General features: G+C 43.7%; 1 protein-coding gene and 1 long non-coding RNA gene across 3 annotated transcripts; one reads left to right on the forward strand and one right to left on the reverse strand.

The window, feature by feature from the left end:
* Positions 1-13,930: 13,930 nt before the first annotated feature.
* Positions 13,931-22,424, reverse strand: LOC137383676 (uncharacterized). Its single transcript, XR_010977433.1, has 4 exons — positions 21,969-22,424; positions 21,146-21,277; positions 16,935-17,030; positions 13,931-16,149 (listed from the first exon to the last, which is right to left on the reverse strand). It is a non-coding gene; the product is annotated as an uncharacterized lncRNA (long non-coding RNA).
* A 206-nt stretch (positions 22,425-22,630) lies between these two features.
* LOC137383352 (3-phosphoinositide-dependent protein kinase 1-like) lies at positions 22,631-121,304 on the forward strand. 2 transcript variants are annotated; one of them, XM_068056076.1, is made up of 15 exons: positions 22,631-22,776; positions 80,857-81,031; positions 91,388-91,684; positions 98,711-98,753; positions 99,799-99,936; positions 100,151-100,295; positions 103,245-103,342; positions 103,771-103,846; positions 104,878-104,946; positions 107,394-107,490; positions 110,401-110,574; positions 111,263-111,480; positions 112,064-112,121; positions 114,174-114,326; positions 116,502-121,304. In XM_068056076.1, exons 2-15 carry the CDS (start codon positions 80,993-80,995, stop codon positions 116,613-116,615), a joined length of 1,719 nt encoding a protein of 572 aa, XP_067912177.1. In that variant the 5' UTR covers positions 22,631-22,776; positions 80,857-80,992; the 3' UTR covers positions 116,616-121,304. The 2 variants fall into 2 exon arrangements, with proteins under 2 accessions (XP_067912177.1, XP_067912178.1); XM_068056077.1 differs by lacking the exon at positions 80,857-81,031.
* Positions 121,305-121,896: the final 592 nt, after the last annotated feature.

The following is a 121,896-nucleotide window of genomic DNA, read 5'->3' on the forward strand; positions in this document are numbered from 1 at the left end:
TAATAATAGTATGGGATTTCAACTTCCCCAATATCAACTGGGATAGTCTTAGTGCAAAAGGCTTAAAGGCGGCAGAATTCTTAAAATGCATACAGGAGAGCTTTTTGAGCCAGTACGTAGATAGTCCTACAAGAGAAGGGGCAGTACTGGACCTAATCCTAGGGAATGAAGCAGGACAAGTGGTAGAAGTGTCAGTGGGGGCGCATTTCGGGGATAGTGACCATAACTCTAAGATTTAAGGTAGTTATGGAAAAGGACAAAGGTGGACCTAAAATAAAGTTACTGAATTGGGGGAAGGCCGATTTTAAGATGATAAAACAGGATCTGGCCAAAGTGGAGCAACTACTTGTAGGAAAATCGACATCAGATCAGTGGGAGCCGTTCAAAGAGGAAATAGTGAGAGTTCAGAGCCAACATGTACCCATTAAGGTGAAGGGTAGGACCAACAAGTCCAGGGAACCCCAGATGTCAAGGGATATAGAGGACTGGATCAGGAAAAAAAAAAGGCTTATGGCAGATTCAGAGTGCTGAAAACAGTGGAGGCAGTAGAGGAGTATAGAAAGTGTAGGTGGTGGGGGGGGGGGCACTTAAAAAAGTAATTAGGAGAGCGAACAGGGTACATGAAAAACAGGCAAGATAAAGGAAAATCCTAAGGCGTTTTATAAGTATATTAAGGGCAGGAGGATAACCAGGGAAAGAGTAGGGCCCATTAGGGATTAAAGTGGCAACCTGTGTGTGGAGCCGGAGGACATAGGTGAGGTTTTAAATGATTATTTTTCATCTGTGTTCACTATGGAGAAGGACGATGTAGGTGGAGAGATCAGGGAGGGGGATTGTGATGTACTTGAACATATTAGCATTAAAAGGGAGGCACAGTGGCACAGTGGTTAGCACCGCAGCTCACAGCTCCAGCGACCTGGGTTCGATTCTGGGTACTGCCTGTGCGGAGTTTGCAAGTTCTCCCTGTGTCTGCATGGGTTTCCGCCGGGTGCTCCGATTTCCTCCAAAAGACTTGCAGGTTGATAGGTAAGTTGGCCATTGTAAATTGCCCCTAGTGTAGGTAGGTGGTAGGAGAATGGTGGGGATGTGGTAGAGAATATGGGGTTAGTGTAGGGTTAGTATAAATGGGTGGTTGTTGGTCGGCATAGGCTCGGTGGGCCGAAGGGCCTGTTTCAGTGCTGTATCTCTAAATAAAAGAAAATAAAAAAATAAGTAAGTATTAGCTGTTTTAGCAGGCTTAAAAGTAGATAAATCCCCAGGCCCAGATGAGATGTATCCCAGGCTGTTATGTGAGTCAAGGGAGGAGATTGCAGGGGCTTTGACACAAATTTTCAAATCCTCTCTGGCCACAGGAGAGATGCCAGAGGATTGGAGGACAGCGAATGTGGTACCATTATTTAAGAAGGGTAGCAGGGATAAACCAGGTAATTACAGGCCGGTGAGTCTAACATCAGTGGTTGGGAAACTATTGGAAAAAATTCTGAGGGACAGGATTAATCTCCACTTGGAGAGACAGGGATTAATCAGGGATAGTCAGCATGGCTTTGTCAGGGGGAGATTGTGTCTGACTAACTTGATTTTTTTGAGGCGGTGATGAAATGTGTAGATGAGGGTAAAGCAGTTGATGTAGTCTGTATGAACTTCAGTAAGGCTTTTGATAAGATCCCGCATGGGAGATTGGTTAAGAAGGTAAGAGCCCATGTGATCCAAGCCAATTTGGCAAATTGGATCCAAAATTGGCTTAGTGGCAGGAGGCAGAGGGTAATAGTCGAGGGTTGTTTTTGCGAGTGGAAGCCTGTGACCAGTGGTGTACCACAGGGATCGGTGCTGGGACTCTTGCTGTTTGTAGTGTACATTAATGATTTAGACGTGAATATAGGAGGTATGATCACTATGTTCGCAAATGACACGAAAATTGGTGGTGTCGTAAATAGTGAGGAGGAAAGCCTTAGATTGCAGGACGATATAGATGGGCTGGTGAGATGGGCAGAGCTGTGGCAAATGGAATTTAATACTGAGAAGTGTGAGTTGATGCCTTTTGGAAGGACCAACAAGGCAAGGGAATATACAATGGATGGTAGGACCCTAGGAAATAGAGGGACCTTGGTGTCTTGTCCATAGATCACTGAAGGCAGCAGCACAGGTAGATAAGGTGGTTAGGAAAGCATATGGGATACTTGCCTTTGTTAGCCGAGGCATAGAACATAAGAGCAGGGAGGTTATGATGGAGCTGTATAAAACGCTAGTTAGGCCACAGCTGGAGTACTGTGTACAGTTCTGGGCACCACACTATAGGAAGGATGTGATTGCACTGGAGAGGGTGCAGAGGAGATTCACCAGGATGTTGCCTGGGCTGGAGCATTTTAGCTATGAAGAGAGACTGAAAAGGCAAGGGTTGTTTTCCTTAGAGCAGAGAAGGCTGATGGGAGATATAATTGAGGCATACAAAATTATGAGGGGCATTGATAGGTTAGATTTTTTTAGATTTTTTAGATTTAGAGATTCAGCACTGAAACAGGCCCTTCGGCCCACCGAGTCTGTGCCGACCATCTACCACCCATTTATACTAATCCTACACTAATTCTATATTCCCTATATGTCCCTATATTTCCCTACCACCTACCTATACTAGGGGCACTTTATAATGGCCTATTTACCTATCAACCTTAGGAAGAAACTTTTTCCCTTAGCAGAGGGGTCAATAACCAGATAATAGATTTAAGGTAAGGTACAGGAGGTTTAGAGTGGATTTGAGGAAAAATCTTTTCACCCAGAGTGTGGTTGAAATCTGGATCACACTGCCTGAAGAGGTGGTAGAGGCAGGAACCCTCACAACATTTAAGAAGTATTTAGATGAGCACTTGAAATGCCCTAGCATACAAGGCTACGGGCCAAGTGCTGGAAAATGGGATTAGAATAGTTAGGTGCTTGATGGCCGGCACAGCCACGATGGGCCGAAGGGCCTGTTTCTGTGCTGTATAACTCAATGACTCTATGAAAGGGTAGCAGGTCTGAACCAAGCCGAGGCATGGCTGAATTGGTTCCGGGGGCTCGAGAGGTACCATTCTGCATCAGGTTTAGCACACAGACCAGACAAAAAGCAGGTCAGTACTTTATTATACGCCATGCGGGAATGTGTAGATGCCATTCCCATAACCCAAGGAGTCGATGAGAAGCAAACTACTTATGCTGGAGTCATGAAAGCTAGAGAAGGATATTTCAAGATCAGGAAAAACATAATTGTTGAAAGGGCAAAATTTAATAAGCACACCCAGAGAAAAGAGGAAAACGTTGAATCATTTATTAATGACCTATAGAAGATTTCTGAAGATTCCAAGTATGGAAGCTTGCGTGAGGAATTGAATCGGGATAGAATCGTAGGTGGAGTTATGGACAATGCACTGTCAGATCAACTACAGTCGAGGAAAGACTTGAGTTTACACAAAGCCATTCAGCTAATCAGCTAGTGGAAGGTTAAAAAATATAACTGACCTGTAGTTTGAAGGGACAGGGAGTTTGTGAAAAAAGCAGAACGGAATGACACCAAAAAGCCCAAAAGGCGGGAAAGGTATCCAGAGGCGGCAGCATTGAATTGTAGTAGGTGTAGTAGGCCGAGAGAGACATTGGCAGGAAAATTGCCCAACCAGGGAGGCAGGATGTTTCCTATGTTGAAAAAAGGGACATTTCCAGTTGATGTGTCACAGCAAGAAGCAAATGCTGCAGACTGGCAAAGGGACAAATCGGTTGAAGAAGAGAATAAACAAGGTACAAGATGAACAAATGATTGAAACTCCTTTCTGAGGAGAAATACAAGGAGCAAATGAAAATTACTGTACAGCAGAAATCATGGGAGCAGAAAATAAAACTAGCTTTAAGTTAGACACAGGAGCAGCCGTTCTACCGGATAAGGAAACATGGCTAAAAACAGGAAGTTTTAGAAAAACAAACAAGAAGCTATATGGGCCTGGAGGCTAGAACTGAAAGTTATAGGGGAACTGAGAACAACTTTAAGAAAGAATAAAAAGATTTCTGAAACGTTGTATATTATTAAGAATCAGAGTTGTTCATTACTCAGCAGGAAGGCATGTGTCGACATACAACTGATATGTAGGCTAGAAGAAGTTAAGGGACAAGAGAGCCAACCAAGAGATTTTAGGGCTGAATTCCTGAAGCTATTTAGAGGATTGGGAAAATTGAAGACAGAATATCACGTAAGTCTGAGAAAAGAGGCAGAGCCTGTGTGTTTATTCACACCGAGAAAGGACCCACACCCATTCCTGGAAAAGGTTAAAAAAGAAATAGAAGCAATGGAAAACCAAGAAGTGATATCAGTAACTAAACCAACTAGATGGTGTTCTGGTATGGTTCCAGTATAGGAACCAAATGGATCCATAAGAATCTGTGTGGACATCACTCAACAAAGCAGTAGAGAAAGAGATCCGTCCTATGGTATCAGTGGATGAAAGTTTAGCAAAACTGGAAGAAAGCTCGATGGCTGGAATTTTATGTTGGGCAGGCCTGGCGAGTCACGCCAGGATTTTTTGCATCTCTGAGGCAGGAAGTCCCGCCTCCAAGAGCTGTCGTGCAAGCAGCGGGCCGGCAGCTCTCAGTCCCAGCAGCGCCACCGGGAGTGGTGGGGTGCAGTGATGTGTAGTGGGGATGGTTGGGCCATGGGGGGGGCCTCCGTAGGGCACAGGGTACCCGATCAGGAGGGTTCCCCCCCCCACCAGCCCGCAAGGAGGCCACCAGATTTTACTTGGCGGCCTCCTGTGGGACCTCAGATGCCCGCCCGCTGCTGGTAAAATAACAGCGGCAGCAAGAGGAGGCCCTTAAGGGGCAGTTAATTGGCCACTTCAGGGACTTGATTGGCCTGGGGCGGACGAGCCGTTTCTCATCGTTGCCGCCCCTCGTAAAATTGCAATGGGGGTGGGAAGGTGTCAGGAAATAAAAGCCCATTAAAGATAGGAGGTAACATACTGGCATGGATTAAGGATTGGTTAACAGGCAGAAATCAGAGAGGAGGAATAAACGGGTCATTCTCGCATTGGCAGGCTGTGACTTGTGGGTACCACAGGGATCAGTGCTTGGGCCCCAGCTGTTGATAATATATATCAATGATTTGGATGTGGGAACCAAACATAGTATTTCCAAGTTCGCGGATGACACAAAACTAGGTGGGAATGTGTGTTGTGAGGAAGATGCAAAGCGGCTTCAAGGGGATTTGAACAGACTTGGTGAGTGGGCAAGAACGTGGCAGATGGAATATAATGTGGAAAAATGTGAGGTTATCCACTTTGGTAGGAGGAACAAATGTGCAGAGTATTTCTTAAATGGTAAGAGATTAGAAAGTATAGATGTACAAAGGGACCTGGGTATCCTCGTCAATAAGTCACTGAAAGCTAACATGAAGGTGCAGCAAGCAATTAGAAAGGCTAACGGCATGTTAGTCTTTATCTCAAGAGGATTTGAGTACAGGAGTTGTGAAGTCTTGCTTCAATTGTATAGGACCATTGACAGACCACACTTGGAGTACTGTGTGCAGTTTTGGTCCCCTTACCTTAGGGCGGATATTATTGCCATAGAGAGAGTGCAACGAAGTGTCACTAGACTTGTTCCTGGTATGGCTGGACTGTCCTGTGACGAGCTGGAGGAAACTGGGCCTGAAGAGTTTTGAAGAATGAGAGGTGATCTCATTGAAACCTACAAAATACTTCAAGGGATAGACAGGGTAGATGCAGCTAAGGTGTTTCCCCTGGTTGGGGAGTCTCGAACCAGGGGACACAATTTCAAAATAAGGGGGAAGCCACTTAGGACAGAGTTGAGGAGAAATTTCTTTACTGAGAGAGTGGTGAAGCTTTGGAATACCCCAGAGGGCTGTGGAAGCTCAGTCATTGAGTATGTTTAAAGCAAAGATTGACAGATTTCTAAATACAAATGACATAAGGGGATATGAGGATAGTGTGTGAAAAAGGCATTGAAGTGGATGATCAGCCACGATCATATTGAATGGCGGGGCAGGCTCGATGGGCTGAATGGCCTACTCCTGCTCCTATGTTCCTAGGAACGTCATCCCCCGTCTCCCACTCAATTTTACAGCCCATGTCCCGGCACCAGTCCGCTCCTGCGGGGGGTGGGGGAGGATGTTCAATTCAGACCCATATATACGAAATCAGTTTGAAGCAGTGGATTCTGACAGTTACTGTTGGACGAAGAGTCTACATTGTTGACAACATTTATAACACCATTTAGGAGATTCTGTTTCAACAGGTTACCTTTTGGTATAACATTGGCACCAGAGATCTTTCAGAGAACGATGTCAAGAATGCTGGAATGCTTCGAGGGAATAATCTGTCACATGGATGACATCCTAATTCACAGAGCAAACTGGAAAGAACATGACACAAAGGTAAGAGCTGTATTACAAAGACTAGAAGAAGCAGGTCTCAAGTGGTTGTTGGTCGGCACAGACTCGGTGGGCCGAAGGGCCTGTTTCATTGCTGTCTCTCTAAATAAAAAAATAATAAAAAAGTGTGTATTTTTGCAGACAACAGTGAAATTCCTTTGTCACATAATTAATGGGTCAGACATCAAGGCAGAGGAGAAGGCAATAAAAGATTTCCCAGAACCAAAGAACATAACAGAAGTACAATGATTCATAGGAATGGTGAATCAGTTGGGACATTCTTACCAAATTTAGCTATGATAAACGAAACCATAAAGTTTCTAAGATAAGAACGGCAGCAGTGATATTTGACTATTACGAATTGTCTCATAAGCATAACAGCAAGCCTTTGTTTGAAAACCCACAGAAACACTGGAAAGACAGGTGGTTTATAAGGCAAAACCCTCTGGTTTTAGCAACAGAAAGGGTAAAGGAGAGAATACAGGCAATCCTCAGAGTAGTAAGAAAGATAATCAGGAGACTAGGGTTGAGTCAAAAGGACCAACGTGTTATTTTTATCATAAAAGTGGGCATATAAAATCAGAATGCTTGAAGTTAAAAGGCAAATCGGTAGCTGTTGTGGGTTTACTGAAAGCCTGTCCTTCAAAAGGATGCCCAATAGGAGGCGCTGCTGAAAAGCCAATGGCCTTGGTGATTTTGAATACTGAGCAGAGGGATTTTCCCCTGTGTGCTAATGAATTAAATCAGGTCCCTGAGGGTTAGAGAAGTTCTGTGTTCAACACTAAGGTCTCCCCATATCTGTCTGGTGAGGCACGCAAATCGATTGTTCTGCTTAGAGATACAGGGGCAACCCAGTCATTAATGGTAGCAAAGGCTGTGAATTTTCCTCCAAGTAGTTAAATGAATACAAAAGTCCTGGGGCTGAATTTTACCGACCCCTCGACGTCACAGACCACAGCGTGGGGTCTGGTAAAATGCTGCGGAGAGAGACCCACCTCGATCCGTGACGTCGAGACAGGCCCGCCGCATTTTAACGGCGGCGGCAGCACGATCAACATATGGTAATGATTATAAAAACAAGAAATGCTGGAACCACTCAGCAGGTCTGGCAGCATCTGTGGAAAGAGAAGCAGAGTTAACGTTTCGGGTCAGTGACCCTTCTTCGGAACTAGCAAATATTAGAAATGTCAAAGGTTATAAGCAAGTGAGCTGGGGGTGGGGCAAGAGATAACAAAGGAGAAGGTGTAGATTGGACAAGGCCACATAGCTGACCAAGAGGTCATGGAGCAAAGGCAAACAATATGTTAATGGTGTGTTGAAAGACAAAGCTTTGGTACAGATATGGTAATGATTACTTACCTATGCTGATTATGCAGCCTGCTGCCTCTCCACCGACACTGCCGGATTTTCTGTTGAACGGGCGGCCGTCACGTGCCGTCCCATTCACGATCTGAATAGCCGGCAGGTCCTCTGCATTACAGAAGGGAGGAGACGGGGGGTGAGGGGGGGGGGGGGGGGGGGGGGGGAATACACAGGGGTCTAACTCTGCATTATGCAAGGGAGGAGGGAGGGAGGGAATTTCACAGGGGTCTAACTCTGCATTATGCAAGGGAGGAGGGAGGAGGGAGGGAGGGAGGATACACAGGGGTCTAACTCTGCATTATGCAAGGGAGGAGGGAGGGAGGATACACAGGGGTCTAACTCTGCATTCTTAAAGGGAGGAAGGGGATACACAGGGGTCGCACTCTGCATTCTGAAAGGGAGGGGGTCTGGGATTACCGGAGGGAAAGCTGTGCTGGCATGAAGGGAGGTGCCGTGTACCATCCCTCCGTTAACAGTGTACACTCTGTGTTTGTGAGGGGGCAATGGCACACTAGGCACCCTGTGTTTGGGGAGGGTGCCAGAAAGGGCAGGACCATTAAGGTTTTACGGATGGTGGGGCAATTGATTCAGCTGGTAGGATCTTGATGTGGTCATGCTGTGCCACTCTGAGTGTTGGCCAAGATGGGCAATGCCATGGAACGCCACATAGTTGATCCAGGAAAGCAGCTGATGTAACCAACAACACCAATCCCTGCCCTGTTAGGAATCTTCGAATACATGCAGGGTTCTACTTTATTTATCATATGGAAATAGGTATGGCTCATCCTACATTGTGTGATCCTCTGCATGTGAGGATGTGTGTGTGCCAGAGGCAATACCAACAGGCAGGTGCGATCCACGTAGAGGCCCCCAGTCGTGAGCAGCAGCCCCCAAGGGGAGCCCGCCATTACGGTTGCCGCGCATCTACAGGTCCCACATGACATGCCATTGGATGTCAGAACACCAGTGTCAGAGGAGATTGAGTATATAGAGAGGGTGGTGAGACGTCTCTGTGTCCTGCTCAAAGATGACCTGCAGCCCACAGGCTCCGGTGGACATCCCATGCCTTTGTTCCTCATAGTGGCAGCGGTTCTCCAGCCTGACACCTCTACAGCTTTTTAGGGGCCCACCAGAGACCTTTGTGGGGTCACACAGTCAGCAACGCACCTCTGCATCAGGGAAGTCACCAATGCCCTGCACCGGAGGGCCAGTGAGGGTGTCCGCTTCAGTACGGACTCTCACAGCCAGGCCCAGAGGGCCATTGGTTCTGGCACCATTGATGGAGAACCATAGGTTGTAAAGTTCATAGACTGCACTCATGCAGCCATCAGGCCTACTGCCAGGCTACCACCATTAAAGGAGCCCTCTCAATCTAGGTGAAGCTGGTATGTGAACACTGCAGATGCTTGCAGCGCATGTGTGACCGTTTCTCAGGCAGCTGCCATGACACCTGGGTCTTGCGTCAGTCCCGGCTGCCACCGCTGTTCACTGAACTGGCTCAGATGGAGGGGTGACTTCTTGGAGATAAGGGCTATCCTTTGCAGACATGGCTCCCGACATTGGTGAGAGACTCCACCACTGCTGCAGAGGAGATACAACGTCAGCCACTGAGCCACATGAGCCACCATTGAGCAGGAGATCGGCATGCTGAAAGAGCGCCTCCAATGTCTGTATGGATAGGGTGATGCCCTGTCCTAGGGGCCAAAAAGGCCAGCTCCTTTTTTTGCTGCTCTGCACAACTACACACCCAATAGGCCTGGTATGATGAGGAGAGACGTCAACAGGATTCCTCCTCGGACTATGAGGATGCTGAGGACCTACAACATGAAAGATGCACGGGAGGGTAGATGGTACCCAGGCTCTGCATGCAGGGCTAGCAGTGAGGTAGGGATGCACGGAAGTGGCTTATCGGACAAAGGCTGTCTGCACCATAGGAACCGACATGAGCTCTGGAAGCCACACATTACCCTCACTCACCTGCTGTGCACCAGTCCACATCTGCAGCATCCCTGTGTAAACCATTAGAGGTAGCAGCTGAGACGCTCATATGTAATGGTGGTTTGGCAATGATGTTATTACATATGTTGGCTCTTCTGAAGGGCCAACAGTGCAAAGGGATGTGACATTGGCACTACATGCTGGCACACATCATTTGCACAGAGAAAAGGACACACATGTTGGCGAGGAACATTTAGTGAAAGACTTATTTACATTACTGTGACACCCGTGCATTCCCATTTGTGTCAGTGTGTTCTCTGTAAACCTCTAATACCCATTATGGTGTATTTAAGTCTCACGTCCTGGAATGTGCAAATTTAAGATTATTCACCCACGTGCAGTACGCCTACAAGAAGGAATGTTACACTTGAGTGAAAGAAGAGGATCGCAACTTCATAGGACACTGGGACACAGCAGGGTAAGTATGTATGTGGCAGCAAAGCGGAAAGTGCTGGAGGCACCCAGCAGGTCAGGCAGCATCTGTGCAGAGAGAAGCAGAGTTAACTTTCAGGTCTGTGAACTTGGACAAGTTAACTCTGCTTCTTTCTCCACAGATGCTGCCTGACCTGCTGGATTTTTGCAGCACTTTCTGCTTTGCTACCAGATTGACAGCAGCCCCACTCTTCAGCAGTCAGGTAAGTATTTCTTTGACAGCTGTCAGGAAGCAGGTGCTGGGGCGCTTAATATAGGACCCCAGCACCTGCTGCACAGCTGTCAAAGAGTTCTTCACTGCGCCGAATGTCCCGCCTCTCCCCACGTAATATTGGGGGGGGAGGGGGGTTGGGGGGCTCGGCGCAGTGACGCTAATGAGCCCCCGCGGGTAATATCGCAGGGGCTCTGCGGTGGCCGCTAAATGCGGGCGCCTCACTGAGTTCAAAGGGCGCTGCCGTGATAAAATTCAGCCCCTAGTGTGGGGCATCAAAGGAGGTTATTTACTCATTCCATTGTGTAAGGTTAATTTACAATGTGATTTAGTCACTGGTCCTGTAACACTGGGAGTCATCCTTATTTGCATATTAAAGGAGTGGATTTGTTGCTAGGGAATGACTTGGCTGGGGATAAGGTGTTTTTGGAAAGGTCTACTGAGGTTACCGAAACAGAGGATTTACAGGAAGAGGTTCCTAGACTATTTTCGGATTGTGTAGCGACTAGGTCGCAGGCTCATCAAGATAAGGCAGAATCAGTGGTTATAAAGGACAAACTGGATGTCTGGCTGGCTGAAACCTTTTTTTTTAGGAATTTGAGTAGTGAGGCTGAATTATTTAGCAGATCCTCTTTGATTGAGGCACAAGAAGCAGATCCCGATTTAAAGAAAACATCTCAGACAGCGTATTCTGAGACGGAGGCTGAGAAAATCCATGAGTGCTATTATGTTAAAAATGACACATTGATGAGGAGGTGGAGACCTCTTCAGAGACCAACGGATGAGGATTGGACAATAGTTCATCAGATTGTTGTTCCTCGGGGTACCACCAAGAAATTTTAAGGATTGCCCATGAGATTCCAATGGCAGAACATCTGGGCATTTGAAAAACTCAGGCCACGATAAGATAGCATTATTATTGGCCAGGCTTGTGTAAAGATGTGGTTGAATTTTGCAGAACATACCATACGTCTCAGGTGGTTGAGAAACCACAGCCGTCAATAAAGCCGGTCCCATTAATACCAATACCAAGGGCGGTAGAGTGGCGCAGCGGTTAGCACTGCAGCCTCACAGCTCCAGGGACCTGGGTTCGATTCTGGGTACTGCCTGTGTGGAGTTTGCAAGTTCTCCCTGTGACTGCGTGGGTTTTCGCCGGGTGCTCCGGTTTCCTTCCACAGCCAAAGACTTGCAGGTGATAGGTAAATTGGCCATTGTAAATTGCCCCTAGTGTAGGTAGGTGGTAGGGAATATGGGATTACTGTAGGGTTAGTATAAATGGGTGGTTGTTGGTCGGCACAGACTCGGTGGGCCGAAGGGCCTGTTTCAGTGCTGTATCTTTAAATAAATCAGCCTTTGATGATCCATTTAGTAGAGTTCTGGTAGATTGTGTAGGGCATCTGCCCAAAACTAAAGCAGGGTATCAATATCTCTTGACCATTATGGATTTGTCTACTCGGTTTCCAGAAGCAATGCCATTAAGGAAAATCACAGCTATTGTTGTGATTCAGGGGTTAACCCAATTCTTTTTACTAGGTATGAGTTACCTAGGGAATCCAGTCTGGGGAGGTGGAGGTAGAGGAGAAGTTAGAGTTCAGAACTGGGTCAGAGGGTGAGCAGAAGTGGACAGGGAGGGTAGAGCAGCTGTGGGGGTCTGAGGCAACTGATAAGGCATTGATATTGGGATCAAGACCCCAGCAGAGGCATGAAGGTAACCCACTGTACACTGCCAGATGCTGGTGGTGACAGGACTGCTGCATGATTGTTACCAACATCAAACAAGTGAAGGAGAACTGGTACAATACCTGGTCTATATCACAGGGCTGTTTCCTCAGGTGCTTTCAGATCCTGCCTCTGCTAACAAACAGAAATGGCCGACACATTTTATCAGCCTGTTTGTGCAGACCATCAATCGGCTTTCTCACCACGGCTGGTGCAGATCATTCCTCTCCTGACATCAGGGAAGGTCTGGGGGCCAGAAGTGTGAAGACATGAATGCAAGTGTTTGAACATCTGAAGATATGCAAATCCAATCCTCAGGGAGTCATGGACCAGTAATGGTGATGCATCCCTAATGTTTTCAGCAGACTATATACTTACCATGTAATAGCAGAGCAGTTGTTTACTCAGTGCATCAGTGACACCTCATGGTTGAAGGCCAACATTGCAGAAGTCTTTCATTCTGCTCTGCCAAAGGAATGACTCTTGCTAGGGTACAAATCCACAGATGCAGGCTGCCAACTAGCCAGTCGTCATCATAATAAAAGCAAAATACTGTGGATGCTGGAAATCTGAAATAAAAACAGAAAGTGCTGGAAATGCTCAGCAGGTCTGGCAGCATCTGTGGAGAGAGAAACAGAGTTAATGTATCAGGTTGATGACCTTTCGTCACAACTGATGAAAAGAACTGTTCTGATGAAAGGTCATCGACCTGAAATGTTAACTCGGTTTCTCTCCACACAGATGCTGCCTGACCTTCTGAGTATTTCTAGCACTTTCTGTTTTTAAGCCAATCTCCATTGGTCAGTTTGGATGGTAGATGCCAGGGGCTATTTGATTACAAAGAGCACCACAGTCAACCCTGGCTGTCTCTTCCCCCAATCTACAGACACTTACTTTCCAGAAAGGGGGGGTCACTGAATAGCAGTCAGGAGCAGGAATGCCAGCAGATTTTTCCTGAGGCTCCTTATAGCTAGTGCCCTGATGCTGCTTTAACTGAGATTGGCTGACTCAAAACAGAGCACTGATCAAACGTGTGACTTTCCTGGTGTGTGAGACTCAGTACCACACTGAAGCATATTTACTATCTTACTGTTATAGTAGCAGGCTATTGAGGTTTGATATCTGGGTCCATTGTATAATGGGATTTGGAATGTGAGCTTAAGCACTTGTAAAGATGAATTTATCTGACACAGGCTACGAGCAGCACTGTGCAGAAACAGGGTCCTGGCAATCTCAGAAATAACAGCCCAGCACAGTAGCACTCCTGAATTAGACCTTTTTAAATATCTGTCTTCTTGTAGAGAATCTTGTCATTTGTTTTCCTGTCTGTTCTTACTTTCATGATGGTTTTTGAAGCCCCTGTAGGATCTGTGTATCACTGCAAACCATTATGGAGCAATGGGAAAGAGCATCAACCTCAATAACATCAGGATTACTTTAAATAAAATTAGGAAAATAGGGAAATGGGACACAAGTTCAAACTACTGAAATCAGGAGGTTCCTCCAAACACAGAGGGCTGGATATTCATTCTGGAGTTGGGACCCTGATACCCAGATAATTTCTGGGTCCCGACCCCACGCCGCTTCAGCGTGGCTCACTCGACACTATCTTCAAACTGTTACAACCAAGGCGGCAGGAGTGCACTGTTAATTCAGTCCCACTTCTCCACAGGTCACAACATATTCTTTAAAATTTTCCCACTTATCGATACTATTAATCATATACTCTATTATTTCCAGAATAGAACACACTAACCAGGTTTCTTTACCGAACAACAAAATTATCAGTTTATTAAAAAAACAAGTCTTAACTAGTAATGAAGTAAAAACATAAATACACAGATTAAATTTTTAGAGTCCCAACATTAAATTTTAAAAAGTCTCCTTTTTACCTTAGCATCTCACGCTCACACACACACATATATGTATACCGGTTAACCAAAAAAAGATAAAAGGGTTTTTTTGGATCAGAGCTCTGGTACAGACAAAAAACATTTGGGTTAAACTACTTGCTCGTTTTTGAAGGAAACAGCAGATAAGATACGTTGTTCCAAACTGGCATACTAACTTCCGAGTACATGTAGATAGGTCACTAGAATCTTCAGAACAGTTCTTTCAGGCGGCGTTGAGAATTATCTTTAGCAGGCTTTCTTCAAATACAGGAAACAAGATGAATTGACCTAGTGGACTTCACAGAGTCTTTAGGGAATTGCTGGAAAGCGAGCTGAGTTGTAGTCTTCTGTTCTTCCTTGGAATTCTCTTCTTCTTCTGCAGCAGACTTGGCTTTTTAAACATTCAGCAAGAATCTGGTCTCTTCCTCCAGAAGGCAAAACACACACTCACCCTGACTGACGACCAGAAAACTTGTCAGTTTTCTGCCCATCCCAGGTGCTTTGCTACTACTGGGCTTGTCCAATCAAAGGAATGCTTGTGACTTCTCTGCCCCGTTACCAGGGTTTCTGCTCCAAGCCTAACCCGAGCCATCTGACAACCAGCAACACTGTTGCCAAATTAGTTCTTTCAGTGCCCGCTTGATTAAAAAAATTTATCCAGCTTAACTATAAATTCCTTTAAAAAAAATATTTTTAACAAAACAGAATCACTTTCATAACAAAACATAGATGATTTAATTGGGCTGGGGGAGAGTGAGTGTGGCGCCCAATCAGTGGCGCCAGGACCGGCATGGAGGCGGCAAGCAGCTCCAGATTGCAATGTTGAAAGGCAGACAACAGCCATGACAAGGCTCACCATTGCACTGTAATGCTGCTGGCCCTCTGCAGGGCAAACAAGTGGCCAAACGGTGAACAGGAAAGCATGTGAAGCGCTCTGCTTCAATCACATCTTGAATAATTATCGAAATCAAACAATGTCCCACCGCAATGCTCCTGACAGCTAATCACTTACATGCACCTGACCGTTCGCTTCTTCTGCTCTCCGCTTTGAAAATTTGCTTCTGGCCCTCCCCAGCCTGGTAACAAGCTCCTCAAGAAGGCGAGCAAGTTCCCAGCTCCCCACCCCCTGCCCTCTCTTTGAAAATTATAGCACGTTCCTGTGGTGTCAGAATCCAGAAAGCCTTCCAGGAATGCAATCTGCAATTCACACTCACCCCCAAAGTGCTTTGAAAATCTAGCCCAGAGAGTGGAACGGACTCCTGTGTAGCGTATTTTATTTTTTATTTTCATTTAGAGATACAGCACTGAAACAGGCCCTTCGGCCCACCGAGTATGTGCCGACCAACAACCACCCATTTATACTAACCCTACAGTAATCCCATATTCCTTATCACCTCCCTACACTAGGGGCAATTTACAATGGCCAATTTACCTATCACCTGCAAGTCTTTGGATGTGGGAGGAAACCGGAGCACCCGGTGAAAACCCACACAGACACAGGGAGAACTTGCAAACTCCACACAGGCAGTACCCAGAATCGAACCCGGGTCCCTGGAGCTGTGAGGCTGCGGTGCTAACCACTGCGCCACTGTGCCGTAGTAGAGATTAAAACCCTGGATTCATTTAAATAATCAAGTGCATGCTGTAGGGTCATTCTGGGTGGATGAACTAAGATTGGACAGATATTTGTAACACTTAGTCATTTTTGATCTTAGTTTTACACCCCATCCAGTTTTTCCTCTTGTTCCCTGTAGTTGCTAATAATGGGTATAGAACCATTCTATGGGGATTAGCTGTTTTTCAGTACCTCACCCATGGACAATCTTTATGTGTGAAGCTCGATAGTGCCAGGATGCTATTCAACCTTGGTGGACATCATAGCCAAGGCCAATCCTGTCCCCATCTAAGTCCACACATATATGATCCTTCCAGGAGGCAGCCCTGTACAGTCATCAGCAGCAGAAAACTGTCTGTTTCCTAGCCCTCACCGCACCCACCCCACCAGCTGAGGAAAGAGAACTGTGGACTTCTTACTGCCAACCAGCTCAGTACGGACTGGGAATGGAAACTGGGAACTGTCTGGTCTGTAGAGGTCAGCATGTAGTCTGGGCAAAGAGCAGCCACAAAGTTTCCTGAAGAGAAACGGAATTGCTTGTTAGTTCAGTGTGAAGAATGCAACATGAACCTGAAATATAATGCCCCAAAAGAAATTTAACCACCTCTAAAACCCTAACACAATCCACCAATTCAGAGTTGTTCACTAATGCCTGTGATAACCATGCTCAGGGTTGTTAATGTATGCATGCCAAAAATCTTGCTCCTCACCGCCCCCACCATTAACAATTGTTATACCTTTCCAAACCTCTTCCACCCTAAAAAAAAACTACCAACGTGAATACAACCTTAAATTGAACTGAGGTTTGTAAAATAAACAATTACCAGCTCTCCTGAACCAATTCTGAAAAGGTGGCTCAAAAGGTATGAGGTGGAGTGGAGTTGAAAGAAGATTGTGAGAGATATGCTCAGAGACAATGAGAAACAACAGGGTAAATGCTTAAACCAGTTAGAATTCTTGGATTTACACTAGATAAATTAATTATCATAAATAGAAACATAAATAGTTTAAATATAGAATGCATTTCAACCCTGCCCTTTACCACCATGCATAACTTATAGCTGGCCAGCTGATAGGACGACACAATGATTTCTGTCTCTGTGCAAGAGCATGCTTAAAACAATATGGCTATTTGGAAATCAGCAATGTCAATGAGTGTTGCACCTTGGCCATAATATTGAAGCTAAACTAACGTTAAGGGGCTATTGCTTTTGATTTTTAAAAAAATATATACTTTATTCATAAAATCTGTAAAATACATAACACGAATGTCCTTTAGGGAAGGAAATCTGTTATCCTTACCTGGTCTGGCCTACATGTGACTCCAGATCCACAGTAATGTGGTTGATTCTTAAATGCCCTCTGAAATGGTTTCGCAAGCAATTCTGTTGTATCTAACTGCAACAAAGTCAGTAAAACAGAATGAAACTGGACAGACCACCCAGCATCGATCTAGGCACCGGAAACGACAATGGCAAACCCAGCCTTGTTGTCCCTGCAAAATCCTCTTTACTAACATCTGGGGCTTGTGCCAAAGTTGGGAGAGCTGTCCACAGTCTAGTCAAGCAACAGCCTGACATAGTCACACTCACGGAATCATACCTGACAGATAATGTCCCAGACACTGCCATCACCATCCCCGGGTATGTCCTGTCCCACCGGCAGGGCAGACCCAGCAGAGGTGGCAGCACAGTGGTACACAGTCAGGAGGGGGTTGCCCTGGGAGTCCTCAACATCGATTTGGACCCCATGAAGTCTCATGGCATCAGGTCAAACATGGGCGAGGAAACCTCCTGCTGATTACCACGTACCGCCCTCCCTCAGCTGATGAATCAGTACTTCTCCATGTTGATCACCATTTGGAGGAAGCACTGAGGGTGGCAAGGGCACAGAATGTACTCTGGGTGGGGGACTTCAATGTCCATTATCAAGAGTGGCTCGGTAGCACCACTACTGACCGAACTGGCCGAGTCTTAAAAGACATAGCTGCTAGACTGGGTATGCAGCAGGCGGTGAGAGAACCAACAAGAGGGAAAAACATACTTGACCTCGTCCTCACCAATCTGCTTGCCGCAGATGCATCTGTCCATGACAATATTGGTAGGAGTGACCACCGCATAGTCCTTACAGACGAAGTCTTGCCTTCACATTGAAGATACCCTCCATCGTGTTGTGTGGCACTACCACAGTGCTAAATGGGATAGATTTTGAACAGATCTAGCAATGCAAAACTGGGCACCCATGAGGCGCTGTGGGCCATCAGCAGCAGCAGAATTGTACTCAACCACAATCTGTAACCTCATGGCCCGGCATATTCCCCACTCTACCGTTACCATCAAGCCAGGGGACCAATCCTGGTTCAATGAAAAGTGCAAGAGGGCATGCCAGGAGCAACACCAGGCATACCTCAAAATGAGGTGTCAACCTGGTGAAGCTACAACACAGGACTACTTGTGTGCCAAACTGCGTAAGCAGCATGTGATAGACAGAGCTAAGCGATCCCATAACCAACGGATCAGATCTAAGCTCTGCAGCCCTGCCACATCCAGCTGGGAATGGTGATGGACAATTAAACAACTAACTGGAGGAGATGGCTCCACAAATATCCCCATCCTCAATGATGGGGGAGCCCAGCACATCAGTGCGAAAGATAAGGCTGAAGCATTTGCAACAATCTTCAGCCAGAAGTGCCGAATTGATGATCCATCTCGGCCTCCTCCTGACTTCGGCCAATTCGATTCACTCCACGTGATATCAAGAAAGGACCGAATGCACTGGATACTGCGAAGGTCATGGACCCTGACAATATTCCAGCAATAGTACTGAAGACCTGTGCTCCAGAACTTGCCGCGCCCCTAGCCAAGCTGTTCCACTACAGCTACAGCACTGGCATCTACCCTGCAATGTGGAAAATTGCCCAGGTATGCCCTGTACACAAAAAGCAGGACAAGTCCAACCCAGCCAATTACCGCCCCATCAGTCTACTCTCAATCATCAATAAAGTGATGGAAGGTGTTATCGACAGTGCTATCAAGCTGCACTTGCTTAACAATAACCTGCTCAGTGACGCTCAGTTTGAGCTCTGCCAGGGCCACTCAGTTCCTGACCTCATTAGAGCCTTGGTTCAAACATATACAAAAGAGCTGAATTCCAGAGGTGAGGTGAGAGTGACTGCCTTTGACATCAAGGCAGCATTTGACCAAGTATGGCCTCAAGGAGACCTAGCAAAACTGGAGTCAATGGGAATCAGGGGGAAAACTCTCCACTGGTTGGAGTCATACCTAGCGCAAAGGAAAATGGTTGTGGTTGGTGGAGGTCACTCATCTCAGCTCCAGGACATCACTGCAGGAGTTCCTCAGGGTAGTTTCCTAGGCCCAACCTTCTTCAGCTGCTTCATCAATAACCTTCCTTCAATCATAAGGTCAGAAGTGCGGATGTTCGCTGATGATTGCACAATGTTCAGCATCATTCACGACTCTACAGATACTGAAGCAGTCCGTGTAAAAATGCAGCAAGACATAGACAATATCCAGGCTTGGACTGATAAGTGGCAAGTAACATTTGTGCCACACAAATGCCAGGCAATGACCATCTCCAACAAGAGAGAGTCTAACCATCTCCCCTTGACATCCAATGGCATTATGATCGTGGAATCCTCCACTATCAACATCCTGGGGGTTACCATTGACCAGAAACTGAACTGCAGTAGCCATATAAATACCATGGCTACAAGAGCAGGTCAGAGGCTAGGCATCCTCCTGACTCCCCAAAGCCTGTCCACCATCTACAAGGCACAAATTAGGAGTGTGATGGAATACTCTCCACTTGCCTGGATGGGTGCAGCTCCAACAACACACAAGAAGCATGACACCATCCAGGACAAAGCAGCCTGCTTGATTGGTACCCCATTCACAACATTCAGTCCTTTCTCCACCACCGACGCACAGTGGCAGCAGTGTGTACCATCTACAAGATGCACTGCAGCAATGCACCAAGGCTCCATAGACAGCACCTTCCAAACCCGAGACCTCTACCAACTAGAAGGACAAGGGCAGCAAATGCATGGGAACACCACCACCTGCAAGTTCCCCTCCAAGTCACACACCATTCTGACTTGGAACTATTTCTCCGTTCTTTCACTGTCGCTGGGTCAAAATCCTGGAACTCCCTTCCTAACAGCACTGTGGGTGTATCTACCCCATATGGACTGCAGTGGTTCAAGAAGACAGCTCACCACCACCTTCTCAAGGGCAATTAGGGATGGGCAAAAATGCTGGCCTAGCCAGCAATGCCCACATCCCATGAAATAATAAAAAAACTCAAATATAACAATACATAAAGTGCAATACAGATCAGTTTCTTTCAACACATTACACGAGGTGCTTCACTACACTTAACATTACGGATTATATATATAACATGCATTTACATTACATGTCGAACATTCTCTGGTGCATACAGCCGGAGGGGTTTTACAAGGGTTCCAGCCCCTCAGTACACTCTGGCACGAGGACCTTACACAGTGCCTTTCCCCATTGAGCCTTTGTGGCTGCTGTCCCAAGCATTCGTGCATCCCTCAGAATGTAGTTCCGGACTTTGGAATGTGCCTGGCTGCAACAGTCAATAACAGCTCTTTGCACTGGAAGATCAGCCAGTTTTGGGCAGACCAAAGTGCATCTTTCACCAAGTTGATGGCCCTCCAGCAGCAGTAGATATTTATCTTGGTGTGCATCCCTGGGAACAGCACTGAGCCCTGTGTTACGGAGATGCTCATGATAAACCTCAACAAAAACCATTGTATCTCTTTCCAGACCTGCTCTGCAAAAGGCACAATCCAGAAGGAGGTGGGCAACAGTCTCTTCCCCACAGTTGCTGCCTCGAGGACAGCATGTGGAGGTGTTGAGACTCTGGGTGTACAGGAAGGATCTGACATGAAGGGCCCTTCTCCCCACTAGCCAAGCTATGTCTTGGTCCTCGTTTGAAAGTTCCGGTGTTGAGACATTCTGCCCAATGAGTTTTATGTCTGCTCGAGGAAACATCCAACAGGATCCACCATCTCCTTTGCCTGCAGGGCCTCAAGGACCACTGCCTGATGGACTTGTGACTTCAAAGTTGTTTTCTGTACAATACTTTCCAGGAGGGACAGGTGGTACGGCCCAACTGAATGGAGCGTTCTGCGGCAACGTGGCCAGATCCATCCTTCGCAACACTGGGGACAGATAGAACCTCAGCACATACTGACACCTGGTGTTGCATACCAAGGGTCTACGCACAGCTTGATGCAGCCACACACAAAGGTGGCCATCAGGATGAGGGCGATGTTGGTTATGTTTCTTCCGCCTTTATCTAGGAGGTTCGAACATCGTGGCCCGACAGACACGGTCCATTTTGGATCTCCAGATAAAGTGGAGATGGCTCAGGAAATCGTCATGGCGCAGGAGTGGGGTATGGCCAGACCTGCACCATGTAGAGCAACACCAAGAGCGTCTCGCACCTGATGACCTGGTTCTTACCTGCAATGGAGAGGGAGCATCGCTCCCAAATACCCAAGTTTCTGTTTCACCATGGCTATACATTCCTTCCAGTTTTTGGCTCACGCCTCAGCCCCTCTGTACCATATCCTCAGCACCTTCAGGTAGTCTGACCTGATGATGAAAGGAACAAAAAGCAACAGTCGGCTCAGTTCCCAAACAACATGACCTCGCTCTTGTCGTGATTTACTTTGGCTCCCAAGCGAACTAACAGCAGATCTAAGTTTTTGGTGCAGAAAGGAAAAGGCTATTGGCTGGGAGATCGTGCTTCGGCACCCACCCGTCCAGGATCTCCACCCGTTAAAATGAATGAGCTGAAAGTCAATCGGATGCAAAAATGTAAATGCAAGAATTTTTCCTTTCATAACTAACATATTCATATCATAGTACACAGACATTTTGTTTACATTTTAAAAATTTCCAAGGAAGCCTGCTCCACAATGAAACTGGCAGCAATGCCAACAATATAAAAGCAAAATACTGCAATGCTGGAAACCTGAAATAAAAACAAGAAAGTGCTGGAAATACTCAGCAGGTCTGGCAGCATCTGTGCAGAGAGAAGCAGAGTTAACGTTTCAGGTTAGTGACCCTTCTTCAGAACTGGAGCTTTCAACTCAACTGTGTTCCATTCACATGTTACTCCCCAAAAAGAAACCACATTTTTTGATTAAGCAATGTTTAGGCGTTATATAGATGATAAACATTTTAGATGGTGCAAATTCCTATCATAAAAATGAACTGGATGCAATGTTAATGTCCTATTAAAGCAACAGTAAAAGTCTTGTGGCTCAGTTAGTACTCTTACCTTTGAGTCACAAGGTTGTGGGTTCAAGTCCACTTGAGCACAAAAATTGAGGTTGAGGCTCCAGTGCAGTATTGAAGGAGTACTGCATTCACTATTGGAGGTGCCGTCTTTCCGATGAGCTGTTAAACAGTGGCCCTGGGCCCTCTCTTGGATATAAAGGAAACCATGGCACTGTCTAGAAGAATAGCAAGGGAGCTACCTCTAGTATTCCAGCCAATATTTATCTCTCAATGACAAAAACAGATTATCTGGTCATTATCACATTGGTGTTTGTGAGAGCTTGCTATCCACAATTTGGCGGCCACGTTTCCTACAATACGTCAAAAATATTTCAATGGCTGCAAAGCGCTTTGAGACATCCGGTAGTCGTGAAAGGCGCTATATAAATACAAGTCTGCCTTTTCTTTAGCTCAATAGAGGCAAAGTTCGCAAATTGAATCAACACACTTAGCCAGTTGTCCTAACATGCGCATGCGCAGCTCTCATTCCCGGCGAGACGAGAGGCAGATCGCTGAGATATGGCGATAGGCCGGGTAGCGATTTGATTGTCACTGGAGTAACCAATGGAGAAGCAGTATAAGGGGGCGGGACGCTGGGTGCCGGTGCAGTGTCCAATGAAAGAACGAAAGGGAGGCGGGACTTCCTGTGGGGCTGAGCGCATTGTTGTGCTATGACGTAAGGAGTCGGGAGAGCAAAAATGGCGGAGGGAACAACCGCCAAGTGGGGACAGTGACCGGTACCGGAGTTCGGGACTAGGACCAGGCGGTGGGCCGGGGACCATTCCATGGCGAGAACCACCAGCCAGATGGTAGGTAACGGCGTGTTGAATCACACCGGTTGGTGTGTGTAAATCGGGGGCCTCACTCACTCCCTCTGTTTCTCTTAGGGAAAATCTGTGTGAGGCGGCAGGCCCGTCTTCAGGGACCAAACTGTGTTGCCAAGTGCGGCTCCACCTCACCAGCACTCTGGGGCTCGATTGTAATATGGGGCGGAGCAGCACCAGTGCGTGTTTGAGCCCCGGACTGGGAGGGGCAAGGAGGACATCGGACTGATCCTGTTCGGTTGGTTCTCAATCAGATTCTTCCTCCGTTTTCTACTCTGTATCTGGCGTGTTGGGGGGAAGAGCCTGTACGTGGGGACAGGTTGTGGGGGTGGGGAGGGTGAAGAGACTGTACGTGGGGGCAGGTTGTGGGGGTGGGGAGGGTGAAGAGACTGTACGTGGGGGCAGGTTGTGGGGGTGGGGAGGGTGAAGAGACTGTACGTGGGGGCAGGTTGTGGGGGTGGGGAGGGTGAAGAGACTGTACGTGGGGGCAGGTTGTGGGGGTGGGAAGGTGAAGAGACTGTACGTGGGGGCAGGTTGTGGGGGTGGGAAGGAGAAGAGCCTGTACGTGGGGGCAGGTTTTGGGGGGAGGAGAAGAGCCTGTATGTGGGGGTAGGTTGTGGGGGTGGGGAGGGTGAAGAGACTGTATGTGGGGGCAGGTTGTGGGGGTGGGGAGGGTGAAGAGACTGTATGTGGGGGCAGGTTGTGGGGGTGGGGAGGGTGAAGAGACTGTATGTGGGGGCAGGTTGTGGGGGTGGGAAGGAGAAGAGCCTGTACGTGGGGGCAGGTTTTGGGGGGAGGAGAAGAGCCTGTATGTGGGGGCAGGTTTGGGTGGGGAGGAGAAGAACCTGTATGTGGGGGTAGGTTTTGGGGGGGGGGAGAAGAGCCTGTACGTGGGGGCAGGTTGGGGGTGGGGGGGGAGAAGAGCCTGTCCGTGGGGGCTGGGGTGGGTGGAGAGGAGCCTCTGCGTGGGGGCAGGTGGGGGGGGGGGTGGGTGGGGAGTGAAGAAGCCTGTACATTGGGCCAGTTTTGGGGGTGGGGGGGTGGGGGAGAGAAGAGCCTGTACGTGGAGGCAGGTTGGGGGGGGGGGGAAGAGCCTGTTTGGGGGGGGGTGGTGTGGGGGACAGGAGCCTGTACGTGGGGGCAGGTTGTGGGGGTGAGAAGAGCCTGTATGTGGGGGCAGGTTTGAGGGGGGTGGGGAGAGGAGCCTGTATGTGGGGGCAGGTTGGGGGGGTGAAGAACCTGTATGGGGGCAGGTTTGGGGGGGGGGGTGGGGTGGGGAGAGGAGCCTGTATGTTGGGGGGGGGGGAAATTAGAGCCTGTATGTGGGGGCGGGTGGGGGGGGGGAGGAGGGTGGAGAAGAGCCTGTACGTGGGGGCGGGTGGGGGGGAGGAGGGTGGAGAAGAGCCTGTTCGTGGGGGTGGGTTGTGGGGGGGGAATTAGAGCCTGTACGTGGGGGCAGGTTGGGGTGGGGGGGGGGGGTGAGAAGAGCCTGTACGTGGGGGCAGGTTGTGGGGGGGGGAATTAGAGCCTGTACGTGGGGGCAGGTTGGGGTGGGGGGTTGGTGGTGGTGAGAAGAGCCTGTACGTGGGGGGAATTAGAGCCTGTACATGGGGGCAGGTTGGGGTGGGGGGGGGGGAAGAACCTGTACGAGTGGGAGTGGGGGGGGGGTGGAAAGAGCGTGTTTGTGGGGGTGGTGGCTTGCGCACAAGTGCGTGTGGGGTGAGCCTGGCTGCGGGAGGGTGTGTTGTGGCAGAGTGTATAGGTGGGGAGCGCGAGCGAGTACAGTCGGCCCTCTTATGGAGGGGCAGCATGCACGCACTCTCATCAGGAGTCCAGGGCAGTTCGGCGTGGAGGGGTGTGTTTGTGGGGAGGGCTTCTGTCTCTCTGTATTGTGGTGTGTCTAGTGCAGCTCTTAGTCAGCAGCATCTATGCATCTTGTGAAATTAAAGATTTCTTTGCAAAATATCCCACTGCAACTTGGGAGGCAGGGTCAGTGTGACCTCTATGTATAAATTACTTAATGAACGTTACTGGTTGGTACGGGCATGCATTCTTACGGAAAAACTTGTGTGGAGTGAAATGTTGTTTTTGAATGTATTTTAATTAAATTTGTTCTTCAATATAAAAAGTACTGTTTACTGGATTCCGCTAAACTGCTGAGGTTGGCTTGATGGGGCTGATTGTTTGTTTGCCGTGATCTGTTTGAGCCGGCAATGTACTAGTGATATTTAGTAATTTTGCTGAGGTTTGTTGGGTAAGAGTGTGCTACAGGGTGCTTCAAGATTTTGTTTTTGTGTCCTTTACCAAATTTAAATGTACTGTTCAGAATGTATTACAAGGTCTTCATTTTTTTCAGTGTTCAGGATATGGATTAAAAGTTATGGTTTTAAAGTAAGGGGATGAATGATGGAGATGGTCATTTTGCACAGATAACCGCTGTGGAGATGCATCACAGGCTTGTTGCTATCTCTCTCGACCTTCAGTGGTTTTCTTGCTTTGAACTAAAACTGGAATCTTGCATTTAATAATCTCGTGTCCTACAATTTGTTTTCGTTATCCAAGAATATTGATGGCCAAGAATGGTATATTGGTGAATCACAAACTGCCTTGGATCTTCAGCAGTGACTTCATTTTCAACTTGTCCAGTAATGAAGCTGAAATGTTTTTTCCAAGTTGGTAAAGCACATCCCTTTTTTCTATCAGTCATGTTTGGTTCCTAATGAAAATAAAAATATGGCAATCAATTGAGTTATCAGCTTCTCTTTAAACTTGAATTTGATTTCCAGATTTGTTATAGTGAGTAGCCAGCAGCAATTCAAAAGGTGTATTTTGTATTGTAGGATGTAAAACTGATTTGTTTGTACACTTGCAGAAATGATTGTAGTTTTGAAACTGTTTCCTTTAGATAAACTGGTGATTTTTTTTTTTAAACAAATGATAACAGTAGTCATAAGCTCATAAGGTAATCCACTGCATGATGTGGCACAGAGTCAGTCATACAGACCTGCAAAGGTCCACAATTCAATCTCTGGCCTGTACTAAATTAACTGGAGTCCTGGTTGGTGTCCTGCAATTGTTCTGAAAGCTTCTGGGCTAATGGGTTCCTAAACCAGATTGCTAATCAGTGATTTCTGTGGGAAAGTATGTGTGTGATATCAAGTGAGGACTGAATTTGTTTGGCTTTGCTACCCCCTACTCAAATAACCTGTCAACAATCATAGTCTAGCTCGAGTATAAAGAATGGCCATTTGGTGAAGTACAGGAGGAAGCCAATGATGTCTCACCACAAGTGAGCAAAGTGAAAATTTCAGATGGGGGAAAAAAAAGTGTCTGGAGAGGAATCTGTCAGGGGCTAGAGATCCAGCATCTTTTAGTTTTTGGCCAACAAGACTCCTTGCAATCTCCTGATGAACTCAATAATGGCACGTTAGTGCTTGCAGTTTAATTTTAAATAAGCAATGACTTCAGTAGCAGAAATACTGTTCCATTCGGTTACAGGGGATGAATTAGCACATTGGAGGCTTTTGATAGGTGCCACTCTAAATTTGATCCATGACCTGGTTATTGGTACAACTGGGACTACATTCAGATCATTGATCAAAACCAGTCCTTTTGTTGGGTGAGAGTCCAACAGTTAATTGCACAAATTTTGCTGGAAAACCCATTCATAGGATTTTATTTTTGCAAATTCCAGTGGAGGTTGGAGTTAAGTAATTGACGTACAAACAGTAGACAAACCTGAATGTTATAGCTTGTTGCAATTTCTCCTTTCCCAGCAAATGCCCTTTTTTCACAAAGCTCCTAAAGTTTCCTAAATAGTGTGATTGGATTTTTTGAGTGTAGAGGAGAGAAGAAAATGGACTGGAGCTGATCAAATGCTTGCTTTTTTTTCCCTCCCAGGTGTTAAGTGGCTGTGTTGTGGTAGTGTCATAATTATCCCTTAGTGCTGACAGGAAAGAGAACTACCCAAAACAGTAGTGAAAAGGCTGTTTTTAAAATTGTCAAAACAACCCAGGTTTCACAGCATAGAAGTGGCAGGGAATTGTCACTAGTATACTTGTTTGAATATGGGCCTGAGCACACTGACACGGTTGAACACCAGAAACCAATTGGGGAAAGAGCAAGACAAAATTCCCCTTGGGGCAAAAAAACATGCAAATTTTTTTTTTTAAAGCTCTAGTTTCTAAACTTTGCTCAAGAATATCGCAGTCTTACTTTTGTTTGTCCTCTGCTAGTGTGTGTACCAGCAAGATTAGAGTTCACAAGAAGAACTGAAATGTTTGTGGCTCAGATTTAGTATTGACTGAACTGTATTAAAATGTCAGTTCATAATTTCATGAGCTTTGAAACCTAATCACTTGCTTACTGCTACCTAGAACAAGCTGAGAAATGTGCTTCATGATCTCTTTTATGTTGGGGGAGGGGAGAGGAATGTTGGTGGTGGGGCCATATGAAATGCCCCTCCCTAGTTGCTCTGAACAACTGGCATTCAATCAATCATATATTTTGGATGCCAGATCAGGTATAGATGGCAGGTTCCTTTTTGAAGGACATTGGTGAACTAATTGGATTTCTATAGGGAAGTGAGAATAATTGGTAGCTCTTTCGGAGAGCTGGCACAAGTGTGATGGACTGAATGGCCTCCTCCTATGCTGTATTAATCTGATTCCATAGTTTACCACAGTTTGGCAACATTCAAGGTTATTTTTCTGTTCCCAGCCCACAAATTGCAGATTTATTGAATTCAGTTTCACAGCTTGCTAGGGTAGGATTTGAACTCGCGACCTCTAGATTGCTGTTCAATATCATAGCCACTACGCTACTGTACCTTTTGCTTTAAGTCAAGGAATACTTGATTGAATATAAGTCATGGGCATTGGATGATAGTATTAAGGTGTCTGGCAAGGTGTCACAGCTCTCAGTGATAGCCCTGCAAGATTTGCTAGGGGTAACAGATTTTTGACTGTCAGAATGTAATTTTAGCAAAGTACACTAGTTACCATTGACCTGAACAACCATGGAACTGTTTGCCATTTGAATGAAATATTGCCAGTCTAGCTCCAGTGATCTAGTTTAGGATCCTTTTTTAAAAGATTCTTATTCCAGTTGCCAGTTTTCTCTCCTCTGCTGAAGGCACTCACTGGTGTAAGTACTCGACACAGACACCCACCCACAGAACTTTTCTCAGAGCAGATGCCATTACTCGTGAGTAAACTTTGGTGATGGGAAACTAGTTATCCACAGTGCTGGGTATCTGAGTTGTCATCACTGCACTCTTGATACAAATGTGAATTTCCAGGGTAGTCACTGACTGGTGAGTGGTCAGGTGCAGGAATCTCAGTAGATTTTTTTCCCCTCCCCTTCCTTGTTGTGCTACAGCTGCTGCCTAATGGCAGAGTGAGAAAAACAAGCCTGGGATTTTCCCAAGCCTTATTGCTCAAGCACTAACTGGGTAAGATCATCCTACCATTCAAGAGGGGAATGTTGTGGGGGGCGGGGAGGGGGGTCGATAATTTCTTAACATTACAAAATGCTTGTACCTAGGCAGTAAAAGTTAGGCTGGTCAACCATATCGGCTATCACAGCCAACCGTGATCTTAGTCTCTCACCATGTACTTCCCAGCAGAGGTGACTCAATACTGATCAGAAGTGGGCACTCTTGGTTGTTTACTCATTTAGCTTACTGGGACTGAGACTGTAGTGCTACAGGTGCACATGAGCCTTATAGTGTTTCATGTCTATATGCGTATTTATGCTATTTTAATGGTATAGACTATAATGGTATCAAGTTCTCCATTTGGTTTTTAGTTGGTTGCAGTAATAATGTTTTGTATTGCAGTGGTGTTGGAAAAGCTTGTGCTAATTTGCTTACTTGTAAACTAATACTAGCAAATGCAGCAGCTTGTAATCTCCAACTTGCAACAAAGCATGCCCTATTGGGAGGAAAGTTCCTGCTTGGTAACACAGCCTGCTATACTTCCTGTTTACCTTTTTCTTTCAGCTGGTAACTACTTGTAACGTTATTGAGCTTGGCTTAATTCAAGGATAAAAGCCTAGGGTCCTGCTGTTTATTTATCAGTGTCCCTCAAGTAGCATGTCAGTAACTTGTTGAAATGTTCTAACCATTCATTTGTCGATCTCTGATCACTGGAGTATGATGTATGCAGCTTTTTATAGATTAGAGATACAGCACTGAAACAGGCCCTTCGGCCCACCGAGTCTGTGCCGACCATCAACCCCCCATTTATACTAATCCTACACTAATCCCATATTCCTACCAAACATCCCCACCTATCCCTATACTTCCCTACCACCTACCTATACTAGTGATAATTTATAATGGTCAATTTACCTACCAACCTGCAAGTCTTTTGGCTTGTGGGAGGAAACCGGAGCACCCGGAGAAAACCCACGCAGACACAGGGAGAACTTGCAAACTCCACACAGGCAGTACCCAGAATCGAACCTGGGTCCCTGGAGCTGTGAGGCTGCAGTGCGAACTACTGCGCCATGTAACTTTTTTTTTCTGAAATTTTTTTTATCCGTGCTTTGACAGCTATGTTGCTATGGTCTGTGTTCCTGCAGCTGTCACCATTAGTGGCACTGAATAATTTTCATATTTATTGAAAAACAAATTTTAAACCTGACAAACATAGTGAGTATGATCAGTGTTTGGCTGATATGGATAAACCTTTATTTACGTAAGTAGAACTAAACATAATTCATTTGGAAGTCTGAAATGAAAACAGAAGCTGGGCAACATCAGGTCATTCAGCTCCAAGAAAGATATGGGTCAATGCTTTAGGTTGGTACTGTTGATCAGAATTTTAGTCCATCCTTTCGGATATTGACAACTGTACTTCGATTTTGTTTTTATTTTAGGTTTCCAACATTTGGCTTTTTATCTCTATGGGGAACCATCCATTCAGCCTGAATGGGAGTGAAACTGATTTCACAAAGATAAATGATCTGTTAACACTGCTTATTGTTTACTGGGTATAGAATTTCTTGGTAACTTTCTTGATACATCTCCAGTAATGCGATCATCCTTTATTGCTCATGTTTTGCATCATTGGGAGTCATGGATGTGAAAATCATGCTACTGGAACCAAAGTACCAAGTCCAACATTTGTTCAGCTTCAAGCAGTTGTCTACACAAAAAGATCAATACCGTGGCTCCTGGAATATGAAATAAAACTGCATCTGATTAAAGGTCATCAGCCTGAAACATTAATCTTCCCTTCCTCTCTGAGGCTGCCTGGCCTGCTGAGTGTTTCCAGCATTTTCTATTTTAACCTCCAATTTGTGTTTCTGTGATGTACTGAAAATCAACAGGATTATCCCCACTGTGGTTACGTGGAACAAAAGCAAAATACTGTGATGCTGGAAATCTGAATTAAAAACAGAAAATACTCTCTTCAGGCAGCATCTGTGGAGAGAGAAACTGTTAGCATTTCAGGTCGATGACCTTTTGTCAGAACTGGAAAAAGTGAGATGTCACCAGTTTTAAGCAAGTACAGAAGAAGAGAAAGTGGGGAGAGGAAAGAACAAAGGGGAAGCTCTGTGATAGGCTGGTAGGTAGGAGAGATTAAATGACAAAAGGGATGATGGTGCAAGGCCAAAGGGGGTGATCATGGAACAAGTAAAGAAACAGGATGGATCTAGAGGAGCTGTAAATGGTAACAGCAGAACCACAACCAACAGCTGCTGCCTGAAAAAAAAATGGAAGTTATGTAGCGATTTAAGTGGAAGTTGTTTGCTGCTTCTAATAAAGATGTCAAGTGTGCAATAATTCTGTTTGTAGTTTTCAAGACATCAGACAGGAAATCCATGATTGGTTTATTTATACATTTCATTAACCAACTGAGTGTTTTTTTTGCTGGGGGTGGTGAGGACAGATGATTGAGAGAGGATGGTGTTGTTACTGGGGACTTCTGTCCCATGACCAAGGGCCATTCCCCACCCTTGGGGTTAGGTATGCATAGAAAGGACTAATTTGACTGAATTAGTTGTCAACTTCATTATATATCTTTCCTAGACCTTCAGACCCCTTTTCCGCCTTGATATGGTCTTGGGTGGTATTTGAAGAGAGGTTCACATGATTCCTCATTGCTGCCTCATTCTGCTGTCACTCATCAATACTCCCATGAACTTCTAATAGTTACAATCTAGGAAACCCTCACGGAACTCCAAAGGCCCATGGTTCCCAGTTTGAAAGCACTGGAATAGATCATTAAGTTCATTTATATTTTGTGGTCAAGAAAAAATTATGGTCATCCAAGTGTTTCAACAAGTTTAATCTTACAGGCATGGAGGTTCCATGTTCAATTCAGCCTCTGGTCTGTGCTGAGTTAGCTGATCTCAGTAAGGGGGTTGTTGATTTGAATGCTGTCGCATGTTTCCTCAGTACCCCAGTGTTGTTTGGAGGGTGGAAACAAAATCGATTTAAACTTCCAACTCCTGACTGTTAAACAACTCTTGCTGGGAACGCATGTATGTGGACGCGTGGTGAGAACCATACTGGGCTGAGTGGGATTGTCCCTTCCTGAGACCCTCCCAATTGAATAGCCAATTTACACTGTTAAGGCTGCTAATTAATGACATTTGGGTGAGCTATCAGAGTAAATGTACCAAAGAATGGTATGCCTCAAAGAGGATATGAATGTTTGATTTACAGTTTTTTCTGCAAATTTGACTTGAGTGGCATGAGCAGTGCTAGAATGTGGACAGGCCTAGCCTACAACTAAACTTTTCAAAAGGCAACCGAAACTTCAAAAACAAACAAGTCTCCATTGATTTAAAGAGGAATAAACTTAATAGCGCTCTACTCTTTATTGCTGTACTATGATCCCTTTATAAGGGTATCCCCTCGTCTTTCATCGGCCTTTGCATTTGGGAAGGAATCTGTAGTGGAGCTAATGAGGATAGAGGAAGGACGAGGAAGCTGCGGAGAATGGCAGCATTGTTGGATGAAATTGTGGTGGAGGTGTGGATGGGGGGATTTTAAGGAAGGTCAGCACAAGAGCAACAAAGACTGACAGTGGGGTGGGTTGTTAAGGGGCAAGTGAGAGGATTCAGCACAAGAGCAGCTATGCCGGGATTGGTGGCCGCTCGTCCAGTCTCTGCTGCCCATATCCTAATTTGCACCAAGTCCCATTCATCCATCGCTCTGCTCCCTTTGCTTGCTACATTGACTCTCAGTCTGGCAGTGCTGTGTTTTTTTTTAAATCATTTTCAAATCCTTCCATGGCCTTGCCCTTCCTTCTCTCTGTTATCTCTGTAACCTCCTACAATCCTCCCAGGTGTCTCTGCTCCTCCTATACTGGCCTATTGCATATCCTCTATTTTAATTGCATCATAATTGGTAGTTGTGCCTTCAGCTGTCTGGGCCAGAAGCTCTAGGATTCCTGTCCTAAACCCCTTTCTCCTTTTAAGATAGTCCTTAAAACCTATCTCTTTGACCGAGCATTTCGACCCTTGTCCTGATCCTTGTCATCTTATGTGACTCATTGCCAAATCTTTGTTTGCTAATGCTCCCGTATAGCACCTTGGGACACTTCAGTACATTACAGGTGCTTTTTAAATACAAGTGGTTAGTTGAAACTTGATGGATGCCCTACAACACCCACGAGTCTGCTTGATTGGGGAAGCAGCAGAGTTTGCTATAGTATGATGCAAGCTTATCATGGTGGCATTGGGCAAGTTCTTTTCTTGGTGTGATTCAAGATCCCAATCACATTGTGTCTGAATATGGCTAGACAGAAACTGTGTAGATAGGGAGGCTGCCAAGTAGTGAAAAGATGCTGTGTTGAGGGTGTTTTTTAATATAATTTTCTTCCTGCTCTTCCTATCAGCTGTGCCATTGAATCGAATGGTTTGCTTTCAGGTTGCAGCCAGCTGTGGGAATGCTGTGCCTTTTGAACCAACTGGCACCGATCTCTCAGCCGTAAGGAATGCAGGTTAGAGTTTACTGCAAAACAGTGATCACTATCCAGAGACTATTATTACCCTGAGACTATTATAAAAGGAGAACACAGATCTTCACATAAGGAGCTATAAAATCAACAGTGCTTAAGCACAATTCTAGTAATTCCTAGACCGCAATGAGCTCCAGTGGAAACAAACTATTTAAATACAAGGCAATTGGAAAAGGCAAGCTCTGCGTTTCCATGTTCCTAAGTGTACATCGTCACAGCTCTCCACGCTCTTGACTGCCGAACATAGTGTTCGGTATCAGACATTTATAACCACCATTCCCAGTTTACAGCGGCACTTGTAACTTTGGTGTAGTTCAGGACCCTGGTCAGTTGAAGGGATTAAGTACTTGGACAGCAGTCAGAGCAGAACACTGACAGCATGTATACCTGTTAATTGACACCATGTATCACATTTAGTCTCCTAAGCCAACATTCGGTTTCTTTTTTTCTTTAGCTAGCTGCAATCTGCTAGTTCAACTATTGGCCATAGTTCCAGTTTCTCTGACTCTGGAATCAAATAATTCAGTGCGCAGTTTCTAGTTAGACTAAGTACAGTGGGGAATGTGCTCCAAACTAATGCCCATATCATCTTATGTGACTCTTGTGGTTGAGTTGTATATGCTTTTTGTTTTCAATCTATATTTGGTCAGTAACGCTCCCTAAGCAGCTGCCAAGATGCATGCAACAAATCTCTGATTCTTGGGTAGTCTTCCTCCTGCACCCCACCCAAATCAACAATGTCTAATGACCATTAGCTTTCTCCCCAGACAACTGATTTAAGATTTATAGAATCGCTTCGTTCCACCATGCTCCCAAATAAAATTGTCTAAACAGCTAGTTTTTCAACACAGCTGTTTATCGTTATGAATGCATTTGTAGTAGCCGTTATATTTGAGTCCTGGTGGTGTTGGTAGGTAATTCAGTCACAAAGGAGTTGGATCAGGCACATAAAAATGAAGCCCCTTTCTCCCAGCCGCACCCCGTGTATGGAGCTACCTCCATACTATCTCTCCCTCTTGTGTGTTTTGGTGTCACCCCTTTTCCCCGTCCCCCTCTCCCTTTCCTCTGGAAGGATTTGCACGGACCATGGCTGATTGACTACAATTCTGCTGAGTCCACACGGGTGAAAATATCAAACTTTTAGTGTATTGGTTGGTTGAGCAATTTGAGATGAATTATGATTTACTAGTGTACTAGCACTAATGCAGGCAGGGAGAGCCTGCACTCTTGTCACAGTTCCAAGAGTCATCTACTTGGTATGTTACCGAATTCTCCAATGCTTTTATGAATGCATAGGTCATGCAAATATTTAAGTCTGAAATAAAACCCAATAACCTGAATTTGAATCGTGTGATAGTTATAGGAGCTTTCCTGACTCTTACCCCTCTAGGCTTTTGAATCTTGAGCTCATGATTTTTAGAGATACAGCACTGAAACAGGCCCTTCGGCCCACCGAGTCTGTGCCGACCATCAACCACCCATTTATACTAATCCTACACTAATTCCATATTCCTACCACATCCCCACCTACCTATACTAATGGCAATTTATAATGGTCAATTAACCTATCAACCTGCAAGTCTTTGGCATGTGGGAAGAAACCGGAGCACCCGGAGGAAACCCACGCAGACACAGGGAGAACTTGCAAACTCCACACGGGCAGTACCCAGAATTGAACCCGGGTCGCTGGAGCTGTGAGGCTGCGGTGCTAACCACTGTGCCGCCCCTGCTGGAGCTTTGATCCGGTGATTTGCAGTCATCTGATCCCATAAAAGACATATGGTAAGCTAGGATTAAGAATACTAAAGAATATGGAATTGAGGAACAAATGAAATAGTAAAGGCTTTTATAAGCACGTTTTAAAAATTGAAGTAAGCGTAGAATACTCTGATGAAGGGAGATTCTGATTATAGAGGATCAAGATAAGGGTGATATGTTAAACATTAGCTGAGGACCTGTTTCCTATCCAAGTGGTGCAAAAGATGTCATGGAACCGTTCAAAGAGCAGGTAGTTTTCCTAGTTTCCTAATTAGGTGTTCAACATCACCAAAACAGATTAACTGGTCATTAATCTTACCCGTGAGATCTTGGTGTGCACAAATTGGTTGCCATATATGCCTACATGACTGCACTTCAAAAATAATTCCCTGGCTATGAAGGGCTTTTGAAAGATTGTTCGTGACAACTAAAGGAAGATTTTGTACTGGGGGAAATGAGAACTGCAGAAAACTTCAGGAAGATGGATCGGTTAGCGGAATGAGCAGATAAGTGGTTGCAATTTAACACGAGCAAGTGTGAGGTTAGGAGATCCTCCTGTTTGATTCCCAGTCTGTACAAAGTTCAGCATAGCTGAGGCAGTAATGAGGGAAGCTCCTTGAGGCTGGGTGAGAAAAATCAGCCAGCGTACCCAGTCTTGTTTGCTTCTGACTCTGGTAGGAGGTGCATGTATCTGGAATAATTGGTCAGCCTTTTGAGTGTGTTCCTATTTTTCTTTTTAAAACAGTGACTCCATAGATAAGCACTTCCAAAGAGAGGGTACTGGATAGCCAGCAGGAGAGAAGAACTGGATTTATATGGTTTGTTCACATCAGGACATTCCAGAAAACGCCATAGCCAATCAATTATTGTGCTCTAGCTAAACTAGCAGCTAGTTTGCAAACAGTAAGGTCCCACAAACATGGATGCATGATTTGGCACAAATGACTAGCTAATCCATTTTGGAGATGGTTGAGCGTTGGCAGGACACTGGGAAAACTACCTGATCCTTGTCCAGTAGTGCCTTAGATCTCTTGCATACATCTGAACAGACAGACGGGGCCTCTTGTGAAAGATGGCATTCCCCACCCCCCACCCCCGACAGCACAACACTCCTCAATACTAGACTGGCGTGTCAACCTAGATTTTACACTCCAGTTCTGGTGTGGGGCTTGAACCCACAACCTCTGACTCCTGTCACAGACTTGTATCTTTTTTTCTCCTCAGATTAAAACAGTATGTGCCTTTAGGACTGTTAAAAACAGTGCACCTTTAAGGGAGAGAAAGTTCAGGAATTTCTAAAGCACAGTGTGCTAGCAGCTGCACTTGTTACCCTAGGTGACAGCAGGGGAGAGAGGGGTCACATACTTCGGTGTTACAATTTGACTATATGTGAAACTGGCAGAAACTGGTCAGAACCTGTTAGTTTTGAGGGACTCTCCGAGGCGTGCAACTGAAGAGAAGAGAGTGTTGTCTATTTCCTCTTGGCGAAAATTCTACAGGGAGCTATGAGCCAAGTTAATAGCCTAAAGAAAAAAAGACACCTTTTTTCAAGAAACCGTTTGCATTGCTGAAGGAACTGTTGATGCTTCCTACAGCCAAAGAATTGAATGCATATTAAGTATAGACTACTGCATCAAATCCATGTGAAGACTTCAAGTGACCTTTTGACTATTTCCACATTGGATTACCTTACCATCAGGAACTTAGCCCACAAAGACTTCCATATTTATTTATTTTTAAGAAACAGCTAATTCTTTTAAAAACACTACTTTTGAAAACCGGTTAACTACTGTTTATTTTTGAGTATATGTCTGTGAATGGGGAGTTAGATTAAAAGTTATAAGGTCTTTAGACATAGGTTTATCTTAATAGTGTTTAAAATTTAGTTTTAATTAACTTATTGTCTAAAGATACCTTTGGTATGTTTTATTCCAGGGGTTACTGGAGTGTTTAATTTGGCTGTTTTCTGGTTGGGTGAAAACTTTAATATGCCACGACATGTGGAGTGACGTGACTGAATTGACAGTACATTGCTTCCGCTGTAGTCGTAGCACTCCAATATGAGCCGCTGACCCAAGCTGGTACTAAATGAGAGCTTGGTTTACTTCTCTTCTGCAATTTGATATGTCCTTCTGCTGCCAGCCCAACTCGGTAGAGGCAAGATTGAGCCAAGTCAGCATCTTGGATGTAAAACCATTAGGAAGACTGATTTGTTTTGTATAACTGACAAAGATGGGTAAGGAGAACAAAGGAAATTTGCTTGGTCAGTCACTTCTCATCACTAAAGTGCAGTGTTTGTGAGTCTCGGTAGAAAGCTAGAGTATGATGGTGACTCTGGGTATGATGTATGATGGGTGTAATTAGGAGCAATCTATCTTCTCAACATGACTGCTGCACCTTGTTCTGAGCAAGGGTTTTGACTGTAATCTGTCAATTAGTTGCTTGGAAATTTGAACCACTGGCTCCAATTGTACAAATTGGTATATTTACAGAGCCCTTTTTGAGTTGAATTGAAGAATGAATAGTTCATTAGTTTAAGCAACATCTTAATATTTGCTCGCAGCGAAGGAGTTTATTGCTAGGAAATGGAATACTTCATTTCAAGCAATATAGGTCAAATACAACATGCTTAAATGCAGATTAAAGTTGCTCCTTAGTGCCAATAACGTGCCTCAGCTCAAAGCTCCAGCACCCTCTTCTGCACTAATGTAACACTTCTATATCCCTAACCAGTCATCCTGTGACCTCTTAAATGTGATTGACACTGACAACTTGAGGCAAGCACATGCCTACTAGGAACTGTATTGATTCCATTCCAACTCATTTCAAGTAAGGTCCTTTACAGCCAGCAGACACTATCTGTTGGATAAGACACTCCATGTGTAATGTTTAGTAGTCTCCTTGACATTCCCAGTGTGTGTGTGCAGACAGACCATAAAATTGACCCTAATTTGCTACTAATTGATAGTTGAGCTGCTTTAAATGGCGGTTTAATGCAGTGCGCCATCCTGATTTTAAATTTTAATCAAAGCATAACTAAGTGATGAATGATCAAGTTATAGACTTGCAAAACTAATTATTTAATTGCCATTTTTTGTGAATTGATTACAGATTTACTGCAGACAACTTCCTGTTTACAAACTTTTTTTTTCTAAGGGGAAAGCTGCATGTAAACATCTGTAATGTAAATGCTGCAGTTTGAACCAAATGATCCAATTTTAGAAAAAAGATTGATCTAAATTATCTTAACTGAAATTTCTGGAGTTAAAAACAAGTTTCACGGTAATCTGATTACGTTTACTAGTTGAACTGTCTCTTGTGTCTATTAATACCTTCACTAAAGATTTTACTTGAAGGCCTCAGTCTCTCTAGAAAGCCTGGGCGTTTAGATATTTTTACTTCAGTATTGGATAAAACTTCTGAAATGATCTCCCGAGTCCTACTTCATCCCAAGCACTGTTTCAAAGAGCCGTGGAGTTGTCCTTGGTGTCCTAGAAATATTTATCGCTCAACCAACTAAAACAGGTTATCTGGTCATATTTCTTCCCCACCGCCCCCCTTCCAGTTTCTGCTTCATTCCTAAGACTTCCCTCCCCATTACTCCCAAACCCAGGTCTCACTAGTAGTTTCCATGCCACAGCTGCTCCCAAGACAATTACAACTTGTATTTATATGGGGTCTTTAACATAGTGAAATGATCCAAGATGCATTACGAGCAAGTCAGTATTGCAGTAATACTACTTGGACATAACACCCCAGTTCTTATAAAACTTCCAACTCACCATGTGTATTGTCCTGGAAGATCTGTCACTGTGATATAGATACACAAGTTTAAAATAGATATCTATATTAACATTGAGGAGATTTATTTTAATGTGAATAGGGAAAAACTGTATCCTCTTATTGGATGTTGCTGATGAGGGGTCAACTTAAAATTTAATGAGAGTAGTTGGAAGAAACTTCTTTGCTCAAAAAGTTGTTGCAGCATAGAATACTTTTCCATGGGGAGTAGGTGCACAGACAATTGTATGTTTCAAGGGAAAATTGGATAAACATTTGAATCTGAGTAAAATCCATGCCAATGGGGAAAACTTTAGCAAAGAGGCAGGCTGACTGGGTGCCCTGCAAGCTGTAAACTTACTTGGCTCTGAAGCTTCGCTATCTTAATGTCCTTGTCCTTTCAGAGGTGCTTGTTGACTGTTACCTTAGGGCTGTTGGTGTTGGGATGCATGCAATGCCTGCTATATTTAAACTTCTGCTTCCAGAAAAGCTGCAGAAAAAGTCTTCCAGCCCTCATCAGTTGGAACTTTTTGCCATTTTGAAATTAGATGGTTTGGCCTGTGGTGTAACACAGCATATGTTACGCAACACTTTGGTCACCGATCTCAATCTGCAAATCCTGTACCTCCCAAGAAGAATAAAACTTGTCTAAGGTTAGCTGAGTATCTGTAGGTGGTAAGCAAAAGTCGTGCATTTTCCGTCTCGTGCTTCATCGCGCCAGAGCATGGTATTTGAGCAGAGACCTGTTAGATGCACACCACAAGAAATTGCACTAGGTTATAAACCTGCAGATTCCACTGCCTTCCGATCCAGAGAATTTCATTGTATGGATTTTGGAGGGCCGCGTGCCTTTTTTTTTATTTGTTCATGGGATGTGGGCATTGCTGGATAGGCCAGCATTTATTGCCCACCCCTAATTGTCCTCGAAGGTGGTGGAGAGCTGCCTTCTTGAACTGCTGCAGCCTTTGGAGTGTAGATACACCCACAGTGCTGTTAGGAAGGGAGTTCCAGAATTTTGACCCAGCGACAGTGAGGGAACAGTGATATAGTTTCAAGTCAGCATGGTGTGTAGCTTGGAGGGGAACTTGCAGGTGGTGGTGTTCCCATGCATCTGCTTCCTTTGTTCTTCTAGGTGGTAGAAGTTGTGGGTTTGGAAGGTGCTGTCGAAGGAGCCTTAGTGAGTTGCTGTAGTGCATCTTGTATATGGTACACACTGCTGCCACTGTGCGTTGGTGGCGAAAGGAGTGAATGTTGAAGGTGGTGGGTGGGGTGCCAATCAAGAAGGTTGCCTTGTCCTCTGGCATTATGCTTCTTGAGTATTGGAGCTGCACCCATCCAGGCAAGTGGAGAGTATTCCATCGCACTCCTGACTTGTGCCTTGTAGATGATGGACAGACATTGGGGAGTCAGGAGAGGAGTTACTCGTCGCAGAATTCCCAGCCTCTGACCTGTTGTGTAGCCGCAGTATTTATATGGCTACTGCAGTTCAGTTTCTGGTCAATGATAATCCCCCACCATCGACATCCTGAGGGTTCAGTGATGGTAATGCCATTGAATATCAAGGGGAGATGGTTAGATTCTCTCTTGTTGGAGATGGTCATAGCCTGGCACTTGTGTGGTGTGATGTTACTTGATACTTCTCAGCCCAAGCCTGGGTGTTGTCCAGGTCTATCTGCATCTGGACACTGGTTGCTTCAGTATTTGAGGAGTCGCGAATGGTGAACATTGTGCAGTCATCAGCGAACATCCTCACCTGACCTTATGGTGGCGGGAGGTCATTGAAGTAGCTGAAGATGGTTGGGCCGCTGGCACTACCCTAACGAACTTCAGCAGTGATGTCCTGGGACTGAGATGATTGACCTCCAACAACCACAGCCATCTTCCTTTGCACTAGATGTGACTAGCAGAGAGTTTTCCCCCGATTCCGATTGACTCCAGTTTTGCTTGATGCCATGCTCTCAAATGCTGCCGATGTCAAGGGCAGTCACTCTCCCCCTCACATCTGGAGTTCGCTCCTTTTTTCCATGTTTGGTGGTCAAGAGCTAAGTGGCCCTCGAAACCCAAACTGAGTGTCAGTGAGCAGGTTGTTGCTGAGCTTGATAGCACTATCGATGACCCCTTCCATCACTTTGATCGCGAGTAGACTGGACGGTAACTGGCCGGGTTGGATTTGTCGTGCTTTTTGTGTATCGGACGTACTTGGGCAATTTTCCACGTTGCCGGGTAGATGCCAGTGTTGTAGCTGTACTAGAGCAGCTTGTCTAGGGGCACGGCTAGTTCTGGAGCACGTCTTCAGTACTATTGCCAGAATTTTGTCAGGGCCCATAGCCTTTGCAGTATCCAGTGCTTTCAGCCATTTCTTGATATCACGTGGAGTGAATTGGATTGGCTGAAGACTGGTTTCTGTGATGCTGGGGACCTCTGGAGGAGGCCAAGATGGATCATTCTCTCGGCACTTCAGGCTGAAGATGGATGCAAATGCTTCAGCTTTGTCTTTGTGTTGAAGGCAGTTATAACAGTGACAAATTGCTGTGGAGCATCTGCATGATAGAGCAGGGGACATTGCTGAGTGGGGCATCTAAAGCTGTAGGTATTTACCTTCTAATGACTAGTGTCTTTAGCAGAGATCGCAACTGCTTGAGGTGTTGGCGTTCAGCATGCTGACATTGCCAACCACGTGAGTGGGATCATAAGCCAGTCGTGCAAATGCCTTTTGATGTGTGTATCCAGTGCTTTTAAATGTTGTAAACTACATGGCCTGTAGCTGGGGTTTCTTTAATTGCTGAGACTCCATTGCAGAAGACTCACTTAAAAGAAACAGGTTTTAATGATAAAATGACTACCTTTGCTACTTGCCCATGGCATGAATATGTTGGGACAAGTCGGAAATTACAGTTATTTACGTCTGGTCACATTTAAAGGAGCAGTAAAGTTTGCTACAGATGATATCATGCCATGTAATATTAATTAGTGAGTTGGGAAAGTAGGTTGTCCTGTTATGGAATTGTTGTAAAGAGTAGTGAGGCTTTATAAAATGCTGCAGTGTTTGTTTTTCTTAAGCTATTTTTACTTTCTCTTTTTGTTTTGCTACTTCTGACACTGGCTACAAAATTCCCCTTTCCTAACTTTCCTTTCCTTGAAGACAGTGGTTTGGGGAATGGATGCATGGCCACATTAGGATCAAAAGCCTGATCCTTTCCTATGCATGTGGCCATCCATAAGTCTTGACTTATGCCCCTGCCCAACCTTGTTGGCTCCTGTAGAGCTGCCTTGGCACAGATGAGGTGTTCCTGTCTGAGGATTTTTCATTCAAATTTAATGAAGGCATTGGAATTTGTCCAGAGTGCAGAGAATTGAGTTGGGATAAATGTTCAATTTCTTTAAAAACTTCCCAAAGTCCAGCTATTCTAAATTCCTTCTGTATCTAACCATTCTGTGCAGGTAGGTTTGTGACTTTGTCTTAACATGCACCTTTTTTTATTCCGGAACAATTGTTTTTTTCTTTCCTGCCACTTTCCCACTTCCTCTGCTGAAAGTGATTGTCTTTGGGGTGTGGTTTCATGAGTTGCAGCAACCTCTTGATACCCAAATAACTAGTCTTCAGGTGTGGTTCACCTGAACCATGAACAGTTTACAGGCTGGGATGACGGGCCACGAGAGATTGACTAATCACAGCTTAGTGTTCATTTGACATCCAAACATGTACACTTTTCAGCAAAGCAAGTCATCGTGGAAATACACTCTGACCTCTCCCTTCCTGCAACCCGCCAGTCGTGTATACATGGTGCTCAAAGTGCAGAAATTGCACTGGTCAAAGACATTAACGTTCTATGTGACTGTGATCACAGTTTGCTTTCCCTCTCTATCCTCTGCCTCCAACATCAACTATTCTGTTCTTCACAGTCCCCTCTGGCATTTTTCTCCCATGTTTCCACCACTAAAAAGAAAAAAACTTTCATTTTATATAGTGCCTTTCAAGGATTTAGGATGTCTGTTTTACAGCCAATTAAGTATTTTGAAGTGTAGTCACTGTTGTAATGTAGGAAATGCTGCAGCTAATTTGTGCACAGTAAGCTCCCACAAACAGCAATGTGCTAACTGCCAAATAATTTTTTTGTGTTGATTGAAGGATAAATATTGGCCAGTACACTGGGGATGACTCCCCTGCTGTTCGTCGAAATAGTTCCATGGGATCTTTTGTGTCCACCTGAGAGGTTAAATGGGGCTTCGGTTAAATGTCTCATTTGAAAGATGGCACCTCTGACAGTGCAGTGCTGCATTGAAGTGTCAGCCTAGGTTTATTTGCTCAACTCCTGGAGGAGTATGAACAGCCTTCTGACTGACACCAATATCAATCGCAAGTTACTGTATTCTCTCCAATGGCTTCTCCTGAGTTCACATGGTCACCTCTGTGGTACCCAAGGGTTTCATTCTGACTGTTACATGTTCCCCCTCAGTGACATCATCTACAAATATTGGTAAGCTTTCCTATGTATACAGATGATACTCTGCTCTATCTCTTCATCTCTTCCATCAACCCCTAGGTTGCTGTCACTTTCTCCCAGTACGTGTCTGACAGAACTACTATGAGCTAATGGTTGACAAAGCCAAAGTCGGTCTGGCATGCTGACAAACACCAAAACGTCCCTGATCCCCATTCCAACTTCTTTGCCACCTCCAACTAAGCCCAGATGTGTGGTATCTTTACTGTTCTGCATCACCCCAAACTTGATACATCTGGTCCATGAGCAAGATCGCATCTTTTACCTTCTAAGGCTTTGTCTGTCTGATACTGGGCAGGCAGTGGCGTAGTGGTAATATCACTGGACTAGTAACCAGAGCCCAGGCTAATGCTCCAGGGACATGGATTCGAATCCCACCACGGCAGATGGTGAAATTTGAATTCAATTAATAAATCTGGAATTAAAAGCTAGTCTAATGGTGACCATGAAACCATTGTCGATTTGGTGTGGAAACTCATCTGGTTCACTCATGTCCTTTTTAAGGAAGGAAATCTGCTGTCTTTAACTGGTCTGGCCTACATGTGACTCCAGACCCACAGCAATATTGTTGACTCTTAAATGCCTTCTGAAATAGCCTATCAAGCCACTTAGTTCAAGGCAATTGGGGATGGGCAATAAATGCTGGCCTAATCAGCGATGCCCACATCTCTCAAACAAATAAAAAAACTATTGCTCCTGCTGCCGCTGTTCCTGATTCTAATATTAAATTTTACATATGATGGAATTTTACATTCAGTTTGAGGGAGTAATGAGTGGGTCCAAGACTAGTATTTTAAACTTAAATAAGGGTAATTATGAGGGCATGAAAGCAGAGCTAACTAAGGTGAACTGGCAAATCGGGTTAAGGGATAGGTCAATAGAGATGCAGTGGCAGACATTTAAGGGGATATTTCGGAATACACAGAATAGATACAATCCAATGAGAGAGAAAAATTCCAAGGGTGGGACCCGCCATCCATGGTTAACTAAAACAGTTAAAGATGTATCAAACTTACAGAAAAAGCCTATAATTGCGCAAAGTTGGGAGGCAGGTCAGAAGATTGGACAGAATATAAAAAACAGCAAATAATGACTAAAAGATTGATAAGGAAGGTAAAATTAGAGTATGAGAGAAAGCTAGCTAGAAATATAAAGACAGATAGAAAGAGTTTCTATATATATAAAAAAGAAAAGAATTAAGAAAGTGAGCGTTGGTCCTATAAAAAGTGAGTCTGGGGAATTAATATTGGATAATAAGGAGATGGCAGATGAATTGAACAGATATTTTGCATCGGTCTTTACTATTAAGGATACAAGTAATATCCCAGTGTTAGCTGTAAGTCAGGAAATGGGAGGGAGGCAAGAAAATTACTATCACCGGGGAAGTGGTACTGAACAAATTGTTGGAGCTGCTGGCTGACAAGTCCCTGGGTCCTGATGGACTTCATCCTAGGATGTTAAAAGAAGTGGCTAGTGAGATAGTTGATGCATTAGTTTTAATTTTCCAAAATTCCCTAGGTGCGGGGAAGATTCCGTTAGTTTGGAAAATAGCAAATGTAACTCCTTTTATTCAAAAAGGGGGAACCTACAGGCCAATTAGCTTAACATTTGTCTTGGGGAAGATGTTAGAAGCTATTATTAAGGATGTTGCAGCAGGGCATTTAGAAAAGTTCAAGGTAATCAGGCAGAGTCAACATGGTTTTGTGAAAGGGAAATTATGTTTAACCAATTTATTGAAGTTCTTTGAGGGAGTTGGTGGATGATGAGCCTAGGGAAGGGAGTGTAGATAGTCTCCGTCATCTCATTATTAAAAAGGAGGAGGTGTTGGGTGTCTTGCAAAGCATTAAAGTAGATAAGTCCCCAGAGTGCTGAGGGCGCCAAGGGAAGAAATTGCTGGGACCTTGACAGAAATCTTTGCATCCTCATTGGCTACAGGTGAGGTCCCAGAGAAGTGGAGAATAGCCAATGTTGTTCCTTTGTTTAAGAAGGGTAGCAAGGATAATCCAGGAAATTATAGGCCGGTGAGCCTTACGTCAGTGGTCGGGAAATTATTAGAGAGGATTCTTCAGGACAGTATTTACTCCCATTTGGAAACAAACAAATTTATTAGTGAGAGGCAGCATGGTTTTGTGAAGGAGAGGTCGTGTCTCACTAATTTGATTGAGTTTTTTGAGGAAGTACAGGGCTAAATTGTGGCGAGTCGAAGAGACTTAGTAGTTGGCAGGAAAAAAGACAGAGGCGCAAGGGGAGAGCCAACTGTGCAACAGCCCCAACAAACAAATTTCTCTGCAGCACCTGTGGAAGAGCCTGTCACTCCAGAATTGGCCTTTATAGCCACTCCAGGCGCTGCTTCACAAACCACTGACCACCTCCAGGCGCGTATCCATTGTCTCTCGAGATAAGGAGGCCCAAAAGAAAGAAAGAAAAGGTCGTGTCTCACTAATTTGATTGAGTTTTTTGAGGAAGTGACGAGGATGATTAATGAAGGAAGGGCAGTGGATGTTATCTATATGGACTTCAGTAAAGCCTTTGACAAGGTCCCTCATGGCAGACTGGTACAAAAGGTGAAGTCACACGGGATCAGAGGTGAGCTGGCAAGATGGATACAGAACTGGCTCTATCACAGAAGACAGAGGGTAGCAGTGGAAGGGTGCTTTTCTGAATGGAGGGATGTGACTAGTGGTGTTCCGCAGGGATTAGTGCTGGGACCTTTTGCTCTTTGTAGTGTATATATAAATGATTTGGAGGAAAATGTAGCTGGTCTGATTAGTAAGTTTGCGGACGACACAAAGGTTGGTGGAGTTGCGGATAGTGATGAGGATTGTCAGAGGATACAGCAGGATATAGATCGGTTGGAGACTTGGGCGGAGAAATGGCAGATGGAGTTTAATCCGGACAAATGTGAGGTAATGCATTTTGGAAGGTCTAATGCAGGTGGGAAGTATACAGTAAATGGCCGAACCCTTAGGAGTATTGACAGGCAGAGAGATCTGGGCGTACAGGTCCACAGGTCACTGAAAGTGGCAACGCAGGTGGATAAGGTAGTCAAGAAGGCATACGGCATGCTTGCCTTCATCGGTCGGGGCATAGAGTATAAAAATTGGCAAGTCATGCTGCAGCTGTACAGAACTTTAGTTAGGCCACGCTTGGAATATTGCGTGCAATTCTGGTCGCCACACTACCAGAAGGACGTGGAGGCTTTGGAGAGGGTACTGAAGAGGTTTGCCAGGATGTTGCCTGGTCTGGAGGGCATTAGCTATGAAGAGAGGTTGGATAAACTTGGATTGTTTTCACTGGAACGATGGAGGTGGTGGTGCGACATGATTGAGGTTTACAAAGTTATGAGTGGCATGGACAGAGTGGATAGTCAGAAGCTTTTTCCCAGGGTGGAAGAGTCAGTTACTAGGGGACATAGGTTTAAGGTGCGAGGGGCAAAGTTTAGAGGGGATGTGCGAGGCAAGTTCTTTACACAGAGGGTGGTGAGTGCCTGGAACTTGCTGCCGGGGGAGGTGGTGGAAGCAGGTATGATAGCGACATTTAAGAGGCATCTTGACAAATACATGAATAGGATGGGAATAGAGGGATACGGTCCCCGGAAGTGCAGAAGGTTTTAGTTTAGGCAGGCATCAAGATCGGTGCAGGCTTGGCGGGCCGAATGGCCCGTTCCTGTGCTGTACTGTTCTTTGTTCTTTGCGTTGCATGTGTTGTGGATAAAGGGGAACTGGTGGATGTATTGTATGTAGATTTCCAGAAGGCATTTGATAAGGTGCCACATCAAAGGTTATTGCACAAAATAAAAGCTCATGGTGTAGGGGGTAACGTATTGGCATGGATAGAAGACTGGTTAGCTAACAGGAAACAGTAGGCATAAATAGGTCATTTTCTGGTTGGCGACATGTAATGAGTGATGTGCCATAGGGATCTGTGCTGGGGCCTCAACTTTTTACAATTTATATAAATGACTTAGATAAGGGACTGAAGGTATGGTTGCTAAATCTGCTGATGACACAAAGATAGTTATGAAAGTAACATGTGAAGAGGACGTGAGGCGACAAAAGAATATGAATAGGATAAGTGAGTGGGCAAAGAACTGGCAAATGGTGTATAATGTGGGAAAGTGTGAAATTGTCCACTTTGGCAGGAAGAATAATAAAGAAGTATGTTAGCTAAATGTTGAGATTGCAGAGCTCTGAGATGCAGTGGGATCTGGGTGTCCTAGTGCATGAATCGCAAAAGGTTAGTATGCAGGTACAGCACGTAATTAGGAAAGCAAATAGAATGTTATCGTTTATCGCGAGGGGAATTGAATTCAAAAGTAGGGAGGTTATGCTTCGGCTATACAGGGCATTGTTGAGACCACATCTGGAGGACTGTGTACAGGTCTAGTCTCATTTAAGGAAGGATGTAAATGCATTGGCGGCAGCACAGAAGTAGGTTTACTAGACTAATACTTGGAATGGGCGGGCTGTCTTATGAGGAAAGATTGGACAGGCTAGGCTTGTATCTGCTGGAATATAGAAGAGTAAGCGGTGACTTGATTGAAACATATAAGATGCTGAGGGGTCTTGATCGGGTGGATGGGGAAAGGATGTTTCCTGCTGTGGGAGAATCTAGAACTAAGGTTCACTGTTTAAAAATAAGGGGTCGCCCATTTAAGACAGATGAGAAGAAATTTTTTCTCAGTGTCGTGAGTCTTTGGAACTCTATTTGAATGTTTTTAAGGCAGAGGTAGATAGATTCTTAATAAGCAAAGGGGGTGGAAGGTTATCGGGGGTAGGTGGAAGTGTGGAGTAATCAATCCAGCCATGAACTTATTCAATGGTGGAGCAGGCTCAAAGAGCTGAGTGGCCTACTCCTGTTCCTAATTTGTATGCTTGTGTGTTCATACATCTACCTCAAGGTATGTTTCTCCAGTGCTTTTCATGTGGCCTTCCCGTTTCCAACCTCCATTAATGACAACTCACATTCGTATTTCTACTGAGGTCTGTATCATAACTCTCATCCCTGCCAAGGTACCTGTGTTCCTGAGAATTGACCTCAACCTTGCCATCCAGATCCCTCCGTGGCCTTGCTCTTGCACCTGCAATCCCGTCCAGCCATATGCACTTTCCTGCTACTCAACACCAGCTATTTTGAATACTTGCACTCCACCATTCATGGCCCATCCTTCAGCCACTGTGTGCTGACCTCTGAATCTCATCCATCAGCATCTCAATTTACCTGCACCCCTACTGCCACCCCACAAAGTCTTCAAAGTTCTCCTAGAGACTGACCTATTTGTACTTCTGTCTCGCCCCTCCCCTGTCTCCCTCTTTAGTATTCACTCAATGCATGCCTTAGTCCACTTATCAATCAGAGCTATTAGTATCTCTGGCCACATCTGTAGTTTTTCCATTCTTCGTTTCTAAGTGTTTGTAGCTTGCACCAAAATGAATAAAGTGTGAGCAGCCCTTGGCCAGGACTATATGCCAAGTATCGTCACTTGTGGCTTTTCATTTTGACACTTTTTATTGAGAAGTGCAGGTAATGTTTCTAGGCCCATAATGCACGATAGCATCAAGGTTGGAAAAGGTTGTCCGTTCCTAAAATTAAACCAACGTCCGGATTTTGCGGTCAGCGTCGAGAGAACGGTGCTTACAATTCACTACTGTTACAGCTGCCCACACGCTTTTTGCTGACTTTTGAGTGGCAACTTGCTTTCATTGAGCATCTGATCCAGCAGTGCCCTCTACAAGGGATCTGTAGCGTGTGAGCAGAAGTGCAACATGGCTCTTTATCCAATCAGACTGAGGAACCCTCACTGAGACACACAGTCTAAACCGAGGAGAAAATAGAATATTTAATTCACTGTAAAATCTTGTACCAAACGTAAAATTGAGGGAAAGAAAGATGGGTTTAGAGAGAGATGAGACCAAGAAAAAAAAATCAATTAAATTCTGAAGAAATGTGATTCTACACTAGTAAAATTAGATTTCCAGGGCGAGGGAAGTTGTTTGGCAGTAATTAGGACTTACTACAGTGTTAAATATTCACTTAAACCTGAATGCGCATCTTTTTCTGGTGTGTTTAATTGGTAGCTAGTGGTTAAGTACAGCATTATGGGCCTAGAAACATTACCTGCCTTTCTCAATAAAAAGTGTCAAAATGAAAAGCCACAAGTGCCACTGCTTGCATGGATTTCAGTGCCAAGTCTATCGGCGAGATAACCAGTGTAGCAAAGCTTGTGGAGGAGCAGGGCAAATTGGAAAGCAACTTCTGAATTTCTGTATTCAACTGTGCATGTGCAGACTCTGGAAGTTGCTGTCTGCCTTACTCCGTAATAATATTGTGTTCTGAGCTGTACCGTTATCAACGCAAAACCCAGGCCTGTAACTTTGCCTTTCCTGCTGTTGCATACTGTGCTACTTGCAAACACCCACAGACCCTTCCTCATGTTGTCCTGTGGTAGATGCTGCTGTTCCGAATGTGGTAATCAGGCTGAACTTGGGTTTTTAAAATTCTGTAATTTGTAGGAGAATTGTAAAACTCAGTGCTGTGGCTTCACAGGAAGAGAATGGTTGAGTCTGAATTTCAACACTGAGGGTACCTAGAGGAGGAAGTGTGGGTTGGACAATATGTGCAACTTGGAAAGATCAAAGAGGACAGTTTAGAGGTTCTGACTGCAGTGGGACTGATTTGAAGAGATAGACAAAAGCTCCAATTGTGAGAAAGCAGTTAGCCCTCATTCACCTATCAGAATTTTTAAAATGGGATGCTGAATTGTAAACAACAGTAGAAGCAGAGGGAAATATGAATAAAGACAGAGGATGAAACTCGGACAGGAAGCTTTTATGTTCAGAGAATCTCAAGTTAATTTGTCTTCCATCCTGAATTTGAGTATCGACTAGGATTGTAGTGTATGCAATAAAGCAAGTACAGAGTATTTGCATTCTAAATGTTCCTGCAGAACTTTCATTTTTAAATGAGCATTTAAAATTCTAAAAGGAAGTATAGCCACTGTTTTTTTTACGTATAAACCATACTGGAGGTCCTGTGGTTACTATAGCTGCAGCAAAGATGAAATATCTGAATGAACTCACTTCTCCATTCTTAAAGCTCGGAGAGGTATCAGTTACTACTATGGGAAACCACACTGCCTAACTTGGCAACACAAGTGTGCTGCAGCCTCAGCTGCTCCTGTTTACTATAGTTACTGTGTAACTGATCCTTTTTGATTAAGCGCAGTGTTCATTAGCTTGAGTTTCATCTGAAGTGTTTGCCTTACTCATGTTTGCAATCTCTCTCTACTTCTGTTTTACATACAGACTATGTAAGCAGAGAAGGCTGAGGGGGGACATGATTGAGGTATACAAAATTATAAGGGGCATTGATAGGTTAGATAGGAAGAAACTTTTCTCAGCAGAGGGGTCAATAACCAGGGGGCATAGATTTAAGGTAAGGGGAAGGAGGTTTAGAGGTGATGTGAGGAAAAAATCTTTGGTTGGAACCTGGAACGCAATGCCTGAAGGGGTGGTAGAGGCAGGAACCCTCAACATTTAAGTATTTAGATGAGCACTTGAAACGTCATAGCTTACAATGCTACCGGCCGAGTGCTGGAAAATGGGATTAGAATAGTTAGGTGCTTGATGGCCGGCACAGACACGATGGGCCGAACGGCCTCTTTCTGTGCTGTATAACTCTATGACTCATGATCTAATTCACCATGGCCCCCCTCCCCCCGACCACAACTCCTGTCCACTGAGTTTATGCTGGGTACTGTTCCATAAGTGCCTTGCCCAAGTGGTCATCCACCATGTGGCCCAGAGCAAAGATTGACTACCTATTGCAACTTTGTCTGAGTTGGCATCTACATATACTCTCCAACGGGGCACTAGAGAGCAGTGGGGGAAGGAAAAGAGACCTCTGCAAATTTTCCCTGATGGCATTGAGGCATGTTATTGAGACCTCAGCTGGAGTATTGTGTCCAGTTCTGGGCATCACACTTTAGGAAAGATGTGAAGGCATTGGAGAGGGTGCAGAAAAGACTCACGACGATGGTTCCAGAAATGAGGAACTTCAGTTACGTGGATCAGTTGGAGAAGCTGGGGCTGTTCTCCTTGGAGAAAAGAGGATTGAGGAGATTTGATAGCGGTGCTCAAAATCATGAGGAGTCTGGAGAGAGTAGTTAGGGAAAAACTGTTCCCATTAGCAGAAGGATAGAGAACCAGAGGACACCATTTTAATCTGATTGGCAAAAGAACCAATGATGACATGGAAAACCTTTTTCATACAGTGAGTGGTTAGGATCTGGAATGCACTGTCTGAGTATAGTGGAGGCAGATTCAATTGAAGCCTTTAAAAAGCTATGGGGAGAAGGCAGGGGAGTGGGACTAGGTGAATTGCTCTTGCAGAGAGCCGGCATGGACGTCACTGGCCAAATGGCTGCCTACTGTGGTTTAACTGTTCTTATTATAGCAATCCTACTGTCATGCAGCCAGAGATCAGCTAATTTGGCACATACCAGAGATGTAGAATTCCCCTTTCTGCTCTCTCTGGTTGTTACATATTGTCTTTACCAACTCACCAATCAGGAAGCCAGCATGATGCTTTTTTAAAAAAAAAATTGTAGCATGAATAATTCAGAATTTATAATTGTATTATCTGACTGATTAATCTAACTTATTTTAGAGAGACTGTATTTGAGTTGAATCTCTAAACCGAAAAGCAGACATTTTATTTTGAATTAAAATGCCGTTTTCTCCACCTATGCTGGAGCGTGGAAGTCTTTATGAATTCTTCATCAGTTAAAAAAGCTACAACTTTCGATACACTGTAGTTTCTTTACCCTCACTTCCTGTGCAGCTTTGCACTTAATAGAGCGGCAACCTAATTAGAAGTTCTTGTATTGCCTACAGAGTTGTAAATTAAGGTGATTAACATTGCACTTCGACTACTTAATTTATTCAGTATTTTTTCATTAGATAACACATCCTCATGGTGGGAATGACTTTTGATATTTTTACGAGAGGTCAGGCTAGTGTTTACTTTTTTGGCATCATCAGGTCTTAAAACCATAAAACTGAGCCTCCAGGACCAGTTTCTACCATTAGGAGTTTCTAAGAAGCCAGTAAATTTACATGCCAATCTGCTTTTAGAGGTTGTACCTATTTACATCTCTCTTGAAAATATACAGTCTTTTTAAGATCCTGTCCAGTCGCATCACACCTCTTGACATGTTTTGTGTCCCCTGGATGTTAACTGGTCATCTGTTCAATGCCTAGAAGTGTTTTATAATGCCTAGAAATGGTTTTATGCTATTTGTCATTTATGTACAATGCAGGCCTCTTAATATTAAGTGGCGTGATGTACTTCCCAACTGTCCCTCCCAGCTCCATCCATAAACAGTTATCCTGACAACCAGCCAAAGTCTTTAATCTTTTAACAAATGAGGGGGATATCCACCGGAAACTGCAGGTCAGCAGAGGGGGCAGTGCTGATGTTGTGGTTGTGGGCATGCAGTGTAAATTGAGGACTAATTAATGTCATATAATATAAAATAAAAACAAGAAATGCTGGAATCACTCAGCAGGTCTGGCAGCAACTGTGGAAAGAGAAGCAGAGTTAACGTTTCGGGTCAGTGACCCTTCATCGGAACTGACAAATATTAGAAAAGTCACAGGTTATAAGCAAGTGAGGTGGGGGTGGGGCAAGAGATAACAAAGGAGGTCTAGATTGGACCAGGCCACATAGCTGACCAAAAGGTCACGGAGCAAAGGCAAACAATATGTTAATGGTGTGTTGAAAGACAAAGCATTAGTACAGATTCAGTGTAAATACACTGAATATTGAACAGCAGCAAGTGCAAACCTGAAACTAATTAATGTCATTCTGATGGCACTAAGATTGTTGGTGTGGGAAATAGGATAAAATGTCACGCTGTAGGTGGCAGGGGGAGGGTGTTGGTGTTGGCTGAGGTGTTGTGTTGATGCAGAATAAAAGGAATTCTACTTGCTCTATTTGGTGGTACATCTGGCCCGAGTAAAAACATAACACAAGAGCAGGAGTAGGCCATATGGCCCCTCCAGCCTGCTCTGCCATTCAACAAGATTTTGGCTGATCTGATTGTGGCCTCGCCTCACTTTCCTGCCTGTTCCCTATAACTCTTGGGATATACGGCACAAACAGGCCATTCGGCCCAACCAGTCCATGCTGTTGTTTTTGCTCCACGTGAGCCTCCTCCATCTTTCCTCATTTAAATCTATCAACATAATCCTCTATTCCTTCTCCCTGATATGCTTGTCTAGCTTCCCTTAAAATGCATCTATACTATTCTCTTCAATGACTCCCTGTGGTAGTGATTTCCACATTCTCACAACTCTTTAGGAAAAGATGTTTCTTCTGAATTCTCTATTGGATATCTTGGTGACTATCTTATATTGATGGCCTCCAGTCATGCTCCTCTTCACGTGAAAACATTCTCTCTGTATCAACTCTATCAAAACTTCCATAATTTTAAAGACTTCTATTAGGTCACCCCTCAGCTTTTCTTTTTTCGAAGAGAAAAGAGACCCAGCCTGTTCATCCTTTCTTGATATGTATACCCTCACATTTCTGGTATCAGAAATTACAGCCTTGGTCCAAACATGGACAAAAGAGCTGAACTCGGTGAGTGCGACTGTCCTTTACATTAAGGTAACATTTGACTGTGTGGCATCAAGGACCCCTAGCTTGGGATGACCTTGGTAGCTGTCCTCTGGCTATCTGAGGCCTGGAGGGCCCTGGCATGCTTGAGGGGCTCCTGCACAAGTGCAGGACTTTCCTCCGTCGTGGCAACTTGAGGTGTTAGTCACTGGCAGAGGAGCCACTGTCAACACCAGGAGTTCCCTGAAAGGAGCCCCCAGAAGCAGAAGTCAGCCAGAGCTGCTCCTTTGCAAGGCACACGTCTCTTGATGCCCCTATAGTTCAAGAATCTGCCTCCGCCTTGAATATATTCATTGAGCCCCCACAGCTGTCTGGCATAGAGAATTCCAAAGATTCGCAACCCTCAGAAAAAAAATTCCTCCTCATCCCTGTCTTAAATGGGCAATTTCTTATTCTGAAACTGTCTCCTAGTTCTAGATTTCCCCCATGAGGGGAAACATCCTTCTAAATTCCAATGAGTAGAGGCCCAACCTGATCAGTTTCTTTCCTCACCAGACTACTCCTTCATCCCAGGAATCAACCTAGTGAACTTTGAGGTGCATCCAATACAAGTATATCCCTCCTTTAAGGAGACCAGACTGTATGCAGTACTCCAGGTGTGGTCTCACCCATGCTCTGTTTAGTTGTAGCAAGGATACCCTACTTTTATACTCCATCCCCCTTGCAATAAAAGATCAACATTGCATTTGCCTTCCCAATTACTTGCTCTACCTGCATGCTAACGTTGTGTGATTCATGTACGAGAACACTCATCCATCAGTGCAGCATTCTGTAGTCTCTCTCAATAATTTATTTTTCTATTCTGCCTACCGAAGTGGATAACCTCAAATTTTCCCCATATTATACTTCATATGCCAAATTTTTGCCCACTTATCTAACCCATCTATATTTCTTTGCAGACTGTTTGTGTCCTTCTCACAAATTGCTTTTCTCATCTTTGTATTGACATATTGTCAACAATGTACTCAGTCCCTTTATCCAAATCATTAATATAGATTGTAAATAGTTGAGGCCCCAGCACTAATGTGTGGCACCCCACTGGTTAGTTTGCCAATGTTCTATCCATGTTAATATATTGCCCCCAATATCATGAACTTTTATCTTGTGCAATAACCTTTTACATCGCACCATATCGAATGCCTTTTGGAAATCCAAATACGCTGCATCTCATAGAGTCATAGTTATACAGCACAGAAACAGGCCCTTCGACCCATCGTGTCTGTGCCGGCCATCAAGCACCTAACTATTCTGATCCCATTTTCGAGCACTTGGCACGTAGCCTTGTATGCTATGGCAATTCAAGTGATCATCTAAATACTTAAATGTTGTGAGGGTTCCTGCCTCTACCACCTCTTCAGGCAGTGTGTTCCAGATTCCAGCCACCCTCTGGGTGAAAAATATTTTCCTCAAATCCACTCTAAACCTCCTGCCCATTACCTTAAATCTATGCCCTCTGGTTATTGACCCCTCCACTAAGGGCAAAAGCTTCTTCCTATCTAACCTGTCAATGCCCCTCATAATTTTGTATACCTCAATCATGTACCCCCTCAGCCTGCTCTGCTGTAAGGAAAACAACCCTAGCCTTTTCAGTGTCTCTTCATAGCTGAAATGCTCCAGCCCAGGCAACATCCTGGTGAATCTCCTCTGCACCCTCTCCAGTGCAATCACATCCTTCCTATAGTGTGGTGACCAGAACTGTACACAGTACTCTAGCTGTGGCCTGACTAGCATTTTAAACAGCTCCATCATAACCTCTATGCTCTTATATTCTATGCCTTGGCTAATAAAGGCAAGTATCCCATATCCCTCCCCAACCACCTTATCTACCTGTGCTGCTGCCTTCAGTGATCTATGGACAAGTACACCAAGGTCTCTCTAACCCTCTGTACTTCCTAGGGTCCTACCATCCATTGTATATTCCCGTGCCTTGTTAGTCCTCCCAAAATGCATCACCTCACACCTTCGCCCATCTTACCAGCCCATCTATACCTCCCTGTAATCTAATGCTTTCCTCCTCGCTGTTTACAACAACACCAATTTTCGTGTCATCTGCGAACTTACTGATACCTCCTATATTCACATCTAAATCATTAATGTACCCTGCAAACAGCAAGGATCCCAGCACCGATCCCTGTGGTACACCACTGGTCACAGGCTTCCACTCGCAAAAACAGCCCTCAACCATCACCCTCTGCTTCCTTCTACTAAGCCAATTTTGGATCCAATTTGTCAAATTGCCCTGGATCCCATGGGCTCATACCTCCTTAACCAATCTCCCATGCAGGACCTTATCAAAAGCCTTATTGAAGTCCATGTAGACTACATCAACTGCTTTACCCTCATCTACACATCGAGCCACCGCCTCAAAAAATACAATCAAGTTAGTTAGACACGCTCTCCCCCTGACAAAGCCATGCTGACTATCCCTGCCTCTCCAAGTAGAGATTAATCCTGTCCCTCAGAATTTTTTCCAATAGTTTCCCTGCCGCTGATGTTAGACTCACCGGCCTGTAATTACCTGGTTTATCCCTGCTACCCATCTTGAACAAAGGTACCACATTCGCTGTCCTCCAGTATTCTGGTACCTCCCGTGTGGCCAGAAAGGATTTGAAAATTTGTGTCAGAGCCCCTGCTATCTCCTCCCTTGCCTCACATGACAGCCTGGGATACATCTCATCTGGGCCTGGGGGTTTATCCACTTTTAAGCTCACTAAAACAGCTAATACTACTTCCCTTTCAATGCTAATACGTTCAAGTATATCACAATCCCTCTCTCTGATCTCCACACCTACATCGTCCTTCTCCATAGTGAACACAGATGAAAAGTAATCATTTAAAACCTCACCCATGTCCTCTGGCTCCACACACAGATTGCCTCTTTGGTCCCTAATGGGCTGTACTCTTTCCCTGGTTATCCTCTTGCCCTTAACATACTTATAAAACACCGTAGGATTTTCCTTTATCTTGCCCGCCAGTGTTTTTTCATGTCCCCTGTTTGCTCTCTTAATTACTTTTGAAGGACTCCCCTACACTTTCTATACTCCTCTAGTGCCTCCGCTGTTTTCAGCGCTCTGAATCTGCCATAAACCTTTTTTTTCCCCCCTGATCCAATCCTCTATATCCCTTGTCATCCAGGGTTCCCTGGACTTGTTGGTCCTACCCTTCACCTTAGTGGGTACATGCTGGCTCTGAGCTCACTATTTCTTCTTTGACCCCCACTGGTCTGATGTAGACATTCCTACAAGTAGCTGCTCCCAGTCCACTTTGGCCAGATCCTGTTTTATCATAAAATCGGCCTTGCCCCAATTCAGTACCTTTATTTCCAGTCTGTCCTTTTCCATAACAACCTTAAATCTTAGAGTTATGGTCACTATCCCCGAAATGCTCCCTCACTCTCGCTTCTACCACTTGTCCAGCTTCATTCCCTAGGATTAGGTCCAGTACTGCCCCTTCTCTTGTAGGACTATCTACGTACTGGCTCAAAAAGCTCTCCTGGATACATTTTAAGCATTCTGCCCCCTTTAAGCCTTTTACACTAAGACTATCCCAGTTGATATTAAGGAAGGTGACATCCCCTACTGTTATTACACTATTATTTTTACACCTCTGAGATTTGCCTACATATCTGCTCCTCTCTCTCCGACTGTTTGGAGGCTTGTTGTATACTCCCAGCCAAGTGATTGCCCCCTTTTTGTTTTTAAGTTCTACCCATATGGCCTCATTAGAGGAGCCTTCTAACATACTATCCCTCCTTACTGCAGTAATTGACTCCTTGATGAACAGTACAATGCCACCTCTTTACCCCTCCCCTGTCACGCCTGAGGATTCTATACCCTGGAATATTGAGCTGCCAGTCCTGCACTTCCCTCAACCAGGTCTCTGTGATAGCTATAATATCATAATCCCATGTGCTAATGACCGTCCTCAATTCATCTGCCTTACTAAAGACTCCTTGCGTTAAAATAGATGCAATCCAGCCTTGCATTTTCCACTTGTGCCTTAACAGGTCTATATTTGCTCTGCCTTCCAGACTGACTCAGTTACTCTTCTATATTTGACTGTGCATCACCCCCTATTGTACCTCCACTCTGTGTATCCCACCCCCCCCCCCAAAAACAGCGGCAGCAAACCTCCCAGCAAGGATGTTGGTCCCGTTCCAGTTCAGATGCAACCCGTTCAACTTGTACAGGTCCCACCTTTGCCAGCAACTGACCCAGTGATCCAGGAAACTAAAGCCCTCCCTCCCTGCACCATCTCCTCAGCTGCTCATCTGCTCTATCCTCCTATTCTTATATTCACCAGCACGTGGCACCAGGAGTAATCCAGAGAATACAACCTTTGAGGTCCTGCTTTTTAATCTACCTAGCTCCCTAAATTCTTGTTGGTCTATTGGTTCCCCTTTATCTATCCTGCTCATTACATACTCAAAGAATAGATTTGTTAAACATGATTTCTCTTTCATAAAACCATGTTGACTTTGCTTGATTGTATTGTGATTTTCTAAATGTCCTGCTACCTTAATAGATGCCAGCATTTTCCCAATGACAGATGTTCAGCTAACTGGCCTATAGTTTCCTGCTTTCTGTCTCCCTCTTTCTTGATTAGGGGAGCTAGATTTGCAGTTTTCCAATCTGCTGAGATCTTTCCAGAATCTAGGAAATATTTGGGGATTACAACTAATGCATCCACTATTCTGTAGGCACTACTTTTAAGACCTTAGGATGCAAATGATCGGGTGCATGGGACTTATGAGCCTTTAGTCCTGTTAGGTTGCTAAGCACGTTTTCTCTGATTATTTAAGTTCCTCCCTCCCTTTTGTCTCCTAATTTTTTTATTATCACTGGGATGCTTTTTGTGTCTACCGCGAAGGCACAAAATATTTGTTCAAAGTCTGCCATTTCCTTGTTTCCCATTAATTCCCCAGTCTCTCTGTCAAAGGGACCAATATTTACTTTAGCTACTTTCTTCCTTTTTAAATACTTCTATTACTGTCTTTATATTTATTGCTAGTTTACTCTCATCTATTTTCTCTTTTTTAAAGTCATCCTTTGGTTTCTAAAATGTTTCCAATATTCTGGCCTACCACTAATCTTTGCAGCATTGTGTATGCCTTTTCTTTCAATTTGATGCCATCCTTAACTTCCTTCCATGGCTGGTTCATCCTTGTAGAATCTTTCTCAATGTCTGTATGAGTGTTTGCTGTTAACACTCCGCCTGATATGGAAAGTGTTCCATTCTCCACTACACAGCCATCATTGAATGCGAAACAAAATTGCAAACAATAAAAAACAAATCCTGGAAATCTGAAATGGAAAAAAAATGCTGGTTTCCCCTGACTAGAGTATCTAGAACTAAGGGCCCTTTAGGACTGAGGAGAAATTTCTTCACTGAAGCAGTGCTCACTCTAAGCTGTGCGAGTGCGCATCTGCACAGGAATTTGGAATGTGCCGCACAGTGCAGTAAATAGGTCACGCATAACAACGAAAAATGAGAGAAAACACCACGCAGAGGGTTGTGAATCTTTGGACGACTTCACCCTAGAGGGCAATGGATCTTCATTGAGTATTTTCAAGGTTGAGAGATTTTTGAACACTAGGAGTCAATGGATAGGGTGGGGAAAGTGGAATTGAGGATGAAGTTAAGCCATGGTCTTTACTGGCAGAGCAGGCTTGTGGATTGTATTTCTGGCTCGAGTACTTCTACTCCAATTTCCTGTCTTGTGTAAGTGCATAATGAATCCATAAGCACCCATCTTAAAGACCCTTTAAGCAGTTTTGGTGATTTGTTCCACCTGAAACTGCTCTCTTGGATGCTGGTTAACCTCAGAAAATAAACCACACATTCCATGACAAAATGAGTGAAGGTTGTGTGTACAAAAGGTAAACTTTGAACTAATCCACAATTACCTTTCAAGGTTAGCTAATTCAGGGGATGAATGACTCTTTATTATCTCTGCACTAAATGGCCATTGGCTAATGGCTGTTTTTTAAAGGGATTTGTTGCTGTACAGTTCACAGCTTTTTTGTTAGCTTTGCTGTGAAAACTGAAGTTTTTTTAAAACCGCAATGTAATTGCACTTGCTTTGGTAGGAAGAACATGGAGAGACAATATAACATAAAGGATACAACTGTAGAGGGGGTGTAAGAGCAGAGGGGCCTGGGAGTAAATGTGTAAAAGTCAGTGAAGGTGGCAGGAAAGGTTAAGAGAGCGGTTAATAAAGCATACAGTACCCTAGGCTTTATTAATAGGGACATAGAGTGCGAGAGCAAGGAGGTTATGTTGAACTTGTAAAAGACACTAGTTCAGCCTCAGCTGGAGTATTGCATCCAGTTCTGGATGGCACACTTTAGGAAAGATCTGAAGGCATTGGAGAGAGTACAGAAAAGATTCACGAGAATGGTTCCAGGGATGAGGAACTTCATGTATGAAGATAGATTGGAGAAGTTCGGACTGTTTTCCTTGGAAAAGAGAAGGCTGAGAAGATTTGATAGAGGTATTCAAAATCATGAGGGGTCTGGACAGAGAGGATAGGGGAAGAAACTGTTCCCGCTCATGAGATGATCGAGAGTGAGAGGGCGCAGATTTAAAATAATTGACAAAAGAAGCATAAGTGACATGAGAAAAAACTTCACGCAGCGAGTGGTTAGGATCTCGAATGCACTGCCTGAGAGTGGTGGGGGCAGGTTCAATCTAGCCATTCAAAAGGAAATTAGACTCTTTCCTGAAAAGGAAGAATGTGCAGCGTTACAGGGAGAGGTGGGGGAATGGCACTGTAAATTGTTTATTCGGAGTGCAGATGCAGGCACGAAGGGCCGAATGGCCGTCTTCTGCACTGTAATAATTCTGTGACTTGTGTTTGAGTAGAGCATCAATTTTCTGTGTTTTAACACTTACAATTTGAAGAGTTTGCATCCTAGCTCATGCATATACTGTAATAAAATAAAGTTTTGCGTTGATATTTTTAATTGGTTAGACTTTATATTTAAACTTCCTTGTGTCAATGATTGGTTCTCCTTTTATGGGAAGACACTTACTGATCAAAAGATTGAAAATTTCAATTAGCAAAGGACAAAGAAAACAGTGGCAGCAGTGTGTACCATCTACTAGATACACTGCAGCACCTCACCAAGGCTCCTTCGACAGCTCCTTCCAAACCCACGACTTCTACCATCCAGAAGGACAAGAGAGCAAATGCATAGGAACACCACCACCTGCAAGTTCCCCTCCAAGTTGCACACCATCCTGACTTGGAACTATATCACCGTTCCTTCACTGTCGCTGTGTCAAAATCCTAGAATTCCCTTCCTTCCTAACAGCATTGTTGGTGTATTTGCACCCAAGGACTGCAATGGTTCAAGAAGAGAGCTCACTGCCAACACCTCAAGGGCAATTGGGGATGGGCAATAAATGTAGGCCTAGCCAATGATGCCTACATTCGAAGAATGAATAAAAAGAGTGACCTGGTAATCCCATATCATCGCTTCATCCTGTCTTCTCTGGCACCATCTTCAGTTGCATCTGTGTTACCACTTCAAGTAATGTATCTTTCGCCACTTCTCTGTTTCGAGCCAACTGACTTGGCTACCCATGTATAAAACAAGGCCTTTTTGTTTTGCTGAAAATATCATTGACATTTAAAGTTTGTTCAGGATTTGTGGGGCAGAGCTCTTTATGCCTTTAAGCTTCATTCCTCAAGTATTTCCTTTCTTTATAGATTCTTGATGCTTGTCATTGTAAGTCGAACTGCTTTATTTGGTGGTTTTTCCTCTGCTGTAAGTTTGACACAAACTGAGAAACGTGTAGTCGTAACAGTGTTTGGTCTTGCATAATGTGCACTGTGATGGCCAGTGACCAAGATGGTGGATCTGGTTGCGAAAATGTACTGATTGCCAGAATTGCAGGGAAATGACAATTCCAAAAATGGGCTGTTTGATCGAACCAGTTTGCGCTGATTATCTTACCCACAAGCAGTAGTCCTAATCCTATGTGCCTGCCCTATTCCCATGTCTGTTTTTATCTGTCTTTCCTTTACTAACTTAGGAGTAGAGTTAGGCCATTCAGGCCCTTGAGTCTGTTCCACCATTCAACACGATCATAGCCGATCTGTGATCGAACTCCACCTCTGCACCATATCCCTTTGATACCTTTGGTTAACAAAAATATATCTGATTTTAAAATTAACAATTGATCTAGCATCAATTGCCATTTGTGGAAGAGTTACAGATTTCTACCACCCTTTGTGTAGAAGTGTTTGCTAACTTCAATCCTGAAGATCTGGCTCAAATTTTGAGGCTATGCTGCCTATAGTCCTAGGCTCCCCAACCAGCAGAAGATGATTCTCTAGCTACCCTATTTGTTCCCCTCAATATCTTGAAAACCTCGATCAAATCGTCCCTTAACCTTCTAGGTTCCAGGGAATACAACCCTAATTTGTGTAATTTTTCCCCTTTAATTTAGCCCTTGGGTAGTATTCTGGCTGCACTCCCTCCAAGGCCAATATATCCTTCCTTAGGTGTGGTGCCCAGAATGGCTCTCGATACTCCGGGTGGTGTCTAACCAGGGTTTTGTATAACTGAAGCATGATTTCTATCCTCCTGTATTTTATTTCTCTATAAAGACCAGTATTCCATTAAAATAACAGCAAAATACTGCAGATGCTGGAACTCTGAAACACAAACAAATGCTGGAAACACTCCGGTCTGGCAGCATCTGTGGCAAGAGAAGCAGAGTTAATGTTTCAGGCCAATGACCCTTCATCAGAATTCCATTAGCCTTTTTGATTTTTTTTTTGCACCTGTTCATGACATTTTTATTAATGTGTCCCTGGACCTCCCCGATTCTAGATTTTCACCATTTCACAAGTACTTTGTTCTGTCCTTTTTAGCATGACCTCACATTTGCCTATATTAAAATTCATCTGCCACAGTTTTGCCGATTCACTTAATTTATTGCTATCTCTCTGTAATTTTATGATTCCATCTACATTGCTTACAATGCCACCTATCTTTGTCATTGGCAAATTTGGATATGTGGCTTTCTATCCCATCATCTAAGTCGTTAATAAAGGTGGTAAATAATTGAGCCCCAACACATCTTTGCAGGCCACCACTAGTCACATTTTGCCAATTAGAGTACCTGCCCAATTATCTCTACTCTGTCTCCTGACTAACCTATTAAATGTTGACACAGTCTCTGCTTCAATCACTAACTTCTGTAGTGCATTCCAAAGCCCCTCAGTCCTGGATTTAAAATAATTCTGCTCACTGATCTAAATCTTGCATTTAATCTACATCCTGTCATTCTAGATCCCTCAATCACAATCTACTTCGTCTCAAGCCCTCATGATTTAAAATACCTCTAACAAATAATCCTCCAACTTCTGTTTTATTGAGAACCGCCTCAATTTTGTATGTCTTTTCATTTCTTCATATCAGACAACATCCTAGTGAATCTGCGGATACCCCCTCTCTACTGACTCTAAATCCTGCCTATAGTGTGGAGCCTAAAACTGCACCCCGTACTCCAACTGTAGTTTTAGTAAAGTTTTATATAGATTCATCATTGCATTGTGACTTTTGTATGCCTCTTACCATAAAACCTGCTATTTTATTAGCAATGCTATGGATTTATTCACTTGAATTGCTGATTTTAATGTCTCGTTAACCTGAACTCCCAAATCCTCTGCATTTCTACATCACCTAACCTTAGTCATTCAAAATTATAGGCGAGAGCTTGTGTTTATCTAGAGCATTTCACATTCTCATATGATCTTTTGATGTATAGTTGCCTTGGTAATGTATAGAAAGGTGACAAATTTGTGTGCAGCTAGGCCCCACAGACAATGAGATAAATGACCAGATAGTCTGTTTTTAGTGATGGCTGAAGGGTAACTGTTAGTCATGCCATCGGAAGAACTTCCTCAGTTGCTCTTCAGATGGTGCTGTGGGATCTTTTGCGTCCACCTGAGTGTGTGGGGCGCATCATCTGAAAGGCAGCTTACTTTTTTTAACCAAAACATGCTACCTCGCATTTACTGACACTGAATTCCATCTACCACTTTTTGTCAATCTTGTTATCGCATTGCAACTTCCTTTGGTCCTCCAATATTTACTTTGCTTCCTATTTTAGTGTCTGCAATTTTAGACGCCACTCCCTTTAGCCCTGTATGCAAATCATCAATGTACACAGTGAATAGAGGCAGTTCTAGAACAGAATCCTGTGGGACCCCGCTATTGACTTCCAACCACTGCAAAACTCCTTATTTTATTTCATTCTTTCCAACCAGTTTTTTTTATTCAATTTGCTACCATCCTCTGTTCCATATCACTTAATCTTCAAGTTTCCTACACAGTAACTTGTCAAAGGCTTTCTGAAAGTTCTTGAATATTAGGTCCACTGCATTCTCCCATCTATCTCCCCAAAGAACTTGCTGAGTGATGTCAGTCTTTCACCATTCTTGTAGAGTGGTAGAAAATGGGGCTTGCATACTGAGTTGGTATGAAACTGGAGAACTTATTTTTTTTGCTTGGTCTATCTGGTTCCAAGCTTGAACTATTTCTTCTCTAGTTGGCGGGACAGAAACAATTACAAGTGTTTGGGCATGATGCCCAGTTAAGGGGTGACATTTCAGGAGGGTGAAGTTGAGAGATTTTCAGTTTTGCTACTAGAATTTCAGTAAATTGCAGCGATAAATTTCTGTACTGTGTTCCTGTTTCTTTCGTGGGATGTGGGTGTCGCTGACCAGGCCAGCACTTTTGTTGCCCATCCCCAATTAGCTTACTCGGTCATTTCAGAGGGCACGTTAAGAGTCAAATCACATTGCTGTGGGTCTGGAGTCACATGTAGGCGAGGTAAGGGCAGTAGATTTCCTTCCCGAAAGGACATTAGTGAGCCAAATAGGGGTTTTAGAACAATCGACAAGGATTTCATGGCCACCATTACTGTGACCAACTCTCAATTCCAGATTTTTTTCTTTAATCAATTGAATTTTAATTTCGCCAGCTGCCATGGTGGGATTTGAACCCATGTCCCCAGGGCATTAGCCTGTGCCTAGCCCAATGACATTGCCACTGTGCCACCATCTCCCCATTTGAGTTGTGAAATTTCATCTGCAGTTAAGAATTTTTTCCTTCCATACTTGGGTTATGTCTGGAGAGAGTAGTTTGATCTGTATAACAAGACGGTTACAGATCCACTTTGGGAGTAGGTTGAGCTGATGAATTAAGAGAATTAGCCAACCTTTACAGTAGAGTCTTGGCCAAGAAGTGACCTTTTTGTCCCTATTGCATACGGATGTACATATCTAGCACATGTATTATTTATTACATTTAAAAATATTGCTTTGCATTTATAACAAAGGTGCTTCGTTAATGCTGGGTGCTTCTGACCTGTAGCCTAAAACTTTGCATTTTCCATTCTGCACAAGTCTGTCATCAGTTATTTAAATTGTGATCTAAGGTTCTGTTTTATTTATTGATCAGACTTTGTGGCCTTAAAGGACTAATCTGCACCTGAGCTAGGTATTTAAAAAGGAAAAGAGTAAGTAAAGTGCGTGTTGGAATGGAGAGCTAATAGTTGATAAGGAAATGGCAGATGCAATGCACAAAATATTTTGCTTCTGTCTTCACTATAGAGGATACAAAAAACTGTAAATCATGAGGTAGAAGGAATAGAGGAACTTGGTGAAATTACAATCACGAGGGAAGAGGTACTGACCAAACTAATGGAGCTATGGGCTGACAAGTTCCCAGGTCCTGATGGACTTCATCCTAGGGTCTTAAAAGAGGTAGCTAATGAGGTAGTAGATGCGTTGGTGTTAATTTTTCAAAATTCGCTAGATTCTGGAAAGGTTCCATCAGACTGGAAAGTAGCAAGTGTAACTCCTCTATTCAAGAAGTGGGGGGATGCAGAAAAACACTAACTGTAGGCCAGTTAGCTTGACGTCTGTTGTGGGGAAGTTGTTAGAATCGATCATTAAGGAGGTTGTAACTGGGTGGGAAATTAGAAAAACTCAAGGTAATCGGGAATAGTCAGCATGGTTTTGTGAAAGGGAAATTATGTTTAACCAGTTTTTTGGAGTTCTTTGAAGCAGTGACGTGTTGTGGATAAAGAGGAGCCCGTTGACGTACTCTACTTGGATTTCCAGAAGGCGTTTGACAAGGTGCCACATAAAAGGTTATTGGGCAAAGTAGGAGCTAATGGTGTAGGGGGTAACATATTAGCATGAATTAGAATTAGAACATTACAGCGCAGTACAGGCTCTTCGGCCCTCGATGTTGCGCCGACCTGTGAAGCCATCTGACCTACACTATTCCATTTTCATCCATATGTCTATCCAATGACCACTTAAATGCCCTTAAAGTTGGCGAGTCTACTACTGTTGCAGGCAGGGCGTTCCACGCCCCTACTACTCTCTGAGTAAAGAAACTACCTCTGACATCTGTCCTATATCTATCACCCCTCAACTTAAAGCTATGTCCCCTCGTGTTTGCCATCACCATCCGAGGAAAAAGGCTCTCACTATCCACCCTATCTAACCCTCTGATTATCTTATATGTCTCTATTAAGTCACCTCTCCTCCTCCTCCTCCTCTCCAACGAAAGCAACCTCAAGTCCCTCAGCCTTTCCTCATAAGACCTTCCTTCCATACCAGGCAACATCCTAGTAAATCTCCTCTGCACCCTTTCCATAGCTTCCACATCCTTCCTATAATGTGGTGACCAGAACTGCACGCAATACTCCAGGTGCGGTCTCACCAGAGTTTTGTACAGCTGCAGCATGACCTCGTGGCTCCGAAACTCGATCCCCCTACTAATAAAAGCTAACACACCATATGCCTTCTTAACAGCCCTATTAACCTGGGTAGCAACATTCAGGGATTTATGTACCTGGACACCAAGATCTCTCTGTTCATCTACACTACCAAGAATCTTCCCATTAGCCCAGTACTCTGCATTCCTGTTACTCCTTCCAAAGTGAATCACCTCGCACTTTTCCGCATTAAACTCCATTTGCCATCTCTCAGCCCAGCTCTGCAGCCTATCTATGTCCCTCTGTACCCTACAACATCCTTCGGCACTATCCACAACTCCACCGACCTTAGTGTCATCCGCAAATTTACTAACCCACCCTTCTACACCCTCTTCCAGGTCATTTATAAAAATGACAAACAGCAGTGGCCCCAAAACAGATCCTTGCGGTACACCACTAGTAACTAAACTCCAGGATGAACATTTGCCATCAACCACCACCCTCTGTCTTCTTTCAGCTAGCCAATTTCTGATCCAAAGCTCTAAATCACCTTCAACCCCATACTTCCGTATTTTCTGCAATAGCCTACCATGGGGAACCTTATCAAACGCCTTACTGAAATCCATATACACCACATCCACTGCTTTACCCTCATCCACCTGTTTGGTCACCTTCTCGAAAAACTCAATAAGGTTTGTGAGGCACGACCTACCCGTCACAAAACCGTGCTGACTATCGCTAATGAACTTATTCTTTTCAAGATGATTATAAATCCTGTCTCTTATAACCTTTTCCAACATTTTACCCACAACCGAAGTCAGGTCTATAATTACCAGGGCTGTCTCTACTCCCCTTCTTGAACAAGGGGACAACATTTGCTATCCTCCATAGAGGATAGAAGACTGGCTGGCAGAAAACAGAGTATACATAAATGGGTCCTTTTCTGATTGGCAGGATGTGATGGGTGGAGTCCCTCAAGGGTCTGTGCTGAGGCCTCAACATTTTACAATTTATTTCAATGACTTGGATGAGGGGAGCGATGGCATGGTAGCTAAATTTGCAGATGACACAAAGGTAGGTAGGAAAGTTGTGAAGAGGGCATAAGGAGCTTGTAGGCCAATATAGATAGGTTGAGTGAGCAAAAATATGGCAGATGGAGTATAATGTGGGAAAATGTAAAGTTGTTCAGTTTGGCAGGAAGAATAAAAAAGCAGAGTATTACTTAAACAAAGAATGCCTGCAGAATTCCAAGGTGCAGAGGGATCTAGGTGTTCTAGCGTAGAAGTCACAAAAATTAGTATGCAGGTACAGTAGGTAATAAAGAAGGCTAATGGAATGCTATCCTTTTATTACGAGAGGAATTGAAAATAAAAGTAAGGATGTTCTGCTTCAATTATACAGGGCATTGGTGAGACCACATCTCAAATACTGTGTGCAGTTTTGGTCGTCTCATTTAAGGAACGATGTGAATGCGTTGGAGACAGTTCAGAGGAGGTTTACTAGATTGATACCTGAAATGAGCGGGTTGTCTTATGAGGAAAGGTTGGACGGACTGGGCTTGTTTTCACTAGAGTTTAGAAAAGTGAGGGGAGACTTTATTGAAGTATATAAGATCCTGAATGGTCTTGACAAGATGGATGTGGAGAGGATTATTTCCTCTTGTGGGTGAGTCCAGAACTAGGGGGCACTGTTTTAAAATTAGGGGTCGCCCTTTTAGGACCGATGAGAAATATTTTCTGAGGGCTTTGTGACTTTGGAACACTCTGCCTCAGAAGATGGTGGAGGCAGGAACATTAAATATTTTTAATTCAGAGGTAGATAGCTTCTTGTTCGGCAAAGGAATCAAAGGTTATCGGGTAGGTGGGAGTGTGGAATTCAAAACACAAACAGATCAGCATGATCTTATTGAATGGCAGAGCGGGCTCGAGGGGCCGAACAGCCGACTTCTCCTAATTCGTATGTTCGTAAGTTAAACTAGCAAAAGGACAGGAAGGGGAGTAATTTCAAGGAAATCACGGGTTTGGTTTTCAGAGCGGCTTGAGTGACAAGAGGGAGACACTGTCTGGACATGTGATTATGTTCAGTAAGGTTTTTTTTCACTTTGGACCTTTTTTAAAAGCCTGCGAATTGGACAAAGAGCAGGCATTTGTTATATTTGCTTGACCTGCCTTAAGCCAGAGAGAAAAGACCCAGAAAAGTGCTGCTTCTCTCTCTCTAAAGGAGAATCTCATCTCTTGAAAAGGAATCCTGCATTTAAAAGGTAGCAGATTCCTGTTGCCTCTGGTCTCTGAAGAATTTCTGCATCCAGTGAGATTCCTGCTGCCTCCTGTGATCTAAGAAAATCTTGAAATCTGAAGAATTCTTCTGCTGGACTGTTGCTTCAAAACCTAAGCAGACCTGTTGCTACACCCCTGATGGAAGACCTACGTGAAGCCTGCTGAAGTTAAATTGCCGTAAACATCTACCCATCACAGACTGTTCATCAACCTTGCCTGGAGAGACTTCGAGTGGCATCTGACCATTCGACTCTGGGACACCTCATTGTACCGAAAACATCCTACCAGAACGTGAACTTCAATTTTTTATTATTCCTTCTATTCCGAAGAAACAGTTATAACCCAAAACTCCCTTTTGAAACCGGTTAACCGTTTCGTTTTGAATGTTTGTGTATATGTGCACGAGGGTTAAAGGAATGTGTGTTGTTCATGCATAGATGTATCTCATTAGTTAAGACCTATTTATTTTCCAATAAATAGTTAATATTGTTTAAAGGAATCTGGTTTGGTGTGCTTTATTCTGGGGGGAAAATGCAATGTTTAATTTGGCTAGTCTTCGGTAGGTGGGGAAACTTTATTTGATATGCTATGACCTGTGGAGTAGTGGGACTGAATTAAGTGCATTGCTCCTGCCTTGGTCATAATGCTTCTGTGTATTCTGAAATATCCCCTTAAATGTCTGCCACTACATCTCTAGTGACCTATCCTTTTAACCTACTTTGCTTATTCACTTCATCCAGCTCTGCTTTCACGCCCTCATAGTTGCCCTTATTTAAGTTTAAAATACTAGTTAGACCCACTCTTCTCTCCCTCAAACTAAATGTAAAATTAAATTATGATTGCTGCTGCCTAGGGGTGCCTTCACTGTGAAGTCATCTATTAATCCTATCTCATTGCACAATACCAGGTCTGGTATAGCCTCCTCTCTGGTTGGCTTCAGAATGTGCTGTTCTAGGAAACTATCCCACAAACATTCTATGAACTCCTCATCTTGCTACCTTTTGCCCATCTGAAATTTCCAATCTATATGTAGGTTAAAATCCCCCATGATTATTGTTGTACCTTTCTGACAAGTACCCATTATTTCTTCCTTTATACCCTGCCCAACCATGTGATTATTGTTAGGGGGCCTGGACATCACTCCCACAAGTGATTTCTTGCCTTTATCATTTCTCATCTCGATCCAAACCGCTTCTACATCCTGGCTTCCTGAACCTAGGTCATCCCTTTCTATTGTGCTAATACTATCATTAACCCCTCCAACTTTTCCTTTATTCCTGTCCTTCCTAAATATCATGTACTCTTCAATATTCAGGTCCCAATCTGTGCCATCCTGCAGCCATGTCTCTGAAATGGCTATCAGATCGTACTTATTTATTTCTATTTGTGCTATCAGTTCATCTGTTTTGTTTTGAATTCAGTGTGCATTCAGATACAGAGCCTTTAATTTTGTCCTTTTTTATTTTTGTAACCTCTAGCCTTGTCTGCTGATTTACTCTCAGATTTGTAATCATTGTCCCTTCCTTTCACAATCTGCATATCTTTTTTCATATTTCTCTCTTGCCTTGTCTCTATTCCTTTGATTTACCACATCTTCCCAAATTTGGTCCCTTGCCCCACAATTTAGTTTAAAACCCTCTCTACTACCCTAGTTATGCGACTCGCTAGAACATCGGTCCCAGCACGGTTCAGGTGTAGACCATCCCAATGGTACAGCCCCCACTTTCCCCAGTACTGGTGCCAGTGCCCCACTAATCAGAACCCACTTCTACCACACCAGTCTTTGAGCCACACATTCATTTCTCATTTTTCTCATTCATTTTCACATGGCTCAGGTAATCCAGATATTACCTTTTGAAGTTCTGTTTAATTTGGTATCTAGTTCCTCATACGGACCATGCAGAACCTCTTTCCTTGTCCTACCTATGTCGTTGGTACTTACATGGACCACAACAACTGGATCCTCCCCCTCCCACTGTAAGTTCCTCTCTAGCCCTGAGCAGATGGCCCAAACCCTGGCACTAGGTGAGCAACACAGCCTTCTGGACTGTCGCTCTTTGCTGTAGAGAACAGTGTCAATTTTCCTCACCTGTACTGTCCCCTACTACCACTACTTTCTGCTCCCCCCACTTGAACGGCTTCCTGTACCATGGTGCCATAGTTAGTCTGCACATCCGCACTAAGCTCTTGCTCTTGTCCATACAAGCTGCAAGAATCTCCTAACTTGTTGCTCAATTACAAGGACTGAGGCTCCTCCACTCCCATCTTCTCGATCCCCTTACCTGCCTGACTCTCAGTCTCACCCTCCTGTCCCTGACCAAAACAGAATACCCTATCCTAAGGGGTGCGACTGCCTTCTAGAACAAAGTGTCCAGATAACTTTTCCCCCTCCCTGATGCTTCGCAGTGTCTGCAGCTCTGCCTCCCGCTCCATGACTCTGAGCCAAAGCTCCTCAAGTCACAGACACTTAGTACAGATGTGATTGCCATGAATCCAGGAGCGCTGTCATACTGGCAGTCGTGATACATCACCTGTCCTGCCATCTTTTATGGTGTTAATTTAATTAAATTTCTTTTCTCTTAATTTATAGTTCCCCTCCTTACCAAACTCCCTTCACACTCTGCCCTCCAGCAGACGGCATCAGGTACATTACAGTTGAAACTGAACCTGTCAGTGTATTATTATGGCCAGGTGAGGAAGGGGGCCTCAGGCTCCCCTTTCGCCTCTTTGGTTTGACCGCAACAGGATTTTTTTTTTAAACTGTGATTGACCTTACCACCTCAGTGAGTGCATGCTCCTGTTTCTCTAATATAATTGCAAAAGAAACAATCAGACAGCTTTTGTTAAATTTAAACAAGAAAGATGGAAGTTGTTCCCCTCAACGCTCTAAACCGGTTAAAATTAACTAAAACTGCGCATGCATCACACGCATTCGTCGAATCGCGTGCATTCGCAAATAGATATGAGGGAAAATGGAGTTGGGTGGTTGGAGTAGAGTTTGGAATAAATGGAATTTAAATACTGAATATCAGTCCCAGAGTCCTCAGTTGAAATTGTAGTCCTGGAGTTCTCACTGGGCCACGTGCATGGTTGCAGGCTTGCTTCTCAGGCTCCAGAAGGCAGAAGAGGGGGTTCGATCTTTGTCCCCTAGTTGTTGGCTGTGCTGGTCTGTAGGCTTGAAGCTTTTATCAGTTGCAGCCAAGGCTTCCCTGGATCTTTACTGGAAAGGGAGAGAGCGCCGCTCTGTGGATGACTTCTTAGTTACAGTTCTCTTCTCTGACCATACTGAGAGTAATTTAATCAGAGAACACCCCATTGTTCTGGCTAGTTTGAGTCAGTCGTGTTGTCTCCAGTCTGGGCTTTTGGTGTTTTAAATGTAAATTGCTGTGGCCATCTTGGCTGCCAGTTTGCTTTTTAAAAGAAGTTATTTGTAAGAATTTCCAGCAGAAGTCTAAGGCAAGGTTCCAACCGATTTTAAAATGAATATTTCCCATTTAGCATAGGGTTTTCATAGCGGTGTGGATACTTTTCCAGTAGAAGTCAGTAGTTAGTGAGCAGGAGCCCAGAGATACCAAAGCCAATTGTAGCTCAGTCAGATCGGTTCAGACCAAGGGTTGAATCCTTTTCTAATTTTTATCTAGCCGATGTATGGTTACGGAAGTGATCAAAGGGCAAGTGAAGGGACCTTAAATATATTAAATACTGTGCTTTTTTTAATCAAAATTTCTCTAATTTTTGCTGCTGGAGATATTCGCAGTGGCAAACATTTACTTCTAGTGAGGGGAACTTGTTTTGTGACCTACCAGGGAGTTTTAAATGACCCTCTACATTTGTGAAATTCTCCTCTTCACTTGTTTTTGTATTGTATAAACAAAATACTCGAGGAACTGGAACCCAGACTGTGACTCATCAGGAAAGTTGAGAACTCGTGACTTCCTTGCTCGTGCAATAAATACTGTATTCCACAGTTACTCAGAGTCTCCTCTGTAAAAGCTTGTTTGTTTCCAATTTGCAATTGAATGGCATTGTTAAGGGAGCATCAGGCTTCCAGTTAAACATGTGTAGTAAGTCTACAATTTAATGGCTGGCCTTCCCTGTTCTACCCTTTGTAAACTTGAGGTCATCCAAAACTCTGCTGCCCATGTCCTAACTTGCACCAAGTCCTGTTCATCCATCACCCCTGTGCTCGTTAACTTTAGCTGGCTCCAAGTTAAGCAATGCCTCTTTTTAAAAAAAAAAAAAAAAAATTCTCATCCTTGTCTTCAAATCCCTCCATGACCTCGCCACTCTCTATCTCTGTAATCTCCTCCAGCCCCAAAACCCTCAGATATCTGTGCTCTGCTAATTCTGGCCTCTTGAACATCCCTGATTTTAATCACTTCACAATTAGTAGCCGTGCCTTCAGCTGCTTGGGCCTGAGCTCTGCGGTTCCCTCCCTCAACCTCCCTACCTGCTTTCCCCTTAAAACTGACCTCTATGATCAAGCTTTTGATCAACGGCCCTAATAATATGGCCTATGTGACTTGTCATTTTGTTTTGTAATGCTCCTGTGAAGCACCTTGGGACTTTATTATGTTAAAGGAACTATGTAAACCCACATTTTTGTAATCAAACACTAGCTTTTTTTTCCTGTCAATTTTCTCTTTTCTCAAAGGTCTAGACTTTTTACTGGGCTACTTTTTCCACAGGTATTATACATCTTCCATTATTCATGAGTGTTAATTGGCCATTCAACTATGGGTGGAAAATAATAGCCAGAACCTTTTTACTGCCCTCAGCTGGCGCAAGATATTACTGGAAACCTCAGTATCACATCTCCCCTAACCCTGGGACCTAGGGGAGATGGTGGCATAGTGGTATTGTCACTGGATTAGTAACCCGGGGACATGGGCTCGAATCCCACTGGGGCCGAAGCTGGAATTTGAATTCAATTAATAAAATCTGGAATTAAAAGCTAGTCTAATGATGGCCATGAAACCATTGTCGATTGCCATTAAAAAAAAAACCCATCTGGTTCACTAATGTCCTTTCAGGGAAGGAAATCTGCTCTCCTTACCTGGTCTGGCCTACATGTGACTCCAGACCCACAGCAATATGGTTGACTCTTAAATGCCCTCTGAAATGGCCTAACAAGCCACTCAGTTGTATTTAACAGCTACAAAGTCAATAAAGAATGAAACCAGTTGGACCATCTGGTATCGAACTTGGCATCAGAAATGACAACAGTAAACCCATCCCTGTCCACCCTACAAAGTCCTCCTGACTCATATCTGGGGGCTTGTGCCAAAGTTGGGAGAGTTGTCCCACAGACTAGTTAAGAACAGCCTGACATAGTCATACTCACTGAATCGTACCTTACAATGTCCCAGATACTGCCATCACCATCTCCAGTATGTCCTGTCTCACCGGCAGGCCATGCCCAGCAGAGGTGGTGGCACAGTGGTATACTGTTGGGAGGGAGTTGTCCTGGCAGTCCTCAACATCAACTCCAGACCCCATGAAGTCTCAGGGCATGAGGTCAAACGTGGGCAAGGAAACCACCTGCTGCCCCCCCCACCCCGGCCCAAGCTGATGAATCAGCACTCCTCCATATTGAACACCACTTGGAGGAGGCACTGAGGGTGGCAAAGGCACAGAATGTAATCTGGATGGGGGACTTCAATGTCCATCACCAAGAGTGGTTTGGTAGCAGCACTACTAACCAAGCTGGCTGAGTTCTAAAGGGCATAGCTGCTAGACTGGATCTGCAGCAGGTGGTGAGGGAAACGACAAGGGAAAAACGTACTTGACCTTGTCCTCACCAATCTGCCTGCTGCAGATGCATCTGTCCATGGCAGTATTGGTAGGAGAGACCACTTCACAGTCCTTGTGGAGATGGAAGTCCTGTCTTCACATTGAGGATACCCTCCACTGTTGAGTGCCATTAGCGCCATGCTGAATGGGATAAATTTCGAACAGATCTAGCAATGTAAAATTGGGCATCAATGAGACGCTGTGGGCCATCAGCAGCAGCAGAATTGTACTTGACCGCCATCTGTAACCTCATGGCCTGACATATTCCCCACTCTACCATTACCATCAAGCCACGGATCAACCCTAGTTCAGTGAAGAGTGTAGGAGGTCATGCCAGGCGCAGCACCATGCATACCTCAAAATGAGGCGTCCAGCTGGTGAAGCTACAACCCAGGACAACTTGCATGCCAAACTGTGTAAACAGCATGTGATAGTCAGAGCTCAGCAATCCGACAACCAACAGATCAGATCTAAGCTCTGCAGTCCTGCCATATCCAGTCGTGACTGTTGGTAAGCAATTAAACAACTAACTGGAAGAGGTGGCTCTTCAAATATCCCCGTCCTCCGTGATGGGGGAGCCCAGCACATCAGTGCAAAAGATCAGGCTGAAGCATTTGCAGCAATCTTCAGCCAAAAGTGCCGAGTGGATTATCCATCTCGCCCTCCTGAAGTCCCCAGCATCACAGATTCCAGTCTTCAGCCAATTCGATTCATTCCATGTGATATCAAGAAACGACTGAAGGCACTGGATACTGCGAAGGCTATGGGCCCTGACAACATTCAGGTAATAATACTGAAGATTTGTGCTCCAGAACTTGCTGCGTCCCTAGCCAAACTGTTCCAGTACAGCCACAGCACTGGCATCTACCTGGCAATGTGGAAAATTTCCCAAGTATGGCCTGTATTCAAAAAAGAGGACATATCCAACCCAGCCAGTTACTGCCCCATCAGTCTACTCTCGCTCATCAGTAAAGTGATGGAAGGTGCACTTGCTTAGCAATAACATTCTCAGTGGCGCTCAGTTTGGGTTCTGCCAGGGCTGCAGCTCCTGACTTCATTACAGCCTTGGTTCAAACATGGACATAAGAGCTGAACTCCAGAGGTGAGGTGAGAGTGACAGCCCTTGACATCAAGGCAGCATTTGACGGAGTATGGCATCAATGAGCCCGTGTAAAACTGGAAACAATGGGAACCAGGGGAAAACTCTCCACTGCTTGATGTCGTACCTAGCACAATGGAAGATGGTTGTGGTTTTTGGGAGGTCAATCTTCGCAGCTCGAGGACATCACTGCAGGAGTTCCTCAGGGTAGTGTCCTAGCCCCAACCATCTTCAGCTGCTTCATCAATGACTTTCCTTCCATCATAAGGTCAGAAGTGGGGATGTTCGCTGATTGTGCAATGTTCAACACCATTCACGACTCCTCAGAAACTGAAGCAGTCTGTGTAGAAATGCAGCAAGACCTGGACAGTATCCATATATATAGCGTGGTTATAAGAGCAGGTCAGAGGCTAGGATTCTTGTGGCGAGTAACTCACCTGACTCCCCAAAGCCTGTCCAGCATCTACTTGGGACAAGTCAGGATTGTGATGGAATACTCTCCGCTCGCTTGGATGGGTGCAGCTCCAACAACACTCGTAGCTTGATACCATCCAGGGCAAAGCAGCCCACTTGGCACCCCATTCACAAACCTTCACTCCCTCCACCACCAACGCACGGTGGCAACAGTGTGTACCAGCTATCCGATGCACTGCAGCAACGCACCAAGGTTCCTTAAACAGCACCTTCCAAACCCACCTCCTCTACCACCTGGAAGGACCAGGGCAGCAGATGCATAGGAACACCACCACCTGCAAGTTCCCCTCCAAGCCATCCACCATCCTGACTTGAAACTATATCGCTGTTCCTTCACTGTTGCTGGATTAAAATCCTGGAACTCCCTTCCTAACAGCACTGTGCCTACCCCACATGGACTGCAGCGGTTTAAGAAGGCAGTTCACCACCACCTTCTCGGACAATTAGGGATGGGCAATAAATACTGGTCTAGCCAGCGACACCCACATCCCATGAATGAATATAAACACTCTGGTTTACTCCCCTCATTCACTAGTAAGCATTTCTGGTGTGCATGACTTGACTACTCAGTAACTTCACTGAACCATTGGGGCAGCTCACACTCTGGTTTATTGGTATCTCAAAAAATGACACTACTTATAAATCTGTTTAAATTTGTGTGGAAGACATGACTTGTACAACAGAATTTATAGTGTTCCTGGGCATTGTGAGCTGTACTTGGAGAATATGTAAAACTAGCAAAACCCCACAAAACATTTGTGGTGAAATTAGTACTTCAACATGATTTCTGGTTATTCTTTCATCCAAGACTTTAACGGTATCAAAACTGCTCACTCTGGAAAAAGCTGCATCTGTAAAACAGGTCCAGGAATATATTTTGTCAAAAGTCTGACCTTGTGACTTGCCTCAAAGTTAGGTTTATGGTTCAAGTGGGAGGTTTGATCTCTGCTTTTTTACTTAAATTTGTTTTAAATCCAGTTTAGGTTTTGAATATTTTCCTCTGTTCCCGTCATCAGTAATAGAGGCAGAAGCAGGAGGAATAACTAGATGCTGTATTTTGCCTTTTTCTTTTAATCAGATTTCCTGCATAAGACCATTGTATCTGTACCCAATTTAAATGTTAAACATTTTTTAAAATTTATTTCTTCAAAAGTAAATAGATGCTTCCCAATGGGTAAAAGCATATTGAAGGGCTGTGGCCTACTTTCTGCTGTGTGCTGAGGCAACAGTTTGTGTCAGAAGAAAGTGACTGTTTGGATCTTGGCTGGAGTCAGGATCAGGCTGGGCTATGATGTCCTGATGGTCGAATAACTTGTGGACAATTGCTGTTCGGGTACACCCTGAGGAATGGGCACATTGAATTGCTTGAAAGGCTGGCACTGTACCCTGGAGAAGCTGATTTGGCACCTTGCCTGACCGTGCCCCATGGAACTTTCCTTCCACTGTTTATTTTTTTCCTTCACCAACTCTTTTTGCCCCCCCTCCCACGCACTGCTCGCCTTTATCCCAGTTGAAAGTGGTGTCATAAAATAAATATGCCCCACATGTGCCTGGCACCACTCACCAACAGATGCACCCTTTAAACTGACCAATCAAAACAGTCCAAACATACAAAAACTGCATATTATAGACTATCAAACATGTGGAGTTAGGATCATGTTGGTCCTGATCCAATATATTTTTAGTCCATTCTGTGCTCCAGCTGAGGGGTGTTTATGCTGGGAATAGAATACTTCTCATTTCAGTGAGCATGCCCAATGGAGCTTTTTTTTTCTGCATTAACTGCAATTTGTTCAGCCTCAAAAGACCACTATTACTGCACCATGGAATGTTTTTCCTTTCCTCCATAGTTATGGGAACATTGGAACTAGAATAGGGCATTAAACCTCTTCTGCCATTCAGTGCAATTATGGCTGATCTGTATCTTAACTCCATCTACCTGCCTTTATTCTGTATGCTTTGATACCTTTTACCTATTGATCTCAATCTTGAAAACTCCAATTGGCACCAGCCATCCACAGCATCTTGGTGGGTTTGGGGATGGGGGTGAGGGAGGGATGTTCCACATTTCCACTACACTCTGTGCCCCTTTGTTCTTGATTTCCCCCTACCAGAGGAAATAATATCTCTGTATCTACCCTATTGAATTCCCTAATCATTTTAAACACTTCAATTAGATCACCTTTCGCTCCCTAAACTGAAGGAAATACAAGCAAACCCTTTAAGCCCTGGTATAATTTTACTGACTCTACGGTGTAACCATGTGGTATGTCAAAGACCTACACTTCAGAGCTAATTTACAGACTTGCACTCAACTGTATGATTTGGCCTTCATCCTGTCAACCTGGGCTGTATTTAAACCCAGTGTGGCAGGTCATTAGCTGCTTTATAGTGTCAGTGAAGTGCTTGCACAGCTAGTTCTGGAAGTGGAGGGTCTGGGGATGTTGTGACTTAACGTAAACCTGGCAGCCCCACGAAGGCCAGCATCCATGAAGATTTGTCAGTCGCCTGATTTGCTGGAAGACACCAATATAAACATAGCTAAACACTGCATCACTCATCCCTCTTCAGTCTTGAGATTAAAAATATATAAGTTTTCATTGATCCATAGAGGTCTGCAGTAGTAAAGGTCATTTGGCCGACCATGTCTGTGCCAGCACTTCGCTAGAGCATTGAAAACTAATCTCACTGTCTGCTCTCTCCTATAGCCCTTTATCTTCCTCTATTTCAAATTTGGATCATATTTCCCTTAAAATATACAACGATCTCTGCTGTAACCAATCCATGTTGCAAATAATTCCATGCTCCTACAATCCTTTGCATAAAGAATATATTCATGTTCTCACTGTTCTGCTATAATCTAGTTATCAGTAATCAATTATTGAGGTTCGAGTCTGTTAACTCCTGTAGGAAGATTTCCAGTGTTTCAGTAACGATGGTGAAGCTTTGACATTTCATTTGGGCACTCACCATAAAACATTTGGGGCCACTAGTTGTACTGATTGAATAATTCAGATCTTACCATTATTTTGGTGCTTGCATTCTATGATTAGGGGTCAATTATTTGTGAGATGAGAAGCTTCTTTCAGAGGGTTGTGAATCTTTGGCATCATCTGTCCTAGAGGGTTGTGGATACTCCATCGCTGAGATAGTAAGATTTTCAAAGTGACTCCTGACACCACAGAGCATGCGCAGAGCAATCGTGGACGTCATCAGTGCATGCGAACATCTGCATGCGCACACATGACCTCACCCCTCAATAGCCATCTGGATTCACCCGAACCACCAGAAGAGATTTTTGGTGTCTCGGGGAATCGAGGGATATGGGGACCAGGTGGGGAAATACTTAAGCAGAAGATCAGCAATCAGTATTAAATGGCAAAACCGGCGCGAGGGGCAGCATGGTCCATTCCTGCTCCAATTCTTTTATGATTCGACTTGTTTTTCTGGTAGCTGCTAGTGGTTACTTATGACTAATATTTAACTTATGCAAGGGAACTGAATTAACTACACTGCTACCCTGAGCATATCAATAACTTCTGACTGTTACTCTAAGTCAGTATGAGAGCATGGTTGTGTTACTGGACTAATCTAGAGGCATGAGTTCAAATTTAAACTGAGTTAATAATCTGAAACAAAAAGAAACTAATCAGTAGTGGTGATCATGAAACTGTTGAATTTTCATAACCCATCTGTCATTACAATGGCATTACCATTGTCAAATCCCCCAATATCAACGTTCTGGAGGTGGGGGGAGGGCTGGTTACCATTGACCAGAAGCTTAACTGGAACAGCCACATAAATACTGTGGCTGCAAGAGCAGGTCGGAAGCTAGGAATTCTGCAGCGAGTAACTCTCCTCCTGTCTCGCCAATGCTTGTCCACCATCTCCAAGGCACAAGCCAGGAGTGTGATGAAATATTCTCCACTTGTCTGAATAGGTGCAGCTCCAACAACACTCGAAGCTCGACAACATCCAGGACAAAGCAACCTGCTTGATTGGCCAGCACCCCATCTACTGCCTTCAGCGTTCACTCCCTTCACTGATGCACAGTGGCAGTAGTGTAAATTTTTTAAAAATAAGCACTCTGGGAATAGCTTCACCACATGGCCTCCAGTGGTTCAAGAAGGTGGCTCATCACCGTTAAGGGCAATTACTGATGGTCAATAAAAGCTGCCCTCACTGGTGACACCCATATCCCATGAACAAATAGTATTCAACATGATTTGGTATTGCTTACTCATAACAAAATGTTGAAGGCTAATTATAACTTTTAAAGGACACAGTCCTGATCAAGAGACTAGTTTCGAGGAGAATCTGATCTTCACTGCAGGCCTTCAGAAAAAGTGAGTTCAGTGTTCAATTTCCAGTCCAAATGCACAAGTGATTCCTGTCGACACTTTTGCATAGATTAGGGTGAGCAACCTCCACCATCCAGTCATAAGTAAGTATTGGACATAGGACAGTTTTTAAAAATTCATTCATGGGATGTGGGTGTTGCTGGCCAGGCCAGCATTTATTTTCCATCCCTAATTGCCCTTGAGAAGGTGGTGGTGAGCTGCCTTCTTGAACCGCTGCAGTCCATGTGGGGTACGTACACCCACAGTGCTGTTAGGAAGGGAGTTCCAGGATTTTGACCCAGCGGCAATAAAGGAATGGCGATTATAGTTTCAAGTCAAGATGGTGTGTGACTTGGAGGGGAACTTGCAGGTGCTGTTCCCATGCATTTGCTGCCCTTGTCCTTCTTGTTGGTAGAGGTCGCAGGTTTGGAAGGTGTCGTCTAAGGAGCCTTGGTGCATCTTTTGGATGGTACACACTGCTGCCACTGTGCGTTGGTGGTGGAGGGAGTGAATGTTTGTAGATGGGGTGCCATCAGGAAGCCCTTAATTGTGATGTAACTGGTTGAACTCAGCTCTAATTGTGTAAAAAGTTTCTAAAATTAAATAAACCACTAAGCCTGTTTGTTTTCTTTTCAGTTTTCTTCTCTCCTGTCCTGAGGCTGCTCACTCATGTTGAGCTATAGATCCAGAAGCATCAACATTTCTGCAGGACCTTGTCCAAGCATCCATACTCCATGTGTGAGCTGACGCAGTGTTAGCAAGCTGTTTAGCTATGGAGAGCCTCGCTGCCGAGCCCCAAACTTGTTCTCAGGTGACTTGCATGATTGCACACATTAGAAGACTTCTGGGTAGCAAGCTGGGGGGGCTTGAAACAGAAAACGCAGGGAATACATAGTGAAGGGAAAAGGTGGTTACAATGTTAAGAGTGCATAACCTTCCATCAGACTAAAGAGTGCAAAATGGGCAGACAAATAGACATGGGGGAGGCCCATGCAACCAAAGGGGAAGTCTGGAACAAGTGATGCAAGGCAAGATGGGAATGCAGCTGATCTGAAATTTAAACAAAATTTGAAATGGGGAGGTTTGGGATGTGCCCTGACCTTATTTCCCTTTCCCCTTGCCCAGTGACATTGAGGCCATTTATAGCACTGTACTTCTGGACTGCCTGAAATTCTCTCTCTCAAACTCAACAACTTGCCATAATATAAAAGCAAAATACTGCGAATGCTGTAAATCTAAAATTAAAACAGGAAACTGCTGGAAAGTGCTTTCGATTTTTATTCCACCAACTTACCAGTTACCCTTACTCCCATAACTGTAGTGGCCTACTTTGGCCCCATTGCATCCAGCGATGCAGAAGGAAATTGTTTTTAGCATGTAATTTAAGAACGCTGTGACTTTTTATTTCCCCTGCTTTGTTACACTAGTTGTTTGACATTGTGGTTTTCAACATTAGAAAATCAATTCCATCTGATATGCAAGAGGTTTTGTCATGACGGTGCTTCGATATTTTTTTTAAATATTTTTTTTGAGGACTCTTATTTTAGAATTATGGACATTGTTTTATTTGGAAAAACTGAAAAGGATTTCATGGATGCTTTGTTCATTGGGGTCATTGAAAGGACACAGAGGTCTTGCTTGAAAACAACATTTACTGGAAGTCACCTGTCTTCAGATAAATACCAACTACCGAGCAGGGGCTTTTTGACTTGGGGTGGGGGGGGGTGATGGTGGGGTGATGGGGGGGATGGGGGAAGCGGACATGTTTAGAGAAGTGACAGATCAAGATTTCTCGGGGTCAAGAGACTTGACTCTTGAGATATTGTTTTTGGTTTCACTTTGGACAGTGTTGGGGTGTGAACTGTTTTGAAGACAGTTGGAGAAAACCAACCAAAAGGGCAGTCACGATCAACTCTGCCTCTTCTTTCTCTGAGAACTTGCTGAGAATCAAGTGTAAGAAATCGAGAAACTGATGCTGCATTTCTCTTGAAAAGCCTGCCAAACGGATCTTCAACGTCACCTGAAAAGAACTGTTCTAGAAAGATCCCAGTGACACCCATCTATGCACATTTGGCACGCCAGACCAAAGAGGGACAACTGACATCTTTCCATATCTTTTTTTCTTCGAGTTAGCAAGTATTTGGCCAATGTATTTTTTGTCTTTTTTAGTGTGACAACTCTAAAGAGAAAATCTCTTCAGTTTGTGTGTGTGTGTGAGGGGCTGTGGTAAAAGGGAACTTAATGCTTTGCTTCGTTATGGTTATGTCTTGTTTTATAATAAACTGATAAATTTGTTGTTTAAGAAACCTGGTTGGTGTATTTTATTCTGGGATAAAGAGTAGAGTCTACGATTGACTATCAGTAACTGGGTAAACATTTAAATATATGTTGTGATCTGTGGAGAAGTGGAACGGGAAAAGACCGTGCACTCCTCCCAGCTTGGTCGAAACAGTTTCTATTTTGTAAACACTGAAACTACTTGAAGGACTTGATTGAGCAGTTTAAATGAATATGAAACAGACTGAGGTGTGATCAGGCTGAAGGGCAGTTATTCCTAGTGCAGTGAGCAGAGTGAGGTGCTGCGGTATGCTTAATTGGAGTTTGCTTGTGGAGTGCCTTTCATGTTTCGTGCATATTGGTTAGTATTTCGAACTGTCCTGCACACATTGGAAACTAGATGAATAGCGTTTGAACTACGTCTGCCCAGTATTTTCTAAGAACTGGCTTTTTCTTTTGTTGCATTTTTGGAGTTTTCACAAGTTGCTTTTGTACAGTTATTAAATGAATTGTAATTGAAACTTCAGCCAGCTTATTTTCCCCATCTGTGGGCATTGTGAATGATATGAAGGCACCTTTCACTTCCACACTTTAGGATTTGATTATGGGATCCTGTTTTAGGAAAGTGACCTGTATGCTAGTTTACCTGTGACAACTTAGTTGCTCCATATGATGCGGAGACCGCAGGCACTGCCCCCACCCCACCCTCTAATGTGCGACCAGTTCCTGCATCTGTCGCTGAAACCAATGGTCTTCACGTTTCCAAACCCAAATGGCGATGGTGGGTCTGCAGTGCTGTGACTGATTTATACCTGGCTGTGCAGCTGACCGAGGCAAACCTTTTGCCCATCTCAGGCTGTACTTGTATAGATAGTGATTCTTCATTTGACACTTCGTCAGATTATGAACGAACAGCATCTGCACATTGGCTTCCTGTGTCTAGCTACCTTATGGTGTAATGATAAGGCTGTGAAAACCACCTGGTTTTAGCAATGTAAACCGAGCACATGGATACCACTCCCTCAAGGTAACTACAGAATTCCTAAATGTGCAAGGACCCTAAAAGCTTGTGGAGGGCACGCGTCAGGTTTGTGTTTATCTAGTTTTCCTCTGGCAGAGTAATTGGAATGTGTCGAGTACGCTCCCTCCAAGGGGAAGAAATCAGAAGTCAAAATATGTTGGGCTTGTTCCTTGAGTAGAATTGGAAGCAAGAGCATCAACCTATAATCCCTTTTCTTGTCTAATTCCATCCTCTGGCCCAACCAAGTCATGTTGCATCAAGGTTGGAGTGACTTAACTTGAGCCTTCTACCCTCTTAATTAATTAAAGTGCTGGAATGAACTTGCTCTGTAGGGCCAACGTTTCTCTTAAACCTTGTGACAACCTCTTGTTGAACTTTAAATTGCAAAGCAAAGCTAATCACTAAGATCAAAACCACTGAGTGGTCTAGCAGGACATTAAGTGCTTATGACCAGTTGTGCATGTTTGTTTTTTGTGCATCCACACGCAGAGAGCAGTTAATTGTGTAGTATCAGATCTTCAATAAACATAGGTCATATTTTGTTGCTACTTTTCATACTATAGTCCTAGTTTTGACATAACTTTAACTAATATAAAATCTGTTATTTCCTGACCTGAAAGAGAAATCTGTTTTCCTGCCCAGGGTTCATGCTGAGAACAGCAGCTTCTCTTCCCCCTTGTGTGGAGTTGGTTCTTTGACATATTTCAGATAATATGGTGTATTGTTGGACACAAGTGTGCTTTTCTTCTCTCCCCTCCATTTATTTTTCTTAAGTTTGGGGGTGTAATTCATTCTAACAAAAGGTAAGGTGACACAACTGTCAGCCATACACTTGGTACTCTTTTCCTAAGCATCCATGCATCATTAAATCTCCTCACTGTCAAAAACCTACTACACTCTTCTCCAAATTCCTAGTCTGATCATCTTTGTGAAGCATCTTGGGAACTTCACCACCCTATTATTGCTCTATAAGTGTGAGTTATTGTTGGTACTTGGGCTTAAAGCTCTATATTACCTGGCTAAAATGGTTGGGCAACATTGGGTGTTTAGATTTTCTCATTTAAATGTGATTTCCATTGTTTCCATCTTTTAATCTACCAACAAAGAGGCTTGCCTGAATTTTGACAAAGCATTTTGCAAATGGTAACATCTGTTCAGGATTCCTGGAAAGCAGGTGCTGTGATGACTGAGTATTATCTTACCAGAAGGTTAGTGAAAAGGAAGAGATGGCTGATTTTCCTATATATGGAAAAATACAAACTATACTGTTTTTGGACTCTAGGCAGGTTTTATGGATTCAGGACTGAACACTGCATGCAAATAAACTGTTTTGAGGGTTTTTTGTAGAAAGTTGATGGCAGTATGTTTCTTGTCTGGATACAATCTTGAGAAATGTGCTGTATTAATACTGTCACCAAATTTATTGCACCGGTAAACTAGTTTTTAGCTACTGTAATTATCTTAAGTTTTGCTGTTTTTTAAATTTGTTCTAGCTGAGAGCTGTGATGTTCAAATACCCACAACCCACTTTTGCAGTTTCAAAATGAACTGCCGCGTAGGTCAGATTCAAAGTAAAATTCCTTGAGTACTGACCAAACAATGTAGTTTAACCTCCCAAACTGAAGAGCAGCCTCTGCTTGAACTAGTGACAGTTCCATTTCCCATGGGGGTATTGGGGATGATTGAGGAGTGGTGGAACAGGGTGTTATGGAGGTAATGCTGAAAGGGGAAGGGAGGGACAGATGTTTTTAGTGGTGGCATCTTGTTGGTGGCCATAGACAGCAAAACTTGCCCAGTTTACTGTGGACAATCTATCACCAGCACCAGGGACCACTGAAAAATCACCTAATTTGGTGTCAGATGAATTTTAAACATGCATGCGCTGTGGGAGACAGCGTGAAATTGGTATGTTTGGGCCTCATCCTGAGCCCAGAAATGGACACAGTGGGCTCCAAATTCTACCCCATTGTGCCTAATTATAGCAATTTTGATGAAAACCTATTTCTAAACTGAGGAATAATTTTGGGTTTAGTGTAAAAGAATAATGAAGTGAAAGATGAGCATTGAATTAAACAATGTTTTGCTGTAAGCAATATATGATGCACCAAATACTGTTTCTGGTGATCAAATAAATTCTGATGAATAAAATATTCAAAAAAAAAAAAATTCTCTGGAGAATTTGGGTAGTGTTTTATGCTGTAGAATCATAATCGCTAGCATTTGGGTTGAAGCTGGCAAAGCTCATTCTCGCCCCCAGCTCTTCACAACAAGGAAATGAGACCAATCGGGATATTTACTTTGCACAGTGGGTTGTTGAAGCATGGAATGCTTTTTCACAAGAGTGGTTGAGGCAGTCAATTGCATCTTTTAGGGAAAAATTGGGTAAATATTTGAAAGAGAGGAGAGTGCGGGACAGTGGGATTAGTTCTGATTGATACAGGGCTATGGGAGGAATAGGGCAGTGGTATTAGTTTAGGATTAATGGAGGGTTGTGGAAGAGAGCAAGGCAGCAGGATTAGTTTTGGATTGATGCAGGGCTGTTGGGGAGAACGGGCAGTGGGAGTAGTATTGACTTGTTCTATCAAAGATCCAGCACAGACATAATGGGTCATTTGGCCTCATTCTGTGCTGTGAACATTTGTGGTTCAATGATCAACACATGAATTTCTGGATAGACTAGTGGAGGTGAAAATTCTGTAATTTAAGAAAATAGGTGCTGCACTAGGTAGTGCTGTCTTTGGATGATTTGCGATTAGCTGATCTCATCTGTATTTATCTTTTGAGAGTTTCTAACTCTAGGAAATTGCAGTGTAAGGGAAGAAAAATATAGAGCTGGAAATTAAATGAATTCCTTAGTGTTCTCTTGTGCAACATTTGCTGATGAGGGTCAGCGGCAGGGTGCTGTGGCAGCCTCATTGATCTCCTTTCTCTTTGCCTTTTTTTTTTGCTGTTCCTGTTTTATTTATTTTTTGGTGTTTGATTTGTTGAAGGGAAGCTGTGAATAACTGAGGTGCTATAATAGACCATAAATGAAAACAGGAGACTGAGACTGGGATAACACAGCCGATTTGAAGCACTGAATGGAATGTGCCTTCCATATTTGTGAATTATTCTGTTTTTATCTCCAAGTTGCCTGTTGCAGGATAACTGGGCCATCAGTCACCAAGGGTAGCTTTTTATAAAGCTGTATGGTTCACCTTTCATTGTTTTTAGTGACTACTAAATATGGTCACCACAGTTAGTTATCTTGTAAACTTTCTTCATTGGACTGTATACTTTCTGAATACTGGTGCTTCATTTAAGTCTTGTAAGGTACTGCACTCCTGCAATAGCCAGAACTGTAATTTTCTATCTGTTAAGTAGTGCATTTAAGCAATTCAGAGAGGTTACACAATGCTTGCTGTCAGAAGAGGCTGTTTCGAACCTTGGCCTGTGTTGAGTTATTTTACTTCAGCCAGGTCCCCACAATAGAGGTGCCACAGTTGGCCTTGGTTAAGGAGGGGGAAAATCAGCTAAAAGTTCCCCCTCCTGATCATCATGACATCCCTGAACAAGTGAGCATATGTAAATATTTGAGGGCAAGATTGGCTTTGGCTCTGACAGTCTTTGCAGTTTGATAGCCTGCTAACATTCAATCACAGCTTATAGACAAAATATGAAGTAGTATTAACTGTAGTCACCATTTAACACTGTGTGCCTGATGGCCATGGAACTGAGGGAGGAAAGATTGGAGAAGTAGATTATTTGCATAAAAATGTAAATGATTTCTTAATGACTCCTCCAATCCGATTACCTCATGTACGGGACATGTACTGTTGACTATAATTGTGTTGACAATTGTTTTATCAGGAGCACAGAAGGTTCTCAAGCTATAGCAGACTGATCACTGATTACCATCTTTAAGGCGATGTCCTCATGCTCTCCAGTTTTTCTTTCCATTGATTTCAATTAGGTAGCTTTAGGAGATAGTAATTAGTGTAATGGAGGAGAGCTTGAATGATTCATTTTGAAGTTTCAGCTGCAGTTGTCATTTGCAAATTTATAGCTTTGTAGCAGTAAAGTGCATTCTTGAGATGTGACTTTATAATGTATGGGAAGAGATAAAGCCTATATTTTTAAATATCAAATAACGAAAATAGCAACAGGTCAAGGGTTCACTGAGTCATTCAACAGATCTTGCTTCTGTTGGTGAGTTATCACATTATACGGAGAATGAAAGTGAGACTAACGTAGAGAGAAGAAATGGTTTCTGTTCACACACCCAAAGTGGGCAACAAGTCTCTGTTTGAAGTGATTCTAGAACTCATTTAACACATTTAGCTTCTGCCACTCAAAAATAGTACGTGCTGTAGTAAAGTGGAAGAACCCTGTTTGATTATAGCAGTCTTGTATAGGAAAGAACTTGCGTTTATATAGTGCCTTTCACAACCTCAGGATGTTCCAAAGCAGTTCAGCCGATCATGGTTTTTTTTTTTAAGTATTGTCATTGTTGTAGGAAACATAGCAACCAGCTTACACACAGTAAGGCCTCACAACCAGCTCCTTGCTGTATGTGGATAATTCTTTGTGACGCGCTGAGAGATGTGACGAGGTGCTATAAAATACAAAGCATCTCTCATTGGTTGGGAGAGGGGTCTGTGGAACTGTAGCAAGTAGAAAGAAGCAAAATTTTAACTTTGTGCTGAATGTAAAAAGGGGCAGAAACTATAGCTATTAAAGAGCCCACCTGCATATTTATTGACTTCCAGAGTTGAGGTTTTGTTGTTCCAGAGCTTTAGATTGCTCACCTAAGACTTATAGTAAGCAGCTTTGGCCAAGGAGAGGGAATGATAGATTACTTTCAATTGTACTAACAGGTCTGAATTGGTCAGTCAGGTGCATCAAACACCAACAACATGCAAGCTTCAACTTATGGATTTGAGACTATTTTACCAGGAGAGCAGTGGCAGAGAGAGACCATCTGTGATCCTGAGACAAAGGATATTGAAGGTTGAAGTTGTGGAGAAGGTGATAAGCCAAAAGAATGGGAGGTCAGGATGATTGGAGAGGTCAGTGAGTTCTCCTGGTGTCATCTCTTTGGTGTCATCACTAGAAAGAGTAACTGCTCATCCATCTCATTGCTCTTTGTAGGACATTACTGGAACTCAGCTGTTATGTTTGCTATGTAACCGACTCATGAAAAACTGTCTTTGTGCGAAAATTCATTATATGAATGCAACCAAAATCTGTTGATGGCAAGTGCGATTCTCAAATCACTTCTAATGCCACTCTAGGTGAGTACTGGGAAGTGCACAAGGGTGAGAGAAGGAAAGGGAGTTGTGCTTCAGTGGTACAGAGCCTTGATCAGACCAATCTGGAGTACTGTGCTCACTCTGGGCACTGCACCTCAAAGAGGGTATTGTCTATAGACAGCACCATGCAGATTCACCAGAATGATACTGGGGCTAGAAATGTTAAATTATGATAAGTAGCATAAACTTGGCTTATGTACCCTTGAGTGTAGAAGATTGAGACGTGATCTAATTGTGGTTTCAAAAGGGTTTGATAGAGTAGCTAATTCCTATAATGGGGATGTCGAGAGCAAGGAGACATTTTTAAAATTAGTTGGACCATTCAGGTGTGAAATCAGGAAGCACTTTTCACACAAACGGAACAAAGACAGGTAAATTACATTAAAGTACAGATCATCCATGATCTGGTGACAGACCAGATTCAAGGAGCTGAATGACCTACTCCTGTTCCTGTGTTCCTAAGAATGACCTTGGTGTTCCATGTCTGCATTTTGTAATCCTGCGTAACATTTCTTTTTGTTAAACATATTCTGCTTCTGACTGATTAGCACATCTAGTACAAAATGTGGTGATTATCAGTGTTCTGGACTTTGAGTAGTAGTCTTGATTTTGCTGCACTTGGCCAGCTTCAGTATCTTTTGGGGAGAAACCTATAAGTTTCTGTGGCTTATATAGATTTTCTAAAACTAAATTGGTGCTTTAAACAATTACTGGGAAAGTACCAGATGCTACTTTTATTTACTAGAAAATCCACAGGACTTTTTTTTTAAAAAAAACTAGGTTTTGGTGAAATGCTTTGAGATGGCAGAGTATAAAATTCGGGGCATTTTTAAATGTATTTTTTGATGGTCTGATGTTGCTTAAGACACTGCAGAACAGTGGTATTAAAGGAATATGAATATTTAACACTCTTGTGCTGCTGTGTTCTGTTTTACACATTGTCCATCTTTTCAGTAATAACTAGAAAACTAAGACTTTGATTCCTAAGCTTGCCATCACTCAAAGCCCACATGCCATAGCTGTTTGATCCTAAACTGAGCCATCACAGTGCCAGATGTTTGCAAGGCTGTTTGTGGGTAAGAGAATTTATCACTAAATTTCACTGCAGACTGACTGTCAACTGACTAAATTGTCAACTTTAAAAAAAAAATCAGGAGCTCCTGGTGGCTCATAAGTGAAGAAATGTGTTCAGCTATCAGTCCCTAGATGCTTGCTGGGACTACTGTTCTCCTGTCCAAGGGAAATCTCTGCACCTGCGGTTACCATGTTGAGATTAAAATATTTAGGCAGTATGGGTGACCGCACTAACTCATTCTAAACATTAACATTGCCTTGGGCAGATTTACAAGGTACACGTGAGTTCAGAAAGGTTCCCAAAGAACTTTCTAAACCCAGTTTAGCACTCGAGTTACACTTAATACAGTGTCAATCCAAAATAGTGTGAGGCCACTGCCTGCACAGATCTTTCACCACCTCTGTCTCCAGAGTCAGGACAAGCCCTGCTAAACCTGCAGTAAAAGCCCAGCCTGAGATCTGTCTGGAGCATTGGTATGGGTGCTATAAATCTTGCTCAATGAAGGAGGAAAACGGCCTTGGTTTCTGATAATTATATTCAGTGCTCATCTACCGGAAGTGTAGATGTGGATACCAGGTGAGGGCAGGATCAGACTGGCTCTAAAGACCTGCAAATACTTGCTGGCCTCGCTTTTGTCAGTTTTGAACACTTGGGTAAGGTACCATAGGGGAGACTGGGGGCTGTGGAGCCATACCCCATTAAAAGGCATTTAAAGGCTTTGGAAGAGGAGAGTAGAAGATCTGCTCAGTCATGGCTTGCATCTTATTTTATACTCTTAGTATATACCTAGTCCAATTCCAGATTTCAGTTCTACTGTCTGGTAGAGACCGTGCTTAAGTGGGAATTGGCATCCAAAGTTTAGTATTTGCTTGTTCAAGACTAGTACTGGCAGAGGCCAGACTTCCTGCTTCTGACTCTGGTGTATAACTGCCCTTTCCTCCATCCCCCAAATCCTGGTTGGAAAGTTGATGTTGGACAAAGAGCGAAATAAATTGGCATGCGAGTTACTGAACCTCACGACGAATGGCCGGGTGGACAAGGTTTCAATCTGTGAAGCTGTGACCTGCCCCCAAACAGAAGAGGAGAACCTTGCAGAAGAACAAACTACTTTCCAAAGGTTTTGTCACTGTTCTTATTGCCTGCAGATGGCAGCAGAAGAATCTCCCTTTTTCCAGTATGTTTGACTCCATTTCCCTCTCCTGGGTACTTGAGTAATGTTTCCGGTCAGGGGGGTCATTGCCAGCTGGAGGGCTGGGGGATTTGTAATGACTTTGTTCTAGTAGTTCTAATGTAACCTGTGTCAGAGGACCGGGTTTAGTGAGTGATTATTCTGAGATTATATAGTAGCTGTGACTCCTGAACTGCCTGTATAAATTACATTTAAACCCACACAATGCATGCAGCTATTTTGATCCTGTGCACTGTGATTTGAGTTCTGTTTTTCGAACTTGCTGTATGATATTTTTTTTGTTAATGAGGTCTCCTTTTTATCTTGTTTTGCAGTATGACGCTGTTCCCATTCAGTCCGCTGTGGTCCTCTGCTCATGCCCGTCTCCATCCATGGTAAGGAATCAGTCCGACTCCAGCCCGCGGCCTGCTATCTCTGGTATCACCATGGACAGTAGTGCAGGCGATACTGGTCCAATGGTGAGCTCTTTACCACAGCACGCGGGACAACGGCAGCAACCGTCGGCACAGACCCAGCGACAACAGGCAGCCGGACACACTCAGCAACCACGAAAAAAACGGCCCGAAGACTTCAAGTTTGGCAAGATTCTTGGAGAGGGATCGTTCTCAACAGTATGTATTTTAAAAATTTCTTTGTAAATTGCCTTTCCTGAGTTGCATATTTGGTTATAAGTAGGCTTGTCGTTCTCTCTGCTGCCCACCTTGTCTTCTGTCTGTTTTCTCTTATCTGTCTTCTGTATGCTGTTCTGTCTACTGGCCTGTCCTCCATCTGTCTGTCTTTTATGCATGAGAGAAGGGCCTTCAAACAGATGGGAATAAACCTATATGGTCTTTTACTAGTAATTCAGATGTATGGGCTAATGAGTGGCAGATGGATTATAAAGGAATGTGTTGCCTAACTGTTTAGCTTAGTTCACTTTAAAGCACACAAGATGCAGCTCTAAATCAAGAGGTCTTTGAACACTTGCTTCAGGACTTGGACACCAAGTCTAGACTGACATCCTGTGTAGTACTGAGAGAGTGCAGTACTGACTTTTTTTCGTTGCATGGTAAACTGAAGCTCTAGCTCCTTGTTGGGATGGATGTTGAAGATCCCCATGTCATTATTTATTTAAAGAGCAGGGGTTTCTCCGCACCTAACCAACGTTGGTCCCTCAACTAACAGTACCAGAACAGATTAACCAGTATTTCATCCCATTGCTGTTGGTGGGACTTTACTGTATTTTCCCCCTGTGATTGTCTGCATAAATGATAACACTTTAAAAAAAAAAAAAATTCCATTGGTTCTGGCGTACTTTGGGGAATCCTATAGACATGACCTTTATATAAACAAATTCCTGGTAGTTTAGGCAGGGCCTGATTTACACAACTTTGTAGAACATCATGGCAGAGGAGAGTTATCTGGACACTTGGTTCCAGGAGGCAGTCACATACCTTAGGTTAAGTAGAACTTTAGAGTTGGTCAGTGGTCAGGGACAGGAGGGTGTGACTGCAAGTCAGGCAGGTCTGGGGATCCAGCATGTAGTGATGGAGGAACCTCAGCCCTTGACTTTAACCAACAGATACGAGGTGCTTCCTACCTTTGTGGAAGAGAACAAGTACTGCAGGGTGGATGAGCAAACCATGGCACCTTGGTGCAGGATGCCATTCGAGTAGGGGGAGCAGAAAGGAAGTAGTGTAGTCAGGGGGATAGATTCTGTTCTCTACAGCCACGACCAGGAAGTCTAAAGGCTATGTTCCCTGCCCGGTGCCAGGGTTAAGGAAGTCTCCTCGCATCTAGGGACAAACTCGGATTGGGGGGTGGAGGATCCAGTTGCCGTGGTTCACATAGGTAGAACTAGGAATGATCTGTTTAGAAAGTTTGTTGGAATTAAAATGCAGAACCTCAAAGGTATCATCTCTGCATTGTTACCTGAAGCACTTGCCAATTGGCATAGAGTCAAGCAAATTGGAGTATTAAATGAGTGGCTCAGTGATGTGGGAAGAAGGGTTTCAATTCATGGGGCGTTGGCAACAGTACTTGAAGGAGGGAGCTGTTCCGTTGGGATGTGATCCACATAGACCGGACTGGTATCAGCGCCCTGGCGAATGGTATAGCTAGGGTCGTGGATAGGGCTTTAAACTGAAAAGTGGGGGGGGGGGGAAGGGTTCAAGTGAAGGTAGATTTAGAAATCCAAGGAGAAAAGTCAGGACAATAGAACAGTGTAGCTGTGTGGTTAAAGATGAGCAGAGTTGGACAGGAAGGGAAGAGAGTTTAGGAGTGCATTCAGTGAATAAGGTCCATGCAAAGAATAGTAGTTTTAAAAAAAAAAACTAAAGGCTCTTTATCTGAATGCATGAAGTATCTGCAATAAGACAGATGAGTGAGTGGAACAAATAAGATAAAAGGGTTAAATCTAATTGTCATTACAGAGACATGGTTATGAGGTGACCTGGATTGGGAAATAAATATTCCAGCATATATAACATCTCAAAAAGACTGGCTGAATAGAAAAGGAGGAGTAGCCCTCACAGTAAAGGATGACCAGACAGTAATGAGAAAGGATCTTGGCTCAGAAGATCAGGAAGTAGAATCAGTATGGGTGGAGATTAGGAATTTAAATGGTCAGAAAACACTGGTGAGAGTTGTTTATAGGCCCCCTAATAGTAGGTATACTGTTGGATGTAGCCTTTTTTTTTTGTTCATAGGATGTGGGCATTACTGGCTAGGCCAGCATTTATTGCCCATCTCTAATTGCCCTTGGGAGGAGTATTAGGCAAGAAATCACTGGAACCTGTAATAAAGGCAATGTAATAATCGTGGGGGACATTAATCTTCTTAAATTGGCAAAGGTCATCTCGAAGATGAGTTTGTAGAATGCTTTTGAGACTGTTCCCTGGAACAATACGTTGTGGAATCAACTAGAGATAAAGCTGTTTTAGATCATTTTGTGCAATGAGGCAGGGTTAATTAGTAAAAGATCCACTGGGAAAAAATGATCGTAATACAATTGGATTCCATTTCAAGTTTGAAAGTGACATACTCCAGTCCCAAAAACTAAACTTAAACAAAGCCAGTTACTTGGGTATGAGGGGAGAGCTGCTAAGGTTGATTGGGTAAATAAACTAAAAGGTATGGCGGTAAATAAACAGAGGGAAACCTTTAAAGAAGCAATTCAAAATGTTCAACAAAAATACATTCCATTAAAAACAAAAACTCAACAAGAAACATCCATCCTCTGCTTACTAAGGCAGTTAAGGATAGGATGAGATTATAAGATGTTTATAATATTGCAAAGAACAGTAGTAAGTCTGAGAATTGGGAGTGTTTTAGAAACCAGCAAAGGGCCACCAAAAAGTTCATACGGGAAGAAGTAGAGTGAGAGTAAACTAGCCAGGAATATAAAAACAGGTGAGCTTTTACAAGTATATAAAAAGGAGAGTAGCTAAAGTAAATGTTTGTCTGTTAAACGTAGAGACAAGAGAATTTATCACAGGAAATGAGGGCATGGCAGGGACATTGAACAAATATTTTGCCCATCTTCACAGTAGACGGCGCAAGTTACATACAAGAAATAGAGGGTAACCTAGGGTAAAGACCTGCTCAGGTCGGGGAAAAAGAACTCTACCCGAACCCGACCGATCCACAGCGGAGCCGAGCCCGACCCAGTCAGAGTACCTCCAATTTCGCCCCGAGCCCGACCCAACCATCCCTTTACTTACCTTCCGACTGGGATGCTCCATGAAGCTGCAGGGCATTCGTGATGTCATAGTGATCTCACTCACTGCGCAGACTCAGTTTTATCCCTGACTCTCAGCTCAGAAGTTTTTTTTTATTTTTAATACTTACCAGCAGAGCACTTACCACGTGTGTCCGACCTGACCCCGAAAGCCGGACCTGGTAGAGGGGCCCAACCTGACCCGAACCTGACACGTCGTCGGGTTTGGTCAGTTAGCAGGCCTTTAACCTAGGGGCGAGTAAGAGTGAGGAAATTAAGGTAATTAATATCAGCAGGAAAAAATACTGGAGGAACTTAAGGGACCAAGATCTGACATCCCCAAGACTTGATGGCCTACACCCTAGGGTTCTAAAAGAGGTAGCTGCAGAGATCATGGATGTGCTGGTTATGATTTTCCAAAATGCCCTAGATTCTAGAATGGTCCCAGTGGATTGGAAGTTGACGTATGTAACACTGCTATTCAAGAAAGGAGGGAGAGAAAACAGGGAATTGCAGGCCAGTTAATCTGACATCAGTCGCAGGAAAGTGCTGGAATCTATTAAGGAAGTGTTAACAATGCATTTAGAAAATCATAGTATGATCAGACAAAATCGACATGGTTTTATGAAAGGGAAATTGTGTTTGACAAATTTATTAGAGCTTTCTGGGGATGTAACTAGTAGGGTTGACAAAGAGGAACCAGTAGTTGCAGTATACTTGGATTTCCAAAAGGCATTCGATAAGGTGCACACAAAAGGTTAATATGCAAGGTAAATGCTCATGGAATTGGGGTTAATACATTAGCATGGATAGAGGATTGGTTAATGGACAGGAAGCAAAGAGTAGGGCATTTTCAAGTTGGCTTGCTGTAGCTAATGTGCTGCAAGGATTGGTGCTGGGGCCTCTGCTATTAACAATCTATATCAATGACTTAGACAAACAGACATTAATGATCTAAGTTTGCTGATGCCACAAAGCTAGGTGGGATTGCAAGCTGTGAGGGGGGGCCACACATGCTGCAAAGAGATATAGACAGGTTAAGTATAATTTGCAAGGTTATTCACTTTGGTAGTAAGAATAGAAGAGCAGGATTTTTTTTTTTTTAAAGAGTGCGAAACTTGTAAATGTTGTTCAGAGGAACTTGGGTGTACTTGTACAAGGAACACGAGGATGGCATGAAGGTACAGCAAGCAATTAGGAAGGCAAATGACATGTTGGCCTTTATTGCAAGGGGATTGTAGTGCAAGAATCGAAGTCTTGCTACAATTGTACAGGGCTTTGGTGAGACTGCACCTGGAGTATTGTGTGCAGTTTTGGTCTTATATGTAAAGAAGGATATACTTGCATTGGAGGCAGAACAGCAACAGTTCATTAGATTAGTCCTTGGGGATGAGAGGGTTGTCGTTTAGGCTGAGTAAAGTGGGTCTATATTCTCTGGAGTTTAGAAGAATGAGAGGTGATCTCATTGAAACACAAGATTTTGAAGGGGTGTGACAGGGTAGACACAGATTATTTTCTCTGGCTGGGGAATCTAGAACATGGGAACAGTCTCAAAATAAGGGACTGATCATTTAGGACTGGGATGAGAAATTTCTTCACTCGGAGAGTGTTGTGGATCTTTTGGATTTCTCTACCTCAAAGTGTTGTGGATGCTCCGTCGTCAAGTATATTCAAGGCTGAGATTGAGAGAGCAAAAATTTGTCTAACAAAGCATATGGGCAACGTGTGGGAAAGTGGAGTTGAAGTCGAAGATCAATCGTGATCGTATTGAATGGCGGAACAGGCTCAACGGGCCATATGGTGTACTCCTATTTGTTATGTTGTTATGAATGGGTATATTGGAATGGTGAGTGTAGGGAGTGGCCAGGATCTGAAAGCATCAGAATCTCTGGCAGCATTGTGTGCTTTGTTCAGAGTATGGCGCCTCAGAGTATTTGCTGTGATACCAAGAATGGATGAAAACCTGAGTAAACCTCGAGCAAGTTTTACCTCCTGCGGTAGTGTTTATGCACATTAAAATTAGCTTATGCTGTCCTGATTTATTGCCTTGCTAAAAAGTGAGCAGGCTGAGGAAATTTTTATGATTTTTAATACTAGCATGTTCAAAATTTAAACACATTTTGCTGTTTTCACTCTGTCAAATAGAAAAATCACATAACAGGAACTTGTAGGTTACATGCCCCAGTTCCCTCCACACTATATGTCCATTAATAAAGGATGGTGTGGGGTTCATTTCTCTCAAGTTTTTAATCACGGACATGTGGCTTAAAGTATTGCAGACAACTGTCAAAACCTTGCAACTATTGTGTTTGGAAACGAGACTGAATTAACAAGTATTAGACTGGAGGTAAAATGGAGAAAAAAAGAAAGGCTTGCATTTATATAAGCCCAACCACTGAATGTCCCAAAGCACTTTACAGCCAATGAAGTACTTTTTGAAGTGCAGCCACTGTTATGTATAGGAAACACAGCAGCCAATCTGAGCGCAGCAAACTCCCACAAACGACAATATCCAGATAATCTGTTTTTGTGATGTTGATTGAAGGATAAATATTGGCCAGGGCACCAGGGATAACTCCCCTGCTCTTTGAAATAGTGCCATGGGGTCTTTTACATTCACCTGAGGGGGCACACGGGACCTCAGTTTAATGTCCCATCCAAAAGAGAAGGATATCATTCACTAACTCAAACCTGGCCACTGAAAAGTACTTTTCTCAGTCAGGCCTGTCAATCAAATCCCGAGAATCAGGACTTTGAAAGGTGGTCAGGATTCTGGCAGCCAACTGCTTCCTGGCTGTTGTGCGTTCCTGCAGACTTTCTACAGTAAACACTGCCCGAGGGCTCTGGTTTGCAACACTTCAGATTCTGACACTTGTTTTTTGCCTTAGCACGCAGGAGTCTGAATTTTGACTCTACTTAGTTTATTCCTCCCTGAGTCAGAACATGAAGGCAGCACATCAGTTGTATAGGAACTAGGTCAAGGAACATGGCCTAACTTGGGGGCAATGGGAGTAAGCTATTAGCTACCATCATTATCAAAACTTTTACGTTATCTACATCCTGATTTCCTTAGCAAGTATAGAGTAAATATCAAGTTAATTGAATCATACAGTTGTAGTTTAATTTGAATATTTGAGCCATAGTGTATACCTGCTGGTGTGGAGAAAATAACCTGTGTTTTAAATTTGTATTTGTGTTGCGGTGAGTGATTTGTCACTACAGTCTGCTCATTGTTACCATTTTCACTGCCTCCATGACCTGTTTTGGCAAATCTGTGCTGCTTGCATGGCACAAGATAAGTAGAATTTTGAAGGTTTTGCTGTGGAATATTACGTCCTGAGAAATCAAGTTCCCTATTCACTGTTGCACCCTGCTAAATCAAGTGCTCTATTCATGCTCCGATTCACAGAAAGCTCCAATTTTATTTTTGTCCGTAGGATGTGGATAGTAATGGCCATCCCTAGTTAAGGGCACGAAGAGTAACATATAATGTGGGACTGGAGTCGCATGAGTCGGACCAGGTGGGAGGTACCTGGTTCCCTTCCCTGAAGGGTATTAGTGAACCAGTTGCACTTTTGCAGTCTTCAATAAATTTTATGGTCATTTTTCTGGTACCAATTTACAAAGGTGTGAGCCGCGGCTCAGTGCTAGCACTCTTGCCCAAGTCAAAAGGTTATGGGTTCAAGCTGTACCCCAGGGGCCTTGAGCACATAATCCAGGCTGATACTGCAGTGAAGTACTGAGGGAGTGCTGCGGTGTCAGATGTACAGTAATCGTGAGTGGGACAAGGAGAGTTTTAAAAACGGAAGCAAAACGAAGCCTTTCATGTTGAGAGAAGGAGCCCTTGACAGTGAAGTATGTAAATGATCACTTGAGGTTGCATTTCCAGAAAGAATTTCTGTTGTGTGTATAGTTGACTACTTTGTTTGTTTCTATGCAGGTTGTGTTGGCCCGCGAGCAAACAACTGGTAAAGAATATGCTAGTAAGTAATGAGTTTGGGTGGTGGTTTTGGGCTGTCAGCTCCATCATGGCTTATACTTTCACCTGTGGTCTTATTGGGAAAATTGTTTTTTTTTAATTCATTCATGTGATGCAGACGTCACTAGCTTGGCCAGCATTTATTGCCCATGAGAAGGTGGTGGTAAGCTGCCTTCTTGAACCGCTGCAGTCCCTGTGAGGTAGGTACACCTTGTCGGCTTATCTTGGCTGTAGATCCCAAAATCCTCTACAGATTTTTGAAATATCCATGGAGATGTCATAGGATCATTTTGACATTGAGGCATGGGATGATGGGGCTTGAGTTTGGCCATGTTGCTGAGCTCTGGATCCCAGCCACAGCAAAGGCCTGACTCTTCCTCTGTGCTGCACCCCTCTGAGCTCCGAAGCAAACTAAGGGTGAAGAGGGAAATGCTGCCGTTGTGTCCAACCCCTGACAACACGTTCAGAGCAGTGTATCCTGGTGTCTGCGAGCAAGTTGGTGAATGGTCTTGGGTCACCATAGCAGTGAAATAAATAGTGAGCGCGTAAACTCAAACTTATTTCATTTTGCTTAATTGGTGGTGCAGCTAGAGCTAAGGATTGCCCTGTAAGGGAAATGTGTGAATGTTTGTAGTTTCCCACTGTTGTGCCAAATTGAACAGCAAGTTATCTTGAGTTATGGTACTGAGCCAAACAGACCACCTGGAGTTAGCAGGTGTCGGCTAGGCCACAAGCTGGCCTGTTGTTGGCCTGGGGCTTTCCTAGTCTACGGAGTGGAATTCAACTGGGTTCCCTTATCCCTGTCCTGTGACCCCGGCAGGGAAATGTGTTTTGGAATGTTGACTGGATTGGGTTCAGCTTTGAGCTTCCTGTGATCTGTAAACAGCTAGCACTCATTTCCTAAGAGTATATAAAGGCAGTATTGGTGGAGCAGGAATGTTGCTTATGGAGCTCTGTACTGATCAGGATAAGAAAATTGGAGTAATTTGTTTCTAATAAACATGGGTGACTGCAGCTTCAGTGAAGCATTTCCTTTTGTTGTCCTGTAGTTAAAATTCTGGAGAAGCGTCATATCATTAAGGAGAACAAGGTACCGTACGTTACCCGAGAGAGGGATATCATGTCTCGCCTGGATCACCCCTTCTTTGTAAAACTCTACTTCACTTTTCAGGATGATGAGAAGCTTTGTATCCTTTTATTTTATTGTGTCCCACTCTACTGCCTTTCACTGATTAAAAGAAAATGCAAGGGATCCATGCATTTGTTGCTTGGCTTGACAATGACAGTTGCCAGAAGCTCAGCCTTCTGTGTATTTAAATCTTTAAAAATTACAAAGTTTTCATTTTTGCAGCCTGTGCATGTTTCTAGTAGAGCACAATTTGGTCCTTAACTTCAGTGCAGATTTCGGCCTTAGTTATGCTAAAAATGGAGAGCTGCTTAAATACATTCGTAAGCAGGGCTCGTTTGATGAGAACTGCACACGATTTTATTCTGCTGAAATTGTTTCAGCGCTAGAATACTTACATGAGATCGGGATCATACACAGGTAAGGAGTGTTAATCTTTTTGATTATCAATCAAATACAGAAAGAAGTTGCTTTACCAGTGGGTCACTGACATTCAATTAAGTCATGCAGTCCACAAAGGTCTGTTTCGCTTGCCAGTCTGTGCTGTGTTAGCAGTAATAGAACTGGTACAGGTGCCCTTGGACCAGGAGGGGAAGAGTAAGCCAGGGTCTATGAATCTGATCACTATCCATTAACTCCTGCTGGAGAATGCACCTGTGTTGAGGGCAATGATATCTGCTACCAACACCCCTATACCTTGGGGAAGCATCTAACACCCAGTTTGTGCCTCCTTACCTGTGATTCCGAGTGATGAAGGCTGTAAACCTGGTTTCTGCAATGCTAACTTGGTATATTAATGCAAGCCTGGCTTCCATCGTCTGATCTTAAATGAAGATCAGAAACTTGAACTGTGTGCACACAAAAAGAGAACAGTAAAAATCAAGGTATTTGACTGGAAAGGAAGCCAATTTGAATTAGGTAAGGATAAACTGTGAAGAAAAATGGCCAAAAATAAAACCGTATACAAACAGGAGGTGATTAGGATACACACCAGACATTCATGCAAGAAGTAAAAATGTTCAGCAAAATCTGGAGTTGCTTGGGTGAGTAGCGCAATTAAACTGACATCTGACAAATCTAAGGGTTGTAATACAAAAGAAAATTGAGTCGAATATGAGAATTCTAGAGAAGGGAGGAAGATTAGAAAAGTCAAGAGGCAACATGAAGTGACAGCTAACAGGGAAAGCAGTAAAGGATTTCATCAACACAAAGTTTAAAAAAAAAAGTTAATGGATAAAGTGGATTAGACATGAAAAAATAAATCTGATGGAGAACGAAGAAGTAGAGGAGATTGAGGACTTTGACTTGGATTTCACAAGAACTTGGTAGTGGAATTGAAAAGATACAAGAAGTACATGGGCATTGGGATCGGAGTGAGGGGGTATCTCTTGTTCAATACAAAAGGCAAAATACCGTGGATGCTGGAAATCTGAAACAAAAACACAAGATCCTGGAAATAATTAGATCAGACAGTATCTGTGGAGCGAGAACCAGAATTAACATTTCAGGTCTGTGATTTAGCCAGGACAAATTTAGCAACATAGGTTTTAAGCAAGTACAGAGGCAGGGGGAGGATGGGGAGAGCAAAAGGGAAGGTCTGTTATAGAGTGAAAGGCAGAAGAGATTAATGACAAAAGGGATGATCTAGAGGAACTGTAAATGGCAGCAGCAGAATAGTTTACCAGCACCTGCTGTCTGAAAAAGTACAGTCAGTGGTTATGTTTGGGAATTGTTGAACTCTATGTTGAGTCTGGAAGGCTGTAAAATACAGAATCGAACGATGAGGTGCTGCTCCTCAAACTTTCATTGGAACAGTGTAGGAGGCCGAGGACAGCGAGGTCAAAGTGGGAGTGGGCAGAGAAATTAAAATGACAAGTGACTGGAAGTTCGGTTATGCTGGCAGACTGCTGGACCCCTCCATTCAGTCCGCAAGACAGCAGGTGCTAGTAATGACTCTTTCCAGTTATACCTCTTTTAGACCCATCTTTTATTTCTTTTCTCAGTCCCATCACAACGTACCATCATCTCTTTTGTCATTAATCTCACTGCCTTCTACCCTATCACAGATGTTCCCTTTTGGTGTTCCCACTCCCACCACCTGCACACTTGCCAAGCCCCCCACCCCCTTGCTTTCCCTACATTTGTAGTTGCTTAAAACCTGTTGCATCTAACATTTTCCAGTCTAATTAAAGGTCACTGACCTGAAAAGTTAACTGTTTCTCTCCATAGATGCTGCCTGACCTGAGTATTTCTAGCATTTTCTGTTTATGTTCCTTGCTCTTCATATGTGGCACTTGCACTGTTGGAGTAGTTGAAGGCTGAACTTGGTGGAAAGACATTGTAACCAGTGTTGGTCCCACCTTGAACACGAAGTAGCAGGCTTCCACTTATCGGAGACTGCAGTTGCCCACTATACTGGATCACCATTTTAAAGGTCAAGTGTGGTCGCAGCAGATGTCTATTGAAAGACAACTCTGTTGTGTTGCTGAAGCCCTTGCCTTATCTCCACATCTGCGTATTGAAAACAGGGTCTCGAGGGAAAAATCCTCCTACCATCCCATCTACAGTGGTTGCGAACAATCCTCAAAAGGCATTGAGTCCTGCAAAAGGAAATATTGTGCTACTGCTGTCTCATCAGTGAGATTTCTGCTTGATAGTGTCACAGTCAGCAAGTAGGCCATGGTGTTCCTGCTCCTGAGTGGAAACAAACTGGTACTCCAGCCACAGACATATGCCATGGGGGCAGCAGTATATGTAACATTCACTGCTATATCCTGATGCATTGTAACTCATTTGTATAGTGTCCCTCACTTAGAAAAATCTATGCATTCTTAAAAGGGTGAGGAGAGGCAGTTGGCAAGAAGGGAACTGGAATAGTTAGTGAGTTGAGTAGGGATTTTGGGTTTTTTTTGGAGAGAGATGTAGCAAGGCAAAGTAGTTTTGAGGAGAACAGGAATGTGTCTCAGGTGGGGCGGTGGCATATGGGGTAGAGGGGGCTCTCGGTCTGTCTGAGATTGGGTGGATTGGGGATTAGTGGTGATGTCAGGAGTCAGCCTTTTTGACTTTGCTCCTTCTGGCTATTAGTTTTGTGGTGAAGACCTGAATGTAACAGAATTTAGGTGTAAAAAGGGAAGTCGGGCAAGATTATTCCCAGATAATAGTGGACCAATAGAAAGCCGCCTGAGGAGAGCAGTCTAACTCTGTTCAAGGGGCAACTCTGATTGTGGAGAGCAGGATGAGAAGCATATCTTGAGAAAGTGGGTAGGTTTGGTCGAGATTAGCCTTTTGCACCGTTGCCCAGTCTTAAACTTCAGATGTTGGATTAATTTGTTCTTTGTGATTTAACCTTTTTTTTAAAAATAATTTCAGGGACCTTAAACCAGAGAATATTTTGCTGAGCGAGGACATGCACATACGGATTACTGACTTCGGAACAGCAAAAGTATTATCTTCAGATAGTACGCAAGGTGCTGAATTTACCCTTTCCTGTCCATCAACCCTTTGAGTGGAAAACTCATGCGCAAAAAATGAATGACCAAACAAGTCCTGGGGAGTAAGTACCCAGTGTTAGCATCAGGCACTCCAAATGAGCCACAGCACGGGTTGGGTACTGTGTTTACCTCCGTAAGTCACTGCACTTCTGAAGCTAATCAGACACTATAAGCTGCTTCTATGTGCTTCTGTAAGAATTGACAAGATCCTGTATAAGTGCAAACCTTGGTGTTTTGACTATGAGAAGTGCCTTTGTAATATTTGTGTTCCGACTTTTGTTTAAACTTGTGTAATATCATGTGCTGTCAATTTACATTTAAAACATTGGGATAAGAGTACAGGGTGAAGGTGCCGATTGATCTGTAAGCATGTTTCACAGTTTTGTCTTGCTCTGGTATTGCAGCGCGAGCGAATTCGTTTGTTGGAACAGCACAGTACGTTTCGCCAGAGCTTCTGACAGAGAAATCAGCTTGTAAAAGGTAAGTGGAAACCCACGATGCAGAATATATGTATTCTTAAAAGGGTGAGGAGAGGCAGATGGCAGGAAGGAAACAGGAATGGTTGGTGACAACACAGTTGAGAAGTAGGGATTTGGGTTTTTTGGAAAGGAGAGATGTATCAAGGCAGTCGTTTTTGAGGAGAGCAGGATTGCCTCTGAGGCGAGCGGGGGCTTGCTGTGTTCTGGAGCAGAGGAGGCCTACGGTCTCTGAGATGGAATGGAAGGGGGAGGTGATGGTGTCCTGAGGCAGCTGACACTGCTACTTCTCTAAGGTTGGTGTTTTGCAATAATTTCCTCTAACTCCAGCCAAAATAGTGCTGACCCCTTCATGGAGTACAGCCTCTATACAGCTGCTGAGCACCCTCTGGTATCGCACTCAAATAGCACGTTATTCATGTGTGACCCTTGACCATATGTCTCATTGCAACTGAGTTCAAATCAATAGGAGAGGCCGGTGAAACTTTTCTGTTTGGACTGTCATTTTAAACAAAAAAAAGTATTTGTTTTTCTCCCCTCCTCCTCTCCCACCCCTGCCCCAGGTGTGCCTGTGAATCTGCACCATTATTACTAGGGCATGGTTCCCTGGGTGCCTGAAACTGGACTTTCTCTCCGTTCTACTCCATTTCTGTGAGATGGCAGCAGATTTGCACTAGCGGAGAAACGGATTCAAACCAAGTGGTGAAGAATGAAACTAGACACAGATTCTTTTCTTGATAGTCAGTTTATTCACAGACTGCAGCATGACATATCTCTGCCTCCTACCTCCACCCAGGTGTCCCAGCAGGTGCTCTTTATAGCTGCTCTAAGTCCTAAATTAAACAATGCCCTTCACCTGTGTATCGTTAACATAATCAACCTACAATTAACATGACGTGCTCCGACTTGGTCCCACATCACTTAGTTTATTCACAGGGTAGCATTCTCCAGCTGTTTCACCTATTGTTGGAAGTGCATATGTGCCGATACAATGACCGTTACTGGATTGACTTGTATTTTTCTACCCCCTTACAGTTCTGACCTCTGGGCTCTTGGCTGTATCATATACCAGCTGGTAGCTGGATTGCCACCATTTAGGGCTGGGTAAGTACTTGAACCTGTGCAATGGGCAGTATGTTGGTATAGAGTCAGAGTTATACTGCATAGAAACAGGCCCTTCAGCCCATGTCCATGCTGGCCACCGAGCACCTCTCTATTCTAATCCCATTTTCCAGCACTTGGCCCGTAGCCTTGTATGCTATGGCGTTTCAAGTGCTCATCTAAATACTACTTAAATGTTGTGAGGGTTCCTACCTCTACCACCCCTTCAAGCAGTGTGTTTCAGATTCTAACCACACTGGGTGAAAAAAATCTTTCCTCAAATCCCCTCTAAACCTCCTGCCCCTTACCTTAAAACTATGCTCCCTGGTTATTGACACCTCCGCTAAGGGAAAAATTTTCTTCCTATCTAACCTATCTATGCCCATCATAATTTTGTATACCTCAATCGGGTCCCCCCTCAGCCTTCTCTGCTCTAAGGAAAACAATCCTAGCCTATCCAGTCTCCCTTCATAGCTGAAATGCTCCAGCCCAGGCAACATCCTAGTGAATCTCCTCTGCACCCTCTCCAGTGCAATCACATCCTTCCTATAGTGTGGAAACCAGAACTGTACACAGTACTCCAGCTGTGGCCTAACTAGCGTTTTATACAGCTCCATCATAATCTCCCTGCTCTTGCCTTTATTAGCCGAGGCACAGAATACAAGTATCTCATGTGCCTTCCTAACCACCTTATCTACCTGTGCTGCTGCTTTCAGTAATCTATGGGCAAGTACACCAAGGTCCCTCTGACCCTCTGTACTTCCTAGGGTACTGAGATACTGAACCAGGCCCTACAAGACCATATTTTATTTGACAATTTGGTCCATTATGTGTAAACTTGTCAATATCACTAATCAAGTTTGATTTCTTTTTAAATAATTCCCTTTAACCTGGCTGGAGGTACTTTTGAATAAACCTGCAAAGAGTAAGACTTCCACCTGCTGTGGTATACCTTTTGGAGGGCTATTTAATGCCTCCTTTTTTCAGTACTAGTTCCAGCTCCTTCCTTATCGTCACTGTATGATGTGCCATTCCTGACCAATAGAGTCAGTGCACAGCTGGTCTGCATTGCATGGGGCTGCCCATCAGTAATTGGCCCCTGACTTTTCTTTTGCCCCCTTCCTCTGCACTTAATGTCACCTGGAAATGTTCTCTGATGGCATAGCACAAAGCATCTTGGGGTTGCAACTAAGTGCACACAGACTGGTATGCTTAGTGCTGTGGTGCAGCATGTTGGGGTACCTGTAAACTGCCTTTCATTACAAATTCTGTACGTTGCCAGCAGAGATAAAACCCATTTTAGAGCTTACCTTTTTACTTAAGTGTTTAAGTAGCAAGTATTGTAACTACTTTTTGAATCTGTGATGCTTATTAAATGCTTTGGTTTATGCAGTGACAGGAAGGCCCCTGACCTTAATGACTTGTTGAAGTTCCTTTAGTCACATGACCCTCAGTTCAGACAGTGAAAATGTGACTTACTGCTTTAAGCCAGTGGAAAGCCCATCATCAGTGAAGCACTGGAGGATTTAAGAAATGACACGTGCAACGATTTCATACCTAGTTTGTTTTTCTCCGATTTCTCTCCTCCCTACAACGTTTGAAGGCATTAGTTCCTTGTTAAAGTACAGTGATACTGTAGAAAGCAATTATTCATCATGTCTGAGCAGACTATTTGGCTATAACAGCATGCCAGCCAGGCACAATATATGCCTTTGCCAGCAAGAGCTATTGGATAGTGATCAGGAGCAACAGTTCTGGTCCATGAGTCCTGAAATCAAGTTGTGTCCTTTCTGCCAACCTAGCTGGGATTAGCTTACTCTACACAAACTGAGGTTCAATCCTGGACCACCCTGGTCTGAGTTTCATTGCACTTAACCAGCTGAGTTATCAAGAATGCCATCCCTTTGCAGTTTATTAACAGCGCTGGTCCCTCTCCTCGCAGCCATGGGGAATGGTTCCATAGACGACAGCCTTCAGTAACTCCCCAAGTAGTCAGCCTTCATGTGTTACCCTAGGTGGCGGTGTTAACGAATGCTTGGTTTGTGGGGAGTGTTGCAGATGAATCTGATCCTGGCCTCACCTGTGCAGTTTTCAATAAGAGTCACAATTTAGCAAATATAGTGCGACCCCTGGCTATCTGTGTCGTGCTTCATCCAGGAACTGAAGCCAATTGTATTCCCCTATCCCAGCACCAACAACAATTGACTAACTTGACTGCAGGTTGAGCTGCCTCATCTGTGAGGCTTTGTGCACCAGTCAGTACGCTGACTCACTGGGTTATGGAACGAGTTATCGTGACCCCAGCCCCCAACCCCGGACCTTGCAGCTACATGTCACCCGTGGAGGTTTTATTCGATTTATTTAAAATTTGATGAGCCTTGTACCTTTTTTTAGTTGTCTATAAGTCTACTTGGTAGTGATTGTTTGCATGATATTTTTTCCTTCCACAGCAATGAATATCTCATATTCCAAAAAATCATTAAACTAGAATATGAATTCCCAGAAAAGTTTTTCCCAAAAGCGAAAGATTTGGTGCAGCAGCTTTTGGTAAGTAATTTTATGTCTCTGTTCCCCAGCCTGTGCTGCAGACAAGTTCCTGGCCAACTCCAACCAATTGTACTCCCAGGTTTTCATTGAATAACCAATCTTAAATTTTTTTTTTAATTCATTCATGAGATATAGGCGTCACTGGCCAGGCCAGCATTTATTGCCCATCCCTAATTGCCCTTGAGGAGGTGGTAGTGAGCTGCCTTCTTGAACCGCTGCAGTCCATTTGGGGTAGGTATACCCACACAGTGCTGTTAGGAAGGGAGTTCCAGGATTTTGACCCAGCGACAGTGAAGGAACGGCGATATAGTTCCAAGTCAGAATGGTGTGTGACTTGGAGGGGAACTTGCAGGTGGTGGTGTTCCCATGTATTTGCTGCCCTTGTCCTTCTAGTTGCTTGACTAGGACAGCTCTGCCAACTTTGGCACAAGCCCCCAGATGTTAGTAAGGAGGACTTTGCAGGGTCGACGGGGCTGGGTTTGCCGTTGTAGTTTCCGTTGCCTGGGTCGATGCTGGGTGGTCCGTCCGGTTTCATTCCTTTTTATTGACTTCGTAGCGGTTAGGTACAACTGAGTTTGCTAGGCCATTTCAGAGGGCATGAAGAGTTAACCACATTGCTGTGGGTCTGGAGTCACATGTAGGCCAGACCAGGTAATGACAGCAGATTTCCTTCCCTAAAGGACATTAGTGAACCAGATGGGTTTTTACAACAATCGACAATGGCCATCATTAGACTAGCTTTAATTCCAGATTTTTATTAATTGAATTCAAATTCCACCTTCTGTTGTGGTGGGATTCAAACCCATGTCCCCAGAGAAATACCCTGGGTCTCTGGGTTACTAGTCCAGTGATAATACCACTACACCACCGCCTACCCGAAAACTAAAAACTAAAGTTGCAATGTGAGACGCTGCATCAGTGTGCACTGGTCCAGTTGATGCCCAGCTCTAATCCCTCTTAACCTGAAGACCACACTTGGATTTAGCTCCTTGTGAGAGTGACAGATAATTAAAACAATCATTTTCTGTGCAATACTTAGTTACTGGTTGATGTTTTGAGAATCTGCACAAAGCTCATGGCACTGATGTATCTGATGCATTGTATGTACAGATGCCATGCTCCAAATCATGGGGAGTTTGGAATTCCCAAATAACACTTTAAAAGGTTAAAAGATTTTTTTATGCAGGGATCCTTTATCCAACTGACATGCTTTCTAATTTTATAGTGGTCATGGGAGAGAAACCCACCCTCACTGCTTTTGGGGTCCAGCTCTGAAATTTTAAACCCATGTATGCAGTTCCCTTGCTTCTGATTCACTTTTGCTGCTGACTGGATTGTAAAAATTTCTCAGCATTAGCTCGCCTTATTCTGCATATGGATGACCATATACATGTTTATTTACATCTGGTCTGTTTATTTTGTCTTGAACTCTAGAATTGTGTGACAAAATGAATGTTAAGCAAAGCATCTACGACTGCAGTATAAATGCAGGCTCTGCTAGTTTACTGCTCATTTGCTGTGATCTTAGTTTTGTTACTTGGATGAGCTGTAGATTATTGGATTAGGCAAGGGGCCGGCAACCTTTTTTAATTGAAGAGCCTTTTTAAAAAAAAAAAATTACCTAAAATAAAAATTGTAGGGAGACAAATATGAAAATTTGGCATTTCTAACCAAATACATGGTAAATGACCAAGTGTCTCTAGTAGAATGCATAATTTGCATATATATTACATAAATTCCATACATGTATTTTATTCAGTGCAAATCAAAATTAAAATCGAACTATGAATTATATTTTTTGGCATTTTTGCGTCTTGATTTTTTTCTGCGTATCTCCAGTATATGCATGTTCGGGCTTTATCATCAATTGCATGCATTATATATAAGCATATTCAGAAAAAATGTAAGAACAGTGAACCATATTAATTTAATGGAAAAACAATATGGTTGAATAAACAAATTTACATATAAAACTTTTTTTGTTTGTATAACAGATCTTGTGATCAATGGAATTTTTTTAACTAAAATGTTGTCAGTAAAGTCGTCTTGAAAACTAATGTGTAGAATTAAGACAAATGTTTACAGCTATTCATTCTCATGATGAATGTTTCTAATAGCTCATTCTGAATACATCATCATCTCAACTACATTAGAAACAATGGTCAGAACCATACGAACTGTTCCTTGAGCCAAAGGCATTGTCTGTAACCATGGTGTAGCTATACCTCTCGAGCAGGTTTATTTAGAGCGTGATGATGATTTTCGTTAAAATAGTAATTTGAAACTGTAACGTGCAACATAATTAGCCTTAATCCCCACAATAAAACCATAGCTCGTACTTTTCATGATTTAAATTTTTTAGGCTTTTTTGATAATGCGATCCAACTGGAAAAGATTGAGAGTCATAAATGAGATGTTAGCTAGCTGCAGGATGCCAATCGCTGGGTTAATTGCCTCATGGCATTTCTCAGTTGGTAGTGCACTTGCCTGAGGCACAGTCACGGGTTTGCACCTCACTCCAGGATTTGTATGTTCTAATCTAGGCCAAGACTTCAGTGCAGTACTGCAGGACTGTTATGGGTGCTGTCTTTCAGATAGCAAGATAAAGACCCCATCTACATGTTCAAGTGGATGTAAAAGATTCCGTGGCACTATTCAAAGAACTGGGATGTTCTCTTGTCTTAGTCAACACTCCACCAGCAGCAGAACAGATTAACTGGTCATTCATCTGATTGCTGTTTGTGTGACATGGCTAGTGAATTCACTCACCTTTGGGAGAATTTAAACTCTTTTATTATAACATCAACTAAATTAGTGGGTGAAGAGGGTAATGGAATAAACATCAGAGCTCCAAACTATTTGGGTATTGCCTGTAATGCCAAGATTGTTTTCCCTACTCCTACATTCTAGGTGTTCGAACACACCAAGCGCCTAGGCTGTGAAGAACTGGGAGGTTATGGACTCCTCAAAGCCCATCCATTCTTTGAACCTGTTACCTGGGAGAATCTGCACCTTCAGATCCCTCCAAAACTCACAGCGTATCTCCCGGCAATGTCTGAGGACGACGAGGATTGTTACGGCAATGTGAGTACTCATACCGTTGTTCCAAACTGCTTTTACCTTTTTATTGTCTTGTTTTGGTTATGCTTCTGTTGCTTATTTTTAAATGAATCCTGCTGATTACACTGGACTGTGTTCTCCTCCTCCCTATTTCTGTGTGCCTGGGCTTCGATATCAGAATTAGACTGAGAAATCTCTTCCAGCCATAACACCAAGCACAGCCCCTCTGTTTCTTTGGCAGTGATGACCTCTGCAATGAATGAGGCTGATCTTTCAATTATTGCATCCATGCCCTTTCTGATTCCCAAAACAGTTTGTTTTGCTACCTTACTCTCTTCCAAAGCCTTCTATGACTCTTTGGTCGTGTTATGTGGATACATGCAGGAAGGAAATCATACTATGGCAGAAATTACAGCACAACAGACCTTCATTTAGCCTCTCAAATCTACCTCTACCAAAGCTCTCTGCTCTAATTCTCCATTCTTCTGCCTTTTCTCTTCCTTCAAATCCTTATCCGTTTTATTCCCCTTCCTTTTGGTTAGGTAACTTTTTTTTACATTCTCCCTGCCCAACCCTCTCAAATGTTTCCTCCTGTCTTACTCATCTGCTTTTCTGCTCTCTGTTAGAATACTTTGTGAGAGCATTCTCGAAATACAAGTTATTAAGCTGACACCTTTCCTTTCTCTCCCGACTACTCGGTGACTGGCTGCAGTATGATGACCTCCTCAGCCAGTTTGGTTGCATGCAGGTGGCTCCCTCCAGCTCGTCACAGTCACTGTCTACACCTGAGCCCAGCCCCCCCCAGAGGTCAGGCAGTAACATTGAGCAGTATGTCCACGACCTCAATGACAATTCGTTCGAGCTGGATCTTCAGTTTACAGATGAGGATAAACGGCTGCTGCTTGAGAAACAAGCCAACAGAAATCCCTGGTAAGCTGAATCAACATGTTTATTGTTCACCACTTCCCTTTGTGCTGGGCCACTTCCCAAATACACGACACCTACAACTGGAGCCCCTGTAACTCCAGATCGTACACTGCTTTCAAAGGTGCTGTCTGGTGTCCTTGTTAATGCCCTTCCTTCCTCCAGAACCATTACAAGTCCAATTCACTGCCCATTGGCCCTATGGCTGTTTATGGCCTGTTGCTGATAAACTATCATATTGGTGATTTCAGCTGTTTCTTGGCTTACTCCAATGTTACTGTCACTGCATTAAAAAAACACATTCTGCAATGATAGTACTGTCTTCAACTGGATATTTGACACTTGTCTTCTTAAAGTTGGGATTGCAGGCCCAAGGAAGTGTCAGTATTTACAGGGGGCTCGCCAGGATTTGTTGATATATACAGGAGGTATCGGAAGTAAGCTGGTGCATGCTGGGGGTCTCTCCTCCCTTCTCCCCATCTCCAACACAACATTTCACAACTGGTAGAACGTTGTTGGCTGCTTACCTGTTCTGCATTTTGTTTATGAATCTGCACAGTACCAGTAACACTTGCATTTTATTTTTCAGGCACCAGTTTGTAGAGAACAATTTAATCCTGAAGATGGGTCCAGTCGATAAGAGAAAGGTATGTTGTATTTTCCATTGATGTGTAAGAGAGTCTGGCACCTATTGCATGTTGTAGTGTTTTGGGAGGAAAAGCTGTGATCTGACCAACTGCTCAGTGTCTGCTTTTGTCTCTGGGCCCCTGGTGTCCTGGTCCCCAGAGTAGCTCTTCCTTACCTAGTGGGAAACTTCACAAATGTAAGCTGTGACTTCCCAGGAAGGGGAGAGTCTCCTTTTTAGGTTACTGTTCTGTCTTGGCTCAGCATGGTCCTGGGGTGGTGTGGGTCATCAGCTGGTGCTGTATGACCCAGGAAAGACTGAGGAGCAGCTGAACCTTGGGATTGGTTTTTGAAGAAGTGTCAATACTGACAGTAATAGATATAGCACCTTTACAGTACTGAACACCTCAAGGCACTTCTGGGCAATTCAGTGAAGAGCACAGGAAAAGTTAAGAGACTAGAAGTAGTGGGCCTGGTTTCTCCCTGGTGGCGGAGTTGCTAATTGCATTCTTTAGTGTGCAGCTGAGCTAGGCTGTGTCAGCTTCGATCACTGGCCTATACAGAGTTAGCTCATTTTAGCCTGAGTAACAGGGGTTCTACAGTTACCCTTCAAACACTCGGGCGAAGGAGGAGAAAAATCAGCCAGGCCCTTGCTCCTGACTGTCATGTGCTGATATGGGTTTGTCTGGATCTTGAGTGAGGAAAGGTTTGTCATTGCAGTGACACTCCATGTCCATGTACCCTGCCAACACTGTCGAGGTTTACTAAAGCTGGCCAAATCAGAGGGCTGTTGTGGAACGACATTTCACAATTCACAGCCTTCAGGTGAGGAGGGGAGGACTGTTAATCGACCCTGACAAACTGATGTCACTGGACTGCCGCAAGACTGTTAAACTGCATTACCAGGAGTGCAGAACTGTTTGTTGTATTTGTTGGTGATGCTGCAGGTAGTGCTACTCAGCCTGTAAATCTGAATGGATTCATGGCAAGATCTGACTGCTCCGTTCTGCTCTCCTGCCTGGTTCTAAATTCTTAAGGTTCACTTCAGGGCTTGAGCCCACAGTCTAGGCTGACATTCAAGTGCCCCACTGTCAGAAGTGCTGCACTGTTGGAGGCTAATGGAATGCTGGCCTTTACATCTAGAGGACGAGAATACGAAAGGCTGAAAGTTATACTACAGCTATGCAAAGTCTTGGTTAGACTACACCTGGAGCGCTGTGGGCAGTTCTGGACGCTATCTTTGGACAAATATATTAGCCTTGGAGTGCAGTTTTGATTTACAAGAATGATACCTGAACTCCAAGAGTTAAATTACGATTAGAGATTACACATTGTATTCCCAGCAATTTAGAAGATGTAAGGGGTGACTCAATCAAATTTTAATATCGTAAGATTCAAGCTACCTGATAGGGTAGGTAGAGAGATTGACTCACTGTCGTAGGGTAGTTATGTAGAGAGAGAGAGAGGGTGGGGACTCTCGAAGGGTAGATACGTAGAGAGAGGGGGGACGGGGGACTCTGGCGGGGACAATGTAAGACTAGGTGATAGAGCCAGAAGTAAGAGCCAGGCTTTTCAGGAGTGTAGTTAGTGTATGGTGGTACAAAAAGTAGTAGAAGTTTGGCCTCAAATGCTTTATGTTGGCCTGTGCTGTGGTGATAATAAAGGGGGTTGAGGTTAGAATGGTCTCTGCTGGAATGGGAAGTAAAGGTCTTTTCGGCGAAGGAAATGAAATAAATACTTGGATGCACTCAAAGTCCGTCAGCATCTTAAAGGGAAGAGGAATTGGTATATCGTCAGCACTCAGTTCGAGGGACCTGGTGAAATACTGGTGAATATTCTAATGACCGGCGCACAGCCCCCCAGGAAAGTTGATAACTGCTAATGCTCCACCATTCAGTTAACGCCATGTTGGGTGGGACTGCCGGACGGGCTCTGAACTGGAGACGTGTTGGGTTTGTATCCATTATTTGCTACAGTAATCCTGATCTGGCTGTGCTAGTGCCCAGTTCCAGGCCTGCTTTGTGTTGATATAGAAAGAACCTGTTGCTTTAATTGCTCACTTGTCGGTTGCGCAGGGTCTGTTTGCACGGCGCCGACAGTTACTGCTGACTGAGGGCCCCCACCTCTATTACGTGGATCCCGTCAACAAGGTTCTGAAAGGGGAAATTCCATGGTCACAGGAGCTGCGTCCAGAAGCCAAGAACTTCAAAACCTTTTTTGTTCATACTGTAAGTCTGTTAATGGCACAATTGCTCTGTGCATGAGAGTCTGTATCCAATATAAAATTACCCAATTTGTGGTTGAAGATCAGCTGCCAATGCTTCAAAATTAGACTGTGGCATTTTTACTCTATATCAGTGCAACGTGTGTTTTTGAGTTGAGGTGCATTTTACTATCCAAGATGATATTTGTGCACATCAGCCTCCTTCTTGAGCTGCTATTACATTGCGCTCAGTGCTGATGTAGTGCCATCCCCGTGCTAGCAGCTTATGCAGCTAGCAGCAAAACCCAAGTTACCTTGCTAGATTGGCTAAGGCCCCTGGAATGCATGAGACCCAGCAGTAAGGAAGCAGCAGCAGAGGTGATATAAAAGCAGTTTTAAACTGGCTGGTTTTGGTTTGCAGTTTGGGTGACTCAAGGCAGCAAGGTCCTGTGTCATCTTCCAAAATTCTGTAGACTCTGGAACAGTTTCTACAGATTGGAGGGTGGCAAATGAACCTCACTATTTAGAAAAGGAGGGAGAGAAAAAACGGAATTACAGACTAGTTAGCCTTGCATCATTAGTGGGGAAAATGCTAGAGTCTATTATACAGGATGTGGTAGCAGAACACCTGGAAAGCATAAACGGATTGGACAAAGTCAGCATGGGTTTGCGGAAGGGAAATCATGCTTAACAAATCTTCTGGAGTTCTTTGAGGATGTAACTAGTAGAATTAAAAGAGGAGAACCAGTGGATGTGGTGTATTTGGATTTTCAGAAGGCTTTTGATGAGGTCCCACATAAGAAGTTAGTTTGCATAATTAAAGCACATGGGATTGAGGGTAATGTATTGGATTGACAATTGGTTGATAGACAGGAAAAGAGAGTTGGGATAAACAGGTCTTTTTCTGGGTGGCAGGCAGTGACCAGTGGAGTACCACGGGGATCAGTGCTTGGAGTCCCAGCCGTTCAGAATATACATTAATGACTTGGGTGAGGGAACTAAATGTAACAGTTCCAAGTTTGCAGACGACACAAAGCTTGGTGGGGGGGGGGGGAAATGTGAGCTGTGAGGAGGATGCAAAGAGGCTCCAATGTGATTTGGACAAGTTGGGTGAGTGGGCAAATGCATGGCAGATGCAGTATAATGTGGATAAATGTGAGGTTATTCACCTTGGTTGTAAAAACAGAGGGGCACATTATTATCTGAATTGTGATTGATTGGGTAAAGGGGAGGTGCAACGAGACCTGGGTGTCCTTGCACACCAGTCGCTGAAAGCAAGCATTCAGATGCATCAAGCAGTTAGGAAGGCGAATGGTGTGATGGCCTTCATTGTAAGAGGATTTGAGTACAGGAGCAAGGATGTCTTACTGCAGTTATACAAGACCTTGGTGAGACCACATCTGGAGAATTGTGTGCAGTTTTGGTCTGCTTATCTGAGGAAGGATGTTCTTGCCAGGGAGGGAGTGCAAAGATGATTTACTAGGCAGGATTGACGTATGAGAAGAGGTTGGGTCGACTAGGCCTATATTCACTGGAGTTTAGAAGAATGAGAGGGGTTCTCGTATAAACCTATAAAATTCTAACAGGACTAGATAGGCTAGATGCAGGGAGGATGGTCCCAATGGCTGGGGATTCCAGAGCCAGAGGTCACAGTCTCAGGATACAGGGTATGCCATTTCGAACCGAGATGAGGAGAAATTTCTTCACTGAAGGTGGTGAACCCGTGGAATTCTCTACCGCAGAAGGCAGTGGAGGCCAAGTCATTAAATGTGTTCAAGAAGGCGATAGGTATATTTCTTAATGCCAAAGGAATCAAGGGATATGGGGAGAAAGCGGGAACGGGGTACTGAATTAGACTATCAGCTATGATCTTTTTTGAATGGCGAAGCAGGCCCGAAGGGCTGAATGGCCTACTCCTATTTTTTATGCTTCTATGTGTGGAACTGTGGCAGGAATGGGCCCGGCTCAGCCTCTGTTCTGTACTGCACTGTGTTGGTGCTCTGGGAATGCTTCTGTGTAAAGCATTCTGATCCCAGCTGTTAGTACTTCGTAGAGTGAAAATAAGGGCACTAGGAGGATGTTTTGAGTTCTCGCTCTCCCTCAGATGTGTGCAAGAAATGTCTGCCTTTCTAATGTGGCGTGTCAGTGAGCTGCTGTGAGGCTATTGCAGTGTCACTTACTTTGTGGTTTTGTCCTACAGCCTAACCGGACATATTACTTAATGGATCCCAGTGGAAATGCGCACAAATGGTGCAAAAAGATCCAGGAAGTTTGGCGACGGCGGTACCAGAACCAACAGAATGCTGGCATCTAGCAAATTGCAGCTCGCTTATATGGAGAAGCTTCCTCTCAAGCTGCTGAAGCTCCACAGTCAAGTGCCGTAGCACAGCAAAGAAAGCCTTCCCCTCCAGGTCCCCCCTCCCCGCTCCAGATCCCCCTTGTCCCTTCTTTCCCAGTTTAAAAAGAAACAGCCTGTGGCATCCAGATAAATCACTCTATTTGTGTGCGTGGGTTGTGGTGGGGGCAGGCTTGCTCCAACTGTTTCTTCCTTCCTTTCCATGTAATTGGGATTGCGGGTTGCTTTGCCTGCTCTTTGTGCTGCAGGCCTATCAGCATATCGCAAATAGAAGACCCCTTGCCTCTTTGTGTAATGTCTGTTCTTGTTCCAGGTTGCTGAATAATTGATGCTTTTAGGAAAAAATCACGCATTTATAAACTGCTTTAGAGGCAGATTGCAAAACTCAATCCATGCGTGTACTCCGCAACCCCCATTCCAGTTCAGGCAGCCCTCCATTTACATAGGGCCTGATCTTTGTGATATTACGTTTTTTTTTGTTTTACTTTAAATTATTCAAGAGCTGTGTAAATTTCCACTTCTGTTCTTGCTTTCATCTGGACGCTGACTCCTGCAGCATTGCTTTCTCATTTGTATGAATGCCAAGGGTATATAGTGGTACTGAGGAGTCGATGTGCATATAAACACACTTAAAAACAGAAGGAAATCCTTTATTTATGTGGTGACTTGCTTTTCCAGAGTGAAGCTGTTGTTGATCTAACTGTACAGCCCTAACACTCTAAGTTGGTTATGGTTGATCAAGCTACACACTCAAAACAGATGAAGTTTTGTAATTAATTGACCTGTTCTTATGGAGCCAGCCTTGTGTGCTGCGATAGAATTGTGTACATGACTTGTTTTATATAATTGTTCAGCTGTTCTAATTCAGTTCTACAGCAGGCTGCTGTTAAGTTGTTGCCTATAACCAAAAGGATTGAAATGAATTTTTGGTCTTGGGCAGTTGGTGCATTTTGCTTGGCTGAAGATGTTGATCTGAACAAGCTGGGGTTCATCACTGTGCAAAGCACTGAATTAACTCATGCTTAAACCAGCAAGTTATTTTGCTGCTTCCCTCTTCCCTTAAATGATTGAAGTATCTAAAACCATTTCAGTGATGGTGCAATACTCACTCACATTTATACTTGCTCTGGTCTAGATTTCAGTCATGGAGTCAAGCTTGTAAGAGTCTGGAAGTGGTTTGTGCAACCAGATGTCACTTTGCAAGCTGGGGTGCTTTGTTTTCCACTGTGACTCCAATGACTGCACAGGACACGTGCCCAGGGTCTGCCTTTAACCATTGGTCTCTGGCCAAGGGGACAGAGTGTGAAGGCAGCAGGGATTGAGGTACTTGGCTGTGCTCAATGCTGCACACTCATACATGTGACTGGATTTGAAAGTACCCAGTCTGCTGTTATGTAACTTTTGTAATTTTGTGTGTGTATGTATGTATATGTGTGTGTGTTTGCAGTAGAAGGGTTTGCATTGGGAGGGTTAAAATTACGCCTGGTACTTGTGTAACCACAGTGAGACACTTCTGGGACTCTCCCTGTGTGTGCAAACAAAATTGTCGTCGGGGAAGAAGAGGAGAAATCCATTCAAAGCAACAAAAATAATAGCTTGCCAGGGCTGTTCCAATGCTTCACCTGTGGGCAGCTGAGCCACACAGACCCAGAGGCCCCTTGGTCAATCGTTAGCAGTAAGGGTAACAGTTGGCCTTTGCATCCTGGGGTTGGCGAGGGACAAATTCAGCCCAGCTCCTTCCTCCTGATATCCAGTGAACCCCTGTGGGCAAAATGTTTGGATATTTGGGGAGAATAGGTTAGGACACGGGTGTAGCCCTGCTCAGCATGAATTGCCCACTGGCACACTGTCTGGTCACCCGTACAGAATAGCCACACGGGCAAGGGCTGAGAGAATGGTCACAGCCCATCAAACCAAACTCAATCATAATCCATCCCCTTGGGCAGGGGAGCAACTAGCACTGCTAATCTGTAACGGCAAGTTCATGAACATGTCATGGGGCAGTGCAATGCTTAAAGACTGGAGGCTTTCACCAACTGGATGGTGACATATATTTAATATAACAGTGACATACTGTCTAAAATAGAAACTGCCCACTACACCACAGAGCCATTCACAGACAAAACTCAATTGTAAAAGTGACTTGCATAAAATGTGATTTTTGGAAAACATGCAGCAAAACTCCATGTTTAGTGTGTTTTATTATTTTCCATCCTTGATTTTTTTTAATAGTCTAAGCAGCCCTTGATCTGTGTGGATCGATCAGTCTGGGTCTCTGGGGAATTGCTGACTTGCAGGGTGAGCTCAGACCCCTCGTACCTAGGGCTGTGCCCATCGGCCACTTGTGTTCAGCAGGATGAGCACTGCAGGATCTGACTTGTGGTTTTTGATACATCCAGAAGATGGCTGAAAGAGCGGCCTTCAGTCAGCCTTCCAGTGATCCTCTAACAGCAGTATAACCCTTGTTACAATGAAGGGTTAGGGCCCAGCACTAGGTTGCAACTGCTGGGATAAAAACCACCTGTTACAGCAAACTGTCATTTTGTCACTTTCCCCTTTTCACCTTAGTACATCAGGTGAAACTACTGACTCTGAACCCGGAAATGATGGCTTGTGCTGTCACAGAATGGCCTCATGTTCTCTGTTGTACCTGCCAGTATTATGCCAGCTTTACCTTCTCTACTGTCAGTATCTTCACCTCCTCCCAGCCAATTTTGTCCAGGTTGAAGAGCCCCCTTCGATAGGTCTTAAACTTATTAATGGATCAGGAGTTAACCAGGTTTTGTTTTTGTAGATCTTGGGTTTTGATCCCTGTTAAACCTTAAAAGCTTTGGTAGGAGAACCTGCTCTCCAAGCCCCCATAGACAGCATGAGCTGGTCCACAGGAAATATTTGCTCTGTGGTCACAGCATTTGTTTTGAAAGATCAATGATTGAGAACTTGCTTTTAACGGTTGACGACAGTGCTTGCTGTGAGAGTGTAAAACTTACGGGTCTCTTTCATCTATCGAAGATTATTATTGTACATGTGGAAGGTGACAAGACTTCAAGAGGGTAGAACTCAGAAAAACAAGCAGGACAGTGATGCAGATTTTGCAGTTGAGTGAAGATGGGTAAGTGTCAGAGACCAGCTGATAACCCATGCATTGGCTCTGTCTCTGCACTCAAATAGGACTCCTTGTTGCAATGGTGGGGACTCGGCTATCTTTTGATGGGTCTTGTGAGCTGCCTGTGCATTGTCAGCCCCATAACGGCACTGGGTGAGAAAGTAAACGGAGTGGGACAACAGGAGTCAAGTATCACATCCTCTCCCAAGAACATAGCAGCATTAAAGCGTCATAGGTTTAACACTTTGTTACTTGGTGCGTACAGTTTGTGATCAACCAATGCCAATCATTGCAGCAGTATTTCCTGCCCTTGTGTATTCTTTTGGTGGGAATGTAAGTTGAGAAATTGATTATACTGTTCTGCATGATATGGAGGTGTAGTTTATGGATTTACTGTACAAAACACCAGTCTGAGTGTTTGCTTATGACTATACTGCATCCAGGGCTTGCTGCCTTAATCTGGGAATCTTTTCCAAGTCTGCTGTCTGAGCACGTGTTTCTTTGTATACGATATGCATTTTTTATGTAAATTCATGTGTAGTGCTTCACCGTGTTTGTATAAATCTGATGCACTTAAGACTCACCTACAGTCCAGTGAAAACTGAGCAAACTTCAATCTTGGAACTTTACAGCTAGTGCTCTGTCAGCGAGCAAGTGCGGATTGTTTAGTAAAATTCACCACTCCCATTCCTTCCCAACCCAACAACATCTCAACCTCATCATGTATAATTGCAGCGTTGCTAATTTCTACAGCTGTAATTCTGTATGGTCCTGAAATTAGAGAACACAGCATACATGTGTTTAGTGCATTAGAAGCTTCCCTCCATTATTTTGTTGAAGGCACTAACACCATTCATCTTAAATGGGTGAGCATCTAAATTTTGGAGCGAGGACTTTCAATTAAAGAGCATTTAGCTCATGTACTCTGGTATCCCACACTTTTGATCTCAATTTGTGAGCAGTTAAAGGGGAGGAATTCTCTCTCCCTCCCAATAAAAAGAAACCTTGCCGCTTGCACATTTTGTCCTGGTTGGTAATCATATCGACTGGTCACGTGGTGTAAAGCTACCGACTGGGTTAAAGACAGGTGGCACTGATACACAAGGGCAACGGGCAGAGTAAAACCAGTCTGAAGCAAGTAATGCAATATATTAAATCACAGTTTTTGTTTTATCCTTGTCAGATTACTTACTGGTTAAAGCTAGCCTGTAGTTCAGTCTGTTATTTAAATTCTAATATATGAGTTGCATCTGGAGTTGATTCATGTTCAGGGGCCATGTTGTGTATGTATGTGATGTTCAGCCTTTGAATATGAATAACTATTGTAAACTATAATATTTTGACTTTGTTTCCAGGCTTTTATTATATAAATTTTCTATTTGGTCAATGATTTGAATCATATTCCTCATAATTTAATGAACGTATAATAGTTTCTGAATATTGTGCTTTAGATGGAGCGGAATGATTTGAACTTTCACGTAATGCTCAATAGTTCTGTAATTAAAGCATGTAGGGGTTGTAGGTATAAAACATCAAATCTTTCTCTTGCCTCTTTTTTGAACAGTAATTTGTGTATCACAGTTGGTCATAGTGTTCCTATGTTGCCTCTTGGGGCAGAAAGTTGTGGGTCTGAGCTTCTGTTCTGCTGCAGGTGAAGTGCAGTACTGAGCATTGCCTAGTTGGCATGTAAAAGATAACATGGCATTCTCCATCAACCAGCACCACCAAAACACATTCACTTACATATCTCATTTGCTGATTCTGGGATCCTGCTTGTCTACACAAGTCACTGCACGTCAGAGTAATGATGTGTGTGAAGCACCTTGATTTTTCATGAAGTGATGTGTAAATGTACATCTTTGTCATAAGTATCTTGTTGACATTTCAAAATGTAGAAAGAGTGTCCCAGGTTTTTATTTTAATGCATCAATTTGTCATTCAATATAAAAAACATGCCCAGAGCTGAAAGGATCTTGGCACAGTAAGCAGCTGAACTGCTGGTGTGCTTACTGGGTCATGCGCAGCACTGATGTATGTGTGCTGTTACCTAATTTTAACAAGGCAGCAGTAGCTCTGGACAAGGAAGGGTAAAAATGAGCAAGGTTTCCTGTTCCTGATAGGTGTGTCGTAGCT

Source organism: Heterodontus francisci, chromosome 24 (genome assembly GCF_036365525.1).
Source record: "Heterodontus francisci isolate sHetFra1 chromosome 24, sHetFra1.hap1, whole genome shotgun sequence".
Taxonomy (NCBI): Eukaryota; Metazoa; Chordata; class Chondrichthyes; order Heterodontiformes; family Heterodontidae; genus Heterodontus; species Heterodontus francisci.

Excerpts from the sequence above, each read along its gene's own strand:
- LOC137383352 (XM_068056076.1), top strand. The coding sequence starts at position 80,993 with ATGGAGAGCCTCGCTGCCGAGCCCCAAACTTGTTCTCAG. Across the intron at positions 98,754-99,798 it reads AACTGGTAAAGAATATGCTA|TTAAAATTCTGGAGAAGCGT; the intron begins GTAAGTAATGAG and ends GTTGTCCTGTAG. Across the intron at positions 104,947-107,393 it reads TTGCCACCATTTAGGGCTGG|CAATGAATATCTCATATTCC; the intron begins GTAAGTACTTGA and ends TTCCTTCCACAG.